This window comes from Engystomops pustulosus, chromosome 1 (assembly GCF_040894005.1).
Source record: "Engystomops pustulosus chromosome 1, aEngPut4.maternal, whole genome shotgun sequence".
NCBI classification, from domain to species: Eukaryota; Metazoa; Chordata; class Amphibia; order Anura; family Leptodactylidae; genus Engystomops; species Engystomops pustulosus.
Window position 1 is genome coordinate 20,578,280 of NC_092411.1, and position 144,179 is coordinate 20,722,458.

Sequence of the window (144,179 nt, forward strand, 5' to 3'; positions counted from 1 at the left end):
AACCACACCCCCAGTGCTTGACTGACAGCCTGTATAATGATGTGAGGCTGTATAATGATGTGCTTCCTGGTGCTGGTGGCCACGCCCCCAGTGCATGACTGACAGCCTGTATAATGATGTGAGGCTGTATAATGATGTGATGGCTCCATGTGCTTGCTGGTGGCCACGCCCCCTGCTGCCTGTGTGTGTGTGTGTGTGTGTATAGGAGACATACAACAGCTACAGGCAGCCATGTTACAGCAGAACATGTTATAACAGAACATGTCTCTGTGTATTAGGAGGATGCAGCATGTCAGCAGATGCAGCACACACACTAGCCATGCTTTACTATACATTACACACAGACATGAGCAGGGAGAGGGGAGGGGTAACAGGGTGACATCACTGCCTCTGACCATGTGACCAGCCTCATTTACATAATAAAGAATATATTTTGTAATGAATAATGTAGAAATAACTAGATAAAGGCTGGGATGGGATCCTTGTGAGCTGCTCCAACAGGTAGAGGTGACAGGACAAGTGACACAGACCTGATGACAGGTGTCCTTTAAAGGTGCAATACATCCTCTGCCCACAAAAGTCAACATGCAGGGGGCATCTTTAGGACAGGGGGCCCTGGGCAACTGCCCAATATGCTGTCCCCTAACGCTGGACCTGCCTTCGGGAGGTGGTTCAATGTGCTTATTTCTTACAACAAATAATACATAAATAATAATAAATAGATAATTATAAACAAAATAATAATAACAAATACATACCCAATAAGATGGAATAAGATGCAATATATATACATATATATATATATATTATAAAACCATTTAGATACGTACTCTGGAATTGAAGTTACAGGAACAAATTTTCATTGGTCAACATATAGCTATAGGGCCAACCAGATTGTTATGATTATTAGTCACAGATGATTGTACATATTTGTAGAAGGACTGAAGGTTAAAAAAAAATTGTAGTATATTTGTGTTAATAATAGTTTCTATTGTAAGCCTCTATAAGTATAATTATACTGTACATTTATGATTGCTTGTTAAGTATAATTACAGCTGGTATGTCAGCCGGCCTTTTTATTCCAAAAAGTACGGAAGCCGAAGAGGGACACAACTAATAGGGTGCGCGCGGCTTGAGTGTGTTATGGGAGAACATTAGGATTATATGCAGTGGAGATTGTTGCTTATTGTGCAATGAGCTTGATACAATTCAAAGGTAATAGACTCATAGCAAAAAAAAAAAATATATATATAGACCTTTTCTGACCTTTGCAGCAATTTTTGATTATTTTTTTAATATATACACACTGGCGGAGAGTTATCAAGCTGCCTAAGAGTAAGAATGTGCTTAGTTGCCCATAGCAGCCAATTACAGCACAGCTTTCATTTTACCGGTGCTCATGAATATTTTAAAGGGGAGCTGTGATTGGCAGCTTGATAACTCTCCCCCATTGTCTTGTAGTGGTATTGTCAATCACTGGGTGAGAGGGTCTTTCACATGTGTTATTCTATTAGGTAGATGTTATGTGCGGTGTAGCAAATAGTTGGTTTTCGACTGTATCAATCGCCTCATTAAACCCATCAGGTACAAGTGTACGTAACTTATATCCAATAGGATTGTTTTTTATTTACAGCTGACTATATTGAATTGGCGTGAATTGTCCTGCGTCACTTATTGATGGCAAACAGTCATGAAAACCGCAATGCAAGTGGTCTGGTGTAAAATTTGTTTATGGGTTGGCACGGTGGCTGAGTGAGTAGCACTTCTGTCTTGCAGCGCTGAGGTCCTGGGTTCGAATCCCACCAAGGTCAACATCTGCAAAGAGTTTGTATGTTCTCTCCGTGTTTGTGTGGGTTTCCTCTGGGTCCTCCGGTTTCCTCCCACACTGTTACTGATAGGTTGTTTAGATTGTGAGCCCCATTGGGGACAGGGACCAATTTGACAAGCTTTGTGCAGCGCTGCGTAATCTGTGTGCGCTATATAAATAAAGACAGAATGATTATGGGTTTGTTTTGTTGTCTGAATTTATATGACAGAGGACAGAGGATACAAATCCACAAACTCTACAGTCACCGGGAGATGTCACCGTGGTGAGATCCAGAAGATGATGAGAGAAAACATCTTCAATCAGAGAAGACATCACTGTGTAGTCATGTTCCTCTGTTATTTCTCCTGGAAATGTATGAATACGACCTGGATTACTTGGTGTCTTTTGTAATATTACTCTTCACTAACGACCGTATAATACAACTATGTCCCCAAAAAAGATAGAAAAAGATAAAAGCCCCCTAAACCCACTAAAGTGTCACAATCAACATCATCAATAGTGCCAGAGATCATACTTAAAGGAAATCTACCATCAAAATCTATCCTGATAAACCAGGGACACTTACTCATAGATCCAGGCACCGTAACTGTTCCCAGAGCCCCTCAGTGTTGCAGCTTCACAGGATGTTACACTGTCACGCCCTACCCAGTGCTCCACTAGCACTTTCCCCTCTCTCTGCCTGATGTAATCTCACACCATGGGAGGTGGAAGTGATCCTGCACAGTATAATAGCCTGTGAAGCTACAGCACAGATGGGTTCTGTAAACTCCCCCCACTGGATCATTAGTATAATTTTAAAAGTTGATTTTAGAAGGAAGGAGGCCATGGATAACACTTATAAGAAGATAACCACAATCACAGTGCCCGGATCTATGAGTAATGTCCCTGGTTTATCAGGATGGATTTTGATATTTAGATTTAAAGATGTGGTAAATTTACAAAGGACAACCTACATGATATGATGGAAAGATCTCTGGAAGTAAGGCAGGAAAGGAATAGGTCTGCAGGGGTACACAGTCTAAAATGCCATGGATGCTCTGTTTTCTGGGTAAGGAATATGTAGATCCAGTAGATCAACTTTCAAAAATATTGTGACATGACTTTGGATAATAACTAAACCAGTAATTCCAGAATAGACTCCCAGATATAGACAACTGGGTTTCAGAGTTAATTAATCTCCATAATTCTGTGGGACCTCTGTGGGCACTTTCGGGTTGATTTCTCTTTGGTTTCTTAAAATCTGGCCCCAATAAGTGTGAATAATCTCATACTAGGGAGGTAAAAAGGGAGGTAAGACTTTAATTTTTGCGGGGGTAAATAAAAGCACCAAATTGATCCACGGTACAGCGGTAATCACATGATTCATGATTTTCCGTATTTTGGACTTGGTGATGAGTCCCCTTTCATGTAATGTGATTCAGGTACAATGTGCAACACCCCTGCCAATGCATAGGCAGGCTGGTAGTGGTGAATAGCGCCCTCCTCAGGTCAGGAGCTGTTAGGGAGATCGATCACCTCTCTAGGAAGTTTATAGAATTTGGAATACTGTGTAATTGTAGCTACTGCCTGGCAAGGCAACAGTTATTTCTGAAATGTGTAATTGTCCAATGATGTTTCTGTAACACAAGCTGGAAGGTGATTGGAGAGATGCTACCACCTGACCAGGGGATATATAAACCATTGCTGGGCTGAAGCACGAGGTCAGAGTTAGAGACTCCATTTAGCAGCCAGTCTGTTCGGCCAGAGCCAGAGTCTGCAGACAGAACCGGGCCTCAAGGTCTGTCTGCCATAGCCAGCGTCCTAACCTCAGGAAACTCTAGTGCCTCAGGCCTACTGCCTGGCACCCAGGGCAAGTCCGGGGACTTAAATCCATAACTGCAGCTTCCACCACCTGGACTCAGTTCTACCTGCACCAGCCCAGCCTGCATCTACTATCAGGCTACTTGTAACCTTCCTGTGGACCGGCTCTCCATGACTCTTCCAGCTTAAGAATCTGCTGTTACCCGTTCTGGCTGTTGCCTTCTGTTCAATAAAGAACTGTAAGTTGATTTGCACAACGTTGACTCCGTCTGATCCCTGGATACGCCTGTTACCACCACGGGCTCCTCATCCATTACTCAGAGACTTACCTTACAAGCACCGGGACACCAGCGTGCCTAGGCTGCAATCTCCAGTCACTCTGGTATTTTGGGCCCCGGCTGCCTCCAGGCCCCAAGAAAATGCTAGGCCCCTGTGGGGGATGTTGCAAATGTTTGCAGTGATATCACTTCATAACAATAGGCTGTAATAATAAAAGAATCAATAACAGCTGGCGGCACCTATAGACTTATTGGGGCACATTTACTAAGGGCCGTGCGCCAGTTTCCTATCAGACTTTGCACATTCTTTTAAGTGCAAACTGCTTGCACAGGTATATGAGAAGAGTCCGCGCCACATTTGTGTTACACGTGACCCTTTGCAGAACAAATTAGGGGGCATTGCGATGCTCAGTCGGACCGTGCGTCAGATTTAACATGCAAAGTGCAACAGAAGTTTGTCCCACTCCCCATGTTAAAGGTGCACCACAAAAAAGTGGTGCCCTCTGTCAGAGCAGTGCAGGGGGCACCAGATTCATGAAGAACATGTGCCAAAAATCCTGAATGTGGCGCCCCCTGTACACTACACAGGACACTGCACTAAGTACACACTGTACTATTCTTAGTAAATGTGCCCCACAAGGTACTAACAGTGTCTCCCAATATTCGTTGCATTTTGTATTTCTGGAGCTCCAATCACAGTTTAGGGGCCCTGTAATGCACAGATCCATAATTATAGGTTTACAAAGTTCTTAAATTAAAACTACTATTAAAATTCATCATGATAAACCATGAGAAGACAGTGTAACAGCAGTGAAGCTGAGGCATGGCTCAATAGCATCGTTATAAAAGTTGCTATTAGAAGATGACCACAGTCCCGGTGCCTGGATCTATGAGTAGTGTCCCTGGTTTATCAGGATGGATTGTGAGGGAGATTTCTTTTAAAGGGTTTTCCCATAAAACAAGTTAAGCCCCGTCCTCAGTAATGAGACCAGCACAGATCACGAGAATGGAGGGTCTGATGGAGTTTGATATACCCCCGTCTGACCCATCGTCGGGTTGTGCATGGCCGGGCTGCCCTATTCATCTCTATGGAGCTAGTGGAGAACACTGATCTCAGGGAGAAACAAGGGGTCAGATGGGGGTACAGGAGACCCCTCATTCTCTTGATCTGAGACCCCCACAGATCAGCAAATCCTGTGGATAGGGCCTAACTTGTTTTATGGGAAAAGCCCTTTAAGTCAATTAGGGAAAAAATGCCCACAAAGAGACCACAATCTCCATCCTTCATATACTACAGCTCTCATCCTCCAGCAGGCTGCTGAGTAATACAGCAAGGCATCAAATACGCCTGTAACTGTTTAGTGAAGATAGTTCAATCTTAAGATACTTAAGTTTTAATAAAGTGTTTACTTGAATTTATTTTTGCCATTTTTTTTAAGAAAATGTACAAAAAAAGTTATTTTTTTCTTTTACTGTTGATGTCCTGGGGGAAACAATATATGCAGTACAATCACATATATGTAATAAAACAGAATGGGGCAGATTTACTTACCCGGCCCATTCGCGATCCAGCGGCGCGTTCTCTGCGGTGGATTCGGGTCCGGCCGGGATTCACTAAAGTAGTTCCTCCGCCGTCCACCAGATGTCGCTGCTGCGCTGAAGTCCGCCGAGGCCCGTCGGAAAGCCCTAAAATTCACCGGCCTATACCTAGTGAAGGTAAGTGCAATTTTCGCGACACATTTTTTTTTTTTAATGCAGCGGTTTTTCCGAATCCGTCAGGTTTTCGTTCGGCCACTCCCCCCGATTTCCGTCGCATGCATGCCAGCGCCGATGCGCCATAATCCGATCGCGTGCTCCAAAATCCCGGGGCAATTCAGGGAAAATTGGCGCAAATCGGAAATATTCGGGTAACATGTCGGGAAAACGCAAATCGGGCCCTTAGTAAATGACCCCCAAAGACTATCTCCTCATAGACATCAGTTCAGCCTGTGGCTCTCTGCTTGTAGTTCTATCACCAGTACAGATCAGTGCAAATATGGGGCACATTTACTTACCCTGTCCAGCGAGTTCCCCGAAAGCGCATGGTCCGTGTATAATGCCCTGTGCCACGATTCACTAAGATCGTGCGCTCGATATCCTGCATGTGTCGCTTCCTCGTTCAGGTCCGACGGAGTTCACCTTCTTCTTCCCGGTGCATGTAAGTGCACCATTGCGACACAATTTGAAAGTTAAATCCCGCGCTCAGTCCGAATCAATCGGATCATCCGACGGCCCGCCCCCCGATTTGTGCCGCATGAAAGCCGGCGCAGCTGTGCCAAAATCCAATCGCATGCCTGTCAAAGCTGCGCAAATCCCGAAAAATGGCGAACAGTCCCGTGAAAGTGGAGCGCGCGACCCTTAGTAAAGGAGCTCCTATTTCTGCATTCAGGACATAGATTTTCTCTGGAAACTCGGGCTTATCATGGAGGACACATCTCCTACAAGAGCAGAGGATTACTGCATATGTGATCCAGGAGCTTCTCCAAAAAGCGTCAGTAATCTACTACTTATTCCCAAATCAACCAGCAGGTGGCACTTTAGTATCACTTATAAACAGCCTGGTGGGAGTATTTTAGAGCAGAGGGGAGCGCAGCCAATGAGCAGACTCACTGGAGGGATAAGCTGGATTATAACCGAGCATGTAACCTATGGGGCTTCTCACCCAGCTTTCCCTGACTACTGAATAGCAATGAATTATCCTGTGTTTCTGCATCGAAGCACATAGCTATATTTCACATATACTGAAAAAACCCTGATAAATCAGGGGAGGGCTTATTTTTTACATATGTCTTATTTTTGGAGAAACAGACCACCCGGCTCTCCCCAAAATGGATGATTCTGAAGCCATGTGCACATCTGTGCTACAAGCCATAAACTCCTGTGGTCGCTACTATTTTTAGTTGTGTCCAGTATATTCTAGTCCCGTCTGCTGTTGAGTTCAATATTTTTTAGATCCCCCCCCTCACCTGTGACCTGCAGTTTTGAGTCTCTCCTCCTTTTGTGCTTATTATTTTTGAGCCCCACCTCCTCTTATGACCAGTATTTTTGGGTACCACCTACTATCATGACCAGTATTTTTGGGTAACACCTACTATCATGACCAGTATTTTTGGGTAACACCTACTATCATGACCAGTATTTTTGGGTACCACCTACTATCATGACCAGTATTTTTAAGCCCCCCCTCTACTTATGAGAAGAATTTTGGAGTCTCTCCTACTTCTGTGCGTATTATTTTTGATTCTTGCCTCCTGCTATGACCATTTCTTTGGTCCTGATGCATATATAGAAATCTCTCTTAGCATTTCAGCGGAGGTTATTGACTCCACATCTCTCTGTATAAACTAATAGTAACGATACAGAACTTTATTCTTTACCAAATATCTGTATTCAGCCCTTCATAGGTCATACAGAATATAGGGGGTCATTTACTAAGGGTCCGATTCGTGTTTTCCCGACGTGTTACCCGAATATTTCCGATTTGCGCCGATTTTTCCTGAATTGCCCCGGGATTTTGGTGCACGTGATCGGATTGTGCCGCATCGGCGCTGGCATGCACGCGACGGAAATCGGAGGGCGTGGTCGTACGAAAACCCGACGGATTCGGAAAAACCGGCGCATTTTTTAAAAAAAAGGGTCGCTGGACACGCGCTTACCTGCACCCACGATAGGACAGTGAACTTCAGTGCATTCCGATGGTCTTCAGCGCAGCAGCGACACCTGGTGGACGTCGGAGGATCCCGGCCGGACCCGATTCCACCGCAGAGAACGTGCCGCTGGATCGCGAATGGACCGGGTAAGTAAATCTGCCCCATAGTGTATGTATGCTTGAGAAAGGGGCGGATCCCTAAAACATTGGAGGCGTGCTCTATGCCCGATGTTAGTCTATTCCACGTTGGATATCTCTTTGGAGTCTCATGGACTAATGCTGAGGACTTTCCTACCATTTCTATTATTTTATACAGTATATTTTTTTTGTCCTGTCCTGTCGTACCCTGTATTTTTGGGTTCTTTCCCGTTACCACCAGTATTTTTGAGTCTCAATCTCTTTGAGGGGCAGTCATTTTTTTAGCCCTGATTCCTGTTGTGAATTATATTTTTCATTTGCAAATTCAAATGGCAATTCATGTGTGACAACCACTGGGACCCACATCTGAGCTCAGAGGTGATCACACATTTGCTGCTCCCATGAACAAATATCCAAATTCTCCTGGTTTATTAACATATCTAAGTTATAGAATAAACTTTTTTTTCTGCCTGCAGCTGCCACTAGAGGGAGCTCTCCACATGGGGAATTACTTCATATAACCAATATGCAGTGACCTCCCCCTTGTGGTAGTAGGATATAATCCAACCTGTCAGGTGGAGGCTTCCCCTCGGATACATGTGCCTTACTATATTTCTTTCTACTTGGATCTTATGATTGTTCCATTATTGTATTGCAGATATTACAGATATGAATGAGACAGATAGGTGCGATGAATAAAGAGCACAGGGTGGAGGGGTGCGGGCAGGTGGGGCGCTGCTCACTACAGCCTAATCCTTGTGATTTGCTATAGTAACTGTAACGCCAGGTGGTGTCATTGTGCATTGTCCTTCAGGTGACCTCCAGACATTCCATATCCATGTCCCTCTATGAATAGCAGCGGCCCCAAGAGGACGGACCCTCCCCGATCCAGAGCGGGCCGTGTACACAGGAGGAATAATGGGGGCCGGATCGCCTTACATACCCTCTCATTCTTGTATTTTCTGGCGCATTGTTCAAGAGCAGAGGAACTATATTACCTGTGTGATCCTGCAGTACCGCAACCAGCCACTAGTCTAACGGGGGGCAAGAAATATCTACAATTCTGGAAAGATTTGAAAATCTCTCGTATTATGAGAATGAAATTACTATTATTACTATCAGTAATAAAAACATATTATTATCATTATTTTCTGCTGTTTTAATATTTTATTATCACTATTATTGTTATTACTTTCTGCAATTATTATTAATCGCCATTTTCTATTATCTTATTATGTCCAATTTAACATGATTAATATTTCCTGCAGTGATTATTGATAATGATGTATTATCGCTATTTTTGTTATTACGATTGTTCTGTGATTATTACCAGGTGTTTGGTATTATTATTATTATGTGCAATAATTTAAACATTTTGAAAACATGGAGCTTCAGTCACCGATCCCTGAACCACCGTGGGCGTTTATCAGCAGGTGATTGGCTGTCCTATATGAATAGGTCTATGGGGGTGAAATGGAAATGTCCAAAACTTTCTATGAGACTATTATTCATTTTTTAACTTATTAGTAAATGGAATATTATATCATGAAGGACATGTAATGCTCAATATAAATCATGTTTTGTTCCAGGTAGTTTAGCTCACAGAGCATTGTCTAGACTGAATACAATTGACAATGCTCTGTGAGCTAAACACTTCAGCAGCAGCTGTACAGATCTCTCTGCTGGTTTGTTACAATGGGACAGATTTACTTACCCGGTCCATTCGTGATCCAGTGGTGCGTTCTCCGTCGAGGATTCGGGTCTTCCGGCAATTCACTAAGGTAGTGCATCTGATGTTCACCAGGTGTTGCTGCTGCGCTGAAGTCCGCTGGAGTTCGCCGGAGTTCACCGTCCTATCTTGGGTGCCGGTAAGCGCATGTCAAGTGACACTTTTTTTAAAAAAATTCCGCAGTTTTTCCGAATCTGTCGGGTCTTCCGACGGCTGCGCCCCCGATTTCCGTTGCGTGCATGCCGGCGTCGATGCGTCACAATCCGATCACGTGCGCCAAAAACCCGGGGCAATTTGGCGCAAATCGGTAATTTTCGGGAAACCCGACGAAAAATAGCGATTCGGGCCCTTAGTAAATGACCCCCAATGTATCAGTCTGGAGTGCAGGCTGTTTAGCTCACAGAGCATTGTCTGGACTGGATACAATTGTCACCATTCAGAGGTAGTGACCCTGTATACAGCTAGTCCTGCTGTCAGCTGAGAAGTGGAGACAATTGTATCCAGTCTAGACAACGCTCTGTGAGCTAAACAGCCTGCACTCCAGACTGATACATTGTAACAAACCAGTGATCTGGGCAGCTGCTTCGTATGTATTTAGCTCACAGAGCATTGTCTATACTAGATACAAGTGTCTCCACTTGTCAGCTGGGACTCTCTATGTACACGGTCACTGTCTCTGAATGGAGACGGAAGGGATTGCATTCACTGACAGCAAGTAAAGATCTGGAAAATGGTGAACACTAGCAACATGAAGTCTCATAGAAAGTTTTGGACATTTCCATTTCACCCCCATAGACATATTCATATAGGACAGCCAATCACCTGCTGATAAAATAACGCCTTCGGGGGTGCAGGAATCGGTGACTGAAGCTCCTTGTTTTCAAAATGTAAATACAGGAAGAGTCCGAAATGAGGACAAGACTAAGAAAACACACAGACAGGGTTATTTTAGTATTGGATATGTGTGGCCTCTTCTCTCCTGCCCGCGGGTTCCTCTGTTTCCTAGATCTGATGCTCCGGCTGATAGACAGCTGTTCAAATACAAGCGCAGGTCGGGAACGTGTTTTCTTTAGGTCTTGTTTATTCAAGACAACAAATTCTTCTGCATCTGCAGCTTGTGGGAGAATCCATGGAGAAGACCTGAAGACATTCACCCAGAGACATCTAGAATTGTGTGCAATGGCAAAGGTAACAGGGGCTGTCAGTCTAACTGCATACAGTGATATACATATGAGCTCCCCCTAGTGGTGACTATATACATTCTAATATTGTGAGTTATCCATTGTAGTGGTCTTTTATACAGTATGTAGTAATCTCCGGAAGTCCAAAAACATACTAGTAGGTTGATTAGATTGTGAGCCTTGTTGGGGACAGGGACTGATTTGGCAAGCTCTATGCAGTGCTGCGTAATCTGTGTGCTCTATATAAAGAATATTGTTATAGAGGTGGCAAAGTATACACTATGTAGTAATCTCCTGAGCTCCCCCTAGTGGTGGCTCTATATACAGTATGTATTAATCTCCTGAGCTCCCCCTAGTGGTGGTGTATATACAGTATGTAGTAATCTCCTGAGCTCCTCCTAGTGGTGGTGTATATACAGTATGTAGTAATCTCCTGAGCTCCCCCTTGTGGTGGCTGTAAATACAGTATGAAGTAATCTCCTGAGCTCCTCCTAGTGGTGGCTGTATATACAGTATATAGTAATCTCCTGAGCTCCTCCTAGTGGTGGTGTACATACAGTATATAGTAATCTCCTGAGCTCTCCCTAGTGGTGATGTATATACAGTATGTAGTAATCTCCTGAGCTCCTCCTAGTGGTGGTGTATATACAGTATGTAGTAATCTCCTGAGCTCCTCCTACTACAGTATGTAGTAATCTCCTGAGCTTCCCCTAGTGGTGGTGTATATACAGTATGTAGTAATCTCCTGAGCTCCTCCTAGTGGTGGCTGTATATACAGTATGTAGTAATCTCCTTAGCTCCTCCTAGTGGTGGTGTATATACAGTATATAGTAATCTCCTGAGCTCCTCCTAGTGGTGGCTGTATATACAGTATGTAGTCATCTCCTGAGCTCCTCCTAGTGGTGGTGTATATACAGTATCTAGTAATCTCCTTAGCTCCTCCTAGTGGTGGTGTATATACAGTATATAGTAATCTCCTTAGCTCCTCCTAGTGGTGGTGTATATACATTATATAGTAATCTCCTTAGCTCCTCCTAGTGGTGGTGTATATACAGTATATAGTAATCTCCTGAGCTCCTCCTAGTGGTGGCCGTATATACAGTATGTAGTAATCTCCGGAACGACTCCTAGTGGTGGTGTATATACAGTATGTAGTAATCTCCTGAGCTCCTCCTAGTGGTGGCTGTATATACAGTATGTAGTAATCTCCTGAGCTCCCCCTAGTGGTGGTGTATATACAGAATGTAGTAATCTCCTGAGTTCGCCCCAGTGGTGGTGTATATACAGTATGTAGTACTCTCCTGAGCTCCCCCTAGTGGTGGTGTATAAACAGTATGTAGTAATCTCTTGAGCACCCCCGAGTGGTGGTGTATATACAGTATGTAGTAATCTCCTGAGCTTCCCCTAGTGGTGGTGTAGATACAGTATGTAGTAATCTCCTGAGCTCCCCCTAGTGGTGGCTGTATATACAGTATGTAGTAATCACCTAAGCTCCCCTAGTGGTGGTGTATATACAGTATGTAGTAATCTCCTGAGCTTCCCCTAGTGGTGGTGTATATACAGTATGTAGTAATCTCCTGAGTTCCTCCTAGTGGTGGCTGTATATACAGTATGTAGTAATCTCCTGAGCTCCCCCTAGTGGTGGTGTATATACAGTATGTGGTAATCTCCTGAGTTCCTCCTAGTGGTGGCTGTATATACAGTATGTAGTAATCTCCTGAGCTCCCCCTAGTGGTGGTGTATATACAGTATGTAGTAATCTCCTGAGTTCCTCCTAGTGGTGGCTGTATATACAGTATGTAGTAATCTCCTGAGCTCTCCCTAGTGGTGGCTGTATATACAGTATGTAGTAATCACCTAAGCTCCCCTAGTGGTGGTGTATATACAGTATGTAGTAATCACCTAAGCTCCCCTAGTGGTGCCTGTATATACAGATTCAGTAATCTCCTGAGCTCCTCCTAGTGGTGACTGTATATACAGTATGTAGTAATCTCCTGAGCTCCCCCTAGTGGTGGTGTATATACAGTATGTAGTAATCTCCTGAGCTCTCCCTAGTGGTGGCTGTATATACAGTATGTAGTAATCTCCTGAGCTCCCCCTAGTGGTGCTGTATATACAGTATGTAGTAATCTCCTGAGCTCCCCCTAGTGGTGGCTGTATGTACAGTATGTAGTAATCTCCTGAGCTCCTCCTAGTGGTGGCTGTATATACAGTATGTAGTAGTCTCCTGAGCTCCCCCTAGTGGTGGTGTATATACAGTATGTAGTAGTCTCCTGAGCTCCCCCTAGTGGTGCCTGTATATACAGTATGTAGTAATCACCTAAGCTCCCCTAGTGGTGGCTGTATATACAGTATGTAGTAATCTCCTGAGCTCCCCTAGTGGTGGTGTATATACAGTGTGTAGTAATCACCTAAGCTCCCCTAGTGGTGGTGTATACTGGTGGAATGCTAACTTAACCCACCTCTAGATATGGCACAACGCGTCACTTTTCGTCGGCATATTCTCATAAACCTGTAACATCTATTTTCTTGAATACGTAAAACATTAAAGAGGCTCATGTTGGGTGGTGGAGAAACCGCTCACAGCATTTATTAACAAATATTATTTTGACAATTAACCAAACACATAAATTATCAAAACAGTAGGCAGTTGTAATTGAACTCTCTATCCGAAGGGAAAAACGGTTTGGGACTGTACTATTCCCATCTGTACTCCCAGATGGCAAGTCGGCCAGACGAGCAAGCTGCAATCTCAGATCACCAGCAGTGACTTCAGAACTATAAAAGCACAGAATATCCAAAACAATTAAACAAAACAATAAATTAGGGAGGGAACGACTGCTTCTTGTGTGCCACAGCCTAGAGAGAGGGAGGAGGAGACTCGCTCCCCCTTATATGCATGAAAAAAGGGGAGGAGGAAAGTGCTCCGCAGCTTGCCTTCTCCTCTTAAAGTGCAACATGTCCTTTTAACCCCTTCCGCCTCACATCATCCACCTGTCCAGGTGCACCCTGCATATCTCATCGGGGGTACACTGCAGTATCTAGTAATCTCCTGAGCTCCCCCTAGTGGAGGCTATGTATATAGTATGTACTTTTCTCTTAGTGGTCAGTGTACAAACTTGAACTTGAATAAAGGATTATTAGTTTTGCAGAAGGTGAGTTTTTCTCTTAGTTGTGCTGTGGAGTCTTATACAATCTTTATGCATCCTGTGATTTTGCAGTCTTAGCAGTAGATGTCTGAAATGGATTGCTACACTTTACTACGTCTCAGTGATATAGTTACAGGTGCAGAAGGAGCCCCCACACATGGTCCCTGGTACCTGGGAGCGCTGGTGAGCTGATAACTTCTCCTACGCCTTGTAGCAAGACCCCAGTATGAGAGCCTGACGAGTAACCAATGTACAGACCTCTCAGCCTTTGCGATAGGTGCAGGGATTACCCTGGAAATTCCACTGAAAAAAATAAGAATTTGAGCAAATCCACAGTTGATTCCTTGTAACAGTAAACCAATAAATACGACTTCCTCAGGTGGATGTATCTTTAGTGGTAATAGTACAGGGGGATTCATGTAGCCCCAGTTAACTTTATTGATTTGTTGATCTGGCTTAGGATAGAGGGTAAGCTTAAAGGGGTTGTCCACTTTTAGCAAATAATTGATATGGTTTGTGTAAGGAAAAGATATACAATTTTCCAATATACTTTCTGTATGAATTCCTCATGGTTTTCTAGATCTCTGCTTGCTGTCCTTCTATAGGAAGCTTCATTGTTTACTTCCAGTGGGTAGAAATATTCCCATAGTCACACATGTGCACGGCTCGTTATATCACACAGCTCTGATTCCTCTTTGTGATACTAACGAGCCGTGCACCTGTGTGACATCACATGACCATTGATTTCTATCCAGCGGAGGTAAAGATGGAAGCTTTCTATAGAATGACAGCAAGCAGAGATCTAGGAAACTGTGAGTAATTGATACAGAGAGTACATTGGAAAATTGTTTAACTTTTCCTTACACAAACCATATCAACTATTTGCTGAAAGTGGACAACCCCTTTAAGCTTAGAGGTTAACAGTAAATTACTCTTTATAGATATGACAGATTCACTACAGGGCTCCCGGTCACCAGGAAGGGACAGAAAGGAGAATAGAAACAAACAAAGTTTAGTTAAAATGTATCAACGTGAAGCGACGTGGGAACGAGGCGGCCGGCTGGAGGACCATAGGGAGTTGTCAGTCTGAACAGTCTGGGGTCCGGATCGCGCTGCAGCAGCCATCACTGCACAGATTAGGATGAAAAAAGCTATCAGACATGTGCAGTCCACCATCCGCATCTTAAAGGGATGTATGTGTGGATTACTATGGGGACAGAACTTTTATCAACAAAATGGGGCACATTTACTTAGAAAGTCGGGAACTTCACTAAAAGTGCATTGTCCGTGTATAATGTGCCAGAAATCATGAATCTGAAGATTCCCTGCACTGACCAGAGTTCACCAACTTTTTGTGGTGCACCTTTAACATAGAGGGTGCGACAGACTTTGCATGTTAAATACAGTGGTTTGTCCGAATCTGTCTGTCCGACCAATGGCACACCTCCTAATTTGTGTCACATAGAAGCCAGCATAGCTGCGCCACAAAAGGGTCACGTGCGACACAATAGCGGCACAGATTCTTCTTAAGTATGTGTGCAAGCCATTTTCCCCCACAAGAACGTGCAAAGTCTGACAGAGTACTGGCGCAAAGCCTTTAGTAAATGTGCCCCAATGTCTGGGAGCAGAACTGTTCTTGTTGTCCAAGGTAACCAATCAGTGATCAGCTTTAATTTAATTCACAGCTGTGGGAAAATGAAAGCTGAGCTCTGATTCATTGCCATGGGCAACTAGAACAGTTTGGGGCTCATTTACTAAGGGTCCGCGGTCCGCACTATCGTCGGAATACCCGCCGATTTCCGGTGTGCGCCGCATTTAGAAAGGGGTTTTTTCGCACACGATCAGATTTTGGCGCACCGGCTTTCACGCGACACAAATCAGGGGCAAGCCGTTGGGTGATCCGACGCATTCAGACTACGTGTGGGATTTAACAAAGCAATTTGTGTTGCAAGCCAAGCACTTCTTCATGATCTTCATGAATCGCGGCAGATGTGGATTTCGGCGAACAATGCACCTCGGGGATCTCGCAGGGATTCCATCATGTCATCAATTGAAGATAGGAAATATGGGAATAGACCATGCCATGCACCACCAAGGTGATTCCTGTAGTTTTAGGGGGGATTTATCACTGCTTCTAATCCAGTTTTCGGCGTAGTGCAAGAATTTGCTATTAAAATTGTGAATATGCCACCTATGTGGGCATGGAGGGGGCGTGGAGAGGCGCGGTGGTCGTTAGAGGGGGCGGCCACGTTCCCTCCCTTGTCTGCATTCTTTTGCAAAAGCAGCAAACTCTCTTTTGCAGTTTTTTACTCAAAACTACGCTAGGTCCAACCATCCCACCTACCCGCCAGATACAGCAAGAAGCCTAAGCCTCTTGATTAGAGATGGGTGAATCGATTGCATGTGCTGCCTATAGCGTCCAGCTGCTTCTACTGTACTGTGCTGTAGTGATTTTTGCTCCAAGGTTGTCCGTTTTGGGGGATCTGTATACCCCAAATAGCAGTTTGTTGCTGAAGTGAATAGGAAGAATTCTGTGTAAAATCCACATATTTTCTGTAGTAATTTCTGCTCATTTTCCTGGGTGTCAGTTCTTGTGCTTCTGTATACCCCAAATTTCCTTTTTTTTTTTAGATAAAGTAGATCCGTGTCAAATCAACATAGTTGATTAACCACTATGTCAGACAGAAAGGTGACAGGTGGAGCAGGCAGAGGTAGCAGCACAGTAAGGGAACGTCGCAGCAGGGGTGACTCTGTGAGGCCAGAACTGCCGGTGTCAGCTAGCGGCAGTGTGTTGATAAACCACCCGAAGGTTGTCGAGTGGTTGACTAGGTCAGCCAATTCCTCCCAAATGACATCTGACAACCCTAGCCAAGAGTCCGTGGGTTCCTCAGATACAACAATTAGTTGGCATGGCCCAGGAGCAGGTCAGCCGCCCTCACCTGTCCTCAACCTGCCTCTGTCCTGTTCCTTTCCTGTAGCCAGAGAGCTACTAGGTGGTTTGGGCTCAGCGCCACTATTCAGGCGAGGACGAAGTGTTTGAGGACAGTCAGCAGCTGCTTGGCAGTGAAGAGGTGGGGCAAACAGTAGAGAGTAGAGTTCTGGAGGGTGGCACGAGAAGTTATATCATACTGAGACCGCTGAGGAGGATAGCACTGACAAGGAAACACAAATCGATGATGATGTAGCTGATCATCATCATCATCGTCAGGAGAAGAGAGTGTCAGCTTGCGCGTTAGGCAGCGAAGTGGGCAGCAACTCGCTACTGTGGCCGTGAGTCAGCAGGGTGGCAGCAGTGTGAGGACGGGAGCCAAACGGCCGCAGGGTACAAACAGAGGCACACTTGCCATGAGGCGAGTTGAGATTCTCATCCTAGTCGGCGCGCCTCCTGCTAGACGAGGGGGCGGCGTCGGTCTCCCGCCCACTGACATGTCCTCCGGCCGCCACATCCTTCTGCCCCCCCTTGGGCTGGCACATGTATCTGCCCAGTGCTCATCACATCCACCCGCCCTGCGGCCGGCACATGTACCTGCCCGCCGGCACTCCCCCCGAGGCCTGCCCATGTACCTGACCCCGCCCCTGCCCAAAGTCTGCACAGTTTGACCCCCCCCCCCGGCTCTTATTAACCCCTTGCAGCATTCTGCTGTAATAGTACGTTGGTGGGTGGCAAGGGGGTAATGGAGAGTGCATACGGGCTGAATCCTCTTCATACACCACGGAGGCATATTACAGCAAACCCCTGTGGGTCCTGGCAACAATCGTGGGTGAAAACCCGTTAAATGCCCCTAGCAATACTGCCAGAGGCACTTAAAATTTGGCAGTACATGGGCTCAGATTGTGCCAGTGGTGCACGATATACCGCAATACATTATGAATGATCAGACCCACTAGGGTCAAAGTATCATTCTGGGGCTAAAAGCGTGAATATAAAAATGAATATAAAAATAAACCAAAAAAAATCAAAACGTATTGGGTATGGCAGTGTCCTAAAACTTCCAGTCTATAAAATTATGTAACCGTCATTCCTGACATTAAACCCCAAAACGGAAATCAGAGCCCAAATGAGATCAATAGGTCATGCAGTCTCCAAAATGGTAGCAATGAAAACAACTTCCTGCAAAAATGACACCTTTCATATCTACGTATGCCATAGGATGAAAATCTGTTATAACCTGTATAAATTTAATAACCCTGATGGCAACGACCCCAAGATTAAAGAAGTGTCATTTTGAGCGACCAGTGAAAGCAATAAAAGCAGAGCCCACAAGAAAATGGTGCAAATTAGTTTGCTTTTTTTTGTCAATTTCACCGCATTTGGATTTTTTTCCCCCGTTTCCTAGAATGTGGCATAGAATATAAAATACTGGCACTAGGAAGGGCAATTTGTTGTGCAGAAAACAAGCCCTAACACTGCTCTGTACATGGAAAAATAGAAAAAGGTAAGCAAAAAATTGAATTGCAGATAGAAAAAGTCCATTGGCGGAAAGGATCCTAAGGGGCTGGGGCTTCATTTTCATAAGAACGGGCAGCCAGGAGGACGCTGCCGGCTTACAGGCCTTCCAGGAGAGGTAAGTGACATTCAGCATTAGGAAAGGACGTCTTTTAAACACTTATTACATCATCTTCATTACATTGTATCCTACAGACAAATCAAACGTGAGCTAAGTATCCTTAGATGATCCTTAAAGGAAACCTACCACTTGAAGTGGCAGGTTTCAGATGCAAATACCGAGCACCAGCTCAGGGTGAGCTGGTGCCGGAGCTTATTTTTGTTAGTGTTTTAAACCGCGGTATCGCCGGTTTAAAACACTTTTTAAACTTTATAGCCGGCGCAGGGAGGTACGCGCTCGGCGCTTACCGTGCGCGCGGCTACATAGGAAGTGAAGGAGAGCCGCGCGCATGGTAAGCGCCGAGCGTGTACCTGCCTGCGCCGGCTATAACGTTTAAAAAGTGTTTTAAACCGCGATACCGCGGTTTAAAACACTAACAAAAATAAGCTCCGGCACCAGCTCACCATGAGCTGGTGCTCGGTATTTGCATCTGAAACCTGCCACTTCAAGTGGTAGGTTTCCTTTAAAGGGGTTGTCCACTTTAAGTGCATTCTGGCAAATAATTGATGTTGTTTGTGAAATAAAAAGTTATACAATTTTCCAATAAACTTTCTGTATCAATTATTCATGGTTTTCTAGATTTCTGGATATGATTCGATAAAAAAAATTGATCGAGATACTTTTTAGTTTGAGCAGATGCTGAAGCTGGCCCAGCGATCTTCTGATGAACTCTTCAACATTGCATTGTTCAACTGGCTGATCCAAGCGGATCTCACAGACAAGCTGCTGGAGGTGAGGGGGACGTGGTACCATATAGACCCGGACATGTACATAGGTCCTAAACATTACATCACAATATTGTATTATATTCCCAGCTCAATTCTCCCTTCCTGGAGCCTCATCTTGTACGGATGTCTAAGATCGACCAGAACAAAGTGCGGAGCATGGACTTATTGTGGAGATACTACGAGAAGAACAGGAATTTCAGCAGCGCTGCCCGGGTGGTGGCCGAGCTCGCCGACATGGACAGGTAGGAGGCATCTGCCTTCACATCTGTAGTCATTTTACATTCAGTCCTACAATATAAATCTCTTTCTGGAAGTGATCAGGTGAAGGATACGGGAATAATACGAGTAACATGATTAGAGCTGAGTGTAGGGAGGTATATTCCCCCTCCACTGCTCTGATCTATTACCCCAAATTACTCCCATTCATATAAATCCTCTTACATTGCTGATAATTTCCTCCTATTAGAACTATCCATGTATATATAGGGCTCTTTATCTCCCATAGACCCTCATTAGTTTTCCCTTTCCTTTCAGCACGGATATTTCCCTTAAGCAGAGGATTGAGTGTTTATCTGTCGCTATTGTTAAGGATATCACACTGGTCTTGGACGCCATCTTACATACTGTCAGATATTTTAGACTCCGCATTCATTTCACATAATTTGTTTAGTGAAAACTAAAGTTTGGGTGGGGTTTCTATTCAAGCAAGAGAAGTACAAAACACAAAGGGGCAGATTTACTTACCCGGTCTAGTCGCGATCCCGCGGCGCGTCTCCGACAAGGATTCGGGTTCTGCCGGGATTCACTAAGGTCGTGTGCCCGATGTCCACCTGGTGTCGCTGCTGCACCGAGGTCCGCCGGAGTTGACCTTCTTATCCTCGGTGTATGTAAGTGCTGATCTCACGACACAATTTTTTTTTAAATACCCAGTTTTTCCAAATCCGTCGGGTTTTCCGACGGCCACGCCCCCCAGATTTCTATCGCATGCAAGCCGGCACTGATGCGACACAATCTGATGGCGTGTGCCAAAAACCCAGTGCAATTCAGGGACAAATAGCACAAAATGGCAATATTCGGGAAACCTGGCGATTCGGCCCCTTAGTAAATGAGCCCCAAAGACTTAATGCTCGCTAGCACCACCTAGGGGAAGGTATTCAGGAGAGCACCTGAGTTTCAGTGGCAAAAATAATCTAATCTTCAGTAAGGACAGTGTGGGGCAGATTTACTTACCCGGTCCAGTCGCAATCCCGCGGCGCGTTCTCCGACATTAATTCGGAACTTGCCAGGATTCACTAAGGTCGTGCACCCGATATCCACCAGGTGTCGCTGCTGCGCTGAGGGCCACCAGGAATGCTCAGACTACATTGACTTTGTTTGTCGTCTGTTACCGTGGGGACACAGTCATTGGGACATATCTGTAGATTTATAATATTTTTTTTCAAGGGGCTCCTCCTATGATTACAACCAAGTGGATTATTTGCATAATTTGTTAAAACCCTTTGTTCTTAAAAATAAACACATAAGAAGTTTGAAGAAAAGTGGATGTTGCCAGCCGTGGCACACACCTACCTGTATGTCAGTGTGCTTGGTTTTAAAGGACGATCTACCACCAGGATCAAGGATTTTAAACCGAGTTCACTCCTACAAAAATCACATATGCCACTCACAACACAACGTATCGATATACAAACGTGAAAGTACCTCTTAAATAATTTATATTACTAAGAGCAGTGCGGTGTGTACTATGTGCAGTGTCCCGTGTAGTGTGCAGGGGGCGCCAGATTCAGGATTTATGATGCTGGTTCTTCATGAATCTGGCGCCCCCTGCCCTGCCCCGACAGACTGCATCACTTTTTTTGGTGCACCTTTAATATGTGGCGTGTGACACACTTATGTCAGACTTTGCATGTTACAACTGACGCGTGGTCAGACTTGGCACAGGAACGCGCCCTGATTTTTATCACATAATGCCTAATGCAGCTGACACTTCTTATATACCTGGGCAAGCAGTTTACACTAAAAATAATGTGCAAAGTCTGACAGAAAACTGGCGCTTGGCCCTTAGTAAATGAGTCCAATGAATTAAAGATGTGTTTTTTTGGTATGCTTGAAGTGTGAATAAAAAGGAGGATGTTTGGGTTCTGGTCCGGCGCTGACTGGACTAGAAGTATCGGAGTTGACAGGAAACGCCTCATCCAATCATTGGGTTTGGGGGATGACATCACTTGCTCTAAATCTTTGTGGTGCATTGACAATGCTGATTGGCCAAAAACCTTCTCTCCCAGTGTATATATACAGATCCCCTGCATTATAATATTTAATTATCTATTATTAGAGGAAATTATTTAGAGTGTAGTGTCATTCATTAGGAGGGATAATGTACCTGCACACTGTCCCCATTGTAAGTTATAATCTCCATATGGCCCCTGCTAGTGAGCTGTAATATATACATGGAGCCTTCATGATAATTAATATTAATCTCTGAATAAAATCATTATATAAATCTTTGGCTTCAAACTTTACTTGGACATGACCATCATTGTATGTGGCTATGGCTGCCTGTACACTGTTTGTCCCTCCTAGGACCCTGTAGCCATTGCTATGGTTACTATAGTACGGTAGTACTGATCTTCCATCCTCTTTCCGATGGCCTATCTTTGGTGATAGCGATGGCCGCTGCGGGGACCATGAGACAACTGTTTTGTGAGACACCTACTCTGGGCCTCTCCTGAGGACAGACCTATTTCTGGCCAACCCATTTAAAATGTAGTGATTTATTCTAGTGTGGGTCCACAGGGGGCAGTATTGGAGGAGTTATGGTTTCTAAAATGGTTTCAGTGGGTTCAATATAAAATAAAAACTGATGATGTTCACTAGGAGGGTCCTCCAGGGGTGACACTAAAAGCCCCCAAGACCCTGAGAATGATAACACCACAATGACACGGTATATAGATCAGATACATTAGATTGTGTACATTTCTTCTGTAAGGGATTTGATTGGCTGTGGGATTGTTAGCTCCTCCCCCACATATTATGACATAGGTCACACATATCAATCACCCAATCAGGACCCAGGAATCTGCTGGAGCTGCTTGTGATGTCACGGAATGTTCCGTTGGCTCCTCCTGCTACGTTATGACATCACACGGGTATATAAGGAGCGGCGGAACTTTCACACCTCTGAGGGTTTTTGTAGGCGTTTGAGGTAAGTCCGCTGTGTCCTCAGCTCTGGTTATACTCTTCATTGTCTGCTATCATGGCTCCTTCTCTTCAGTAATGGCCACTTCTTTACATTTCATCTTTTACAGAGTTGGTGCTGGTTGGTGATTGTTTTGTGATTTTTGCGGTAAGTCCCTCTTTTCAATAAATGTACATTAGGAGGGAGGGGGGATTGAGGGAATTTATTATTGCGCCGGCGTCAAAAGATTATGGGTTTGTTCACTTTCCTGACTAGTTTGGTGAAAGGGGTGTAACTTCTTGGAAAACGGGGTTTGGTCTAAATTTGTCCAAGTGCCCAAAAAATTAGGAGCTAAAAGCAGGTGTAACAGTGGATTTATCCTAACAGCAGTGTTGTCGAGGTCTGCACTGTTACACCCTGCAACACATTACTAAATCCCCCCAATGTGTGATATCACCTCCTATGGACGAGCCCTATAGATGTAGTCCAGGAGATAAATGAGGCAGGCGGGGGTGTACCTACTATAGAGGCGGCTGATGAGGAAGTCACTGCCAGGGGGCCCTTGGGGAGAGGGGGCCTAGCCCCGGTTTGTTTCCTGCTGTATACAGCCACCATTGAGTGATACCATAGATGTATGTAAATCCATATACAGTCAGTGCCCTCTAGTAGTGGCTGCCAGCCGTATATTGGGAGCTGCCGTATTATTAGCTTACTAGGTTGTAGCTTCTGGGCTTAGGTTGCGTTGATGATGGTTTTGGTCCACATATAATTGGTATCTCATTTCTTTGTCCGTAGAGATAATCGTTATTGTCCATGAAAAACTGACTGTCTTATTTATTTATAGGATGGAGGACGACGAGGTGGTGGAGGAGACGTTGGTGGAGGAGTTTAACATCAGGGAGTTGGAGGATGAGTTGTGGGGAGAGGCGGAGTGGAAGAACATCGGAGAGGTGGAGGAGACGGAGGTGGAGGAGTTTAACAACAGGGAGTTGGATGAGTTGGAGGAGGAGTTGTGGGAGATGGTGGAGAGGAGGAACATCGGAGAGGTGGAGGAGATGGCGGAGAGGAGGAACATCAGAGAGTTGGAGGAGATGGCGGAGAGGATGAACATCGGAGAGGTGGAGGAGATGGCGCAGGGAGATAACATCGGAGTGGCGCTTCACAACAGGGAGTTGGATGAGTTGGAGGAGGAGTTGTGGCAGATGGCGGAGAGGAGGAACATCGGAGAGGTGGAGGAGATGGAGATGGAGGCGTTTAACAACAGGGAGTTGGATGAGTTGGAGGAGGAGTTGTGGAGGATGGGGCAGGGAGATTACATCGGAGCGGTGGAGGAGACGGCGGTGGAGATGTTTAACAGCAGGGAGTTGGATGAGGAGGAGTTGTGGCAGATGGCGCAGGGAGATAACATCAGAGAGGTGGAGGAGTTGGCGGTGGAGGAGTTTAACATCAGGGAGATGGACGAGGAGCAGTTGTGGCAGATGGAGGAGAGGAGAAGGAACATCAGAGAGATGGAGGAGGAGGAAGAGGAGGAGGATGAAGATATGTGGGAGTAAGTATATGATCTATATCATAAGACAAGTTATTGGGGTGGATTTATTATGACTGGGCGCATCGTATATGTGTATATATCATGTATCTTATCGCATTCCCCAAACAGGTGGCGGTGCCGAGTGATGGGATCGGAACCCCCGACACGGTAATTACCTGATACTTCTATTCTGTTTAGGACTCCAAATAGAAGGGGCTCATTCTGTAGGTCCCTTTTTTGTTTAATAAAATAATATTGGAGGGCACAAGAGGTATATGAGGACACAGGGGGCTTATATGAGGTTGTTTTGGGGTTTTTGGCTTTGGTATCGCCAGTAACCAGTGATGTGTTTTAAATTTTAGGATGAGGAGACTGAAGATACCTCCGTTTTATATAATGGAAACCGTGTAAGTCTATAACCCGGGCCACACTGCTGAATAACAGGGGGGTCACAAACTTCATTTCACATGACCACTACCCCATTCAGATAGAGAGAAGACGATGGAACTAGATTTATACTTCATTTATGTTCTTTGTCTTACAGCGAGGAGGAGGATGAACCGGAGGAAGAGGATGAGGAGGCCGTCGCTGGGCCAAGCCGCCCGTCTACCCAGTAAGTGACCCAAAACCATCGTAATGTCTACAATTTTACAGATGATGGGGGAGATTTATCATACGCCGGAGCACGGATGATAAAGCACCCCCCCCCGCCACAGTGGAGGCATCATGAGGCTTAGATGTATGTGCTGGTGCGCTGGGTTTTCAGACACAACTATGGCAGGTAGACCTGGAGTAGCTTTGAGTAAAAACCTGACAATATTCATCGGTGAATGTTCACAGATTTTTATAAAGTGTGCAGGCACGGGGCAGGAATGTCGGCAACCGGGTCTCACGAGCCCCCACTGCGCCACAATGATCATGGCAATTATTCTTTATTTTTATTTTTTATACTTTATTTTTCCATCAGGCCAAGACGCCGGTGGTGGACACCAAAGTGCTTCAGCCGAGGCAGCAGGAAGCAGACGTGAGTAATCGGCTTATTTTCTCTCTACCTCTGGAGGACACTAGGGGGCGCTCACTGCATAGGGTTGTGTATCACTACTCTAATAGAGGCAATGAGCTCCCCCTAGTGGTGGCTTTGTGCTTTTATGCCATTTATGGTTAATGGGGGATGATGGTGGTTGTTGTTCTGGGCACTCATTTCCTCCCTTATCTGTATCGGTGCAGTGACATGACTGATGTTTCATCTTTCTTTTTCTGCAGCAGCAGAGGAGGTCAGAGAGTTGCAAGGTAAGTACATGACTCTATGCTAAATCCTCTTTACCCTTCCCCTAGACTGAGTAGAGAGGATGGTTGAGGGTCTCCATATCAGGACTCACCAGTCACTAATGTCACCACAATCCCCTGTGGTCTTGTCTCCTGCAGGTTCTTCAGGTTCTTCTTGTGCTGCTGCGGTGCTGACCCCAAGGAGTAGAGGGATCGTTCTCTCCTGTTTCTGGCACGGTGCAGTAAATCAGCAGCTCTGTTGTCCCCTGCTCAGCGCTCATGGAAACCTGCAGATATCTATTCTGTAACATGTGAAGGTAGCAGGCCACAGAGTGGACCACAAACCCGGCACCTGTAAACTGCTGCAGCGATAACTGCTCCTGCAGACCCAGTCTCTCCGCTTCCCGCTGCCGGGCTGCATGGGACCAAAACACCACCTTCCTCCGGGTCCTGCTCAGTGCCCTCCATGGAGTCACCGCCACCATCCTGCACCTCGTGCTCCAGCTGGGATAATGGAATACACGACAATGCCTTGTGCCATACAGCATCAGAGACAAAGTAAGTGCCCGGACGCCCTTCTCCTCAGCACATGTTCTGCCTCCAGCACTTGGACAGTTTTATTCTTTCTCCATCACATGACAAATCCTCTGTACTGCTCTCCTATAAGCCCGAGTAGAGAGGATGGCTGAGGGTCTCCATATCCGGACTCACCAGTCACTATTTTCACCATAATCTCCTGGTCTTGTCTCCTGCAGGTTCTTCAGATTCTTCTTGTCCTGTCCGCACAATAGAAACACCATTACCAGAGTCTCTTTATAAGAGATGGACACAAGCCCACCCTCTGCTCACCCTCTGGATCGTCTTTGGCCGCCCTATTTTTACACCTACCAGGGACCCTCTTCCAGGGAAAAGATGGCACATAAGCCCAGAAGGAACATCCAGACATGGACCCCCTTATCTTCTCCACTGTCATGGAGGACTAACTGCCCCCACCCCAAGTACTGATCAAGAATAAAATAATGAAACCACATGAAAGAGTTTTTCAGTTATTTACACAAATATTCCATAAGCATTTTACCGGGTGGAAGAGGGGAGAGGGCACAACCCCCCATATGTGACCACAAAATATAATATACACCCCAAGACCTTACTGTCCCCAGTGCTATATAACGCAGCCTTTGTCTTCCCATACAGTACACTGTCCTCCTCCTGGGTCACCCCCACTTATAATGCCCCTTTCCTGTACACCCCTCCTTATACTACCCTACTATTTCCTAGCTGCTTCCTTATAACACCCCCTTTCTGTAGTTTATGCTCCCTGTGATGTTCTGCACCCCCTTGAGGGAACTTGAGCTCAGCTTCACACCACTTTTGACAGACACCCCCTGTACACAGAGGGGCACAGGAAGCGAGAGAGAGAGGCCCACGTGGCTACCAACCTGGCATAATGCTCGCTCACAACCCTGACAGGCTGAGACCCTTTTCTAGATTCTTCACCAGTTCTAGAATGTAAGGAAAATAACATTGTGTGAATAATGTGGGGGAAGGGGAGTAACATAGAAGTAACATTACAATTAAAATCCCATGAAGGGAGAATCATCTGAGAGGTGGAAAGGGGTTTATTTTCATTACAATCATTCTAGAAAGATGGAGCCTGGAGCAAACTACAAGAATCTTCTCAATGGAGAACATTGGGGTCATTTACTAATAGCCCGAATCGCGTTTCTCTGTCGGGTTACCCGAATATTTCCGATTTTGCACCAATTTTCCATGAATTGGCCCGGGATTTTGGCACACGCGATCGGATTGTGGCGCATCGGTGGCGGCATGCACGCGACGGAAATGGGGGGGGATTGGCCGTACAAAAACCCGACGGATTCGGAAAAACCGCCGCATTTTTTTAAAAAAAAGTGTCGCTTGACAGGCGCTTACCTACACCCACGATCGGACTGGGAACTTCAGTGCACTCCTATGAACTTCAGCGCAGTAGCGACACCTGGTGGAAGTCGGAGGAACTACCTTAGTGAATCCCGGCAGAACTCGAATCCTCTGCAGAGACCGCGTCGCTGGATCGAGAATGGACCGGGTAAATAAATCTTCCCCATTGTCTTGTATAAGAGATGAGCCTAGAGAAGAGACTAACATCAGTGATAGTAGGACAGAGAGGACACAATGGGGGAATTTATCATAGCACAGCGCTCCTGCCCCAGCGTATTATTTAGGGCACGCGCCCATGTCAAGCCGGATACATTAAGTCGTGGGATGTGTGAGATCCTGACCGGGTTCTAGTTCTGTTCTCATGGTTAGATGGGCCAAAAGAGATTGTGGAAGAATTAAGGAGTCATATGTAATAGGATTAAGAGCTGACAGAAGAGGGACATCAATCAGATCACCAGAGACCTGAAAACAATCCTGGGTGTGTCCAGTGGTAGTGGTAATGGAGAAACAGCTTGTCCTTATATGTCCATTGTCTGCAATGTCACTTCAGTCCTGGATAACAGGACATTACATTGAATAATATAAGATTTTAAAAAAAACACAATTACGACATACATAATACACAATATAACCCAGGACACAATTCAAAAAAACATTTCCCTTGCCCCTTGTTCCCCCCACTACTTTTAGAGTTTTGAAAGCCCGTAGTCATATAGCCATTGGGCTAGGGACTGCAGGCAGGCTTGGGGTCAACTGGAGGTTACTTGGCACGTTTCCTTTGTAAGAGATATATTCCTCTACAGACGCCATTTTGGATCCAGCGGAAGCCATTTTGGATAAAGCGGACGACATTTTAGTCTTAGCCGGGGGTTATGATGACCACTGTCAGCCATGTCATGATTTGTGACCTGTTTGCTTAGTTTGCCAGCTTCTTCTTGACACTTGTTAGAGATGGTTGTCCCTCAGCCTGTTTTCTTCCCCTTATCCTGTTTTGGTTGGCAAGAAGCTTTTGGAGCCATTCTCTGTACATTGTGTAGCTGGGATAATATATACATTCTGTTTATATGAGAACAAGGTCTCTGGAAGAAATGGTTTATAGTTCATAAAACATTTTGGAAGAATGTCTTGGAGTATATTCTCTCTGCAGGAATCCAGGCGGCCAGTGACCAGAATTGACAATGAGCGCTCGGGGTAAGTCTACTTCATTGTCTGCCTTGACTGTCACTACTGTTTCACTGGCTGGATGGACTGGGTAAGGTCATCTCCTTGTGTGATATTATGTATTTTGCCTTTAAATGTCCATATATAACAGTATGCTCTCTATAATTGTGGCAAAGAACCACTTGTAAGGTGACTGACAGTGATTGGACACCGATGGACAATCAGACAGTCTGTGATGTTAGCTGAAGCTGTGAAATGGAAATAAGTAACCCTTAGATGTCCACAATGCTAGAGTGGGAGGTGTTCTGTTGGTCAGATTATCATTGGGGGTCATTTACTAAAGGCCCGATTCGCATTTTCCCACCGTGAGACCCGAATGTTTCCGATTTTCCTTGAATTGCCCCGGGATTTTGGCGCACACGATCGGATTTTGGCGCATCGGCGCTGGCATGCACGCGACGGAAATGGGGGGGCCTGGCCGAACGAAAACCCGATGGATTAGGAAAAACCGCCGCATTTAAAAAAAAAAAATGTGTCACGAAAATTGCACTTACCTTCACTAGGAATAGGCCGGTGAATTTCAGGGCATTCCAGCGGGTCGCGGCGGACTTCAGCGCAGCAGCGACATCTGGTGGACGGCGGAGGAACTACCTTAGTGAATCCCGGTCGGACCCGAATCCACAGCAGAGAACGCGCTGCTGGATCGCGAATGGGCCGGGTAAGTAAATCTGCCCCATTGTGTCTGGGATAATGTTTGTTTGGGACTGGTTTTGCCCATAGATTGTGACAGAGTTTAGATTGCAGAGACCTGCCCTGGCCAAGTGTGCTTTCCACTCTCTTTGGGGAGTCACACAAGACTGTGAGAACTAGTGAAGGATAGCAACATGTTTTAGTCAGAGTCTGAAAGACAGTGATTTGGTATAGAGTCAGTCTAGTCAGGTAGTGACTTGGTGTAGCCTCCTTTGTGAGAAACTGGAATCCTTCAGAGTGCCCGCTGAAGAGAGAGGCAGGCGATAAGGGACATTTCAAAGTTTTTGATGCGGAGAGAATTTAAGAAAAAGAGTTGTTATGTATTTTCCTCCCTAGAAAAAGATTTAGGATCCAAACCAGCACCCTCTTAGACTCCACCCCTCTACCTGGTAGGACGCCCTACCATCCTTCAGTGGCCATCTTAAAACGGTTTTCTCAGGTTGGTGAATTGCCAATGGCTTCACTCTGTTGGCAGCCATAAAGGATGGTTGAGGATGATAGTTGTAGAAAACAACTGTTTTTGTTGTAGTGTAGCAGCTGAGCACCCTTGTACAATCTTGATAGATGTCTGGAATAAAAGCCGGCAAAGGTGAATATTTTCACTGATTCCAGATTTCTGCTAAGAGGATTCTTGGAGTAGGAAGTTGTTTGTTTAATTATGGTCCAGTTAAAACTTATTTGATCCTGACGATTAGAGTAAAATTACTATAATAAAAATGTTCCAATATCTCTGGTACCTGCTTTTTGGAGTTTGTAGTGTAAACGAGGGGGCAGCTGCATTATTTGTGTTTTGTAATCTCATCTCAAAGCTCACAGGCTGGTAACCTTGTAAATGTTTACAAAAGGTGGGGGCGCAACGCTGCATCCAGTGTCTCACAGTCTTAAAGGCTCAAAGGATTCTGCTTGTGATGCAAGATGGTGCTGATGATGTCCCCCTGTGTTCTCCAAGAACCGACTAAGCAAGGACAAGCCCCCATTCTATGATAGAGCCTATGACTTTTGTTTCCTTTCTGACTAAACACCAACACTTCATTTAAGTCTACCTGACTTTTGTTGAGACTTGGGAGTCTGGCCAGAACTTTATAGAGAGCACGGAACGCTGGGCTAGAGATAGATAAGAAAAAATCCCATATGTATAGATGGGCTGAAGCAGAGACCTAAACAGTTAAGGTAAGAGTACCACAGGAACTGTTTACAGCTTTTGGACACATGGGGTATGACCTGACTGTGTAGTGTACATCTAGTGCACTTGCCAGCTATTTTGATAACAGACTAGAGACATTTCTTCCAGACTGGCATACAGAGGGACCAACGAGACTGTTACAGAAAGCCAGGGGGAACAGAGACCAGGGTCGGCAGTTTCACAGACCACTGCCAAAGTGAGACTGACAACATTTCCAGAAGTGCCAGCCAACAGACCCAAGTGGGCATATTTCAACTGTGGGTAGGAGAGACATCAACAAAGTGAATGAAGTGAAGGGGGGTGAAACTCCCCCAGCCAATACTCCATACTCCACGGCCCTACAGGGAGTAGACTTACAGACTATCTCCTACTGGATGATGTTCTCCTTTTACAGTATGTGGATGACCCTACTGTTTTGTGCCTCCATTTTACAGGTTTGCCAGGATGAATCTATAGCCCTAATGGGGGTCATTTACTAAGGGGCCGATTCGTGTTTTCCCGACGTGTTACCCGAATATTTCCGATTTGCGCCGATTTTCCCTGTATCGCCCTGGGATCGTGGAGCATCGGCGCCGGCATGCATGCAACGGAAATCGGGGGCGTGGCCGAACGAAAACCAGGCGGATTCGGAAAAACCGCCACATTAAAAAAAAAAAGTATTGCAGGACTCGCTCTTACCTTCACTAGGAATAGGCTGGTGAACTTCAGTGCATTCAGGCGGGCCGCAGCAGACTTCGACGCAGCAGCGCCACCTGGTGGACGGTGGAGGAACTACCTTAATGAATCCCGGCCGGACCCGAATCCACCGCAGAGAACGTGCCGCAGGATCGCGAATGGACCGGGTAAGTAAATCTGCCCCAATTTGTTTTCTGTTCCAAAAGGGTTGCAAAGTTTCTGGAGACAAACTCCAGTATTGCCAGGAGAAGGTGGTCTTCCTAGGCCACTGCTTCTCAGCCACAGGCAGATACCTGACAGAGGAAAGAAAGCTGGCAGTCCAGAATGTGCCCCTGTCCTGAGGCCCTAAGCCTCTTCACATGATTCTAGGACTGCCCAGCTACTGCAGGCCTGGGTTAAGGTCTGCTGCTTCCAACTTGATGTTGCCCCTTTATAACTGCATTGCCTCTTCCCCATTTGCCCTTAGTTAGGAGGCAAATCATTCATTTCACAGCCTTAAGCTGGCAAATCCTGTCTGCCCCGGCCCTAGGCACATCCCACTGCACCAAACCTTTTTATTTTGTTTTGTACTGAGTATCTAGGCCACGCCAAAGGTGTCCTAGCCCAGGAACGTGGTGGTCTCCCCAGTGACCCATTATTAGGCCCGGCTAGACTCAGTCATGAGGGGAGCCCCTCATGTGTCAGTAGCTGCAGCCAGCAATCTGCTCAGCAAGGCCAGTGAGTTGATCCTAGATCCTAGATCACCCAGTTACTGTGCAAACCCCATATGACATGCACAGTGTCCTCACCCAAGTGCAGCCCAAGCATCTGAGCAATGGCCCCAGAACGTCACACTGACAAGGTGCACAGTTCTGAATCCTGTCATTCTGCCACCAGTCTGGCAGATTCAGAAAAGAGGGGAGAGAAGGTGCTTAACCCAGATGTTGAGTTATTTTTCTCATAGATGGCTCCAGGTCTGCAGGAGAAGACAGATGGTTCTACACTGGATATACAGTGGTCAGTGGTGCACATGAGGTAGTACAAGCAGAACCACTCCCTCCACACAGGTCAGCGCAGGAGGTGAAGTGACGGCACTCAGGGAAGCGCTACAGCTGGCGGAAGGTAAAAGGGCGAACATCTATACTCAAGGTGTATTCCTGGGGTCTTTAAGAATGACATGCTGATTAAAGAGCTCATGTATGCTCTCTTACATGTGGGGATATCATTGTGCCACTTTCTGACCTCCTGCTGCTGCCACCTCCACACTCTGTCATTGTGCCACTCTGTGGCCTACCATGTTTCCGCTACCTGCATAATTTATCATTGTGCCACTCTGTGGCCTACTCATGCTGCTGCCAAAAGCAGAGTGGATACAGAACACACAGGACATGCAAATATTCTATTTACTGGTCATCTCTGTTTTTGATGCACTCCTGTTTGTTTTTGGCTTTAGCAATACTGATGATAGATTATTGACCGATTGAAAGAGGACGCTGACAGATGAAATGAAGGGCAAAATGATCAGTGACGTCAATGTAGAATTACTGCACTCTTTTGGGGGGCTTTCCACATGTATCCGCGTTTAACAGAACAGGTTCTGTAGTAATCTATGGAATCATCTGATGTCAGTGTAAAAAGAGTGCACTCTTTGATGTTATAGTGGGATCTTGGCCCTCAGCTCAGTCTTTTCGAGCTGGCACAGACATTACCTTGTCAGACTGCGTTCCCGCTCCGCTTATCTGGTGAAGTCTGTAGGTGTCCATGGAATTGAAGAGTGAAGTGATTCTAAGAGCCGCGGCTGTCATGTGCATGTCATACTAAAACACAGCATTGTTTGAAAACCAAACCACGCTCCCTATGCATATTTAAGCATGGCACAAAATTCTATAACGTCCTCTGGCAATGGATGGATCAAGTGGTTAATATATTTTATATCACTGGTGGCTTCAGAACATTTTTTGCGGCTCTTTATACAAATTCATATCCGCTGTGTACATCCCAGGTTTTAGTTCCGGTATTTTCCCATGGACCAAAAGAACATGACGGGGCGTCCCCCTCCCCCCATGGTATTTAATTCGGTACTTGAAATGCTGGCTTTCACAATGCGTCACTCAGGGATTTTTCACGGCATACAGGTGGGTTCCCAAGTCCAACTTATGGCCTTATTTGCTGATGACATATTGGGGGTCATTTACTAAGGGCCCGATTTGCATTTTGCCGACGGGTTATCCGAAAATTACCGATTTGCACTGATTTTCGCTGAATTGCTCCTGGGATTTTGGCGCACATGATCGCAACGGAAATCGGGGGGCGTGGCCGTACGAAAACCCGGCGGATTCGGAAAAACTACCACATTTTTTAAAAAAAGTGTCACTTGACACACGCGTACCTGCACCTGGCCTTGCTTGGTGTACTCCAGTGCATCCCGATGGCGGACGTCGGAGGAACTACCTTAGTGAATCATAGCAAAAAAGGAACGTTTATCCAGCAACCAGGCTTTTTGAATCTTGTAGTAAAACTTCTATTTATTTCATCATAAGGATAAAAAAGGTTAAAAGAGGTACCATGAAGCAGACATCTGACGCGTTTCGAACTCTCAAGAGTTCTTAGTCATAGACAAAATTCTGACAAATGAGTACAATCATTATAAAGACATTTGTAGCGGAAGTAGGAACCGAGCAGGTAATTAGTCACGTCATAGATCCAGGTGGTGAAGGGGAGAGGAAAGGAGAAGAATTAAATGTAGTAAAAAACCATAAAGACATGAACAAACCAATATACAGAAAGCATATATAACACGATATCATAAGGACTAAAGTTAATATATATACATGAGGTCGTTTTTCAGATTTAAGCCATACGGAGTTCTAGTTTGCATGGTAAGTATCCAATATGCTTCTCTGTTTCGCAGGGCTTTAACCCAATATCCACCTCTTTTTGGGCGTTTAACCCTTTCTATGGGAGTGACTGTTAATTGTGATGTTTCTTTGTGCTCCCCTTCAGAAAAATTCCTCATCCTACAATTATAGTGGATTTTTCATTTTGCCTAAACAAATATTGTGTACAAAGTGGTCATTGAAAACATTTTTTGTTTAAAATATACATTTTTTAAAGCAAAAAAACCTTCTATATTACGAGCATATGTCACAGCCAACTACGTCCAACATGTCAGATTCCAATATCCCTCTGTCTTTCTTTCTCGGTCCAACAAACCAGGACCGTCTGAACAAAGCCAAAGAGTTGTTTTCTATCAAAGTGAATATTAATCCTCCTGAACGCACTTTAAAAAATATTATGCATGACTTAGATAAAACTATGACCTCACATTTGAAAGTATGGTGGGATTCAATCACCCTGACAAAATACATAGAAAACAATATGATACCCAGGGGATTAAGAATTTTAAAACTCCCCACAAACCAATACAATGACGTTTTCTTGAATGAATGGCAAAGAATCTTATCAGACTGTTCGCTAAAATTGATTGCTTTAATCATCCAACAAGAAGAATCTAAACTCACAGAGTTAAACACTAGAATAGAGACGTTACAACAGGAGCTCACTAAATATCAAATTACACCTGAGTTTAATGATCTCCAAACCAAACTGAATCTCACATTACAAAAACTGGAAGATACTATTACTACAACCAAGAAAAATAAGTTTGAGAGAGATCTCAGGGATTACAATGAAAATAAAGTATACACTTGGAAATCCTTTAAACATCCGAGATCAATATTGAAAAACAGATCTAATAGAAATTACAAAACTTCAAATAGTTCATTGGATATTGATACATCGGATACCTATACAGATATCTCCGACTCAGAAAATACTAATACTCAAAAAAATGTCTCTTTTCAAGGTATGCAAACCAGAAGAGGTTCAAAAAACGATTTAACATACAACCCCGACAAAAACAAAAACACAATCGCAGGTCGGGAAGGAAACACAATCAAACCCGATTCAAAGAAGACCTACAACAAAAAGCAGAAGTAACAAATACAAATCTCCCTGGATCAAATGCAAATAAAAATCTTTCAGTAGTAAATTTATCTGCATGCATTTTATCGGATACCCAAATAAAACTTTTGTCTAAAGGTTTAAGCTTTATTCCGTCAACCAATATGAATTTATACCAAACGGTAAAGGATGTGAACAAATTCATAAGACTTTTAACCGTTAAAAAACATTTTTTTCACACGGATAAAACTGAGCCGGATACGATGCAACCAATACTAAACAATGAAAACTATTTTTTCAATCTTCAAGGAACTGCCTCGTTTACAGATATCAAGAATTTTAACGAACAAGTTGCTGTCATGCAATTACTTGATCTACAAGAGAATCTTAGTTCCCCAATTGAATTTATCTAACATTATAAAGGTACCTAATCCAAGTTTTTACCCCATTCAATCAAGAGTTCCTATTATGGATACTTTTCAAACATGTGTAGAAAAAGATCTTGCTGACTTATCAAGAAAAACTACACAAACATCAAGAAATAATTTAACCCATGCTGAAATAAAAGCAATCAAAGATTTAAAAAATAATCCCAACATAACAATTCGAAACTCTGATAAAGGGGGCTGCATCATCATATTGGATACCGATCTTTATGCACAAGAATGCAGAAAACTACTATTAGACAAAAATGTGTATTCACCTTTGAAAAATGATCCCACCAAACATATAGCAGAGAGACTCACCAAACTCTTACAAGATGGCATTGCTCTAGGAATTTTAGACAAAAAAATTCAAGAAACTTTTGTTCCTGATTCTCCCAACATGGCGATTTTTTATGCCCTTCCGAAATATCACAAAAATATATTTCCTCCTCCTATGCGCCCTATTATTTCAGGCACTGGATCTCTGCTAGAACTCACTTCTACATGGTTGGACAACATCTTACAACCTTTTGTTACAAGAACTCCAGCATTCATCAAGGACTCTTTTGAAGTACTAAAGATTATGGATTCACTTTCTTGGAATGAACATTCCTTCTGGGTCACGTGTGATGTAATTTCGTTGTATACATGTATACCACACAGATTAGCCATTATTTCAGTGCGATATCACTTAGAGAAATATTCCCTTTTTTCTAAATCTCAAATTCATTTCATACTAGATGTATTACAATTTTTACTCACTAACAACTTTTTCTCCTTTGACAAGGAATTTTTTCTCCAAAAGCAGGGTTGCCCAATGGGCTCTAGGTTCTCGCCATCTCTTGCAAACCTTTTCATGTCATGGTTCGAAGAGGAATTCATATATTCTACACACAATCCATATTTAGCAAATATTCTATGGTACGTTCGTTTCATTGACGACTGTCTCATGGTATGGACAGGTAAAGAAGAAGATATTGTCACCTTTATTAATTATCTCAATGCCAACAATTATAATATCCAATTTACTTTTTCTTATTCTCCTACCACCATAACATTTCTGGACCTTTGTTTAACTGGATCTTCCCAAAATCATAACATAATATGTAGTTACACCGTAAACCCACTGCAGGAAATACTTTGTTACATGCAGACAGTTGCCATCCACCCCATGTGGTTAGAAATCTTCCTAAGGGAGAATTTATACGGGCCAAGCGTATATGTACATTAGATAGTCAATACATACAGACATCGAAATATTTAACACAACGACTATATGAGAGAGGTTATAACAAAACACTCATACAACGTACCAGAGAAAATTTATCTGTTAAATCTCGATCAAACTTACTGTACAATACAAAACCTAAACAGACTAATAATGCTACCAATCCACTTACCTTTTCTACTGAATACACTAACCAATATCATCAAGTTATTAGTGTTATTAAAAAACATTTACCTATACTATTTCAAGATCCAATTCTGCATGACATACTCAAATCAGGCTGCCGTTTTTCTGCTAGAAATTCCGCTACGTTAGGTGATGTATTGTCCCCAAACTTATTCAACTCTACACAGAAATCCAATACTTGGCTAACTTTAAAAGGAAGTTTCAAATGTGCATCACCACGGTGTTCTATTTGTAAATACATACATAAAACACAACTGGTTTCGTCTTTACAAAACAATATGGAACACAGAATACAGTCTTTTATTAATTGCAACACCACTTACGTAGTGTATCTAATCACTTGTACATCATGCTCACTACAGTATATAGGCAGTACAAAACGCAGTCTCAAAACCAGAATTGCAGAACATATATCACAAGCTCGTATTCAACCTTCTCTTTCGAATGAACATTCTCGTCATATATCAACGGTTTCAAAACATTGCAGAGATATACATAGTGGCGAAACATCACAATTAACAGTCACTCCCATAGAAAGGGTTAAACGCCCAAAAAGAGGTGGATATTGGGTTAAAGCCCTGCGAAACAGAGAAGCATATTGGATACTTACCATGCAAACTAGAACTCCGTATGGCTTAAATCTGAAAAACGACCTCATGTATATATATTAACTTTAGTCCTTATGATATCGTGTTATATATGCTTTCTGTATATTGGTTTGTTCATGTCTTTATGGTTTTTTACTACATTTAATTCTTCTCCTTTCCCCTCCCCTTCACCACCTGGATCTATGACGTGACTAATTACCTGCTCGGTTCCTACTTCCGCTACAAATGTCTTTATAATGATTGTACTCATTTGTCAGAATTTTGTCTATGACTAAGAACTCTTGAGAGTTCGAAACGCGTCAGATGTCTGCTTCATGGTACCTCTTTTAACCTTTTTTATCCTTATGATGAAATAAATAGAAGTTTTACTACAAGATTCAAAAAGCCTGGTTGCTGGATAAACGTTCCTTTTTTGCTATGATACACTGATCCGGCTCAGCATATCCGTGCACCGGCGCCTGATGCATGACCACAGAAGGGTGAGCTGATTTACTATATTTTTTCTTTGTTTGTATACCTTAGTGAATCCCGGCCGGACCCGAATCCTCCGCAGACAAAGCGCCGCTGTATCGCGAATGGACCGGGTAAGTAAATCTGCCCCATTGTTGTTCATGAATGACCCCACGCACCACATGGCTATACTACTGCAGCACATACAGGAATTTGGAAAACTATCGGGCTACTGCATTAATACATCTAATGGTGAAATGCTTAGTATGGACACCTTGCCTCGCCAGGAAGTAGAATATGTCAATGATTTAGGTCTAGTAATAGCCTCCAACTACATTTGGCAATAAAATTGGCAAAATGAGAGGAACCTTAAAATCCTTAACTCTTCTCTGCTCGCCCGCTGACTTTAGGCGCCAGCTGGTCTTTAGATGTTGCTGCAGTTTTCTACTGCTCCCGCGCTAGCTGCAGGACCCGGTCTCTGGGTGTCAGAGTCACCCGGAGATGCTAGGGAGAAGGGAGGTGTGGTTCGTTACCGCTTCTCTTTTATGCAATGCATAGAGGAGTGGAGCCAGAGCTGCCGCCCGCTCCATAGACTCAGCTGTCATGTGACCGCCAGGTGTAAAGAGCTGCTGAGATGCCTCAGTTACAGGGGAAAACTAATAAAAAAAAAAAAGTAAAAAAAAAAAGCAAGGATGTGGAATCCCTGAACAGCAGGTTTTTTGTGGCAAGACAAGAGATCCTTGCAAAAACTGGTGCACCCAATTTTGGTAAGGGGTTCGAATTTCCATGGCAGGCACAAGTACAACCTGCCGTGCCTGAGCGGTCACATGCAGGACTGGAAACCCAGCGCTGATTACTTCTCCAGGCCTTACAGCCTGGTAATGACCCTACATGGAACACTTTCGAAACAGCCACCTGTTGCAAAGAGATCAATATTAATGAGGGATTCCACTATCAAATGCAAAGCCCTACGGAAGGAATATGGCTTATGTTCCCAAATTTCCCACCTATCTGGTGACATCAGGAATTGAAAGCAAGAAGCAACAGCAGACTTTTTACTCCATGGATGGACAACAATATACACAAAATACAACCCCCCACTGTGCCAAGACTTATGGCGCTAGAGGAACTTACCGCAAAAAAATCTCTGACCGCGAAACCAAGTGTTCCAATGGCTGCAACTGCAGTCTTTTGGTTGAAAATATGCTCGGACAACAGTGTTCATAATAATAATAATAATAATAATACATTTGACAAGTTAGTGGTCCCCCAATAGAAAGGTCCTCTATCTCCGGTATAAGATCCCATTCCAGTTGCCTGGAAGGGGCTGTCATACCCATGAATGAACACTAGGTGGCAATAATGTTTCACTGCTCATAGAGGGAATGCATGAGGTCATCCGATTGTGGAAATAAAGGGGCTTCTATGGAGAGGATGGAAGCAAAGACAAAGTCCATGAAAGGTCTCAGCAGGTGGTCATTATGTCACAATGTCCCCAAGTCATTCATGAGACCCTCCGCAATACGTCAGGATACACACGTGGACATAATTGTCGGTCCCCCATTGGTCAAACAACTGGAAACTAACAAAAGTAAATCAAATTTCTATGGAAAGAAATAAGTGAAAGGCAGACATTGCTTTACCTCCAGATTCAACAGAATTAAAAACAAAGGAAAAAAACTCATGAAACTGGTCTGGAGAGAAATGATGGTTCCCCCGAAAAAATGTGAGCAAAGGGACATGAAACATCGCGGAGCGTCCACTAATTATCATCACAGGTGTCTACAATCGTGTAATCAGTCAGTGGTCTGTATATAGGGTACAACTACTCATTGTCCTGTATATAGGGTACAGCTACTCACTGTGCTGTATATAGGACTCCAGCTACTCACTGTGCTGTATATAGGGTACAGCTCCTCACTGTGCTGTATATAGGGTACAGCTACTTACTGTGCTTTATATAGGGCCACAGCTACTCCCAATGCTGTATATAGGGTACAGCTACTCACTGTGCTGTATATGGGGTACAACTACTCCCTGTGCTGTATATAGGACTCCAGCTACTCACTATGCTGTATATAGGGTACAGCTACTTACTGTGCTGTATATAGGGTACAGCTCCTCACTGTGCTGTATATAGGGTACAGCTACTCACTGTGCTGTATATAGGGCTACAGCTACTCACTGTGCTGTATATAGGGCTACAGCTACTCACTGTGCTGTATATAGGGTACATCTACTCACTGTGCTGTATATAGGGCTACAGCTACTCACTGTGCTGTATATAGGGCTACAGCTACTCACTGTGCTGTATATATGGTACAGCTACTCACTGTGATGTATATAGGGTACAGCTACTCACTGTGCTGTATATAGGGTACAGCTACTCACTGTGCTGTATATAGGGTACAGCTCCTCACTGTGCTGTATATAGGGTACAGCTACTTACTGTGCTGTATATAGGGTACAGCTCCTCACTGTGCTGTATATAGGGTACAGCTACTCCTTGTGCTGTATATAGGGTACAACTCCTCACTATGCTGTATATAGGGCTACAGCTACTCACTGTGCTGTATATAGGGTACAGCTACTTACTGTGCTGTATATAGGGTACAGCTACTCACTATGCTGTATATTGGGTACAGCTCCTCACTGTGCTGTATATAGGGTACAGCTATTCACTGTGCTATATATAGGGTACAGCTACTCACTGTGCTGTATATAGGGTACAGCTCCTCACTATGCTGTATATAGGGTACAGCTCCTCACTGTGCTGTATATAGGGTACAACTACTCATTGTCCTGTATATAGGGTACAGCTACTCACTGTGCTGTATATAGGACTCCAGCTACTCACTGTGCTGTATATAGGGCTACAACTACTCCCTGTGCTGTATATAGGGTACAGCTCCTCACTATACTGTATATAGGGTACAGCTACTCACTGTGCTGTATATAGGGCTACAGCTACTCACTGTGCTGTATATAGGGTACAGCTCCTCACTATGCTGTTTATAGGGTACAGCTACTCACTGTGCTGTATATAGGGCTACAGCTACTCACTGTGCTGTATATAGGGTACAGTTACTCCATGTGCTGTATATAGGGTACTGCTCCTCACTGTGCTGTATATAGGGTTACAGCTACTCCATGAGCTGTATATAGGGTACTGCTCCTCTCTGTGCTGTATATAAGGCTCCAGCTACTCACTGTGCTGTATATAGGGCTACATTTACTCACTGGTAACATGGTGTGTACCACATCCAACATGGACCAGAGGAGGTACTTAAGGGACCATCATTTTAGTCCAGGCCGGTTCCATGTGTTTTATTTTTTGTGTTATGGTTAAAGCCGCATTCCATGTTGCATTTTGGTGGCGTTTCCATGCGTTTTGAAATGCAGCTGAGAAGAGGTGGTTTGCCTAATTACATTACTGTTTGTACTTAAAAACACTATGTTAACGCAATGTTAACACATAAGTTAGGAGTAGTGAAATAAGTAAAATCCCCCGTCTCAGGTGTGAACAAGGCCTAAAGGTTATAAGACCAAGCAGCTTGATGTTTCTGTGACTACAGTTGCCCATTTTATTCACAAATGTGTGATCCATGACCTCCCTGGACGTGGCATCTCTTGTAAAGAGATTAAAATTGAACTTCAAGCTCAAGGAACATCAGTGTCAGATTGCACCATCTGTCATTCTTTGAGCCAAAGTGGACTTAATGGGAGACGACCAAGGAGGACACCGTTGCTGAAAACAAATCATAAAAAAGCAATACTGGAATTTGTAAAACTACATGTTGATGAACCACAAAGCTTCTGGGACAATGCCTTAGGGACAGATGAGACTAAAATCAATCTTTTTGGCAAGACACATCAGCTCTATGTTCACAGACGGTAAATGAAGCATATCTTGAAAAGAACAGCATAGTGCATTCTCTGTTATGTTCTGGGGCTGCTTTGGTGCATCTGGCACAGGAGGTCTTGAATGTGCAGGGTAAAATGAAATCTCAAGACTATCAAGGGATTCTAGAGAGAATTGTGCTGCCCAGTGTGAGAAAACTTGGTCTCAGTAGCAGGTCATAGGTCTGGCAACAGGATAATGACCCAAAACACAGCTGAAAACAACCAAAAATGGCCAAGAGGAAAACATTGGACTATTCTGAAGTGGGTTCTATGAGCCCCGACCTAAATCCTATTGAACATCTTTGGAAGGAGCGGAAACCTTTCACACCCCAGACAGCTGGAGCAGTTTCCTCATGAGGAGAGGCCCAAAATACCTGCTTGGACTTGCAGAAGTCTCATCAATAGTTACAAAAAATTATGTGATTGCATCGATTGCCACAAAAGGTTGTGCAAAATATTACGTTAAGGGACCATCATTTCTGTCCAGGCCGGTTCCATGAGTTTTCATGCCTTTCATTTGTTCATTTTCAAAAAATTTTATTTATTTTTACTTTTGTCATATTCAAGTTATTTTTGTGGTCATTGTGGGTTTTTTTTGTCCCTGTGTGTATATCCCTCTGCACTTCATACAGCTCTCGCCCACATATAAAGTGTAACATTCTTGTTGCAGGTGAAGTGTCCTTCATCATAAATGTGGGCTGAATGTAGGGAAATCTTCACTGTTATTGATATGCAAATGATCATTTCTGTACACTGTAGGTGTGACCTCTAGATCCACAGACATTGAGGGCACATTTGCTGGAACCGTTAGTGGGTGTTTGGCTGCACTGGTATTTGGTTATGTGCTATAGTGGCTCTATTGAAGGCACATTTCTCTATACAGTCAGAGCAGGGACAGGATGCTTGTATTTTTAATTTGGAACAGGGGGCGCAGCATCCATGAGGCGAGTTGAGCTTCTAGCCTCAGGCAGCACCAGATGGGTGGGAAGCATCAGGGCCGCTACATTATCTGCTACAAAGCAGGACATCCCTCTTAAAAATATTCCTGGAGAACCCACTTACTATAAAAAATAATCTGAAAAAGATCTTAGAAGGATGGATGACATTAAGAACGACAGTACTTAACGATGTATGGCGTGACACACACTATCGAATAATCCATAGAGCTATCTATGGTTTTAATTTACCACCTTCTCTGCTGTACCCGGATAGAATAACAAAATCCCCAAAGGGTAATTAACCAGGTACAGACCTATGGCAAGGTCTATGGACATGCCCAAATGTAATAGCCCTATGGGAGCAGATAAAACCATTGTGTACCTCAGTGTGGGCATGGGAAATACCCCTGTACCCCCAGTGTATATATTTCATTTCAGGAATGAAACTATGGGAGGTAACCCTCGTTATTTACCTAAATTGTATACTGCAACATTGGTTACAGGCTACGATACCTGTTATTAACCAATTGACTAAACCTCTGCACATAGAAAGAATGGAGACAGAAAGAAACAAAAGCAAACTGGCAAAAAATGTTGCTGTATGTTTATTACACATTAAATGTCTTAGACGTAAAGGGTCCAGGTAATGCAACCCTTCATGTACTTGACTGAGAGTTTAAGGGGCACATTAGGTCTGTTGCGAGTATCGTAAAGGTAGGGATCTTGCAGTCACATTGGGTGGCCTCCTTCGTGTTGGGATTACGGGCTAGTCCCAAAGGGTCTTCTCATCATTTCCAAAGAACGGAATAGATCATAAAACTAGGAAGGAAAAAATTAGTATGGTACATCACCTTCAGAAACAAGGGGTTCTTTGTTTAGGGAACAGGGAGGGGAGGATTCTAAGGGTCTATGCACTCAAATGATATGTATATTGTCTTGTTATTGTTAGAAGATTCTAATAAAAATATTAAGAAAAAAAAAATATGATACATTACTATTGGATGGGCCGTTCTATAGCCTGCCTCAGGCAGCAGGGGGGTTAAGTTCCCCCATTGATCGTAGAAGGAGGCTGGTGCTATTATTGGGGCAGGAGGCGGATGTTATTACTGGGAAAAAAAGCCTGCTGCTATCACGGAGGCAAGAGGCTGCTGTTATTATTGGGCCAGGATTGTTTTTGAGGAATCACATTTAGAAAAGATATCTATCTCTAATTAATTTCTGGACCGCGAGTCATGTGGGTGTGATTTCAATGGTGATTCCATTACCTCGGATGTTGCTTGAGACGCTCACTGACTTGGGATCCTGAAGTTAAGGAGAGACAGATACTTTTTCTAAATGGGATTTCTCTGCAGATACCCTATTCAAATACAAGTTTGTGTTGTGTATAAGGAGACCTGCAGCATCCACCATTAACCCGATTTGTTAAATCCTACCCATAACTTCATTTTTGAAAAAAAAAATATTGTTTTATATGTTTCCAATATACTAATCTAATGTTAAAGTTTTAAAACAAACTTATTGTTATCAGTTTTTAACCATTTATAAATGCCCCTCCACAACTAAAGCCTACAATATCACTTCTAACGCTCTCATTTATACCTAAATGCCTATGTTGCACATAATCATTTTTATAAATGTTATACCATTTTGTAAATACAATTCCCATTTCCCATCAATTCTAAAAATTAGAAAAACAAAAGACTTTAATAAAAATTCTAATTTTTAGAATTGATAGGAAATAGGAATTGTATTTACAAAATGGTATAAAAACTATAAAAATGATTATGTGCAACATAGGCATTTAGGTATAAATGAGAGAGTTAGAAGTGAAATTGCGAAAGTGAAATTCAAAATAAATATGCCTGAGGTAGAAATTATAAATTGAAGAATTGATAGGGAAGACTGAAGTGACATAAATTAGAAGAACAACAATTAAGAAAAAAAAGAACGACTTTAATAAAAATTCTAATTTACGGTATGTCACTTCAGTCTTCCCTATCAATTCTGCAATTTTTAATTTCTACCTCGGGCATATTTTTTTCAATTTATGTTTTTTTAGCATTTATGGCAGAAATAATTCAATAAAGTTTTATTAATTTCACAAATATTTTAAGAATTTAAAGACAAAAACAGTGTGACAAAAAAAATTTCTTTTATAATCTATTTTTTATTGAAAATACACCTACAAAGTACAATTCTTCAATCCACACTGGGTACATGAAAACAGAACCAGTAAAGGACATGTGGAAAGAAACTTCTATCGTACCCGATTCATGAAAACAGTTAGTTACATGACAAGAAGACAAATGATTTTTTTAAAACAATTTCTTTAACAAATAAATGACATTTAACATTAGGACTTCATCAAAATGTTCACAAAAAACACAAAATTCATAAAAAAAAAAAACAACACGCACCGTTATTCTCTAAAGTTACAGGGTTTTTTTTACATAGAAATTTTTGTCTCTATTATAAAAAATATCTCTACTTACATTTCATAAGATCTGTGTTTCTCTATTCATATTAGCAAAATAGAACATTTATAGTGTACTGTATATCTCTGACTTGTGTAATGCCTGTAGATTAAAAAAAAAACTTTCTAGAATACGGAGATATTTCTGATATAGTACATACTCTGCATTTTTTTTAAAAAAACCATCTCTTCTTTCACACATATTTACAGAACAGGTATTACAGAATCTTTAAAGAACAGAGGTTGAGATACATTTGGGTTCATTGTCTGGTGAGTATTTATATCACATTAAAATAAAAAAACCTTTTAAAAAGGGGTTGTACGGACTTGGAAAAAAATGTCTTTCTTCTGTAAACAGTGCCACACTTGTCCAAAAGGCTGTGTGAGGTATTGCATATTCACTAACAATTGAGCTATGCTGTACTACCACACACAACCTGTGGACAGGGATGGACCTAGAGGAAAACATCCAAAAAAATGGCAGCATATTCCAATGTATAGCACATAACAGAGGGATTCGCCAAGTTTGCATCAAAGCCTAGGACTGGTGTACCCCCATATAAGGCTTCCTCACGCTCAAAGTTTAGCGTCACACATCGGACCGAATAACTGCCACCATTAAAAAAAACCTTTAAAACACCATGTAAGAACTAGATTTTTCAATTTTCCCAAAAAAGTGATTCAAGAAAGTTGGAGCCCAGTACTTGTATTGGAGGATCCTGTATCAAAACGGATCGGTGCAAAGTTTGAGTCCCGTAGGATCCATAATGATTATGGTATATTTCCCATAGGATAGTATATATTCCATATATACCCTCAGATGATTTTGACTTGAAAGCAGCATCAATGTATCACCAAAATAAAAAATACAACAAAAAGTAGCAGTAACGTTAGCTGCCACCAAGTGTCAAAGGGGAGGAGTCTGAAGCCTTCAAGTAAGTATAGTAAATAAAAATTCCAGCAAAACCATTCATATAATAAAAACATGTCTGGGGACCAATATGTGTGTATCTGATAGGGGGGAGTATAACAAATATACTATATCCCTTTTATATGAGTACAATTCACAGTAACTGCATCTTACGGGGGAGCTCACATTCAAGGGAACTGTCCACAATCAATATCTATTGGACGAATCTCTCAATAGTAAAAAATCTGGGGCACATTTACTAAGGGTCCGCGGACCGCGATTCTGTCGGGTTTCCCAAATTTTCTTTTTGCGCCAAATTGCCCCAGGTTTTTGGTGCACACGCTCAGTTTGTGGCGCATCGGCGCTGGCTTTCATGTGACACAAAGCGGGGGCGTGGCCGTCGGACAACCCAACTGATTTGGACAAACCGTGGAATTTCAAATACAATCGCAAAATCAGCACTCACATGCACCGGGAAGAAAAAGGTGAACTTCGGTAAAAGTAAAAATTTGGTTCTGGAAATTAGTTCTTTATGGGTAAATTCAGAAATATTACTAAAATATATTTTCAACATATTAGTGGGACTCCGAGTTTTCCTTCTTCCCTAATGTTGCAGGACCCGTTAATAAGAGAGACTTCTCAAACTTTCAACAACTGATTGGGGCAACTTGAATGAGATTACCTCTAAAACACATATGCCCTTCTTGGAGATTTAACCTACATTTATGACCAATCAATGTAAAGTCCCACCCCTGAGGTTCCCAGTTGAGAGAACACAATGTAACATTGATAATCTCTCTACTAAAATCTGGCCTCAGGGCCCTAGTAAATTTGCTACCACTGGACCCCCGTATAGCTACACCCCTGGTTCCCAGTTCATATAAAGAGAGGAAAAAAACAAACTATAAAACTCTTGTACAAACATGGCAATATCATCACCTGGTTAGCACAAACTGGTCAGCGCCACATTGGCAAAATATTATTTAAAAGGAACGGTTTCGTGGCACCGGCGATTGGTGGTTGTCTGGTGATGGCCAGTGTTACACTGGCACCAGACGATATGTTTGAAAGTTAAGACATAATGGAATGGATGCCTTTCCAGGCAGGAGACACTAGAGCTTGTCTACATCTTAGTTTCGCTGTCTAAGGGTTTCTCATTTTCATTTTCCTGGGAGACCAGCTGGTAAGGTTTCTTCATTTCATTTTCCTCAATCACCGAGTTGCCCATTTCAGGATCAGCTCTTTTAAGCTCATGTCTGGACAAATGCTCCACTATTCCAGCACCAAGAGAGTCTCCAAGCACGTTTGTTGTGGTACGAAGTCGGTCCCTGTAATTATAGAGGAAGATCATGAGAAAATGGTCATGTGAGACCTGATACTTCTACCCACTCAAAGAGAAAGCTTATGAGTCCTGCTACGCCACCCAATTAGAGAAAGGTTGTCCTGCCTTAACTCCCACTCAGAGTAAGCTTGTGAGTCCTGCTTCCTCCACCCTTTTATAGAGAAGGCCTGTGAATCCTGCTACCCCACCCAATTAGAGAAAGTCTGTCCTGCCTTCACTCTGATTCAGAGAAAGCCTGTGGGTCCTGCTTCCTCCACCCAAAAAACCTTTAAGTCCTACTTCCACCACCAATTCGTAGAGAAAGCTTGCGAGCTCTGCTTGCTCCACACAAAGCCTACGAGTCATGTTTCTTCCTCCAACTCATGAATAACGTCTACAAGTGCTTGTCCTTCTGCCATTTATGAAAAATTCTTAATAACCAATAAAAAAAAAAGCACATGAGTTTGTAAATACTTACAAAAACCAATCAACTGCAATGATCAATGTGATGTCTTCTGTTGGCAGTCCCACCGATGTCAGCACAATAACCATGGTGACAAGTCCGGCTTGTGGGATCCCAGCAGCTCCAATACTTGCAGCTGTAGCTGTGATACTACAAATTGAGAACAGAATATATTACATACTGATCCCAGCACAATTTTGTAAGACCCTGTAAAACCTGGCTTCTGATGCTGTATTGCAGTGGTGGCGAACCTATGGCACAGGTGCCAGAGGTGGCACTCAGAGCCCTTTCTGTGGGCACTCAGGCCATTGATCCCAAGACAGAGCTCACCAAACAGGACCAAATTCACCAAATCTTCCTGCAGACACAGGCAATTTAAGAGATTCTACAAATCAGCGCTATTTTAAAACAACACTTCATTGGCTGTTGGGAACTGCGGTAAAAGTGAGAAAATGTTGATAGAACTGCAGAATCTTTGTAGGTCTTCCTACTGGACCCTACATTCTTACTGTACAGAGAGACCCTGGTGAGAAGCTACAATGATAGCCTGAATGTGCCCTCCTTCTTTCAACTGTATTAGTGGCCTCAAGGGGCCGATACGATTGATAGATGTTGAAGAGCAGGTAGCAATACATTACTGCTTAAAACTCAACATTGGCACTTTGCCGTAAATAAGTGGATTTTGATTATAGTTTGGGCACTCGGTCTCCTAAAGGTTCGCCACCACTGCTGTATTGGGTCACGTGATGTCTATAGGTAGAGATGGACAGCATCTGTAAGTTGTGTGGTTAGAATTGGCCGGTGAGTTTTTAACTGTGCCCCAGTCTAGTGGGTGGTCTTATGACTACCAAGTCCAAATCTATTTCTGCAGAACTGTGAAAGCTGCTCAGGAGCATCTCTGGTTGGAGAGACACCTGCTTTAGTTACCTGATTGTTATAATCTGTCCAAAATTAAGGTCATAATTGTTGACTTGAGCAATGAAGATAGCAGCCAGGGCCTCGTAGAGGGCAGTGCCATCCATGTTGATTGTTGCTCCCACTGGTAGAACAAATCGGGTCACCCTCTTATCCACCTTATTGTTTTCTTCCAGACACTTAAATGTAATTGGTAAAGTTGCAGAGCTGTTAAAAAAAAACACACAGGATATGTGAGTGGCATGGCAGAAGAAGGTAAATCAGATGAAACCAATATGAAATATTCAAACTACCATAGTCTGTAGAGTGTAATAATGGATATGGTGGAATATAGACACATGTCCATCAAGTTCTACCAAGTCTCCTACAGTGTTGATCCAGAAGAAGACAAAAATGGTATTAGGCTGATGCCTATTTGCCCACAGTGTGGAAAAAAATATTCCTAACTCCAAATGCAAGAATCAGAATAAATCTTTGCGGTCATGTCCCAAGATATTATTACACTGTGAACATCAGGGTCCCTCCTGACCATGTACCATATATAATCCCAATTATGATGATGGGAGGACTATATTTTCTTTAGGTATATTGCTATGCAAATATACTCCAAAAAGAAGCAAAGCGGCACTCACCGATGTGAGGAACTTTTCTTTATTCAGGCAAGGTGCAGAACAAGGGAAGAGCGGGGCCTGAGCAACACCCTTCGAAACTGTGGCGAGTCAACGTTTATCGTGCCTTTATCCATTTATGGCTATGTGTGGGGTTTTGTCGAAAGATTAGTGGTTGGTGCCAAAACTATTTCTTGCTTTTGGACTTATATTGCTATGCAAAAGCTACTGATATTTTGGCAAAATTGTGTGAGGGCCATGTTTTTTTTTACTGCCATAAACACTTAGGCTTTATTGACACTATAGAGTCACATTTTCTAATTGTCTGACCATTGGGACTTCCCCAGCAGCACAATTATGGAGTCATGCCAGTCCATCCACCATATAGGGTATAGATGTCCGATTGCTAAAACTTTTCTCAAGCAAAAGAATGAGGGCCAAATACCCTATATATTCTAGGCCTCTACCCATTCATGGATGTTATAACTTGTAGGCCCCTGTAGAGACTGTATAGAAACAATGGAAACATTTCCTTTACCTACATAAATCTGAGCACACACTTACCTTGAGGACGTGCCCAGAGCGGTGATCAAAGCTTGCAGCAATCCTCCAATGAACACCCAAGGGTTTTTACGAGTGACCAAGAAGTAAAGCAAAGGTAGGACAAAGATGGCGTGGATGAGCAGGCCTATAATAACCGTTATGGTGTACATGCCAAGCTGCCCGCCAACCACCCCCATATCTTCCATCTCGGCAATTTTTCCAGCAATCAAGAAGAGGATTCCCACTGGGGCATACCTAGGAAAGAAGAGATAGGTCAATCATAAAATGTATATCCTGGAGGACAGATGTGTTAAAAACATATATATCGGTCTAAGCGGTTCCATAGGAGAACAGTATATGGGACCCCTAATATTCAATAAAATTGTCCACATTTGTCTATCTGTAGACCCACAAGTAGATGCAGTGGCCCCATTTCCTACAACTATTTTTGCCCCAGTGCCATGCAATATAACATAGGTATGCTTATTAAGAGGACCATGGAGGAACCATATCAGATAGACACGAGAGGCTATGAGGTGGTATTCATGTCCTATAGTTCCATGCCATATAACATAGATATCTTCTAGGAAAACATGGTGCCCATGGAGTAGCCATATGAGCTGGATATGATAAGGGTCCATGTGCATCTCTTCTATGTCCATCAGGATACTCACCACATAATTACTGCTACCAGTCTCATAATGGCCTCATTGAGGCAGTCAAAGAAGTCCTTTAAGGCTTTGCCTTGTTCTTTCATATTTCCGATCACAAGACCGAAGCACATTGAGAAGACCACAAGTCCTAGGGCATTAACTCCATTCACTGCCCCTGGGACGGGCACTACCTCCTCTCGGAATTTGGTCAGTGAGGCCATTGCATCTGACACATTGTTCATGACTGCGGCCAGTACACTTTCATTTTCTGGTATTGGTACCTTGAACAGTTTCTTCTCATAGTTTGTCTTGAACTAAACAAGAAAAGAAATAAAATGAAAAAAATTCAGTGATCAATTGACATTGTAAGTATTTAACCTTTAACTCCATGAACAGCGATAAGGGCTTTGGGGTCACCAGGTTGCTACCTCTTGGAGAAGACCTGTTGTAGGCGGGATCTGAACAAGTCTAGAGATGCCATTGCGAAGCACTAGGGGTTCATGTAGAGAAGGGTCAAGCAAAGTGTTTGATATGTACAGTCAAGGGTGGCCAACACAGATTAAAGGTCAGGACAATCCTCAATAGAGTAGGAATGTGAATCCGGATTGGAGTTCTAACACAATTTAGGGTCAGGCTTATATATGTCGAACACAGTTACAAAACACTAGCGAGCTAAGAACCTTACATTCCTGTGGGCGAGGTCTACGATTTATAAATTCTGTAGGGACTGGTAAGATTGGCCAACGACATATGAACACCTGGCCCCTTAAATTTACAGACTTTAGGACCCAGGAGGCAGCAAGGAGTGGTGAGGAAGAAGAAGGCCAGCAGCCATGTCCAACAGGAAAGTATAGTTGGATTGGGGTGGAACCCTACTTGTGCACCTACTACCCAAGTGAAGGGACGTGTACAAATATAGTTCTTATAGGTCTCCATGGTTACAGACTACAAACAATCTATATGTAGTCGGATGCAGAAATCTTGAACTACTACCACTTGTTCATACACATTTGGTAGCGAAGATGTGCAGAGAAGCATAGACCTGCATAGGAGCTGTATACAAGAGTTACATGATCTACACTCTGTTTTATGTGACAACCAATGTGGTAATTTATGTGGTGGTTAATGTAATAATACATAGTATACTTAGGTTTTATGAATATTATACCTGTTTGAAGCAGGCTTCTACCATATTCGGAGGGAACATGTTTCTGTCCAAAAAGAAGAATACATAGCCAAATGTTACAAAACAGATTTCTACCAAAATAATACATAACATCGATTTAACAATATATATGTGGTATATTCTAGTAAATCCTATAAAATAATTTAAAAAAAAAATACCAATAAAAATTACAGAAAAATATGAACTCACCTAATTAAATCAAGAAAAGCATCAGCGGCAGTGACCGTCTCGATTTTGCCCTCTCGATGCATATTTTCTTTGGTGCCCTTTCCGGGGTGGATGATGATGACGATGATAATTCCAATGATTACGGCAATGACTGTAGTTGTCATGTAGTAGATGACCGCTCTTATTCCCATTCTCCCAGAAGCCTTACTGTCCAGGGCGGCCATGCCTATCGGAAAAAAAAGAGCAAATGTAATTAATGCATGGAGATACTCTTTGGCCCCCCAGGAGCTCAAGAGACCTGGAAATCCTGGTATTTCCAGATTTCCGTGGCCCAAAAAGGTAATAACACAAACAGGACCGGTAGGGCTTATGGTGGGATTGTGATTTTACCAATGAAAATGTATTCTTCTTTATGCAGTACTTAGGTTAACCCTGTAAGGGTGGTATACAGTGAACCCAACTATGTACCTACAACATCAGCAACATGGTGGCAGAGGTGCTAGCTCTGAGGTCCGGGGTTATAATCTGACCAAGAGTAACATCTGCATAGCGTTTGTAGGCCTCCCAATTTTCTTGAATTTTTTTTTCTGGATTCTCTGGTTACTGTCTAGATTCCATAAATTAGAAACCCCGAATATGGTGCCAGGTGCCTTATGATTATTCCCCCTCAAGGACCCCTAGAGTAAATGGCTTCTCCAACCAAAATACCAAATGGGATTGGAATATCTAGCACCCCCTAGTACAGTGATGGCAAACCTTTTAAACACTGAGTGCCCAAACTATAACCAAAACCCACGTATTTTTTTGCAAAATGGCAATGCAGCAATTTAAGCAGTAACTTATTACTCCCTGCTCTTTCACGGGTTTAAATTGTGTAGGCACCTGAGGACACCAATACAGTAGAAAGAAGGAGAAGAAGTTTGGATTATCATTGTAGCTTCCTTCTGGGGTCCTGGGCTGTCTGGGACTGCAAGAGGCCTTGATTCCTGTTTGGCAAACTCTACCCTGGGGTGATGGCAAGGGTGCCCATTTAGAGGGCTCTGAGTGCCACCTCTGGCACCCGTGCCATAGGTTCGCCACCACTGCCCTAGTAGCTATACTAGCTGCTTTTGTAGCATCCAGCTTTTCATACAATTCCTACCATTCGTCTGCTGTGTCTAGTGTAATAACACCTCTCCCGAAACGTACAGGTGGCACCTTAAAAAAGTGAATATCTCATAAATTATCAGAACAGTGAACAAATCTCCCACTTAGATATTTCATGTATGATTTGAGGACTTTATGTTCCCTTCTTTTAAGAAAGTTATGGGTGTGTAAAATGCAGAGGAGCAAGGCATACCCATGTTTTGGTTCTTCTTGGGCCCTCTAGATAAAATTAAAGGGCCCACCACCTTTTATCAATAACATGGGTTGTCTTCTGCTGGACATCTAGATTTCATTATTGTGTTATAATATGGACTCAAAGAATCCCTATGGTTTCACTGGTAACGGATGGTAACAACTGATTGAGAAAACCTATGTGGAACCCCCATTTCCAGGGGTACTGCAATAAGAGGGGACTGGCCTAATGGTCATGGATGGGGCAACAATGACTGTTGCCGTAGGGGTTCCATTTTGATCCCCATTATGGTGGCCCCTTGTCATCTGAAGTAAGGGAGTACAAACTTTATTTACCAACTTTTTGGTTTGTTATTGTTGGCCCATCGGGACACTGGGTAATATGGGCACTTGTCTTCCACTTAGCATATGTAGGGGATGAACGTTGAAGTGCTGAGAACTCTTAAGCCAAGACGTCCGAATAGAAAACATTGTGTTCAGCTTCTATTCAACCGGCTTTTGTTCTGGGCTGATGTAGAGTGAAACTGGATTTTTTTTCCCTCGCCCGCGGCCCACAGAAGGGCTTGTTATGTCTTTATATCGGCACAGTGTGACCGTTTCACACTCGCTTAAGGAGAAAGGGGCCCAGAGCCCAATAGAAAGAGAAGGGATTGAGGGAGATTTTTCTTGTTTGCAAGTTCTGTTTGTCCCTCACGTCATCCCTTTCACCAATTCGAGTGTGTGCGAAGCAGCGCGGGGAGAGAAATCGCCCGGGCTACACTTGGAGTTGCTGTGGCAACTAGAGAGGCATCCTTGTTTGTGGTGTCCATTGGCGCTGAAAGTTTCCCACAGACAAGCGGGGGGACGGTGGGGGCTACCGTGCGTGGCCATGAATACAATATTAGGGATGTGGGAGAAGGATTTGCAGGGGATTAAAGGAGAACATACATCTAGTCCCAACAATGGAGGCTTTTGCTAGCTGCCTGTGAAAGAGAGGACGATGGACACAAAGGTCCATGACACATGACGGATACAGAACTAACTTTATTGCGCCTCCATCAAGTATCCGTGTCAGATTTCCATTCAACGCTGGCAGCGATTAGTACCTCGTATAACACTGAGCGTTTGTGGCAGTCGCGGTCACTACACAGCCCCACATTGTCCGCCTCAATATACAACAACACGTTTATACAGTACAGTTGTTCATGGACACCTTAAAGGGGTGGGGGGGGGGTGTTCCGGGTTTCATGACCATAAATATCAGCATTTCAAACTACAAAATATACAAATAAGTTCTGAAAGATCAATAAAGGAGTCCACAGTAGAAATAGACATTTGTTTATGGCTTATAGCGATCAACAGGGGGATTAGATTTGTCAAGATCCGGCTTCCAAATATTGAAAAGTGGAAACTTCTGGAAGAAAAAAATTCTGGGACTAAGCTGTCATACCAGACACAAGCTCTTTTTAACGTGTGGATGCATCTAAAGTGCTGCCAAACCGTGTTTTAGACAGGACGAATATTTCAATTTTGTAGACATCCGAATGCTATATGAACACTTACCTGTTCCGTGCAACTCTTTGATAATTCCATGTTTTCCAGGGTTTCGGTTTTTGATCATCAACATATATTTCTTTCTTAATTTTTTCCATTTTCTATGTATAATGGAGAAATATTGGGCAGGTACATCTGCTTTGGTCCGTATAACCAGGATGATATTGGCTTCTCAATGGGTATTGATTACTATATATGTTTGACTAAACCCCCCTACCTGTCTGGTTCCATGTCTTTTTAATTGGTTTTTATAAAATGTAACTAATTTTATGTATTCACTAGTTTGTTTTATAAACATACTTGCATTTCTTGCATTCCCGTATACCCGGGCTGGAGGGGGTGTGCTCATGTCATGTGGCCTAATTTAGATCATGTGACTCTCTGGATCCCGGAAGCTTGTTTCTCCTTGCGGTTTACCCGAGTTGTATGACTATTGATTTCCTCTTAGGGTTTCCGGTGAGTTTTGATCATCTCCCTCTTACCGGACAACCTCATTATTGGGTAAGTCAGTGTATATATGTTTAGTATGTATGTTTATCACAATAGGATCATGACTAAGACGCTGCCGCGTCGAAACGCGTAGATCACTGTATTGTCCACTCTCAACATGTGCGTTTATACTCATAAAGAAGAATTTTAATGGAGCTAACATGTGGATGCATCTAAAGTGCTGCCAAACCATGTTTTTAACAGACACAACCTCTGTCCCATAGAGATTGACCATGAGTGTGGTCCTCAGCCGTCTCCCTATGTCCCATAGAGAGTGTGGTGCTCAGCCGTCTCCCTTACGTCCCATAGAGAGTGTGGCCCTCAGCCGTCTCCCTACGTCCCATAGAGAGTGTGGCCCTCAGCCGTCTCCCTACGTCCCAGACAGAGTGTGGCGGTCAGCCATCTCCCTACGTCCCATAGAGAGTGTGGCGCTCAGCCATCTCCCAACGTCCCATAGAGAGTGTGGCGCTCAGCCATCTCCCAACGTCCCATAGAGAGTGCGGTGCTCATCTATCTCCCTACGTCCCATAGAGAGTGTGGTGCTCAGCCATCTCCCTACGTCCCATAGAGAGTGTGGTGCTCAGCCATCTCCCTACGTCCCATAGAGAGTGTGGTGCTCATCTATCTCCCTACGTCCCATAGAGAGTGTGGTGCTCAGCCATCGCCCTACGTCCCTTCTAAACTGAAAGGAGCAGCAGGGTGCAGCTACTACTCTGGACAAAGGGCTGAAGATCCCTTTTCCACTGATCAGTAGGGGCCGACGCCAGAACTAGACATACCTGGGCAAGTCCCGGGGCCCAGAGCTGCTGGGAGTCCGCCTAAGGCTTTACATAGGGAATCCATGGGGACAACGTGGGGCTGTATCTAATGAATCCATAGGGTGTGAGGGGTGCTTATATAAAATGCAGGATAACATGCAGGATATAGGGCGTACGATGTTAGCAAAACGCGGCACAGTGCATCATCGTCAGGCATTGCACTTTCGAGAACTCCTCCATACGGGTGAGTAAATGTGGCCCAATGTTTTGGTTTGTGTGCGCCAAAACTTGTGACTATCTTCACACCATGAATCTCAGGAAACTGCACACCTCTGTTGAAAGAGTTTTTCAAGCAATTTTGGAAAATACATCTGTGGCCGAAACAAGGGGACTGGAAATAACAAGGGATTAACTTCTATCCGGCTTCACAATCCCACTGCATGGATGACTGGTCCATTGTTGACATCTCCAACTGGGCCGGAGGGGATCGGACAAGGTGGAGTCCGATGGAGCCCAAGGTGTCAACAATGGATAGAGAAAAGTAAGAATTTTTTTTCCCCTTCCATTACGTAAAATGTTTCCATTTTAACTGGAAAACCCAGTTAGACATTTAAGGCTTTAATTCTCACAGTAGCCAAAATAGCCAGTGAGTGTTGACCCCCATTACCCAGGGGAGATGCAGCAGAGTAGGGCAGAAGGTCCTTAGGTGCATCTCGATGTTATCCCTAAGTACCGATATTTCCCCGTTTATTATCCATGGAACGATGGCCACTTGTTCCCAGTTCTGCTTAGTTTGGGCTAAAGGGCAGGTGGTAGGTAGGTGGGTGGAGGATGGCATGACCCATACTGACCACACTCAGTGAATATTTGTTCCATCTCTTTACCAATATTTTGGCTGCAGAGAAATCCATTAACCCCTCACCCTCCTTCAAGAAGCCAGCAGGAAAGTGAACTCAGATCACCTCCCAAGACAAAAACAAGATGTTCCCAGAGAAGAAATCCTCCACTCCCATCATCCTGTTTTATCAAGACCCAGAGGTCAACCTAAGCACATTAAGACTGTGATACTGTGAGTAAATTAGGGAATAATCCACAGAATGATCCAACCCCCTGCTCTACAAAGATTATAACCAATGTCAACAAAATAACATAAGTGACACATTTAGGTTAAAGTTGCCTGAAGGTGACAACACAAGAATTTACATACCTTGAGCCAGTAACATTAATAAAATATTTTAGGTCAAAGTTGCCTAAACGTGACGTCAAAGGAATTTACAGAATGAATCTAATATATTATACAATTCTATAAAGATTCCAAACAATGTCAACTAATAACAACACTGACACATTTAGGTCTAAGTTTCCTGAAGGTGAAGTCACAGGAATTAACATACTGCACATAATCCAATACTTATGGTACAGCATTACTAAACAACATCTCCACAAAATTGCCAAGCAATGTCAAAGGTAACATTAGTAACGGATTATAGGTCAAAGTTGCCAGAGGGCGACACATAAGAATATATACATTGTGTGTTTAATCTAATCTCATATGTATGATATTTTATTAAAGTCATTGATGTATGAACTCATTACAAGTCAACAGCTCTACAAAGATCACGAACCATGTCAACAAGTAACATTAAGGCCAAAGTTGCCTGAAGGTGACATCACATGGATCAACATATTTACACACTGTCACAGGAATTTACATACCATATATAATCCAATCATCTATATGGTATAGAAGTACTTTACAACATCTCTACAAAAACTCCAAGCCATTTCAATTTATAACACTATTGGAACATTTTAGTTCAAAGTTGCCTGAAGGTGAAGTTACAGGAATTTCCATACTGTAAATAAACTTGCCTAATATTTATTATCCAGCATCAGTATACCAATGGCCTTACAAACATTACACACCATGTCAACTAGTTACCTTTTTTAACACATTAAGGTTAAAGTTGCCTGAAGGTGATGTCACATGAATCTACATCTATAGCCGAAGTAATAGGTTACTTATTTCCCCTGCATCTGCAGTATAGTGAAAATGTAGTCACACATGTGAGTGGTGCTAGGGGCAGAATTACCCATAAGGTAACCCAAAGGGGTGTATGTAATGAATTTAAAGGGTAACTCCTATAGTTTCTGCTTTGGATGTGACCCGTGTCCTCCCACGCAGGTCCAGACTTCCATTCCCAAGTCTTGTAGCTGTGTCTCAGTTTTGTTATTTCTCTGTAAATGTGTTTTCCCTGCAAACAGCTCTGATTCTTTAGCAAATGTTATCTCTGAAAAGGCAAACAGATATTGGCAAATGCCATCCCCGTGACATTGTTCTATACACTGTGTATAACAAGTTTGTCTACGCTCAGCAGGAACGGTTTGGCACAGTTTAGAATCCGATTTTTCCCACAAACAGCGCCACTCTCCTCCACAGGCTGTATGTGGTACTGCATTTTGTTTCTATTCATTTCTATTTCTCCGCTGCAATAACCAATACAGAACACGACCAGTAAGTGATGACTTTAATAAAAAATGTATATCATTTTATGCAAATGACTTTACTAGAGCAGTGGGGGCGGAGCTGAGATAGTGAGTGTCCCAGCACACTGGGCCACTCCTTGCTCCCTGCAGTGACTACACTACAGCTCATTTCCACTGCTCTCTGTGTGGCTACTAAAAAGCCTGTTACATCACTTACACAGAGAGCCTTTGAGTGCAGTGAGTGAAAAGCACAGCAGTGTGAGGATACCCCCCCCCCCTCCTCAGTGCACTTAGAGAAACTACAATCCTGATATATAAAATTTTTAGTTCACAGTCCTGCTGCTACTAACATACACAAACAACATACAACATGTGGTTACACATGGCTCCAGGGAAAATACCTAATACAGTATGCAGAGAGCACAGAGTACAGCAGTGTGAGGACACACCCCCTTAGTACATTCCTTGGAAATAATTCCATATTTCGCAATCCTGCTGCTAACAACATACATAAAGGTATAATTATGCATCTCTACAGACAGGCCCGGGGCAGCACTCAGCTTAGCTGGGCAAGTGCTGGGGCCCAAGTGCGCTGGAGGGGCCCACTTGGGTAACGGAAAATAAAAATTCGGAACAATTTTACCAGTGTCGCTTTAAGACAGTGGTACAAATGATCACCTTCTGGCTCCTCTTGTTTTCTGCCCCTATGCTACGCCCGTCGGGAGCACAGCATAGGGGCACAATACAAAAATCACCTTTCCTCGCTCCTCCAATGTGGTGCTCCACGCTGTACGTGTCGGCTCTGAAGTCGGCGCACATGATGAGGTCATCATGTCACAAAAAAGGTGGTGGCTGCTGGCACTGCTTCAGGGGAGCAATGAAAGGTATGTACTTATCCCAGAGTGGCAGGGGGACAATGTGGCTTATGGAATGTGGCTTATGGGGGGGGGGCAGTGTGGCTACTTAGAGGAGGCACTATGGCAGCGGGACGTAAGTTTTCTTAAAAGGGGCCCACTAAGGCTCTGTCGCCCAGAGGCCTACTTAAACCTGGAGCCGGCCCTGTCTACAGGGACAATACCTAACACCACCTGCAGAGAGCACAGAGAACAGCAGTGTAAGGACACGCTGAGTGCTCTGGAAGAAGCTACAATCCTGGAATGTAAATCAATATATTTCACAATCCTGCTGCTACTAACAACATACAAAAAGGTCTGATTACACATCTCTCCAGGAACAATACATAACAACTGCCTGAAGTCTGTGGATATTCCCTTGTTTCCCCGACATTGGGAGACCTTGTTTACACAGCAGACAGGCAATTGACAGGCAAGACAGGAAAATTGTCCACAAACATGACCCATTTGTCACATCCTATAATGAAAATGACCAACTACTGGACATTGGCCAAGTCTCTTGGCCGGAAGTCAATAATAACCAACAGAAATGATGTCATGGCATCTGTTGTAGCCACATCTTTGGGCCACATTCAGACGGCGGTTTTGGGGATGTACTGTATATCTATAAAGCTGCAGGTTTGCGGCCAGATGTACGTCCCCATAGACGGCTATGGCGACCCGGCGGACCTACGGTCTACCGTAGGTGTTGTGTAAAAGCAGCCTTAGGTAGGACAACATTAGTGGTGTAACTGTAAAGAACCCTTTGCCATTTGTAGGTCTCCTCCACACATTTCGGCTTCCCCATATCTACAAAAACTCATCAGCAATATCATCGAAAGAACCAGCGACAGGAGGAACACAGATTATGCCCTGTGCCCCTCCGATGCCATAAACATCATAGATTTCAATAGCAAGAATCATAAATACCATCGACAAAAACATTTTTGACCAAGTTTTTTTCTTTATCCTAAGGCAACACAATGGACGAATTCCCACAAGCGTCTCCACAATAACAGCGCTTTATGCCCAGCGTGCAGCACCCGAAATAGCCGCGGCCAGAAATAACCAATTGTCCTTTGTCAAGTGTTTGCCTCCAGTCATCCAAAACTAACAGGAGGGCCGAGGCTCCTAATTGCACCGATTCTCTATGGGATAGTTCACATTATGTCACGGCTCCAGAGGGATGAAACATTGCCTGGAGGAGAAGCTTTTGTCGCTAAATGTACCTTATGTTACTAAGGGTTGGGGTTCATCCAGGGGCGTCACACCAGGTACCTTGTGGCCTAACACCCTTCTGCCACAGGGACCTACTCCAGGTGGGTTATTGTCACATATTTTTCATTGGATGTAGATTAATATAGGGTCCAACTTTATTTGGAATTGTGTCCTTCAAGTTTAGGCTTTACTAGATTTAGTATATGGAACCAAAAGGAAGACCTCAAACCCCATACCCAATTTTCCAGGGGGTAAATTCCTTCCTGTCCCAATATGGCGGATGGGTAATTTCTCCCAAAGGTTTCTGTCGTTTGGAGGAGAGAGGGAGGTTCCTTACTCTTCCTCCCAAACACTCACTGGGTGCCTATTGGTTTTCATTGGGCAAGGGAGCCAACAAAGTCTAGAGCAGGGGTGGCGAACCTATGGCACGGGTGCCAGAGGCGGCACTCTGAGCCCTTTCTGTGGGCACTCAGGCCATCACCCCAGAATGAAGTTCACCAGACAGAACTCAAAGAATCTTCCTACAATGATAGATGAATTTGCCCTTCTCCTTTCAACTGGGTTGGTGTCCTTGGGAGGCTGAAGGATGGAAAGTTGTCAATGAACAAGGAGAAATAAATTCTTGCTTAAATTGCTGTGCTGGCACTTTGCAATAAATAAGTGGCTTTTTGTTGAAGTTTGGGCACTGAGGCTCTAAAAGGTTCACCATCACTGGTCTAGAGGGTCTGACCCTCATAATCGATTACAAAGGTGTTGTCCACGTAAATGGATAAATAATAACTTTTATTGCAATAATTGTAAAGAATCATTTCCTATATCAATTTCTCTATCACATTTATATGTTACCCCATGGTGTACACAGGAAGAATAAATCATGCTCCATGTGGAGATATTTTCCAGCCACATGAAGAAGACCTTAATCTGTGATCATGGTCCCCATTATAAAAGGGAGCCAAATGTCTATTTTAGGGGGTGTTTTTTGTTCTCAGACATTCTTGGCCTAAAAATTCCTTTATTTATATAGCGCATACAGATTAAACAGCGCTGCACAGAGCTTGTCGCATCAGTCCCTGTCCCCAATGGGGCCCACAATATAATCACCTACCAGTATGTGGAGTGTGGGAGGAAACCGGAGGACCCGGAGGAAACCCACACAAACACAGAGCGAACGTACAAATTCTTTGCAAATGTTGACCCTGGGACTCGAACCCAGGACCCCAGCGCTGCAAGGCTGTAATGCTAACCACTGAGCCACCGTGATGCCCATATGACTCACAATACACCCGTTTATGAAAACCCATACAAATATGGGTTTCTATACTACTCCGAAGACGATACATCACCCTTTGCCATTGGTGGCACAGCAAGATCCTTTTATATTTTTAATCCATCCAAAATTTTTGGTATTATTGTAATTTTTGGATTATTTGCCTACGTAATAAAAAAAACAACAATTATAACCAATTTAATAAAAACTACTCAAAATATTTTTTTGTTTTTTTTTAAAAACACACACTCTCGTTTCCCCTGAAATGATCCCAAAGTATTTAATTAAACCCATGACTGCCACATTACATTACCAGAAAGAGATGCGACGGGGCATGCTGAATTTTTTTTTTTTTTTTACTTTTCACGTATAATTGTGACCCTTCCCTAATGAAACCTTATTGTCTGAGGATACAACTAGAATAAAAGCTCAGTAGGATAAAGTTAGAAAAACCAGACTCCATCAATGTTAAATTAATGAAGAGCGGTGTTGTCATCGTCTGCCAGCAATAAAGCTGTTGTTTTTTTGGTAAAAAAAAAAAAAAAACGAAAAAAACTTTTACTGAACACAACATGGGGTGTTGTGAAACTTTTGGAAATGTTCTTTTTATATGTCCTTTTTGGGCAGATATATGATGGGTAGAGGGGATGTACGGTAAGAATTTTTGGTTTTTTAATAAGACGCACAGGGGTGAGAAGCGAGCCGGGCATTCTCGGAAAGCCATAGAGCCGTGATTAGTAACAGCTGACAGTCTCAGGCCGAGACTCTCTTTTTTTCTTTGGTTACCTCATAGGAATCGTGGAATACAATGGGACGACTGTCCCCAAGCCAAGAATTAAAATCCCAAGAACACAAAAAAGTAGCAGCGCAGATTCCCGTAACGAGATATCACCGCTACCTGAACAATGGTGTCCCCAAGCGATAGCCCTCTCTGTATTCACACTACATAGGATCCAGTGCAGAGGCTTTTCCTGGGGCCATGGAAGCCATTTCTGAATAGACGTATTATCCCGCGGTATATTATACCCCGGCTTCTTCATTATTTACAAAGGAGATGAACGGAAGTGTATGTATCTATTGTGGCGGGGCGGTGGCTGCGCTGGAGAAGTGGGGCCGGTGACAGCCGATATTGTATTACAGTTTTGCTCCAATTTTAGGGACATTTATATCATGTGGGGGGAAAAAAGGTGATGTATAATCATGTAGTATAGGACTGAAATGGCTAGATACAATTGTATCCAGTCTAGACAATGCTCTGTGAGCTAAACCGCCTGAACTCCATTGTAATAAACTTTAATAATCCAGCAGAGAAATATGTAGCTGTTTATTTTGAGTTTAGCTCACAGAGCATTGTGTAGACTGGATACAGTTGTCTCCATTCAGAGGCAGTGACCCTGTACACAGCTAGTCCTGCTCTCAGCTGAGAAGTGGAGACAATTGTATCCAGTCTAGACAATGCTCTGTGAGCTAAACACATCAGCAGCAGCTGCACAAATCTCTGTGCCTGTGTCCAAGGAGACTGACTGATTGTGGCAAATTTACTTACCTGGTCCTGTCGCAATCCCGCGGTACGTTGTCTGACGAGGATTCGGGTCTTCCGGGATTCACTAAGGTTGTGCTCCCGATATCCAGCAGGTGTCGCTGCTGCACCGAGGTCCGCCGGAGTTCGCCTTCTTCTTCCTGGTGCATGTAAGTGCGTGATCTTGCGACACAAATGTTTTTTTTTTTAAATTCCACGGTTTTTCGGAATTAGTCGGGTTGTCCGATGGTCACACCCCCCGATTTCTGTCGCGCGAAACCCTACGAAAGTGTGGCATTCGGACCCTTCGGAAATGAGCCCCATTATGTATGCAGTAAACTCCCTCTAGTGGCGACTGAAGACATCTTCTATGGCAGTGCCAGGGTCAACCCCAATCCGTCCATAGGGGACGGGTCTCACTTCTATGGTGGGCACTCCATTGCTGCTATTATTATATAGATTTTGCTAAATGTCATCTACATGTTTGTGGATCACATGGGGAGTGGGTGTGACTCAGCACAAGGGCCGCCATGTGCTCCGGTTGGGCTGGTGGTAACGTAGTACTGGTGGCACAGCTGATCCATTAGTCGCGGTTCTCTCTGCCTCATCCATATGTTCTTGATGTATAGAACACAGCTTTAACCCTATTACAACCAGTCATGGATGTGATTAGTGAGCCCAGCGCCTCCTCAATGAAGCCATTGTTGTCACGTCTTTATAGGACATTATTTCCGTGACCCCCCGGAGTTCCTAAATACAAAACATTAAAGCTTCGGCACAACGGGTACATCTCATGCAATGTGTTCTGCCGACCCCAGCTCTATAAACACAGACAGTCTCTGGAGATCTGAGTGTAATGAATGGGATATGCATAGAAGAAATTGCCTTTAACACCTTAATTAAAGGGGCGTTCCAGAATGTATTTATTGATCACTGCTATCCATTTAAGTGAATGAGGCTGCATTGTAATACCAAACACAGTGACTATTTGCATTGTGCTTGGTAGAGCGGCCGGAATATTTCCCATTCCACCATCAGTTTATAATCATCATAGGGGCCACAACCGGAGCACATGCTGCTATACTGTAATGAATTGAAGCCATTTCAAATACCCCCAAATCCAGATACCCCCAAGGGGTTGACAAAGTTTCTTGAGAACTTCTTCCTATAATTTAAATGTTTTTTTATTGGTTGCACTCTGGACTCTGGACAATGCTCTGTGAGCTAAAGAGCCTGGACTCCAGACTGATACATTGTAACAAACCAGTAGAGAGATCTGTGCACCTGCTGATCTGTTTAGCTCACAGAGCGTTGTCTAGAATGAACATAATTATCTCTATTCAGAGGCAGTGACCCTGTACATAGTTAGTCCTGCTCAGTGTATCCAGTCTAGACAATGCTCTGCAAGCTAAACACATCAGCAGAAAGCTGCACAGATCTATCTGCTGGTCTGTTACAATGTGTCAGTCTGGAGTCCAGGTTGTTCAGCTCACAGAATATTGTCTAGACTGGATACAATTGTCTCCATTTTTCAGCCGAGAGCAAGTTTGTTACAATGAATCAGTCTGGAGTCCAAGCTGTGTAGCTCACAGTGTATTGTGTAGACAGGATACAAACCCTCTGCTGTGAAAACTCTGTAGTCATTTTTATTCTCCAGATGTAACCATTACAGGGCTTTTCCCACCAAGCAAGTTTGGCCCTATCCATAGGGTGGGGGACTCAGTGTTGCTCCAATGGGGTCGATGAAATCCACTGGCTGCAGGTATAGACCTTGGAAATGCTGGATAATTGCAGTATAAGTATCTGAGGAAGTTACAAGCTGTCATACATACATCTCACAAAGACTGAGCTCTAAACACATATAAAATATCAGACTTTCATGCTTCATCACCCCACCCCCCCTCAATCGGGGATCAGGGATCAGCACAGCTATAATCTCCATTCCAATCACTAACTCTGTTATGTAACTCTTCTCCAATCCCATCAGAGAACTCCCTACAGTGTGGGGCAGAGGACTCATCTTACATACATGGCTGTAAAATAAAACCGTATGGGAGAGATATTCAGCTCACCTAGGCAGTAGGTAATCCGCTGTTGTACAGCAGAGATGTGATACCCGGGCACCACAACAGCTGCTGAACGGCCTGACTGTAACATTGGCATTTGTATGACACAATGCTCCGCTCTCCAGGAATGATAGAAACTGCATTGTGAGCGGCTCCTGAGCTGCGCAGAGAAATCATCTGATTACAATTACATTTTTATGCTTCTAAATATGCCCAATGCTTAAGCTAAGCTGATACAGAGCTCCAAATCTCCTGCATAGATAAATAATACAATTCTGGATTTTGGAAGCCACCACTAGGGGGAGTTCAGGAGCTTAGTGTGTACTGTACATCTATAAAGCCTAACAATAACACTACACATTCAAAAAACACTGTATACTGCTAAAAGTATATCCTGAGGGATCCTAAGTGCCATATAATACTGACATACAATACTCAGATATTCTTTACTAAGGTACAATCACCAAATATACCTATACAGATGAATAAACAACAATGACATGCTTTGCTGCCATGAACTACACAGTTTTATATATAACCCTAAGTAACAATGACACCTAATACTTAACAAATACTAATATACAATATTGTACTCATATACTGTACTAAGGAATCATGAATGTTACTTACAGTGCAGTTATGTATTACACAATATAATGTATAGTGTACAATGTCATATAATTGGTGCAACATAATACATAAAGTAAATACCTCCATGCAATGTTCAATAATATATTAATATAATGTATGTATAATATAGTAATAACACTTTCAGATTCCAAAATTCGCTGCTGTGTAGGTTTGCCACAATCTTATATTATAAAATGTAGTGTATGATACTGAGGTTCTACGGCCACATAACACACAATACATAATACCGCCATAGGGTTCTCACGAAAACTAACATACAGGGACAAATAATTATATTATACAATTGTATAGGATTCTAATAATGGATTTAATAACAGGCCTAGTAATAGGGGGTGCAGAGGGAGCAGTCATACCGCAGGGGTGGTACCAGGGGTGGAGCCCAAACTCCTACTGCCACACATGGAGTATTATTAATACTGTATGGTAACTAGGAGCAGGGCCGGCACAAACACTGGGCATACCCGAGCTCTAGGGCCCACATAGGGCTGTATATAAGGAATCCATGGAGCGAGGGGGGCAGTATCTAATGATTCCATAGGGTGTAATGAGGGGCTTATATAAAATAACCATGAGGGTGCTGTTTGGGACCGTTTTTTTAATGCTGCCACATGAGTCCACTGGAAAGGGGCCCACTGAGGCTCTGTCGCCCAGGGGCCTACTGACACCTGAAGCCGACCCTGACCAGGAGCTCCTGTTGTGCCTTGGGGAATTTATAGTGACATCTCTTTGTGTATAGTATATGTCAGCAATATATACTGCATATACCGCAGACCACCAGAAAAGTGCTGCATTTTATTACCGCAACATCATATCCATCATATAGAATTGTGAATACTTGGCAGTGTGTACGGACAGCTGAGGCGGTAATGAATCCGGAGGTTTCCGTACAGACCTATGGCTACATATGGATCCCAGCTGGTGGAGCCGTCTGGCCTCTCCATATAATGTTACATACTTTGATACTGACAAATTCCTAAAATACGGTATATTATGTCTGAATGTCACCAAACAGGGATTTCAGCGTAGAAAATATTTTCTAAATATCCTTTTCGGAAGCCGTAATAAAATTAGCGATTTCCAAATCAGCGTTGTACATGATCCTTCTTGTCAGAGGAATTTCTGCCCCGAAATTTGACAGAAGATCATAAGAATATTAGATTTCAAAATGACTCTAATGAATTTTTTGGAGGACTTTAGTATGGGGTGAAGCGTGGACTTTCACTAGTTATGTGGACAAACCACAAAAGTGCCTGGACTTCCGTATGGAATATTGGCTGCAGATTACAAGAATATGAGATTTCAAAATGAATTTCCTAGTGCACTTTCACTCTGTAAGTGTCTGGAAGACTTAGGCCTCTTCCACACTAGCGTTGCATTTCACGTCAGGGTGCAATGCGTGAAAAACTGACGTTTTTGGCTGCGTTTTTGTTCCATTTTTCCTTGGAGTCATTAGCGTTTTTGCGTTTTTCATGCGCGTGTTGTTCGCGTTCCTTTGTGTTTTTGGTGCGTTTTTCACTCACGTGTTTTAAGTCAATGGGAGCATTTTTCAAAGGGACCATGGTTCGGGAATAAAATGTGTTATTTAATTGAAAAAGAATGTCTTCTGATAAGTTAGCAGATGTATACAAACATCTACAATCTATTCTTCACTGTTCCGTGCGTATATTATCTCCCGACAAGTTAGCAGATGTGAAGAACAGTGAAGAATAGAATAAAAACAGTGAACACAGAGAACACAGGATCATTTAAGTGAAAAACACATTAAAGAACACAGTGAAGAATAGATTACAGATGTTCGGCACATCTGCTTACTTGTCGGGAGATACGCAGGGAACGTGCGAACAAAATAGTATGTGAAGAACAATATATATGTGTGAAGAACACATTGCAGATGTATGGAAACATCTGCAATGTGTTCTTTACACATATATATATATATATATATATATATATATATATGCATCCCCTATTCGAAATGTTTGAGATGGGATCAAAATTCAAATGGACAAACCTTCTCTCCAAGACAACTCAGGGTTCAGACACATCCTAAAAACATCTTAAAACCAACAGTGACCAAAGCTCAAAAAAAAAAAAAAGTCTCAAAAGATTGGCACATAATGTGGATATACTCAAAAATATGTTGCAGTTCAGTGGACTCAAACCCCAAGAAGTTAGGTTTTCTAGGGTCACCACTGCTCAGGTACCTCTGCACCTCGGGCTTTCAACATTGCATCATACTGGTGTCTTCTAGTCATCCACGCGGGGCCAAGAAATACACCGATCACTCCACGCAGTGACTGCTGGTCAAGTCACTGATAACAACAGATCCCAGGCCTGATCTTAGTCAAAACATTTAGATTCTTTCAAAAGATCTGATGTAATACTTAATTTCTCCAGTGGTGGCACTGAACACCACTTGGGCACTTCCTACTGGATTCCACCACATATTTCAGATGATCGACGTGATCCTCGAAAAAAAGAAACATTGTGAGCAATTTTTTGTGCTCTTACCAAAAAGCAAATTTCTTTTGCTGCAATGCATGCTCAGAAAAAAAATTCTAAAAGGTTTATTGTCTTTAAGAACCTATATAAAATGGGGGAGACTTACAAAACATATGCCCTATTAAGGGTGTTCCTGGGAGGATTCCTGAATGGCAACTAGCAGAGATTGAATTGCTAAAACTTCCAACAAATTTTTCAAAGCATTTAGTTTGGTTCTGAATTGGTTCTGAAACAGATTTTTTTTTAAAATAAAAAAGTCCCATCTGTTTTTGTTCAAGGTTAACCCTAACAATATCCTTAAATCAAAACCCTTTTTCAACATTATGAAACAGTTGAGTATGGAGAAAGTCAGGGTAGTTTCCAAAAACAGAAAGGATCCGCAACACTAAACAGGAGGTAGAAAGAGCAAAAGTAATAAAACTTCATGCGCTCTTGTCATGTATAGCTAGAGATAGACCCTCCTGTCCAGTGCTCACTCTCTTTCCCAGGATGGCTACACCCTGTAGGAAGTCCCGCCAGCTATACGGGAGGGTTACACCTTTGCTGGGGACCTTCATGACTCCTCATTATCTGTGGCTCAAATATAATAACATAGGCAGTCCCAGGATTTTACACAGAAGCTTAATACAACACAACAATGTCTTGTATCCGCCCATAGCCAGGACCAGACAGTACAAACCCCATGACAGCTCGACCGATAACATCAAAACATGCTGGATCCAGCCAGCGTGGGCGCCCGCCTCAATCGCTCCCATTGTAGAGTCAATACATTTTCTATGCTAATGTAATCCTGCTAGAAATGCAAAAAAGAAATCCAAACATTTAGGAGCCCAACCTCTGCTCGGAAATGGGTGTAAGAATGCAACCAGGCAAGGATATGGTTAAACCTTTACTTCTCTGGTTTCTACTGGTACCAGGATTGGAGATCCAACCACAGAGATTCCCACTGACCACTTACTGGTTGGGGATATGTATGTGGAAGGAAGTGTGTGTCTCCACTATGTCCTCCCCTATACAGACAGTACAGGAAGGAAGGAAGTGTGTGTCTCCAATATGTCCTCCCCCTATACAGACAATACAGGAAGGGAGTGTGTGTCTCCAATATGTCCTCCCCTATACAGACAATACAGGAAGGAAGTGTGTGTCTCCAATATGTCCTCCCCTATACAGACAATACAGGAAGGAAGTGTGTGTCTCCAATATGTCCTCCACTATATAGACAGTACAGGAAGGAAGTGTGTGTCTCCAATATGTCCTCCACTATACAGACAATACGGGAAGGATGTGTGTGTCTCCAATATGTCCTCCACTATATAGACAGTACAGGAAGGAAGTGTGTGTCTCCAATATGTCCTCCCCTATACAGACATTACAGGAAGGAAGTGTGTGTCTCCAATATGTCCTCCCCTATACAGACAATACAGGAAGGAAGTGTGTGTCTCCAATATGTCCCTCCCCCTATACAGACAATACAGGAAGGATGTGTGTGTCTCCAATATGTCCTCCCCTATATAGACAGTACAGGAAGGAAGTGTGTGTCTCCAATATGTCCTCCCCCTATACAGACAATACAGGAAGGAAGTGTGTGTCTCCAATATGTCCTCCCCTATACAGACAATACAGGAAGGAAGTGTGTGTCTCCAATATGTCCCTCCCCCTATACAGACAATACAGGAAGGAAGTGTGTGTCTCCAATATGTCCTCTCCCTATACAGACAATACAGGAAGGAAGTGTGTGTCTCCAATATGTCCTCCCCCTATACAGACAGTACAGGAAGGAAGTGTGTGTCTCCAATATGTCCTCCCCTATACAGACAATACAGGAAGGAAGTGTGCATCTCCAATATGTCCTCCCCTATACAGACAGTACAGGAAGGAAGTGTGGGTCTTCAATATGTCCTCCCCTATACAGACAATACAGGTAGGAAGTGTGTGTCTCCAATATGTCCTCCCCTATACAGACAATGCAGGAAGGAAGTGTGTGTCTCCAATATGTCCTCCCCTATACAGACATTACAGGAAGGAAGGAAGTGTGTGTCTCCAATATGTCCTCCCCTATACAGACAGTACAGGAAGGAAGGAAGTGTGTGTCTCCAATATGTCCTCCCCTATACAGACAGTACAGGAAGGAAGTGTGTGTCTCCAATATGTCCTCCCCTATACAGACAATACAGGAAGGAAGTGTGTGTCTCCAATATGTCCTCCCCTATACAGACAGTACAGGAAGGAAGTGTGTGTCTCTAATATGTCCTCCCCTATACAGACATTACAGGAAGGAAGGAAGTGTGTGTCTCCAATATGTCCTCCCCTATACAGACAATACAGGAAGGAAGTGTGTGTCTCCAATATGCCCTCCCCTATACAGACAATACAGGAAGGAAGTGCGTGTCTCCAATATGGCCTCCTCTATATACAGAAGAAATCAGCCAAGTTTCTAGACTTCACAACAACCCCTTTAAGTGGGTCAGTCTTCGAGAGAAGCAGAAGTATAGAAGTTGACTCATTGTCTCGGAGTGTTTGAAGTCCTGTTGGCCCCTTTTGTACCCCCTTATTCTTAAGGAGCTTGGATTAAAATATGATCTATAGAGCTTGTTGTTGTTAGGGGGCAGTAAGCGTGGGGGGTGGTCCTAACTTCTCTTTTTATCCAGTATTAAGAAAAATTCACACGGCCTTAATCTTTGTGGTGCAATAAAGCTTGAGAATAGAGAATGGTACAATGGACATTCCTGAGTGAGTCACCGCCATCTCCGGTAATGGGTCACCCATTCAGCTCTGTCCTCTTGAGCACCCATTGCCCTAGTGTTTATTGGTGAGGACCATTCAGCTTTGAGGTCATGACTTTGCAGCTGGTTAATCCCACAATGATAAGGTTGGGTAAGTTCAGAGGTCAAGTAAAGTTTTTGTTATAAATCTCCATAATAAAGTTTAGAATCTGTTCATTAGAAGATTAATGGATCTAAAGGCTTTTGTCCTTTGCTCGACCATTCCAATATGGCCACCATTACATGTTCTGGGGTGTGTAGGTGGTATTCTCTGGGGTTTGTAACTGTTTACGTCTGGTCTGAGGTCCATTTATATTCCAGGGATTTGGTCTGGGCCCTGCATTTTCTTTAAGGGGGGGGGGGGGTCTGTATTTGTTCAAGGGTCTGGTCAATAGTCCGTCATCAGTATGAATCTGATCTGGGGTCGGTCTGTATTAGTGTGGGTATTCTAAGGCCTGTAATCAGAACAGGGATCTGGTCGGGTTCGTGCAGGCAATTTAGGAATCTGGTCGGGTTCGTGCAGGCAATTTAGGGATCTGGTCGGGTTCGCGCAGGCAATTTAGGGATCTGGTCGGGTTCGCGCAGGCAATTTAGGGATCTGGTCGGGTTCGCGCAGGCAATTTAGGGATCTGGTCGGGTTCGTGCAGGCAATTTAGGGATCTGGTCGGGTTCCTGCAGGCAATTTAGAGATCTGGTCGGGTTCCTGCAGGCAATTTAGAGATCTGGTCGGGTTCCTGCAGGCAATTTAGGAATCTGGTCGGGTTCCTGCAGGCAATTTAGGAATCTGGTCGGGTTCCTGCAGGCAATTTAGGAATCTGGTCGGGTTCCTGCAGGCAATTTAGGAATCTGGTCGGGTTCCTGCAGGCAATTTAGGAATCTGGTCGGGTTCCTGCAGGCAATTTAGGAATCTGGTCGGGTTCCTGCAGGCAATTTAGGAATCTGGTCGGGTTCCTGCAGGCAATTTAGGAATCTGGTCGGGTTCCTGCAGGCAATTTAGGAATCTGGTCGGGTTCCTGCAGGCAATTTAGGAATCTGGTCGGGTTCCTGCAGGCAATTTAGGAATCTGGTCGGGTTCCTGCAGGCAATTTAGGAATCTGGTCGGGTTCCTGCAGGCAATTTAGAGATCTGGTCGGGTTCCTGCAGGCAATTTAGAGATCTGGTCGGGTTCCTGCAGGCAATTTAGGAATCTGGTCGGGTTCCTGCAGGCAATTTAGGAATCTGGTCGGGTTCCTGCAGGCAATTTAGGAATCTGGTCGGGTTCCTGCAGGTAATTTAGAAATCTGGTCGGGTTCCTGCAGGCAATTTAGGAATCTGGTCGGGTTCCTGCAGGCAATTTAGGGATCTGGTCGGGTTCCTGCAGGCAATTTAGGAATCTGGTTCGGGTTCCTGCAGGTAATTTAGGAATCTGGTCGGGTTCCTGCAGGCAATTTAGGAATCTGGTCGGGTTCCTGCAGGCAATTTAGGGATCTGGTCGGCTTCCTGCAGGCAATTTAGTGATTAGGGATCTGGTTGGGTTTCTGCAGTCGGATTAGGAATTTGGTCAGGTTCCTGTGGTCAGATTAGGGACTGCATTAGCTCAGTGGGCTGGTGTGTAGTCTCTAGGTACCTAGCTGGTCTGAGGTCTGCTTTTAGGGGTCTGGCCCTATCTGTTCAGGTCTGTATCTGTTCAGAGGTACCGCTCGGCCTAGGGTTCGATCAGGGGACTAGTTTAGAGTTTCTAGGTATTTAGCTGTATGTGTGTGGTCTTTATTAGATTGGTCTGGTGTTCAGATACTGGGCTGGGGTCTGTATCACTATGGATGTAAACCTGCTGTGTTATGGCCTGGTCTTTCGACAATCCACAGGACAACAGTGACATTAGATTTTATTGGAATTTTTTCCATTTTTTTATATTATATCAGTCATGTTCTTTAGCAATTTCTCCTCCAGACCATTCATTATAATACCAGTCTGCAGTAATGAGATAAATGACGATGTACCTACCTGTGACCAGACTGGAGACGATAAGTGGCAGGACAAGCATCTGCAGCATTCTCATCAGCAGCTCTCCGGGAAAGGAGAAGTACTTGATCTCCCGGAAGGTCATTTTATACGAGCGGACAGAAAATCCCAGGATGATGCCTGGAAGACAAGGAAACAAGAAAAGTCACATTGTAGAACGGTCCCGTATTGAAGAACATTGGGTCATAATGGAAAACACAAATACAACCTGGGGACAGGAGTGACACTTATGGATAAGAAGCAGCCATGTTTATCCAATCCTAAACATCCCCTTTAAACTTACTTCCTTAGGCTTAAAGCCCAGCACCTTTCTATATTCTTGGGTGCAGAAGCCAGGTATTATGGAGGTGCCGCCCTTGCATGGGCTCAGGCAGATGAAATATGAAAAGAAACACAATATGATGCCAGGGGAAATATAGAAGACGGTAATATTATCTCCAGGGCAAGGGTGTGAGCCGATGACAAATCACAGATCATATCTATGGCAGACTTCCTTAATACTGGAGCACGTGCATGTCCTTAGGCAGCCGGGATTTACATACTTGGCAACAATCCTGGATTTGGTGAGATTTTCCTGAATTTTAAGTAAGAATTTGGGAGGGTGCCAGTCATAGGGGGGGTGGAGTCCAGGACTACATGCAGAGTATAATGCCGGTCACCCCTGCAGGTGACTGCAGCAGAATACAGTGTGGTCTATGGCAGCCTGTAATCTGTGAATGGAGCTAAATTTATAGAGCCCATCCCCATTTCCCCAAATAGAAAGCAGAATAGGGCAGCAGTATTGCGATGTGTACATATATACAGGATAGGAGTAGTAGTGCTGTGCCCATATATACAGGATAGGAGTAGTAGTGTTGTGCTGTACCCAGTAGTGGATTATAATATAGGTGGTGAAATCCTTGTATATCTGTACACAAGAGCCATGTGAAGGACCTCCAATGATCCTGAAATCACAGATAACAGGCAATAGGAACACATCCTCCATTCCCCAAGAAGCTGATTCTGGTATCAGATGTAGGAAGTGATTCCAGACTTATAGGTGCCATAATATTCATACATCCCAAGGCACATGGTGGTCTTAAACCACTCCTGGCTGTGCCCATATATGCAGGATAGAAGTAGTAGTACTGCTCTGTGCCCATATATACAGGATAGGAGTAGTACTACTGTGCTGTGCCCATATATACACGATAGGAGTAGTACTACTGTGCTGTGCCCATATATGCAGGATAGAAGTAGTAGTACTGTGCTGTACCCATATATACACGATAGGAGTAGTACTACTGTGCTGTGCCCATATATACAGGATAGGAGTAGTAGTACTGTGCTGTCCCATATATACAGGATAGGAGTAGTAGTACTGTGCTGTCCCATATATACAGGATAGGAGTAGTAGTACTGCTCTGTGCCCATATATACTGGATAGGAGTAGTAGTACTGTGCTGTGCCCATATATACAGGATAGGAGTAGTAGTACTGTGCTGTGCCCATATATACAGGATAGGAGTAGTAGTACTGTGCTTTGCCCATATATACAGGATAGGAGTAATAGTACTGAACTGTGCCCATATATACAGTATAGGAGTAGTAGTACTGTACTGTGCCCATATATACAGGATAGGAGTAGTAATACTGTGCTGTGCCCATATATACAGGATAGGAGTAGTAGTAGTACTGTGCTGTCCCCATATATACAGGATAGGAGGAGTAGTACTGTGCTGTCCCATATATACAGGATAGGAGTAGTAGTACTGCTCTGTGCCCATATATACTGGATAGGAGTAGTAGTACTGCTCTGTGCCCATATATACTGGATAGGAGTAGTAGTACTGCTCTGTGCCCATATATACTGGATAGGAGTAGTAGTACTGCTCTGTGCCCATATATACTGGATAGGAGTAGTAGTACTGCTCTGTGCCCATATATACTGAATAGGAGTAGTAGTACTGCTCTGTGCCCATATATACTGGATAGGAGTAGTAGTACTGTGCTGTACCCATATATACAGGATAGGAGTAGTAGTACTGCGCTGTGCCCATATATACTGGATAGGAGTAGTAGTACTGTGCTGTGCCCATATATACAGGATAGGAGTAGTAGTACTGTACTGTGCCCATATATACAGGATAGGAGTAGTAGTACTGTACTGTGCGCATATATACTGGATAGGAGTAGTAGTACTGTGCTGTGCCCATATATACAGGATAGGAGTAGTAGTACTGTACTGTGCCCATATATACAGGATAGGAGTAGTAGTACTGTACTGTGCGCATATATACTGGATAGGAGTAGTAGTACTGCTCTGTTCCCATATATACTGGATAGGAGTAGTAGTACTGCTCTGTGCCCATATATACTGAATAGGAGTAGTAGTACTGCTCTGTGCCCATATATACTGGATAGGAGTAGTAGTACTGCTCTGTGCCCATATATACAGGATAGGAGTAGTAGTACTGTGCTGTCCCATATATACAGGATAGGAGTAGTAGTACTGTGCTGTCCCATATATACAGGATAGGAGTAGTAGTACTGTGCTGTGCCCATATATACAGCATAGGAGTAGTAGTACTGTGCTGTGCCCATATATACAGGATAGGAGTAGTAGTACTGTACGTTGCCCATATATACAGGATAGGAGTAGTAGTACTGTACTGTGCCCATATATACAGGATAGGAGTAGTAATACTGTGCTGTGCCCATATATACAGGATATGAGTAGTAGTACTGTGCTGTGCCCATATATACTGGATAGGAGTAGTAGTACTGTGCTGTGCCCATATATACTGGATAGGAGTAGTAGTACTGTGCTGTCCCATATTTACAGGATAGGAGTAGTAGTACTGTGCTGTCCCATATATACAGGATAGGAGTAGTAGCACTGCTCTGTGCCCATATATACTGGATAGGAGTAGTAGTACTGCTCTGTGCCCATATATACTGAATAGGAGTAGTAGTACTGCTCTGTGCCCATATATACTGGATAGGAGTAGTAGTACTGCTCTGTGCCCATATATACTGGATAGGAGTAGTAGTACTGTGCTGTGCCCATATATACAGGATATGAGTAGTAGTACTGTGCTGTCCCATATATACAGGATAGGAGTAGTAGTACTGTGCTGTCCCATATATACAGGATAGGAGTAGTAGTACTGTGCTGTCCCATATATACAGGATAGGAGTAGTAGTACTGCTCTGTGCCCATATATACTGGATAGGAGTAGTAGTACTGCTCTGTGCCCATATATACTGGATAGGAGTAGTAGTACTGCTCTGTGCCCATATATACTGGATAGGAGTAGCAGTACTGTGCTGTACCCATATATACAGGATAGGAGTAGTAGTACTGTGCTGTGCCCATATATACAGGATAGGAGTAGTAGTACTGTACTGTTCCATATATACAGGATAGAAGTAGTAGTACTGCTCTGTGCCCATATATACAGGATAGGAGTAGTAGTACTGTGCTGTACCCATATATACAGGATAGGAGTAGTAGTACTGTGCTGTGCCCATATATACTGGATAGGAGTAGTAGTACTGTGCTGTACCCATATATACAGGATAGGAGTAGTAGTACTGTGCTGTACTCATATATACAGGATAGGAGTGGTAGAACTGTGCTGTGCTCATATATACAGGATAGGAGTAGTAGTACTGTGCTGTCCCCATATATACAGGATAGGAGTAGTAGTACTGTGTTATGCCCATAAATACAGAATAGGAGTAGTATTGCAGTGCCCATATATACATGATAGGAGTAGTAGTACTGTGCTGTGCCCATGTATACAGAATAGGAGTAGTAGTACTGTGCTGTGCCCATATATACAGGATAGGAGTAGTAGTACTGTGCTGTGCCCATATATGCAGGGTAAGAGTAGTAGTACAGTGATGTGCCCATATATTCAGGATAGGAGTCGTAGTACTGCGATGTGCCCATATATACAGGATAGGAGTAGTAGTACTGTGCTGTACCCATATATACAGGATAGGAGTAGTAGTACTGTGCTGTGCCCATATATACTGGATAGGAGTAGTAGTACTGTGCTGTACCCATATATACAGGATAGGAGTAGTAGTACTGTGCTGTACTCATATATACAGGATAGGAGTGGTAGAACTGTGCTGTGCTCATATATACAGGATAGGAGTAGTAGTACGGTGCTGTACCCATATATACAGGATAGGAGTAGTAGTACTGTGTTATGCCCATAAATACAGAATAGGAGTAGTATTGCAGTGCCCATATATACATGATAGGAGTAGTAGTACTGTGCTGTGCCCATGTATACAGAATAGGAGTAGTAGTACTGTGCTGTGCCCATATATACAGGACAGGAGCAGTAGTACTGTGCTGTCCCCATATATACAGGACAGGAGCAGTAGTACTGTGCTGTGCCCATATATGCAGGGTAAGAGTAGTAGTACAGTGATGTGCCCATATATTCAGGATAGGAGTCGTAGTACTGTGCTGTGCTCATGTATACAGGATAGGAGTAGTAGTACTGTGCTCTGTTGTTATAGAGCCAGTGGCAGCTGCAACTCTTTCCCTAATGGATAAAATAGCTCTGAATGTGCGGTTGTCATCTTTGCATTTTCTGTACAGTATTTGTATCTCTTCTCACATCTAATGATTTTTCTTTGCTTCCATACACAATAATCATATACCCTCCTGATCTTACCTTTTAAAAAACAAATGTAAACCAACATATAAAGAGGAAACATAATCAATGCTTTCCATGTGACTCCTGAAGCCACATGACCGACATAGTAAACAGCTCTGGAATGTCATGGTGTGATCTGTATATTATGTGATGTGTGTATGGTCTGACAAGTGGAGACAATTGTATCCGGTCTAGGCAATGCTCTGTGAGCTAAACACAGCAGCAACTGCACATCTCTCTCTGCTGGATTGTTACAATATGTCAGTCTGGAGTCCAGGCTGTTTAGCTCACAGAGCATTGTCTAAACTGGATACAGTTATCTCCACTTCTCAGCTGAGAGCAGGACTAGCTGTGTACAGGGTCACTTCCTCCGAATGGACACAACTGCATCCAGTCTACACAATACTCTGTGAGCTAAACAGCTGGAACTCCAGACTGATACATTGTAACAAACCAGCAGAGAGATCCGTGCAGCTGCTGCTGATGTGTTTAGCTCACAGAGCATTGTCTAGACTCGATACAATTGTCTCCACTTCTCATTTGAGAGCAGGACCAGCTATGTACAGGGTCATGGCCTCTGAATGGAGACAGGAGGGTTGTCATTCACTGACAGCAAGCAAAAATCTTTAAAATAGGGCATTAACTCTATTTTAAAGTTGTAGATCTTTTCAGTTGTACACATGATAAACTTTGTTTGCTCGATTTGATCTATAAACCTTTTTGTGATATAAAGGGGGACTCTTACCAACAATGACTGCGATAATCGTGAACAGGACGAAGCCGTTCCGCAGGAGGAAGCTTTTAACGTCGTCTTTAGTGATGTTCTGCATCTTCTTCTTGGCCATCATGGAGCGTTGGCGCACACCTTGCTGGAAGCGCTCCATCCTGTTCCCGGATCGGGGGTCTTCTCCGTTGCTTTTAGTCATCTGCGCTGGTTATAGACGCCGCTCCTCCCGGTTGAAATGACCGATGGAAATTCCAGCCGATGATCAAAGGCAGCGGGCCGAGCCGCAAGCAGAGCTGTAACACAAGAAGTGAATAACCTATTATAGAGATCCAGACAAATCCGAGCCCTGATCTCTAATGTATCCGCTGCCTAGGGCAGGAGAACATCTACGATGATAAAGATAGATAGATACATCATCTTTATTTATATAGCACATACACATTCCGCAGCGCTGCACAAAGCATGAGAAATCAGTCCCTGTCCCCAATGGGGCTCACAATCTAAACAATCAGTATGTTTTGAAGTGTGGGAGGAAACTGGAGGACCCGGAGGAAACCCACACAAACACAGAGAGAACATACAAACTCTTTGCAGATGTTGACCTGGGACTAGAACCCAGGTCCTCAGCGCTACAAGGCAGAAGTGCTACCCACTAAGCCACATAGATAGAAAAGGCCACATAGGTCTTTCTATAGCGCCGTCATATTCCGCAGTGCTGTACTAATCATGTGGTACATATACAAATAAAATCAGAGTAGTAGACGGCTACAAAGAGATTTGTACGACACACGGAAAAAGTTTAAACCGTGCTCGTTCATGAATGAGAAGGTTCAAAAACTTTCTAAAATAACTGGTTATATTCCTTCCATATAATCCTGCGTCATCTTGTGCTGCCGGCAAACCTGTAATCCTCCAGCTGTTTCAAAACTACAATTCCCAGCATGCACTGGCACATACAACTTCCCATTAAGGTGGCCATAGTTCTCGTGTCGAGTCATATTGCACAATTATGAATGACTTTACATGGGACTGCATCATTGGCCCCCATCATTATGTGACAGTCCAATGCCTGCACAGATGTAGCAGAGCTGAATTTGTCATTTGGGTTAATGTGCTTCTTTGGAGCGGTGTGGGTATAACGATAACGCAATGTGACACACTCGGCTCTGCTACATCCACATATTCAAATGACATATTTAGCTTCCAATGAAAAGTGATGTGCTAAGCGACATGACATAACCACAGCCTGCAGAACACACACTGTCGCTTTGATGTAGTAGAGCTGAGTTTGTCATTTTACGAAACTCCCAGTCTTATCTTATCATTGGTAACACAGGCGTAAGGAGAGAAACTCAGCTCTGCTACATCAGCACAGTTATCAGCAAGGCAGCGGCCCCATCTGTGTCCCTCATCAGCAACAGGGGGCAGATTTTGTAGTAGATTTCTGTGACGGAATACGTGCAGTTTTATGAATGACTATTGGAGGGGGGGCACTTACTTATTTTCATTTAGAAATGGCCGTAGCGGAGCTGACTTTGTCATTGACCACATTCTGCATTGAGATCGCAAAACAAGTTCTATATCAAACACTTTGTGACAAACTCAGCTCTGCTACATCTTAAATACTGCGGCTGTATCGTCCGCTGCTCTGTACATAGGGGAGCAAGAAAAAATAAAAATTACAAAGCGTAAAAAAGAATTGTGAAAATAAACAAAAGGATGAATACAATGAATACAATGTAAACCGGATCCAGGATCTGAGCGCAGGAGCTTACAATCTAATGGTAACTTATGCGACTCCAACTTCACCATACGGAACATTCCACTGCAGGATGTCACAGAAATCACTGAACTTCCACTTTTTGTCCCAAAATCTGTAACATTGTATTTAAGTTTAGGACTCACCTCTGTGCGCTGGGGGCTGGAGATGTAGTGAGGGACCTCCAGGAGAGGACGGAGTGCACTCAGGAGAGGAGCATGTGTACTCACACACAGCAGAGTGTAGCTCCAGGACTTAAGACAAGGGGAGGAGACCGCCCAACCAACAGAAAGGGGGGAAAAGCTGCGGCCTCTCCGCTGCCAGAATACTGATCAGTCCCCTGCCCCGCTGCTCTCACGCTTTGTCAGCCTGGAATGTGAAATCCTGGGAGTTTCATACAACTTTTTAGATGAAAGGGGCGGCCGGGACCCTACGGAAAAGTTACCCTAATAATGGGAAACCTGAAACACTGCAGCAGACCCGCCCCTGTGTATATACACCGCTGTAATGTCATACAGATTATTCCAGAAAAATATGCAGGGCTATATGTGACTGGATAGGCCGGTTATAGGGGGAGGAGGAGGGGACAGTATGTAAAGAATTCTGTCTATCTCATATCTATCTATCTCATATCTATCTCATATCTATCTCATATCTATCTCATATCTATCTATATATCTATCTATCTATCTCATATCTATCTATCTATTTATCTCATATCAATCTCATATCTATCTATCTCATATCTATCTCATATCTATCTATCTATCATCTATCTATCTCATATCTATATCATATCTATCTATCTATCTCATATCTATCTATCTCATATCTATATCATATCTATCTATCTATCTCATATCTATCTATCTATCTATCTATCTATCTATCTATCTCATATCTATCTATCTATCTATCTATCTATCTCATATCTATCTATCTATTTATCTCATATCAATCTCATATCTATCTATCTATCTATCATCTATCTATCTCATATCTATATCATATCTATCTATCTCATATCTATCTATCTATCTATCATCTATCTATCTCATATCTATATCATATCTATCTATCTCATATCTATCTATCTCATAGCTATATCATATCCATCTATCTATCTCATATCCATCTATCTATCATCTATCTATCTCATATCTATCTATCTCATATCTATATCATATCTATCTATCTATCTATCTATCTATCTATCTATCTATCTATCTCATATCTATCTATCTATCTAAAAGTAAAAAATAGGCTGCACACCACAATATGAAAAAGAGTGGGTACTTTATTCACCCAAGTGCTACGTTTCGGATCCTCTTCAGAATCCTTGATTAATGTCTATCTATCTATCTCATATCTATTACCAATCATCTATCTATAATCTATTTCATATCTATCTTGTAACCACCTACACCTACCTTCTCATATATATTACCTATCTATCTATCTTCTATATCATATCTCTTATCTATCTATAATCTATATGATATCAATTTCATATCTATCTTGTATCTACCTATCTATTCCAGATCTATGTATTTATCTCATATCTATTCCCAGTTATCCATCTATAAGCTATATCTATCTATCTATCTATCTATCTATCTATCTATCTATCTATCTATCTCTTATCTATCTATCTCCTATCTATCTCCTATTTATCTATCTATCTATCTCATATCTATCTATCTCATATCTATCTATCTATTATCTATCTATCTATCTATCTATCTATCTATCTATTTATCTCTTATCTATCTATCTCCTATCTATCTCCTATTTATCTATCTATCTATCTATCTCATATCTATCTATCTATCTATCATCTATCTCCTATCTATCTATCTATCTATCTCATATCTATCTATCTATCATCTATCTCCTATCTATCTATCTATCTCATATCTATCTATCTATCTATCTATCTCCTATCTATCGATCTATCTATCTATCTATCTCCTATCTATCTATCTATCTATCTATCTATCTATGGGCTCTTTCACATTATCGGAATTTTCACATCTGCCCATTTTGGCTCATGGACAAGTACAGAATGATTTTCTTTTCCTGGCTCCAGTGAATTTTGACGCCTTTCTGGTCCATTCTTTTCAATGGGCTTTTTCACACTTTGTTTTTTTTTTCCTCTGGTTCAATGTCGTCAGTGAACACAAAAAGGTCAGGTACTAAACTTATTTCCACAGACCACTGATCAGTGGAAGGCAGCACAGACTGAACCCAATTAAAGGAGGCTGCTAATTCATGAGGTTCCTGGTAGGAAGCATTAGTATCTGAGTCCACTGGAGAGGCAGCAGTCCAAAAAGGAAGTGAAAAAGTTTATTCTATGGCTGGATGCAACGTTTTGGTGTTAATCATCTTCAAGCCTAGTGAGTCTATGGGGCACATGTATCATAGTTTTTTTCCGGCTGCCACTTTTTCAAGTTTCCTAAAGTTGGCTACTTAATCATTACAATGTATCTTTTGCAACTTTTTGTGATGTGCGACTTTTTAGTCCCAAAAAGCAGCTCCCAAAAGTAAGTCTGGGTCTAGCACGCTCTGTTTTGAGACTGAGGCCTCTTTCACACTTGCGTTTTTCACGCACTTTTGATGTGCAGAATTTTCATTGTACTGTGACCCATTGTAATCATAGAAAAGATAGACCTCAGTCCTTTTTACGCACGTTATCCGCCCGTGAAAAAGGCAATGAAAATGCGCGTGAAAAACGGAGACACTGAACATACTCTGAGGGCGCCTTCCCATGTGCCGTTTTCGTCGCATTTTTAAACACATCCAAAACGAAAATGGGAGAGTGGGTCTTCCTGAAACGCATGCGATTCCAATGAAATGCATGCATTTATTGCATACCCATATGCTTTTTGCCCAAATCCCCTCCCACTTTCGTTTTGGATGCGTTTAAAAATGGCACGTGGAAAGGAGCCCTGACTGAAAACTGATTGAATTCTACTGAAAAATTTAAGTTTTTCACTGACCAAACCCTGATCGCATCCTGATCAGACTCTGACGTGCGTTTTCAGATTGAAAAAAACGCATGCGTTTTTGACAGGTTTGACCAATTATCTTAATTCAAACTGGTCAATAACGCATGCCTTTTTCCCCGATCTGAAAACGCTGTACTAAAAACGGCCCAAAAACGCCACGTGTGTCTTCACCGTTAGGGCGCGTTTCACTGCGTTTGAAATGCATATACAACAGCTGATGAGAGGTGATTTGCCTAATTACATTTCCGTTTACGTTTGTAAACGCAATGTTAATGCATGTGTTAACAAGATGCATGTATTAACATCGCATTTACGATGCGTTTTGTAAAGGGAAATGTTTACAGTGATGTAAATAGGCAAATCACCCCTCCTCAGCTGTTGTATATGCGTTTCAGACGCAATGAAAACGCAGGTCAAAACGCAACGCGTGAACGCGCCCTCAGGTGCAAGAATGGGACAATTTCAGAACCCAAAAGTCTCAGAAGTTGAACAAATATCTGGGTTACAAAGATAAATACGACACTAAGGCAGCTAAGGGTGATGCCACACATGGCATTTTGAACCCGTTTTTGGTCCGTTTTGTGTTAAAAAAATGAATGCGTTTTTTAAAAACGCATCCGTTTTTTGACCAGTTTTAATAATTGGTTAAACCTGTCAAAGGATGCGTTTTCGTAAAACGCATGTGTTTTTAACGGACTGCTTAAAAATGGACCAAATACAGGTTCAAAACGCCATGTGTGGCATCACCCTAAGGCCCCTTCTACACTGGCGTTTTTCACGCGCGAGTTCTGCGCGTGCATTTGACGCGCAGAACTTGCATTGCACTCTGTCCCATTGTATTCAATGGGTCTTTCTTCATTAGCGTTGTTTTGCACGCGCGTGCTTGCGTTCGTTTGCACGCGCGTCAAAATCGCAGCATGCTCTATTTTTGCGAGTCACGCGCGTTTTTCACGCCCCATTCAAGTCTATGGAGATGCATCAAGAACGCATTGCACTTGCAATCATTGCAAGTGCAATGCGAGTGCAATGCGTTTTAAACGTAAGGGTTGCTAGGTGACCAGAATAACAGTATTTCCCCTGCTCGCGAACGATCATTTAATTAAAAAAACACAGTGAAGAACAGTGAAGAATAGAATAAAACCAGTGAACACAGTGAACACAGGATCATTTAAGTTAAAAACACAGTGCAGAACACAGTGCAGAATAGATTACAGATGTTCGGCACATCTGCTTACTTGTCGGGAGATACGCGCGGAACGGTGCGGCCAAAATAGCATGTGAAGAACAACATATATGTGTGAAGAATACATTGCAGATGTATTTAAACATCTGCAATTTGTTCTTCACACACATATATATTGTTCTTCACATGCTATTTTGTTCGCACCGCTCCGCGCGTATCTCCCGACAAGTAAGCAGATGTGCCGAACATCTGTAATCTATTCTGCACTGTGTTCTGCACTGTGTTTTTCACTTAAATGATCCTGTGTTCACTGTTTTTATTCTATTCTTCACTGTTCTTCACATCTGCTAATTTGTCGGGAGATAATATACGCGCGCGGAACAGTGAAGAATAGATCGCAGATGTTTGCAACTTATCAGAAGACATTATTTTTTAATTAAATAACCCATTTTAATCCCAAACCATGGTCCCTTTGAAAAATGCTCGATTCTACCATTGACTCGCGCGTGAAAAATGCGCCGAAAACGCAAAAAAAACGCTAACAAAACGCGCGTGAAAAACGCAAAAACGCTAATTACTCCAAGGAAAAATGGAACAAAAACGCAGCCAAAAACGTCAGTTTTTCACGCATTGCACCCTGACGTGAAACGCAACGCTAGTGTGGAAGAGGCCTAACTGTGGTGCACTGCTTGATTCGGCACCAAATAAGTCTCACACTGCGAAAAGTTGCAAAGAAAAATAAAAATAAAGCAATAGGAGTGATACGTGTCCCCTATAAAGACAGATGTACAATGCGATTGATCAGTGAACATCCATATAAATGTGAACAGTGCATATAAGGTACATACAGAATGCGCAATAAAAACATGATTATTATCAATAAATACAAGATAAAATGGCGCCTGCTCTCCTGTTCCGTCAAGTATAAACGTATAAATAAAAGTTTACATGCGCCGTGTAATATGCGGACTGCACTTGTAGGAATGCACGTCCACCAAGTACAGGCGGTCCCCTACTTAAGGACACCCTACTTACAGACAGACCTCTCTGCCCACTATGATCTCTGGTGACCTCTCTGGATGTTACTATAGTCCCATAATGCAATGATCAGCTGTAAGCTGTCTGTAATGAAGCTTTATTGATAATCCTTGGTCCCATTACAGCAAAGTATTTTGAAACTCCAATTGTCACTGGGGGATAAAAAAAATTTGTCTAGAACTTCAATTATAAAATATACAGTTTCGACTTACATACAAAATGAACTTAAGAACAAACCTCCGGACCCTATCTTGTATGTAACCCTGGGACTGCCTGTATAAAGTTTTTTTTTTTGTTTTTTTTAAACCACAGCTCAAAAATACTACAGAGTAGGGGTCTGTGGGTGGTTGAGTGTCCCAAATCGACATGTCCAATTGCCCTTTAATGCAGAGAGCAGCCACCACTGAGCTGGAAATATCTATATATCTCCAAGGAGAACATTTAAAGAACCTCAGCCGCTTCCCCTCCACTCATGACCAGGAACACATCTACAGAGAGGAGAGAGGGTAAGTCTGAGGGAGCATTCACACAATGCGTTGCGTCGCGGTGTGCGTTGCGTTTTTGACACATCCCACTGGTTCAGCCTTGGTCACATGCTAAGGTTACATTGCGTTTTAGGAGATGCAGTGGAAACACAATGTAACCTTGGCATGTGATCAAGGCTGAAGCCTGTGGAATGCGTCAAAAACGCAACCCACAGCGCAACGCGATGCATCGTGTGAATGCGCCCTGAGGGGCTTGAGAGCTTCTGCTCCCCCACATGAGGAGGTCATGATGCTACAGTTAGGGCCAACATTTCAAAATGTATCCAGAACATTCCGTTAATTCCTTTGTTCATGACTCAACAATAAAAGAAAAATAGAATTTATCGGAAAGTTACAGCGAGGAGGAGGAACATGAATGGTGTAACCACTGACACCTGGATAATTCCCAAACTGCAGCAGATAGAGGTCCACGGAGAGAAGGAATTCCGGATAACACTGCCCCATTATCACATGGGTGATGGACAACGTAACACAACATATAACAACGTAAGAGGAGAAATCTATCCGTTATTCATCTATATATGTCATAACTACCTATTTTATGGGGATCAGTTATATATTTTTTCATTGAGATTGGTGTTTTTACGCCTTTTTGCTGGGTAATTGTTTTTGGGCCTATTTTGCACTTTTTTTGGAATGTTACGCCTCAATTCCCAATGTGTTGTTGCGCCCTATTTGTCATTACATTGCGCCTCTTTACAGATGTTTGTCAGTCCTGACCGTGTTTAAGAAAAAGCAATGGTAGGATTTGCGCAACAAATTGAGCCTTTTTTTTAAAAAAAAATTTGCGTTTAATAAGGCGCAAAAAAAACTGCTTTTGACAAAGAGCCAAAATGTTGAAGACAAATGAGGTATAAAAAAATAGACTCACAACAGGCGCAAAAAGAGCTCAGAGAAGGGAGAAATTAGATAAATGACCCCCTATATCTATCTCATATCTATCTATCTATCTCATATCTATCTATCTATCTATCTATCTATCTCATATCTATCTATCTCATATCTATCTATCTATCTATCTATCTATCTATCTATCTCATATCTATCTATCTATCTCATATCTATCTATCTATCTATCTCATATCTATCTATCTATCTATCTCATATCTATCTATCTATCTATCTCATATCTATCTATCTCCTATCTATCTATCTCATATCTATCTATCTCATATCTATCTATCTATCTCATATCTATCTATCTATCTCATATCTATCTATCTCATATCTATCTATCTCATATCTATCTATCTATCTCATATCTATCTATCTATCTCATATCTATCTATCTCATATCTATCTATCTATCTCATATCTATCTATCTATCTATCTATCTCATATCTATCTATCTCATATCTATTATGTTATATATATGATGTGTTAAAAATTTTTTTATATTTTTCATATTGTGACTCCAGATTTTATTAAAGCTGGGACCAATCACCTTTCCAACAACAAGTCTTCTGTGTTTTATTTAGTTAGGGGCTGGGCAGGAGGGTCATGGAAATTTTTCGCAAAGGGTATTTTCCCCAACCATTTCCTAGTCTTGGACCCTTCTAATAAGTATGGATTGTGCAAAGCGGAGAACATATCATTAATATTGCAAATGTTGGAGGACTTTGCAGGAAGAAGCCACCAACAACCCAGAAATATCCAGATATCTCACAGAAGAACATCAAAAGAACTACAGCCTCTCCACCCTCCATGAGGAGGCCATGATGCCATAAAGAGGTCTCAGATTATTAATACATAGCACAGAACCCCTCATTTATATGGTGCACAACCATATATGTAGCACAGCAACCCCTCATTGATTGAGGTAGCAAAGCAGCCCCTCTCCTTGATTAATATGTAACACAGCAGCCCCCATATTAACCGGTTAAGGACTGGGCCCTTTCCTGTTTTTTCATGGCCGTTTTTCACTCCCCACCTTCAAAAATCGAACTTTTTTTATTTTTACAAGTAAAGAGCTGTGTGACGGCTTGTTTTCTGCGTAACAAATTGCACTTCATAATGATGGTATTAAATATTCCATGCCATGTACTCGGAAGCAGGAAAAAAAATCCAAATGCAATGAAAATGGTGAAAAAACGCATTTGCGCCATTTTCTTGTGGGCTTGGATATTACGGCTTTCACTGAGCGCTCCAAATGACAGGTCTACTTTATTCTTTGGGTTGGTACGATTATGGGGATACCAAATTTGTATAGGTTTTATAATGTTTTCATACATTTCCAAAAATGAAAACCTCCTGTACAAAATGTCTTTGATTTTGCCATCTTCTGGCGCTAATAACTTTTTTATACTTTGGTGTACGGAGCTGTGGGTGGTGTCATTTTTTGCAACATTTGATAATATTTTCAATTATATCATTTTTAGGACTGTACGACCTTTTGATCACTTTTTATAGATTTTTTTTATATTTTTCAAAATGGCAAAAATGTGCCATTTTCGACTTTGGGCGCTATTTTCCGTTAAACGCATTGAAAAACCGTTAATATATTTTGATCGGGCATTTTCGGATGTGTCGATACCTAATGTGTTTATGATTTTTGCTGTTTATTAATATTTATATCAGTTCTAGGGAAAGGGGGTGATTTGAATTTTTTTAGGTTTTTTTATTATAATTTTTTTTTTTAAACTTTTTTTTATTTTTACTATTTTTCAGACTCCTTAGGGTACTTTAACCCTAAGTTGTCTGATCGATCCTATCATATACTGCCATACTAGCGGTAAGCCTTTGCTGCAATATGCTATGAAAAGTGCTCAGCCCGTGAGCCCTCTCCATGCAGCGGGACACGACGTGAACCAGTTAATTAATATTGGTTACTGTAGACTCCTTTATTAATTGACATACAGTGGATACAGAAAGTATTCAGATCCCTTTCAATTTTTCACTCTTTGTTTCATTGCAGCCAATTGGTAAGATCATAAAAAATCCTTTTTTTTGCTCATTAATGTGCCCTCTACATCCACATCCTTTCAGAAAATAATAGAAACATTTCTGATATTTTTGCTAATTTATTTTTGCAAATTAATAAATTTTTTGCAAATCTTTGTAAATTTATTAAATCTATCCCGACTGCCTACTGACTATAAAAAAAGTTTGCAAAATGTTTTTAGGAGAAAGTTATGGCCCTTAAACCATGTAACCAAGTGTGAAAATTTGTGAAAAATGGTCTGGTCATTAAAGTCTTTTAAGGCCTAGTCACTTAGGGGTTAAACAAAAAAATCTGAAATCTCCCCCGGTGATGAGTATTCGGCCCCCGGTGATGAGTATTCGGCCCCCGGTGATGAGTATTCGGCCCCCGGTGATGAGTATTCGGCCCCTTTGCTCAGTGTTGAGTAGAAGCTTTGGAGCTGGTGCAGCCAGGAGTCTTCCTGGGAAGATGCTTCAAGTTTCTCACCCCTGGATTTGGGGATCCTCTGCCTCTTCCTTGCAGATCCTCTCCAGTTCCCTCAGGTTGGGTGGTGAACTTGGTGGAGGCCATTTTCCAGTCTCTCCAGAGATGCTCCACTGGCTGGGCTGGGCCGGTCAGGAATGGTCACAGAGATGTTCTGAAGCCTCTGCTGTGGTATTTTAGCCGTGTGCTTAGGGTCATTGTCTTGTTGGAAGGTTCGGTCCAGAGCATCTGGAAGAGGTTCTCATCCAGGATCTCTCTGTACTTGGCCGCATTCATCTTTCCTTCCATTACACCCGGTGGTCCTGTCCCCCCCATAGCCACCACCATGTGTCACTGCTGGGATTGTATTTGGCAGGTGATGAGCGGCGCCTGTTTTTCTCCACTGCTTAGAATTAACACCAAAAAGTTAAACCTTGATCTCATCAGAGCAGAGAATCTTATTTCTCATAGTCTGGGAGTCCTTCATGTGTTTTGCACTGTATGTGTCTTATATGTCTTGCACTGGGGAGAAGCTTCTGTTGGCAGACTCTGCCATAAAACCTGAACTGCTGGAGGCTGCAGTGATAGGTGATTCCCATCTCCCTACTGCAACTCTGGAGCTCAGCCACAGTGATCTTGGGGTTCTTCTTTACCTCTCTCACCAAGGCTCTTCCACCATTGCTTGGTTTGGCTGGATAGCCAGGCAAAGGAAGAGTTTTGGACGTTCCAAACTTCTTCTATTTAAGGATAATGGAGGCCACTGTGCTCTTAGAAACCTTGAGTGCTGCAGAAATTCTTTCTTAACCTTGGTCAGATCATGATTCTCATATGTTCTGTCATGCATTGAAAGCTATGAGGTCTTATATACGAGTAGACAGGTGTGTGCCTTTCTTTTTTTTAACTGCTTTATTGAATAGAATCATGAAATAAATGTACAGCTGCATTATACACAATTATTGGTACACAAAAAGAAAAGGATTGTGACAGTAATTGGAACACTTTCTTCCAATAGTTGCTCAATCATTCTACCACCCGCCTACCCTACAGCATGTGTGTCTCCATAGCTGTGGTTTATTGTGTTACAGTAGTATCATATGTATACGCCATGTCATAATACAGGTGTGTGCCTTTCTTAATCAAGTCCAATCAGTTTAAACACAGCTGGAGTAGGACTATTTAAAGGGGGATCAGAAGGAAATGGACAGCATTTGGGTTAAATATGAGTGTCAGCAAAGGGTCTGAATACTTGTGACCATGTGATATTTCAGTTTTTCTTGTCTAATAAATTATCAAATATATATACATTTCTGGGTTTTTTTCTGTCAAGATGGGGGGAGAGTGCACATTAATGAGCAAAAAAACCCAAACTTTTTTGATCTTACCAATTGACCGCAATTAAACAAAGAGTGAATATGTTAAAGAGGTCTGAATACTTTCCATACCCATTGTATGTAAATTAAGAAGACTGAAGCGGCTCTGACTGGAAAAAGCAAGAGTACATGTCACTCCATAACCTTTATTCTACGGGGCACATTTACTTACCCGTCCCGTTGACTCCGCCGATCCGGAATGTCTGACGAGGATTCGGAGCTGCCGAAATTCATTAAGATCGTGCGTCCAATTTCCTGCATGTGTCGCTTCCCCCGCTGAGGTCCGCCGGAGTTCACCTTCTTCTTCCCGGTGCATGTGAGTGCTGATCTTGCAACACAATTTTGAAAGTTAAATTCTGCGGTTTGTCCGAATCAGTCGGGTTGTGCAGCGGCCACGTCCCCCGATTTGCCGGTGCTAATGCACCACAATCCGATCACGTGCACCAAAAACCCGGGGCAATTCAGGGCAAATCAGAAACATTTGCGAAACCTGCAAATGATACATCCCTCATTTGCCTTAGCAGCAGCTGCCTGGCTCAGGTCACTAAACTTGAGTTTACCATCCACCAAAACTCACAGGTCTGTAGTTTCCGGGATCACTTTTTGATCCTGTTTTGTATATTGGCATCAGATTAAGGAACAGAACCTGTGCTTAAGGAATCTTCAAAGATTAAAAATAATGGTTTATCTATTACAGAACATAGTTAATGCAGTACCCGGGTGTGTGTGCCAACTGGACCCGGTGATTTGTCTATTTTAGTTGTTTTGAGGCAGCGCAGCACCTCTTCCTGGGTTAAACTTCGGACATTCAATAGAGAATTTACAGGGTGAAGACAACTGATAAGGCCACACTATCTATCTATTTATCTATTTATCTATCTATCTATCTATCTATCTATCTATCTATCTATCTATCTCATATATATCCCATATCTATCTATCATCTATCTATCTCCTATAATTCTATCTATCTATCTGTAACATCCCCCACTGGGGCCTAGCCTTTTCTTGGGGCCTGGAGACAGCCAGAGCCCTGAATACCAGAGTGGCTGGCGGTTGCGGCCTAGGGCACGCTGTGGTCACGGTGCTTGGTATGGGGACCGGAGGGCTGTCCTACAGCCTGGCAGGTCTCCAGCAGGTGGTGTGTGCAAGAAATATGGAGGGAGAGGCTGATGCACTGGTTCTCCCTGGGGAAACCCCTGAGTGTCTGTAAGATAGGTCCCTAATGGATGGGGAAGCCCGTGGTGGTGACAGCCATAGCCAGGGATCAGACTGAGGCAACGTTGTGCAAATCAACTTGCAGTTCTTTATTAAACAACTGGTAGAAGGCAATGGGCCTAAACGGTCAAACAGCGTATTTTGGATTCTGGTACTAGCCTGGTAGTATATGCAGGCTAGGATAATGGAGATGGAGCTGTGCCCAAACTGTGGAAGCTGCAGTTCTGGATTATATTCTCCTGGGAATGGTTTCGGTGACAGCACTAGAGGTGTGCTCCACACTGTCTCTCTGTTCTCTCTGTCCATGTGCTCATAGACCAGCTAAGACTGGACTGGACCATGAGGTCTGGACCATGTGCTCCCACTGCACTGGGGTTTTATACTCCCCCCTGGTCAGGTGGTAGCAACTCTCCAATCACACTCCAGTTTACAATACGGCCATATCATTGGATAATAGTTAATAATTTAACTATTGCCTTCCCAGGCAGAGGCTACAGCTGCAGATTACCTGAGATCTCCCTGCATTATCTCTTGGGTGAGTTGATCACGCCAGATGGATCCTGACAGGTAGAGGGCCTTATTCTCAACTACCCCCTTGCCGATACGTTGGCAGTGGTGTTGCATAGCTATTTCATATCTATTATCAATCTCATATCTATCTATCCATCTAGGTATCTATTTACATATTACAGGCAGTCCCCTGATTGGTTCTTAAAAAACGTATTTTTTTAAAATAAAGTGTCGCTGGACACGCGCTTACCTGCACCCAGAATAGCTTGGTGAACTCCAGTGAACTCCGGACTTCAGTGCAGCAGCGACACCTAGTGGAAATCGGGGGAACTACCTTAGTGAATCGCCGGAAGAACCAAATCCTCCACTGAGAACGCGCCGCTGGATCGCGAATGGACCGGGTAAGTAAATGTGCCCCGTTGTCTAGATTCGATACGATTGTCTGCATTCAGCAGCAGTAACTCTGTACATAGCTAGTCCTGCTCTCAGCTAAGAAGTGGAAACAATTGAACCAGTCTAGACAATGCTCTGTGAGCTAAATACATCAGCAGCAGCTGCACAGATCTCTCAGCTGGTTTGTTACAATGTATCAGGCTGGAGTCCAGGCTGTTTAGCTCACAGAGCATTGTCCAGACTGGATACAATTGTGGCTACAACTCCTATGCATATTGATGTGTCTTCATGGCAACAGTGTAGTCTGGCCCCGAATTCCTGCTTCCTTCATTCTGTCCACTACATTGTTATTTCTCATTGTTTTGAGGCCGAATATGCAGATAGATTAATTCACTAAAAACATTTAGCAGTTACCCTGTACATAGCGAGTCCTGCGCTCAGCTAAGAAGTGGAAACAATTGTATCCAGTCTAGACAATGCTCTGTGAGCTAAATACATCAGCAGCAGCTGCACAGATATCTCTGCTGGTTTGTTACAATGTATCAGGCTGGAGTCCAGGCTGTTTAGCTCACAAAGCATTGCCAGTGACATTGGCAGTGACATAGCCAGTGCTGCTCTCAGCTGAGAAGTGGAGACAATTGTAACCAGTCTAGACAATGCTCTGTGAGCTACACACATCAGCAACAACCACACACGCTGCTACAATGTATCACTCTAGGAAGCATTTTATATGGGATACATTTTAGTAGGGATTCCCTCTATTGTGTACATCTGTCTAGTGAGTATATATAATGTAGTATAAGTGTAGTTCATTTATAGTGTAGAATTGTATAGTTTCTGTATAGTGTAGGTCACTGTGGCCATCTGAGTGACAGACCTGAAGAGGACACTTGTTTTAGGGGGAGCAGGTAGTGACTGAGCTGTAGAATGAAGCACTTGTAAGGCGCCAACAAAAATATTTGACTTTTGTTTCTTTAAGTTATACTTACCTGGCACGTGACCCTCCTATGGACTGTAAGTAGTGTGAGATTTCATCCGATTTCCCCCCATGGCCCCTGGAGCACTGAATAGAAAGTGAATTTGACTCCCAAATGTTGTCAGACTGGTATTCATTAGGCTTCCTCCTGTGATCCCATAGATACTATGCATGGATTTAGTGGTAACATATTCATTCGGGATATTCGGAATATTTAGCAGAAAGTTTTTCCCTAAATAAAACTATAATTTAGACGTAAATGACAGAAGATCCTGAACCCATATCCCAGTGCAAAATGTATCGCAGGACCCCCACCTATCAGGTGCTGTTTTCACGTCCTCTTATGTAGATGGGGGTCCTTGAATCACACATAGGGACATGTACAAAGAATACAATCTTTAGTATTAGAGAAGTTCAATTGCTATACCCTGGTCACAGGCTTGGAAATAACATTGTGATTAGGGGGGTCCTGGCATCCGGAGCCCCCCACTTCTACCCTGACTGAACATAGATATAGATCATATGAATAAGGGTTCTGCTTTCCCTAACTTATGGAGAAGCAGGTTGCGCCATTTCTGGCACTCCCCCAAAAATTGAGTAATGAGCTGATGTTCTGATGATCAGTGGAGGTCTAAGTGTGATCTGATCAACCCTGATCGGAAATCTGTAGTCAAGGGATAGCATTTAAACGTGGGACAACTCTTTAGAGCAATGGAAAACCCTGTATGACCCTTGGAAGGAGGATCTCCGTTCCGTTGGCCCCACCTCCTTTTCTTCTTGCCAATGAGAACCCTTTTAGAATTTCCCTCCCCCGAGGAACTACTCTATTAGTAATCCTTACTAGATATACTCTGATAACATTATCACACCCTCTGTAGCATTGCTTAGGGGTTTAAACACAAGAAGGCTGACCAGATCACATGAAAACCTAGACAGGTTTTTTTAAATTTAGGATACTAAAGTGGGATATATGTATTTAGTGGGAGCAGTGATTTCGATATTCAGGGGAACAGTGAGACCATTTTTATTTAGGTGTAAGGACAATTCTTTTTAAACTCAGGGGAACATCTTCTAAATCTTAAAGGGGTTTTCCAGTTTTCCAAATATATGTTTAAAAATTGGATTTTACTTTTTTTCTATCAATACTTCCCCTTTAAGAGTGTGAAATAATGAGTTCTACAACGGAGGTTGTTTCCATAGAGCAGTGTTGGTCACACAGTTCTGTCTGTGAAATATATTACTGATATGTGAAGTCTAGCATACATGGCAGAAGGATATACAAACACTGGAGAGGGTAGAAAAGGTAGAATAAAAAAAGATGTATATTCTGAATCAGATATTAGAGGTTAAAAGAATGGTGCAGGACCAAAAATAATTTGAATTCAGAAACAGCGCCCCACCTGGCCACAGGTTGTGTCTGGTATCTGACTTCAGCTCTGCAGTGAATGGAGCGGTAATACCATGCACCACCTGCGAGCAGATGTGGTGCTGTTTAAGGAAGAAAGTCATTGGGGGTCATTTACTAAGGGCCCGATTTCCCGACGTGTTACCCGAATATTTCCGATTTGCGTCGATTTCCCCTGAATTGCTCCGGGATTTTGGCGCACGCGATCGGATTGTTGCGCATCGGCGCCGGCATGCACGTGATGGAAATCGAGGTGGCGTGGCCGAACGAAAACCTGACAGATTCGGAAAAACCGCCGAATTAAAAAAAAAAAAAAAAAGTGTCGTGAAAATTGCACTTACCTTCACTAGGAATAGGCCAGTGAATTTGAGTGCATTCCGGGGAACTTCAGCGCAGCGGAGGAACTACCTTAGTGAATCCCCTTAGTAAATCTGCCCCATTGCTCGCCAATCCTACAAAATTTCACCGAGTCATTAACATAAATGTAGGTGTGTCCTCCACTAAAGGGGAAGTTTCCCAATACTAATCTTGATAATACAATAAAGTGGACATCACCTGAACTGGTAGCAAACTTCCGGCTTCTGCTATGGTACCAGCTATAGTCTAAATTGGCTAAAAGGCATTCGGGTCTCAGTTAAGGACAGAATTAGGTCTGGGGTCTGCATTAGTCTGATCTATTTCAGTTTTAGGTTCCTGTGTGGGTTCTGTATCAGTTTACAGGCTGATATAGTCGTCTATATTTACTTTGGGATTGATATGAGTTTTAATTCCTTTATTTATATAGCGCACACAGATTACGTAGCGCAGCACTGAGTTTGCCACATCAGTCCATGTCCCCAATGGGGCTCACAATCTAATCACCTACCAGTATGTTTTGGAGTGTGGGAGGAAACCGGAGGACCTGGAGGAAACCCACACAAACACAGAGAGAACATACCAACTCTTTGCATATGTTGACCATGGGACATGAACCCAGGTCCCCAGTGCTGCAAGGCTGTAATGCTAACCACTGAGCCACTGAGCCCTTATTAGTGCAAGTGATCTGTAGTTACGGTGCCTGGGGTTTATAGTAATTTAGTTATTGAGTTTTGTCTGGGGTCTGAACTCATTTAGATGTTCAAACGATTCTTCAAAGTGGTGGTGTCTTTAAAATCCTTAACTTTATTGCATTTCCATAAAATGCCATCTGCCGCTCCATTAATCCATCAAAGAAGGCCACACGTTTGCGAGGATATATCCGAAACGCATAGTAAACTTGTAACTTCTGTCATGAATTAGCGTTGCGGCACATGTAATTTTATGGAAATATTTTGGGAATATTTTTGGAATCGCATAAACCAGCAAGCTGGTCCAGGTTTAGACATGAAGGTGGTCTGGGGTATTTATTCCTTTAGCGTAGGGGTCGGGAACCTTGTTGGCTGAGAGATCCATGAACACCACATATTTTAAAATGTAATTCTATGAGAGCCTTACAATATGTACATGCCCAGGTAGTCTCTGCACAAGCCCACACGTAGATAGGTAGCCCCTGCACAAGCCCACAGGTAGATAGGTAGCCCCTGCACAAGCCCACAGGTAGATAGGCAGCCCCTGCACATGCCCACCATGTACATGCCCAGGTAGTCCCTGCACAAGCCCACCAGTTGATAGGTAGCCCCTGCACATGCCCACCAGTTGATAGGTAGCCCCTGCACATGCCCACCAGTTGATAGGTAGCCCCTGCACATGCCCACCAGTTGATAGGTAGCCCCTGCACATGCCTCCCAGTTAATAGGTAGCCCCTGCACATGCCCACCAGTAGATAGGTAGCCCCTGCACATGCCCACCAGTAGATAGGTAGCCCCTGCACATGCCCACCAGTTGATAGGTAGCCCCTGCACATGCCCACCAGTTGATAGGTAGCCCCTGCACATGCCTCCCAGTTGATAGGTAGCCCCTGCACATGCCTCCCAGTTGATAGGTAGCCCCTGCACATGCCCACCAGTAGATAGGTAGCCCCTGTACATGCCCACCAGTTGACTGGTAGCCTCTGCATATGCCCAGCAGTTGATAGGTAGCCCCTGCACATGCCCACCAGTTGATAGGTAGCCCCTGCACATGCCCACCAGTTGATAGGTAGGCCCTGCACAAGCCCACCAGTTGATAGGTAGGCCCTGCACATGCCCACCAGTAGATAGGTAGCCCCTGCACATGCCCACCAGTAGATAGGTAGCCCCTGCACATGCCTCCCAGTTGATAGGTAGCCTCTGCATATGCACACCAGTTGATAGGTAGCCCCTGCACATGCCCACCAGTAGATAGGTAGCCCCAGCACATGCCTCCCAGTTGATAGGTAGCCTCTGCACATGCCCACCAGTAGATAGGTAGCCACAACATAATAAAAAAATAACACTCACATACCAGTGCTTAGGAAGAGAAAGATGATACCTAATTTATATATATTTTTTTGTTTTACTAGTGTTATACAATGAGAACATTGTGATATATTCTGACCAACATATTTAGGGTTGGAAAATAAATCCCCCCCCCCCTCCCATTATGGTCCAATTTACCTCTGCTTTATGTTGTTTTTTTGTTTTTGCATTCAGTGGATCAACACTGTGGGATTATAGTTTGGACTTGATGGATTATTGTTGCCTTGTTTCCAGTTTGCATATCTGTCTACTGGGACATGCTAAATTCAGGACTTGGTGGTCCTAAGTCAACAAAGTCATCCCAACTTATCAGGCAGAGCAATTACTACAAGGCTCCTTTGTCCATTCCTGCATCTGCTTTACAATTACTGAAAAGTCTTGTATTGCAGAATCTTGTCATTCCAGAAGACAATGTTAGCAGACACTTTTTGAGGGTATCTCCAGCAACCTTTAGTGAAGGGTTGACTTTCTTATAGGAGAACAGAAGCTTCTTTCTTGCTGACCTCCCAGTCTGGTCAAGATGGGGATTTTTTTGTCTGACATTTGACCTAAGCACATGGAATACCATGGAGTGCAGCCATAGACATCTCTGTAGATCTATTGATGTTCCACCATGGACCATTTATAACCATCCTTTGATCAACACATGGGTGAGTGGCCTGTCTAGCAGAGATAGACCCAACACAAGTTTGTAGCCAACGGCGGTCATCTTCTCAAGATCCAGTTACCACATGCTGGCTGACCGTCAACCAAATCGAACAAGTAAACATGGCGTCAACTGAAGTCCCAAAATTGTTAATTAAAAACTAAAAATATCACATGACTGAAAAGATGTAATGTATCTCTAGGAAGACTATCCTATTATCACGGAAAGTAAGAAAATAAACATACAGAAGATTATGTATTGAGGTGGACACTTGCCATTTGTGCTCCACCTCTGGGATTAGTTCCATCCTAAATTGACTTGATATTTTATATCCACCTCCAGTAATAGAAAGAACCTAACACCATCAAAATAATCAGGATTATCCTTCCTATATGGTGCAACACACTTCTATCCATGTCCTCCCTATCTGGATTAATCATATCCAGGGTCATGGAAGGAGTAAAAGAAGCTACTTATCCTGTTCCAGTTTCCTATTATTTTGGTGCTACCTACAGTTATTCTGTTGACACTTCCGGTAAGGCCACAATGGCCATAGGACCAGGACCAGGGACACTCAAAATTGACTTGATATTTGGGACCACATATATGATCAAATAACCGCCACCGATGCCGGTCCCAGCCAAAACTATCAATAGACTGGACAGTTTTTATATTTCTGGACGCTCCGAGTTTTCAATGTAAGTGTAAAACTGTCTTGAGCCTAAAGGGTTTTCACACTAACTAAAGTTAGGCGCTATCCGCTGGTTAGGGCCTAACTTGCTGATCAGTGGGGGTCTCAGTGGTGAGACCCCCACAGATAGCAAAAAAAGCACTTTAAGACTAATGGAGCTGACGGAGATCGGTGAGCGGGGCGCTTCGCGATTTCCGTCAGCTCCGTCAGCAGCCATCTGCTCTATTAGTCTGAGGAGCGGCAAGGGGTCCAACGGTCCCATCGTTTTCGCGATCTGTGGGGGTCTCAGCACTGAGACCCCCACTGATCAGCAAGTTAGGGTAATATGGCCTCACTTTAGTTCGTGGGAAAACACCTTTAAGGAGTGGTGCTACCTTCTGTAATTTTGGAAACCCCTTGGGGCTCGGGTCGAGGGAATCATACTCACCCTGCTAACACTCCACTTTCCCACATTAGTCCGGTACTTCCCATAGGTGGCCCTGCACACAGCAAGAGGTTCCCCTTGAAGTGACCTCCCACGGATAATGGAAGTGACATCCCGTAGTCTTAGAAAGTGATGTCCTATGGTTTGAGGAGGCCATTCATTGGCCAAAGCACATTCCGTGGCCCCTTATGGCCAGTAACAAAAAGTACCAGAGAGACGTGGGAACCGGGAGCTGGAGAAGGGTGACTACACTTTATTTTTGAAGCGATTGGTTGCAGCATTCATGGAATCCTCAGCACTTCGGATCAGACTTTGGACTTTCTGGTAACCGCCTCTCACCTATATAGGTCCTGATATTGTAATGATTAAGCAATGACTGTAGATATGAATGAAGTATAGAGAGTAATAAGGGTCTTCTGGGCTACAACAATGTCTTGGAGATGCTGGAGGCCGCTCTGTAAGGACGTCTTCCTCCTCGCACACTTCCTTCACTCGCTGCCTGCGGATACAAAGACCCTGATTGTTTACACACACATGAAGTGGGGGGGGGGGATGAGAGCCTTTCCTGTACAATGGGGTCCACGTGAGACAAGCCCCCTCTTGTTTCCTATGTGTAGGTTAGTGTAAGGCGTCCAACATTAGAAGCTTTTCCGCCTGCCATGTAAACAGGGAGGACTTTGTGGTCCGATAACTGGATGGGTAATTTATTGCTGCGTTATCCATCGCTGGTGACAGTCCTCGCTGCGGATCTGGTACAACGTGTCAGGTTATATAGAAGACTACACACACAGTTACTTTGTTAAACTACAAACACAGTAATGTGATGATTAACGCAACAGTTGTACCTATACTATAAGATCCATCTCCCCCACACTACATGGTTCTCCTGTGTCTATTGTCCATGTCCTCTTAATATTAATGTGGGATTGAAAGAATTATGAATTATGAATAATTTGTCAAATAAAAATATAATATAAACCAAAAAAAAATTTCAATAAAATGGCCACAAGCACATAAGATGTTAATGAGCCCTTCAAATTTTCAGGAGAAGATTCCAAGAAGTTTTTCCATTAGAAAGTCACCTTCCCATATAGATTACTTATACAGATCCTAAACATCATAAAAAAGAAGCCCCAACACGACTGTTAATACCAATTGTGGCTGTTTAACCCCTTAAATGCTGTGGTCAACATTCTGAGAGCCAATCACGTCACATCGTGCCCGCCCCCAGACCTGCCTTTGTAAACCCTGTATTAGGTCCTGCTATAATACACCACAATACCAATGCATTACAGTGTATTGAAGATAATTACAAGGTATTGTTAAAAAAATAAAATAAATAAATATGAAATACTAAACCCCCCCCCCCCCCCCATATTTAGTACTGCTGCGTTTGTAACACACTGATCCATGAAGATAATCCATTATTAAATCTGCATCGTGGGAATCTTAAAAAAAAATTAATAGCTATTAAATGCTATTAAAAAGTTGCACATATTTTATCAAATATGAATTTTACCAATGGAAATTACAGCACCTCACACAAAAAAAATAAGCCCCCAACTAGCTCTTTCGGTGGAAAAAATTTAAAAAAAATTCAGAAGATGGTAATGCAAAAACTTATTCTTTAGAAATACTATGTGCAGTTTTCTTCATTAATATCCAGGATGCGGCAGATTATTGAATAAAGACACTCCCCGGGTTACATACAAGATAGGTTCCGGAGGCTTGTTCTTAAGTTGAATTTGTATGTAAGTCAAAACTGTATATTTTATAATTGTAGATCCAGACAAAAACATTTTTTCCCCCCTGTGACAATTGGAGTTTCAAAATTTTTTGCTGTAATTAGACCAAGGATTATTAATAAAGCTTCATTACAGACTCCTAAGAGCTGACAGTTAACAGTGGCTATCGCCATCACTGCTGTTAGTGGCATGTGTCTACTAAATAATACCGCAGACACCCACCATCTATGCCCAAGGTTTAGCTCCTGAGCCAACTCCATACTCGCTTTATCAATTGTAAGTCAAGAGTTAAAATGTTTATCCAAGGATAGAAAAATATGTTTGCTTTATCCAAGAAACAGCGCCACACCTTTAGCTGGTTGCCTCTGGTATTGCATGGAGTTCACTGAAAAAACTAAACTTATAAAACCTCCCAACCCACCCTAGTACCCACCCAGCACCCACCCAGCACCCACCCAGCACCTCCAGGCCAAAGTGCAACCAATCCCTCATTTACATATGAAATAAAAGAAGATTTTCCAGTTTCCATACTAGAAAATAAATCCACACTCAGTACAAAGCGATCGTCACCGGCAGCGACTTATTTACTTAATGTGTGTGTTTGTGTTCAGGGAAAGGGGGTCAATACGCTGAGACTTTCCCTTTAAGATAAAGGTTATAGGTGATTATTTATCCAAAGTGGTGTAAGGTCACATAACATCCATTTACTTTAAAGAAATCTTGAATATGTGTTTTTTTCAGTATAAAGCTCTGAATGTTCCTCCAAGATTAGGTGTGAGTTAGAGGTGTCCCCATTAGGATACTGTTTCCCATCCTGTAACATCCCGCTCTGTATAATACCTCCTGTCCTGTGGACACCACTGTATAATACCTCCTGTCCTGTGGACACCACTGTATAATACCTCCTGTCCTGTGGACACCACTGTATAATACTTCCTGTCCTGTGGACACTGCTGTATAATACCTCCTGTCCTGCGGACACTGCTGTATAATACCTCCTGTCCTGTGGACACCACTGTATAATACCTCCTGTCCTGTGGACACCGCTGTATAATACCTCCTGTCCTGTGGACACCGCTGTATAATAGCTCCTGTCCTGTGGACACCGCTGTATAATAGCTCCTGTCCTGTGGACACCACTGTATAATGCCTCCTGTCCTGTGGACACCACTGTATAATGCCTCCTGTCCTGTGGACACCACTGTATAATGCCTCCTGTCCTGTGGACACCACTGTATAATGCCTCCTGTCCTGTGGACACTGCTGTATAATGCCTCCTGTCCTGTGGACACCACTGTATAATACTTCCTGTCCTGTGGACACCACTGTATAATGCCTCCTGTCCTATGGACACTGCTGTATAATACCTCCTGTCCTGTGGACCCCACTGTATAATGCCTCCTGTCCTGTGGACACTGCTGTATAATGCCTCATGTCCTGTGGACACCACTGTATAATACCTCCTGTCCTGTGGACACCACTGTATAATGCCTCCTGTCCTGTGGACATCACTGTATAATACCTCCTGTCCTGTGGACCCCACTGTATAATGCCTCCTGTCCTGTGGACATCACTGTATAATACCTCCTGTCCTGTGGACACCACTGTATAATGCCTCCTATCCTGTGGACCCCACTTTATAATGCCTCGTGTCCTGTGGACATCACTGTATAATACCTCCTGTCCTGTGGACACCACTGTATAATACCTCCTGTCCTGTGGACACCACTGTATAATACCTCCTGTCCTGTGGACACCACTGTATAATACCTCCTGTCCTGTGGACACCACTGTATAATACTTCCTGTCCTGTGGACACTGCTGTATAATGCCTCCTGTCCTGCGGACACTGCTGTATAATACCTCCTGTCCTGTGGACACCACTGTATAATACCTCCTGTCCTGTGGACACCGCTGTATAATACCTCCTGTCCTGTGGACACCGCTGTATAATAGCTCCTGTCCTGTGGACACCGCTGTATAATACCTCCTGTCCTGTGGACACCACTGTATAATGCCTCCTGTCCTGTGGACACCACTGTATAATGCCTCCTGTCCTGTGGACACCACTGTATAATGCCTCCTGTCCTGTGGACACCACTGTATAATGCCTCCTGTCCTGTGGACATCACTGTATAATACCTCCTGTCCTGTGGACACCACTGTATAATGCCTCCTATCCTGTGGACCCCACTTTATAATGCCTCGTGTACTGTGGACATCACTGTATAATACCTCCTGTCCTGTGGACACCACTGTATAATGCCTCATGTCCTGTGGACACCACTGTATAATGCCTCCTGTCCTGTAGATACCACTGTATAATGCCTCCTGTCCTGTAGACACCACTGTATAATGCCTCCTGTCCTGTAGATACCATTGTATAATGCCTCCTGTCCTGTGGACACCACTGTATAATGCCTCCTGTCCTGTGGACCCCACTGTATAATGCCTCCTGTCCTGTGGACCCCACTGTATAATGCCTCCTGTCCTGTGGACACCACTGTATAATGCCTCCTGTCCTGTGGACTTCACTGTATAATACCTCCTGTCCTGTGGACACCACTGTATAATGCCTCCTATCCTGTGGACCCCACTTTATAATGCCTCGTGTCCTGTGGACATCACTGTATAATACCTCCTGTCCTGTGGACACCACTGTATAATGCCTCATGTCCTGTGGACACCACTGTATAATGCCTCCTGTCCTGTAGATACCACTGTATAATGCCTCCTGTCCTGTAGACACCACTGTATAATGCCTCCTGTCTTGTAGATACCACTGTATAATGCCTCCTGTCCTGTGGACACCACTGTATAATGCCTCCTGTCCTGTAGATACCACTGTATAATACCTCCTGTCCTGTGGACACCACTGTATAATGCCTCCTGTCCTGTGGATACCACTGTATAATGCCTCCTGTCCTGTAGACACCACTGTATAATGCCTCCTGTCCTGTGGATACCACTGTATAATGCCTCCTGTCCTGTGGACAACACTACATACCTTAGAGGGGTTATCTGGGTTTAAAAAATTTTTTATGGCCGGGCTGGGGAGGGCTATTTAAACACAATAAACATGTACTTACCTCGTCCGATGTCCCGCGCCGCGGCCGGTCTTCTCGGGGCGCCGGTTTCATTACAAGTGCGCTTACAACGCTGAGAGATAGGGACGGATGGGAGGAGCCGTCCACATCGCGGACCGGAAGCTCCCTGTGTGCGGCTTCCGTGCCCCTGTAAGCAAACAGGGGCACGGATCGAAGGGACCGTGGCGCGGGACATCAGCGACGCCGGAGGAGGTAAGTCCATGTTTATTATGTTTAACTAGCCCTCCCCAGCCCGGCCATAAGAAATTTTTTAAACCCGCATAACCCCTTTAATGGAGGTCAAGGTAGCAATTGTATCTGGTGCATAAGGGGGCCTGAAAGCCCCTCTGCAAAGTGGGGGGTCATGGTTCATATTTAGCAACAGGTTCGAAGAGCTTTACATTATGCCTCTGCCTGTAATACACATTTATATGTCATTATTAGACAAGGTGGAGATGATCTATCTAATGCAATCATGTTAATAGTAAGCTTCTATCTCACCCTAAGTGCTTTATTTCCATCAGTACAGTGCAGTATTTCTCTGTAATGTCCTATATGATCCGACTGATTCTTCAAGCAATCTGCAAAGGAATATTTGTTTTCCTTCCCCACAAACCACAAATTCTCTTCTCCAAAAAGAACCTGCCCAGAGATTGGAAGCTTGTGCTGATACACAGACTTTGTAAACCACTGCTGTGTGTATGAGGCCATAGAAATGCACAAAAATGTGTGCTAGCCATACAAACAATGTTTGTGTGAGATTACATCAGCCAATGGGAGGGGGAGGTACAGAGGAAGGAGGAGGATGGGAAGACAGTGTAACAGCTTGTGAAGCTGGAGCACGATTATAAAAAAAAGTTGATTTTAGAAGGAAGGAGGCCATGGATAACAAATATTAGCACAGTCACTGGACCTAGCTGTAAGTGACCCTGGTCTATCCATGCTTCATTTTTGATGGTAGATTTCCTTTAGTATATATTGTCATTATTTGAAGATTAGCTTTTAGGTGTGGATGTGTCACGGCCATACCCCTGCCGTGATTTAGTCACAATTCCTAGCGCAGCGTAGAAGTGTCCTGCCTGCGCATCGCAGCTGCGGCCAGAGCCTCCAGATAGACTCAGCGAGTGTCAGGGCCCGGGGGGGCACCATTATACTACGGCACACAGCACCAGCGTATGATAAATGGGTTTTACGAGCCATCACTTTATTTTGTGGCAAAAAAATTTGTGTTACATAAGGCTAGTTAAAAAGTAACAAATGTAAATTTGTTTTGCTGTATTTTTTGCTATATTCTACTATAGTGTTACAGTCATTGGGGCTTATTTACAAAGGGTCGCAGATCACACTTTCGTCTGACTTTCCGACGTTTTTGTACGGCTGTGACAGGTATTTAACAGGTGGTTGTGTCGCACGTGATGGGATTTGGGCGCAGCTGCGTTGCTTTCACAAATCGCGGCGGGCCGTGGGATCCGGCTGATTCGGACTGAGTGCGGGATTTAAGATTCAAATTGTGTCGCATCCAATGCACTTACATGCACCAGGAAGAAGAAGGGGAACTCTGTCGGACCTGAGCGGGGAAGCGACACATGCTGGATATCGGGGGCACGATCTTAGTGAATCGCGGCACAATGTATTATACACGGACAATGCACTTTCTGTGAACTCCTTTGGTCGGGTGAGTAAATGTGCCCCATTGTGTCACATGTAAAGTCTCTGGCAAACAGGGTGACTGCGGCAATGTTTTAATAGTGTAGAAGGGGATTTTTTACTATTTTATTGGGAATTATTATTAGTCCTCCTCTGTAGTATCCTAAATGATCTTGCTGATGCTTCTGAGTGAAAGCAGAGTAACACCGGCACAGACAGAAGCCCAAGTGGCGTAGAGGGCGCAATAATGTTTTCCGACCATGATAAATCCTCTCCCCAAAGTCTATCATAAAGTTGTATATCTTTTCATAAAACAGAGATTATACTTTTATTACTGTAACAACCCTAGACAATTCTCACATTGATACAAGATTTGTTTTTTGAAGTTTCCATTTGGACTTCGGAATTTTCTCCATGTAAAAAAGGGAAGAAAAAAAAATTCCTAGATGCTAGGGGTGGACGTGATGAATTGCTTTCCGCTGATAATTTGTATTGTGGTTTGCAGAAATCAATTGACCTTTGAAGAAAGTGAATCTGGGGACAATGACATCTTCATCATGGTGAGAAATAATGGTCCGGGACCCCTAGAAAAAAGGAAAGACCCCCGCTACCACTTGTTTTGTTGCTAAATTGTCTTCCATAGGAGGTCTAGGACGGGACAACAGAACGATTCAGAATCTATTCATCCCCCGAATCCCCAGATAAGAGTCGCCCAGCGCACATTCAGCTCCGCTGTGGGGTGTCCCTGCCTTGTAATAACCTCTCCCACAGTCTGAGATATCCAACATTCACTGCTCATTGGATATAGAATAATAGAAGACTAGTAACAATTACGCTGGAGCGCTGGAATCTGGACGCTGAGTCTAGAGATATATGGAGGAACATAAACTTCTAGCCCTGGATGTCACACAGAGAAACTGAGAAAACAGCAATGGAAGTAATATGATAATGATAGACATTCACACAACTTATAGAGGCTTAAAAATAGAGGAGATCAAAATACAAAAACAATGTAAGATCACTTGATTTTTTTACAGAAATAATATAATTTCCATTGATGAACATTTGATGGATTTTTGTCAAGAAAATCCATCAAATGTTCATCAATGGAGATGTGTTTTACACAAGTAACAAAGTATCAGCATAAAACGTGATGAGAGAACAGCAATAACTATAGCACAGAGAAAGATTATAATGGCTTTTTCCGGAAGGTTCCACCAGTCACAATCAGTTGCAAGAGCACTGGACCTCAGCCCCGGCCTCAGGACCTCAGCACCGGCCACAGGACATCACTTTTGTAGGGAACATCGTCCTGCATGAAAATTGCTGGCTGAATGAGTGAAAAACACAAGGAAGGAACTACATCTTGTTGAAGAAGGTTCTGACACACACTTGTATTCACTCTGCCATGTAGCTGTATTAGAGGTCCAACTCCAGCTGCAGAAAACATTCCCCAAACCATGACACTTCCTCCACCACATTTCACTGACTTCTTTACGCACTTTGGGTTCAGTCTTTCCACGGTTTGTTGACAAACTAATGTTTCCCATCAGATCCAAATAAATTAAACTTGCGTTCACTAAAATGAACCTCTCCTCTATCCAAGAAACATGCTTCTCAGTAAAGATGAGTCTAGCCTTTTGATTCTTTCTGCTAATGAGAGTTTTAGTTACTGCAGAGTTGGCTTTTAGTCCAAATTGGGACATTGAGACACTGTATGACGAGAAAGATCCTTACCCAGTTCAGTACTGGGGAACAATTACCCATGGAGATTCCCCGCATTATCCTGTCCTCTCTTGTCTGTCAGGGGTGAACAGCCATCTTGGGAAACTTGAATGAGTTTGTGATGTTGTAGAGATACAATATTCTGGAAATCACAGACTTGGAATGGCCAACTTCTCTTGCTACAGCTGCTATTGGCTTTCATCTGGAGAACCAGCTGCCGGAGGGTTTCAGTCATTATGGAACGGCCCAACATAGTGGAAACAAGTGAAAACTGGAAATTTAGGCACCAGTTAAATAGGGTTCGCTATATAATTAAGGAAATTAGTGCCAGGTGCCAGATTATCACCAATAACTTGTAGGTAACGGAACGTGTTCTCTAATTTTGATCAGTGTCTTTTTCAATGATCTCATTTAGAGTGCATTTTAATTATTACCATTTTCAATTATCACCAGTGTAGATAGATAGGAGATAGCGAAGATAGATAGATAATAGATATAAGATAAATATTAGATAGATATCTTCTATATCTTCTTCCCAGGTCATCTCTCCCAATGTACTGTGATTAACCCCACCATTTGACCCCTGTGGGATCCTCACCCTGTGTGAGAATGAAGCTCCGGGTCATATCATATGGTTTCTGTCGGCCATTGATGTAAATATACAACACAGACGATTATTACTATAAGTTATTACCCACAAATTCTGCATCAATCAGGAGTCAGAATATGGGATGTTCATCACAATGCGTGGTGTCCGGGATGGATGAGGGAAGCCATTGGATATTCATAGTCATTGTCTGGGAAGTGTCAGGGGTCACCTCCATCACGGTGTATGAACGCGCCTATGGGGACTGCCATGAATACAACGCCATTCTGTGTTCTCATGAGACGATTATTTTGGGTCATTTATTACATTATCAGGTTTTAGCCTTTGTGTGTCTTTGTTGATATTCATATCACAGAAGGAAAGTGCCACTTCATGGATAAAGGCGTCACACTCCATGCTCCTTTATATGACATAATGGGGCACATTTACTTACCTGGTCCAGTCGCAATACCGCGGCGCGTTGTCCAGGTCTGCCAGGATTCACTAAGGTCGTGCGCCCAATATCCACCAGGTGTCGCTGCTGCGCCGAGGTCCGCCGGAGTTCACCTTCTTCTTCCCGGTGTATGTGAGTGCATAATATTGCGTCACAAATAGTTTTTTAAATTCCGCAGTTTTTCTGAATCCGTCGGGTTGTCCCATGGCCACGTCCCCTGATTTCTGTTGTGTGAAAGCCGGCGCCAAACGGAAATATTCGGGAAACCCGACAAAAGTGCAGCGTTCGGACCCTTAGTAAATGAGCCCCAATGATGTGTCCAATGGTGATAAGTGCTAACGCCTCTGGAGGACCAGCACTATAAAATACGCCTCCATGTGGCCCCAAATAGTATAATACCTCTCCCCTGTATAAAACTTTGTATTGTGGTTGATAAGGGAACACAAATCCTGGAATATAAATTTATATTTCACAGTCCTGCTGCTAATAACAACCCATCCCATAGATCCCTAGTAACTAACTGACACCCTTCTTTTAGCTAAAAATTGTTTCCCTCAGATCCCTATATATTCGACTTTATAATTTTGTCTGGTATCCATGAATTTCTATAGCGAGTTGATGTGGACTTGTCCTCCTCAGGCTGAATCCAGCAGCTCCTCCCCCATGCTTTCTTAGCATGCAGCAGTAATGTCATGTGACCAGAGTGACATCATTGCAGGTCCTTTAGCCTCCTAACATTACCAAACTGTACAACTTGCACCTATATCTATATATAAACATAGGGGACATATACATATGATATAGGGTTTGGTTCTGTAACAGGGTTGTTTCTTGGTGATCTCTTTGTAAGTACAGATTAATAAATAACAAATTACTTATAAAAGATTGAGAAAAGCTAAAACCTACAACGTGTGTTGGAAAGATCCCTTAGACTCTGCGCCTCGGTCTAGCAGTGCCCTACTATTAGCAGCTTAGAGGATGGACTTCCCTGGTGAGACGCTGTAACATGATGGCGCTACCCCCTGGCACCCGTAGCACATGTCCTGCCAGCACCCCACTAGCTTTTCCCCCGCTTATGTCATTGAGAATACTATGTAGAAGAGGAATCCTCATGACTCCCACCCATGGTCAGTCACCTGCTCATCAGCTGTTACAACAAAAAAGGAAACTACTTGGTGAGAAGAAAAGGAGACGACGGAGCCCCCCATAGAGAAGAAGAGAACATCCAACATCTTGAAGTAATAACAATAAGAAAATAACACTGAACCAGAAACACTGTATAAACAGGAGGTAAATATAGCAACGCTACATGTAGGACCTGCAGCAGACGGGGGGTTAATTACTAGAATTAAAAATGACACCACTTTCTAGTAGACTTTTGTTCCAATTTCTCACCGCTTAAAGGGGTTGGCCACTTTACTTCATGTATTTTGCACTGTGTGTCAAAATTTAGATGAGGTAAAACACATGAGGTTTCACTTTACATATCAAGAAAGCGGAGCAGAACTATTAATAGATAGTATATAGGTAAATTACCTAATATCCTGCCCCCCCACACACACTTACACACACATTACAAAAAACATGGCCAACCCATTTAAGATCTCTGCCTGCTGTCAGATATTCCTAAGAAGTGGAGACAACTGTATCCAGTCTAGACAATGCTCTTTGAGCTAAACAGCCTGGACTCCAGACTGATACATTGTAACAAACCAGCAGAGAGATCTGTACCATTGATGTGTTTAGCTCACAGAGCATTGTCTAGACCAGATTCAAGTGTCTCCATCCAGAGGCAGTGGCCCTGTACATAGCTCGTCCTGCTCTCAGCTGAGAAGTGGAGACAATTGTATCCAGTCTAGACAATGCTCTGTGAGCTAAACACATCAGCAGCAGCTTCACAGATCTCTCTGCTGGTCTGTGGCCTACATTTAGGGCTCCGGTCATGGGTCTCCATATATTTTTGGGGGTTCTTCTTCTGGCGGTGGTCTAAGATTTTTATTTATCTAAAGCATATGGTCTGGGGTCTGCATTAAGAGGTCCATTTCTGGAGTCTGTAAATATTTGGGGGGTCTTCATTGTGCTTTTTATTTATTAAGGGTGATTATTTAGAGTGTATTGGCTAAGGTTTGCATTGATTTAGAGGGTCAGGTTTGGGTTCTGAATTTATTTAGTCCGCGGTTAATTAGCAGTTACCTTGGTCTGGGGTTTGAATTATTATAGTCTGGGGTCTGTACTTTAGGGACTAGTCTGGAGTCTCCGGTTATTTAGGAATTTGGTCTAATTTATTTAGAGGTCTGGTGTTTATTTTTGAGTGGTCTGCAGTTATTTAGGTTTGGTCTGGGGTCTGTATTTATTTATGGATCTGGTCTGTTGTCTGTATTTTTAAGGGATCTAGCCCGGGGTCTGCAGTTTTTAAAGGGAACCTGCCACCACATTTTTCACAAATGCAGGTAGTTACAGGTTCCCATAGAGCCCTAGTAACTAACTGACACCTTCTTTTAGCTAAAAATTGTTGCCCTCAGATCCCCATATATTCAACTTTATAATTTTACCTGGTGTTTGGGGATATCTATCATTTTGTCTGGTATCCAAGGATTTCTATAGCGAGTCCAGGTGGGCATGGCCTCCTCAGACTGAATCCAGTAGCTCCTCCCCCATGCTTTCTCTGCATGCAGCAGTAATGTCATGTGACCAGGGTGACATCATCTCAGGTCCTTTAGCCTCCTAACATTACCTAACATTTAGCCTCCTAAACTAAACACCAAGCACATATCTAAGCACATGAAATCCCAGCAGCCGGCATGTAGAGGATTAGAAGTACATCCAGGCATTCTGTGATTTTATGTGGTCAGATATTTGCATGTTGTAGAGTTTGGTAATGTTAGGAGGCTAAAGGACCTGCAACAATGGTCACATTACATTAGGCCACACCCTGACTCACTCTAGATACCCCTGGATACCAGGCAAGTTTTTAACTCTGATTTAATGGAGATGTGAAAGAAACATTTTTAGCCCAGTATGATAAAAGGGTATGTGTACACCCTGTGATTGAGACGGTGTAAGTCAGGGGCAAGCTGGTTATTAATGGAAAAAGAACACAACCTAGTTCCAGCATCGCTCCTCAAGCATTGGAAAGTATGTGTAGATAAAGTGAGTTTAGAGTCGGCAGTACCTGGACCAGTACCTTTTCTCGCTGTGTGATTTCCTTGCACCTTCTTTATCGAATCATTCTCCATGTGATGAACCTTAAAGATCATATTCCCTTTCATCTGTCATGTAGACACAGTAATGTGATCCCCCGCTGCAGGGCACCGCAGTCCCAGCCAACTACAGATGAGACATCAGCAGCACCGACAAAGCCAGAGGAGAAGACACTCAGAACATCTGCCCCCAAATGTGTGAGAACAGGACACGATGTATAGAATCTGCTACGAACGCCATGTACTATGCAGGGTATTAGATTACAATTAAAGATAATTAGATTGGGGCAGGGACGGAAAGGATTTCTGTTGAAACGTAACATATATTTCCCATAAAGAAACATGAAGCTTCCACAATCCAAAGCACAGAATGAAAGTCAAAGTCTAACCCCATCCATAGTTATCGCTCCGGGCAATGTACTAGTACTGCAGCCCTTTACTCTCCCCCTGCTTATGAAGAGGTGTGTGGTTAGATACTTAATAAATGCAAAAAATATTGCTAAAACAGGTTTCAAGCCTCATGAAATTGAGGATCTTTATCTTAATGCTGTCAATGGGAGCATAGCTGCAGTTCCCTGGGCTGGCCACTACACAGAGAGTGGAGCTCACAGCCTGGTTTAGGTCGCTTCAGCCAAGAGAGATTAGGATCTGCAGCTAGCAGTTTATCTTAGTGATGGGTCATTCACGAACGAGCCAGCACAAAGAGCCGGATCTTTTGTGTAATTGATGGATATCTCACTTAACCCCACCCCTAACTGCCTCACCACGCCCCCTTTAACCAAATATAATCGGGTTAAAAGTGGATTGGTGTGTGGTGATTGACTGGTCTGCGGCTCCCTATTATATATTTAATAGGGAGCCGTTCAGGAGTCAGAAGAGCCGGCTCTTCTTAGTGAGTGGAGCCTAACGATCCGGCTCACAAAGAAGAGCCGGACTTCCCATCACTAGTTTATCTGAAACTTTCCAGCCACAAGGGGTTTTATCAACTTCCTTTGGGAGGTGGCAAGTTCCCTTATCCAACCAGGGACCTTCTTATAATATGAAATTAACAATTAATAAACATGACATCCTATTGGTTAGAATGTAAACATTTCTATTCCAGGCAGATGTAATGCAGCTGCAATACCAATTATAGACAGTAGATGGCACACAAAGGTGATCAGGCTCTGTAGGACACATGCAATCTAATTGGAGCAGTATTTTGCATTGAGCCATTGTATATAAACTTTACATTACAAACACTAAAACTACATTTTGTATAGATTCACATTTTCATTTTCACCTAAATTTTCTGCATTGCACGCAGGCCATCACTGGGCTATTATTCCATCCTAGACAGCAGAGGGAGAGGTGAAGGGATTACTGGAGATGGGGGTAGAGGGTACAACACACAGTACACACCCATACCTTGGGTTAAGGGGCAGAGGGTCCTCTCTGTATCCTCCAGTTCTTGTCCTGCTTATTTACATGCCTCCCTCTTCCTGCTTTTTTCCCTGACTCCGACTACTGTAGTGTCTGACAAGCAATAAGGGAGGGGGAGGTTCTTTCACTGTAGACCAGCACCAGACCCTGTACAGGAAGCTGCTGTGTGGGCGGGGCATCAAGTTTCTAAACTTATACAAAAGTGTAACTTTTTGTATCATTGCATTCCATCACTGTACATAATTGACATACTGTAACCATTTGGGTAAATTCTGGCTAACATGTCATCTATATCCAGGATTTTATAAGATGTCAATGGTTTGTGCAAACCAAAGTCATATTTTCTGTATTCTTTTTACTTTTTGTTTTGTTATTTTGTCGACCTAAATACTTAAATCCTGTGATGACATTTCAAAAACTTCAAACATTTCCCTTCCCCCTAGTCAGCGTGATTCTTGTCTAGTGTCCCTGTGGGAAAGCCTTTCCCCACCTCCCCATGTCCTCAGCGCTGCACCCATTATGTGCCACTCAAGTATTATCTTTGGCTTTTTCTATGTTATCAAAGCTAGGACATGACGGGTGGAGTCCCCCTGTTTTCCCCATTGATGTTTTTTTTTTGGGGGGGGGCGGGTTGTCGGGGGTCTTGTGTTTATTGCAGCTTTAGCTGTTTGACATCATTGTCTCTTTTCATGATATGAGTTGATGGTGGTTGATTAATGCCGCCTATTTAGCACTGTGGTCATGGTGATTGTACACAAAGAATACATAAAAGGAATTGGGGGAGAAGTTTGGGAAGAGCCGCAGGACAGGAGAGGTGTCGTATCAATGTGACGGAGGGAGTTACATCTGGGTTTATACTCTTATGTTTATGTGTGCGATGTCAAGGCGTGAGAGTCACACCAAAAACATCCAAAAACTTTTACCAACGCCCCTCTGATAACCCTTCTGGGTCACTCATAATACTGATTCGCAGATGTTTCATAGATTATGTTAAGCAGTTAAGTAAGTGGAAATACAAGTTCTGCTTAAGAAATTAGAATATCAGCAAAAACTTTTTTTTTCCAGTAATTTAATTGAAAAAGTGAAACTCATTTATTATATACAGTCGAGTCATTACAGACATAGCACAGGGAATTTCAAGTTCTTTGGAAAATGGGAGCGGCGCTCACCAAACAACTCACCTTTATTGGATATCAGCCATAGAACAAGGAGGGGAAGCCGGCGATGGGCCGTTTTCATACACTCCTGACCTTTATCGGGGTCAATTAATTAATTGGGCAATCAATTTTCCCGTGGGACCACATGAGAAATTAAAATGGTTTTAAAAGGCTGGACTAATAATTTTAAAGGAAATCAACCACCAAAAAAATGGGGGCATTATGAATGGGAGAATATTGAGAATATTGAGAGATTAGGTATTGTGTAGAAGGGACTTAAAGGAAATCAACTACTAAATAAAACAAAAAAGGGCTATAAAATACGCACCCCTGCTCCTCTTCACCTTGATCCCGGCTCTGTCCGTCACTTAGCTTGGTCACCAGGATCACCTAGAAAAGAAAGTTACCGTATATACTTGACTATAAGAGGAGTTTTCCAGCACAACCTTTCCGATTCCTTCCGCAGGTTCTCTTCTGTCTTCAGCTCCGTCTTCGGCTCCCCACGCGGTCCCGTTGCCAAAACCATGACGTCAGCCGCTTGCCGACATCATGGTGTGAGCGGCGTCATCCCATCTGTATTATTTTTGCTCATGGAATTTATAGAATCTGCATTGATGGCATACAAAATTGCCTCTCGGTATGTCACGTTCTAACCATGTTGTTGAATCGCCTAAAAAAATCTTTTATGGTTGTGTTCCTCCTAAAGGTGACCATTGGTCTAGTTAATGTCACCTTTGCCAGTTCTGGATCTCTTTCTAATATGCACCAATTCTTATGAATCACTTTCCCATTTGAACCAAAATCAAACACAAACTAACATCTCTCATTTTTATTGGTATCCCCTCATCTCCGACTCCTAAATAACAGGGATTCTCTTTCCAATGCTTCTGCCCTTTCATACACCTATGTTAAAATGTCTTCAGGATAACCTCTGTAACGGGTCACACAGACAACTGGAAGGTACCTGGGAGTACCCGAGAGGAAAATCTCTATGGGAAGAGTCCGGAGGGAGGAGTCTGTGGAACTGTGGACCCTCTGGACCACCGTAGGAGATGGTATAAGGCCTGTGGTGGCAGCCAAGGTACAGGGATGTGTCCAAGGAAACAGTCCAGGAAATAGTTCAAGCCTGGGATGACAGCAGGAACACAAAGGAACACTGGTGACGCTGGCACGGACTGAAGACACCGCTGGACTGGAGCCCTGGAAGGCACAGGAGGAAGCGTATGGCAACGCTGGAGACCGGAGACACGGAGGCGTCTGGAAACGCTGGAGGAACACAGAGGCGTCTGGAAACGCTGGGGGAACACGGAGGCATCTGGAAACACTGGGGGAAAACGGAGGCGCCTGGAAACGCTGGAGGAACACTTCAACAGGAACCACTGTGCGAAGCGAGATGTGGAGACCTTTGAAGTTCTGTTCGAATGCTGAAGAACCGGCCAGGAAGGACTGGAGGTGCTGGATTATAAAGTATGAGCCGGATTAGCCAGCGTCAATCAGGAGGACGCTGGCCCTTTAAATCTTGGGAAGTCCACGCGCCCTAGCAGCGGCAGCATGCGGCCTACATGCCGGGACCCGTAGCACAGCCAGGAGAGGTAAATGGGGGCAGGGGGATGGGGACAGGCACGCAGCCTTCTCAGTCTTTCCTTTAATTTTAAGATCTGCCTCTGGAATTACTCTTCTGTCCCATTTATTGGTCTAAAAAGCACAAATCCATGCGGTACTGCCTTGCTCCGGATGCAAAACGGAGTAGAGAATTTGTTTGTTAGGTTATAATAACCACACGTCTAGGAACTCTAGTTGTCAACCCCCAAATTTACAAGTAAATATCTTATTAATTTACTCATCCTTATTCAAAAATGCCACAAATTCTGTAAAATCAATTTCAGAGCCGGCCCTAACCATGAACACATCATCTATGTACCTTGTATATTTGGATATACTTAGCAAAAGGATTATCAATACTGAATGTGGCTTCAAAAAAAAGCCAAAAAATATATTGGCCAATGTACATTGGACTGGTGTGCCCATGGCTGTGCCCTTAATCTGTGTAAACCAACAGTCATTAAACACAAAGGCATTATGGGTAAAAATGTATTAAAGAGCTCCACGGATACATTGTATAAAGGGTGAGCCTTTTCTTACCTTCTGCAAAATAAGACAAATCAACTGTATGCCCTTGTAAGTAGGGTGGCAAGGGGCACAGGAAGGACAGACAAGACAGTGCACCCTAAACTGAGACCCCCAAAGCAGTCACCGGCCTCTCGCATCCTAAGTCGATAGGAGACGGTCCATCCCTAAGCCACAGTGCAGACACAAAACAAGACAAACAAACAAACAACACACAAGAATCAAGAGAAGTTTGGGTCACAACGAGATAGCAAGTATAATACAGGATCAAAGTCCATAAGGGATCGTCGAAAGTATAATAGCCGAGATCGATAACCAGAATAAACGATAGAATAACAATAACAAGCACGGGCAAGATTCGGAGCTGACATATAAGACTATAACCAGCAATGTCTCATTGGACTGGGCAGGTATATAAAGCAGCTCCTGGACAGAACTCCCACAGCATGGTGGTGGAGCTGTCCATCACACCAGTAACCCTTTGCTGGACAGGACTAAAGCTAGAGGGAGCCGGGTGTGACTGGATAAACAAAAGCTAAACCACAGTTCACACATGGGAAACACAAAGAGACATTAACGCTTTCTAGGCTGCGTTCCACAGACAGAGGACGATGGCGGCACGGATATTACAGAATCCCCTATTTTATGAGCGGCCACTGGACCCTCACTATACTCACCTGGTTTTGGAGGTGGTACAATTTGAAGAGGATTTGGAGCATGGAGATCTTTGCCAGAGATCGAAAAAGACTGAGTATGTGTAATCCAAAATCTGTATATTTTTCATCATAACAAACACATGAAGGCAAAAGTACATCACCAAACTTCAGAGTGTGTTGCCAAAGTCCATGGAGCGGTTCACACGTTCTCAGTGGTGGCTCCTTACTGAGACAATGAACATCCGGTGTGCCGTGACGTTTCGGAGGGGAAACCTCCTTCCTCAGACATGTCAGAGCAAGGAGGTCTCCCCTCCGAAACGTCACGGCACACCGTATGTTCATTGTCTCAGTAAGGAGCCACCGCTGAGAACGTGTGAACCGCTCCATGGACTTTGGCAACACACTCTGAAGTTTGGTGATGTACTTTTGCCTTTATGTCTTTGTTATGATGAAAAATATAAAGATTTTTGATTACACATACTCGGTCTTTTTCGATCTATTTTAAAGAAATGATATTATGTTGCAAGAATTGAGAGACTTGCTGAGAATAGACCGGTGTTCACACGCTCAACTGATATTTAGAGCACTAACGCACTTTTTGACTGATCTTTGCCAGAGACCCATGTCCAATCCTTAGTCTCATAATCCGTCCAATGAACCAGGTATTGGGTGGAATTTTGAACCATGCAATCATTTTCTTCACTTTAAATTCCAATTAATAATCATTCCTTTTATTTATATAGCGCACACAGATTAAGCAGCGCTGCACAGAGGTTGTCACATCAGTCCCTGTCCCCAATGGAGCTCACAATCTAATCATGGCAGGTTAGTCGCTGGTAGAACAGGAGGGATGTACTTTTTCAGAAAGTAATTGTGAAAAACATTACGGATATGGAAACAGAATTAATGATTTCACTGATAGTACGGTATATGGCCCAACAAATCAAGGAACAAATTTCCAAGACATAGAGATGCAGATTTTTAGCAGATAACCACATTCTCCCAACACATACTCAGGACCGGAAAACCGTCTTTTATTGGCCTGACGTCGTTGACCGTCTTGAACTTGAACCAGGTTCCTGAGACCTTGGGCCCATGCTGAGCTCAGCCATTAGAAAGTCATTTTGGCCAGGGGTTCACCGGCCCCTATGTCCCTATAAGACGTGAACCTGGCGTTAAACCCATGATTACAGAAGAACAACGACAATTTGGTAGACATGTTAATCCTGTTGTTTAAGGCAAACTCAGTGAGCGGAAGAAAGAACTTCCACTTCCCGGAGCATCAGAAACAAAACACTTTTAGAACTGCTCTAGCATTTGATTAAGTCTCTCCGTCTGCCCATTGGTCTCAGAGTGGAATGCAGAAAAGAAAGACAGAGAAATATCCAATTGGCCAAAAATTTTTTCTCCAGAACTGAGATGAACTGAACCCCCCTTACCAATCAGAAACAATGGGGCATATTTACTAACTGTCAGGCTTTCACAAAGGCCCGCTGCAAAGCAGGTTGGACTTGTTGCGGTGTTCTACCACGAGGTCGTTCCACGGGTGCGACTTTGTCCACGGTGGCAGCCAAGGCGAGGTACACAGACATTGAGCAGAATCGTAGTCGGGGACAGGCAGGAGGTCAGGACGGGCAGCACGGGATCAGAGTCGGGGACGTAGCAACATGTCAAGGCAGGCAGCAAAGGGGCGTAGTCAGGAATGGAACCACAACGGTCACAACGGGAAAACACACTAACAGCAAAGGGCATGGGAACAAGCTTTTTCTACGTCACTAGGCACGGTCTGGCAGGATGTGTAGGGACGGGCTGGTTTATATGGAATTCTGGGAAATGGCCAGCGCCAATTAACGATGCGCTGGCCTTTTAAATCTTCTGAAGCTGGCGCGTGCCCTAGTAGACGGGAACGAGCGTGCACAGCTGGAGGAACAGGAGCGGGGAAAGCCGTGCTGGCGGGCAGAGAGGGGGAAAGCCCGAGACCTGCGATATGGGTCGCGGGAGCACCCATGGCACTAACAACATTGCCTGTGTAGTTTTGTGCACCTTTAACATGGGGCGTGCAACACAATTCTGTAGGACAATCCTGCATGTTAAATCTGGCGCATGGTCTGACTAAGCACCAAAACATCCACTAATTAGTGTCGCACGATGACAAGTGCATCCGCGCCACAACACAGGTGTTGCGTGCAACATTAATGTGGTGCAGACATTTCCTGAATACACGTAGAAACAGCTTGCACTAGAAAGAATGTGCAAAGTCAGACAGAAAATTATTTTCCAGGATGCCATGTGGGCGTAGAATATGATTGATAATCAAAGGTGCTAATAATTTAGCCCTGAGTAGTTTCCTACCACACAAACGACAGTCTTACCTTGGGAGTCTGTAATGAAATCCATAGAAATATGGCCAGGGTTTCTTAGGCAGAGGAAGTAATTGGAGGAGCCCCTCTGGTACCTTATGGGGCACCTTAGACCTGCCACATATTTTGTAATCTGTTATGAAATCCTGAACATGACGTGACCACAAGGGCTCCGGATTGACCGGTGAGCACAGAACAATGAATCTCTTCTAGAACCCGAAGCCAGAGATTACGATTACGAACATTTTACCCACAGGGGTATTGTTAGGCACTAGATCTTTAGCATTAACAATTGAAGCGGCAAAATCATGGTCAATGACAGGTATCACTATACCTGGAGACAGGATTTTATCTGGAACGACCAATGGAAAGCTGTCATTATCAAAACTTTGTGAAAGGCATCCGCCTTGATATTGTTAGTGCCCAGGTGGTAGGTGACAACAAACTTAAAAAGAGTAAAGAAAAGCACTCAACGAGCCTGTCTGGGAGAAAGGAGGTAGACACTGAACGCCTATTTGATGTCCGAAAGCTCTCGTTTACCCAAATCATAGTTGTGTTCAGCAGAAGAAAATTTCCTCGAGGAGAAAGCCACCAGCTTAAGATTGGGGAGATACTCTGATCCCTGAGATACTACAGCTCCCGCTCCCACTTCATATCCATCAACCTCTACTACAAACGGATGATTCAAATCAGGTTGAATCAAGGGTGCGTTCACACGTTGCAGTTAAAACTGCATCGCAATTAGTTTTGGGTTGGTTTTAGGTGGTATTACTTATTTTAACAAGTAAAAGACATCAAATCAACAGGTGAATGACATTTGTGGAACAGCTTTAGCCTTCAAAATCAAATTCTCCCGTTCAGTTCATGTCTTTCACCTGTGAAATTGACAAAACTGCACCTAAAACCACCTCAAAACTAATTGCGATGTAGTTTTAACTGCAACGTGTGACTGCACCCCAAGACTCGAGCAGTAACTATGAATTTCTTGAGCTGTGCAAATGCTCATTCAGCTTCTGGATTGGTCCAATTGGTCAGATTAGTACCCTTTTTAGAAGGATCCAACAGTGGTTTAGCCACAACAGAAAATGTTTTAATAAACTTGCAGTAGTAGTTGGAAATTGCTAAAGGGCTTTTAGACTGGTGGGGCGTTCCCAGTTCTCAATGGCCGTGACCTTAAGTGGATTGAAGCAAAAAGATTCAGGGGTGATGATGTAACTCAGTAAAGACATCTTTTGAACTCCAAACAGGCATTTAGACAGTTTAGCAAACAATTAACTTTACATAATTTCGAGAGGACGTTCTTGAAATGTTCAATATGAATTGCCCAGTTGGGGGAAAAAAATAAGGATATCATCCAGAAACATGACAACATATTGACCTAAGATATCATGAAAAATGTCATTAACAAAATGTTGGAAGACTGCAGGTGCATTACACAACCCTAAGGGCAGCAGAAGATATTCAAAGTGTCCTCTGGGGTATGTAATGCAGTCTTCTGCTTGACCCCTTCTCTGACATGAATCAGGTTGTAGGCCCCACGGAGGTCAATTTTGGAGTACCAAGCGCCCCTCATTTTATTAAACAAATCAGGAATCAGAGGAAGAGGATACTGATTATTGACTGTGATGTTATTGATCTCACGATAATCAATGCTTTCTTACCAACAGGCAGACAGGAGAGACAGTTTTTTAAAGGACAGAGAAGGTGACTTGTGTCTATCCCATAGGCGGCTGTCAATCCAAATTGCCAAAGCCATAGCTTGCTCCAAAGGGCTAGGATAGGTATGACCAACCATAGCATCCTTAATAGACTCGGAAAGCCCTCTTTTAAAGAGGGCATTCAGGGTGGGTTCACACCAGTTTACCGCCACACAATGCTTGCAGAATTCCATACATTATCCCTCAAGCGCTACATGGTCAGGCTCACCATAAATTTTCAAGGGTTGAAAAATAATCACTCCAAGGACGACCATTCCTCTGCCACTGGGGGTAATTTCAAAGCCCACGAGTGGGGGTCCCAGTGGAGAAAGAAGACCACTACTCCAACCATCTGGGCTTGGGAGGCTAGAGCAATTACCCAAAAATACAGCAACAACATTCGCAGCATAGTGGAGGAGATGTCCATCATACCAGTAACCCTTTGCTGGACAGGACTAAGCTAGAGGGAGCCGGGTGTGGCTGGATAAACAAAAGCTACACCACAGTTCACACACAGGAAACACAAATAGACATTAACGCTTTCTTGGCTGCATTCCACAGACAGAGGATGATGCAGGCACGGATATTGCAGCCGGCTTGGTGTGGAATCCTTGTGTAAAGGCTCTTGACATCTATCAAGTCAAGAATTAAACCCTCAAAGCGCAGAGTGTGCAAAACATCTCATCGCTGTCAATCTGTGTTCGGTTTTATCTCCCTGTCCTGTGGCTGATATCCAATAAAGAAGAGTTGTTCAGTGAGTGCCATTTCCATTGGAAAAAATACACGTCACTCAATGTTTCGGAGTATACAGGTCCACAGGTAGGTTACTACACCTTGTATATAGAGAAAAGATAACTTGGCACTCCTTATTGGTCAAAAATTTAGAATTTATTTAGTCCAGAATAAACAGTATAGCAATCCAACAAAAATATTATTTTGCAACGTTTCGGTCTTGTAAAATCAGACTTTCGCCAGGCGCGGATTGCAAGGTATAAGTAGAAATGGAGATGAGATGCGGTGCCATGACCGCTGGAGCGCAGGTGGAAAGGAGGAAAAGCGGGTGCTCCCGCTGGAGAAATGAGCGCTCATAAGGAGTGCCAAGTTATCTTTTCTCTAGTGCCATTTCCATTGTCTTCCTTGGTAGCACTTCTGCCTTGCAGCTCTGGGGCCCTGGGTTCGAATCCCACCCAGGTCAACATCTGCAAAGAGTTTGTATGTTCTCTCCGAGTTTGCGTGGGTTTCCTCCCACACTCCAAAACATACTGTTAGATTGTTTAGATTGTGAGCCCCCATGGGGACAGGGACTGATTTGTCTTCTTTTTTGCAGTGCTGCGTAATCTGTAGGTGCTATATAAATAAAGAATTATTATTATTATTGTACTTTCATCTTCTCTTCATACTGAGCACCACCGTCCTTCTTTCAAGATAACCCCAATTATCGACTGTCGACCTCCGTTCATGCTATTGGATGAATTAAAGCCTGTGCTAACCCAGCTATATCTAGCCCATATCTGGTCTTCTGCTATATTTGTTTTTTCAATTGTCTAGTTCTGTTAATGTTGATGTTTGTGGCTACATCCAAGGAAAACCCAAAAGTCATTGGGGCACATTTACTTACAGGGTCACCAGAGTTCACAGAAATGTCCGTGTATAATGCTGCATGCGGCGATTGACTAAGATCATGTACCCGATATCCTCCATGTGTTTTTCCCCGCTCAGGTCCGACAGCTCAGGTCCGACAGAGTTCACCTTCTTCTTGGTGCATGTAAGTGCTTGATCTTGTGAAACAATGTGAAAGTTAAATCCCTGCGCCACAAAAAGCTCACATGCGCCAAAATCCCAGAGCAGACACTTCTTAAATATCTGTTTAAACCGTGTAATCCCTAAGCTGTATCGGGGGTCATTGCTGCTGGGCATGCAGTAGTTTTTATTGATACCAATTATAGAATGTTTTGATTACATTTTTTTTTAAACTTTCTTTTTTATTGGAGTCAATATACATTAGTACATATTTACATTCATGTTGTTATAAACATTTCCGGTGTATACATACAATGCATTCCGACTCCCATTTACATATTAAACATGTGTAAAACTTTCCATCAATAACATACAATCAGGTTGCATTCCAATCTTAACGTTTTCCAAGGAACAAAATAAACATAACATGGTAACATAACCAACAAACCAACAAAATGGAGAGTAGGTACACCAATTTCTATTCTAGAAGCTTAAAGGAAACCTACCATTTCAGATCGTCGGTGTAAGCTGTAAACACCGAGCACCAGCTCAGGGTGAGCTGGTGCCGGGGCTTAGTTTCGTTAGTGTTATAAAACGCGGTATCGCGGTTTTAACACTTTTAAAACTTTATAGCAGAAGCCGCTTCGGCGCTGCGCGCGACCGTGGGCGCGCAACGCCTGCGGCATTTCCTATGTAGGCGCGCGCACGATCGTGCGCACGCAGCGCCGAAGCAGTTTCTGCTAAAAAGTTTAAAAAAGTGTTAAAACCGCGATACCGCGGTTTATAACGCTAACGAAACTAAGCACCGGCACCAGCTCACCCTGAGCTGGTGCTCGGTGTTTACAGCTTACACCGACGATCTGAAATGGTAGGTTTCCTTTAAAGAACTTACCGCATTTACTTGTGTATAAACCTCACCTCGGCTTATTACTCGTGGTCAATGAAAAAAACCTTACATACTCACCCTCCGGCGCGCAATGCTCCACGTGGCTCCCAATCCTCGGCGTGGCTTCCGGCGGCTCCTCTTCTATCTCCTCTGTGCTGAGCCGGCAGATGCGGCAATGTTGCAGCTGATGATGTCATAGTGTGTGCTGGTGTAGACGTGTCTCTGCCGGCTACTACAGAACAGTTAAGATAGAAGAGGAGCTGCCAGGAGCCGTGCCGAGGATCGGGAGCCGCATGGAGGCGTCGGCGGGTGAGTATGTGAGATTTTTTTTTTATGTGCGGGGCTGTATAGTACATGGGCGCAGGCTGTATACTACATGGGGCTGGTGCCTGTATACTACATGGGGCTGGCTGTATACTACATGGGGCTGGCTATATACTACATGGGGCTGGCTGTATACTACATGGGGCTGGCTATATACTACATGGGGCTGGGTGCATACTACAGGGGGCTGGTGCTGTATACTACATGGGGCTGGCTGTATACTACATGGGACTGGCTGTATACTACATGGGGCTGGCAGGCTGTATAGTACTGGGGGCTTGCTGGCTATATACTGGGGGGGGGGTTGACCAATGCATTTCCCACCCTCGGCTTATACTCGAGTCAATAGATTTTCCCAGTTTTTGGTGGTAAAATTAGGGGTCTCGGCTTATACTCGAGTATATATTCTTTTGTTTCTATCTTTCACATCAACCTAAAATTATACCCATATCTATTGTTTATAGCATGTAATATTGCATCACATCTACTCATTGATCACACAGCTCATTGACGCCTGATATGGACATTATCCACCTTTTCCACTTTTTGTTAAATTTACCATGAATTCCCTCAGCTATGGCTATGGATTTTTCCATTCAGCAGTTATTATTTATTCTATTAGTCATTTCTGCAAAGGCGGGTGTCGTCGTGGACCTCCAATGCTTAGCAATTAAAGGGAACTTACCACCATGGATCTACCTATAAAGGGTGGATTAAGTAGATTTTAAGGGCTAATCCTCACATCCCAGCAATTTTTTATAACTTTTATTCCCCTACTCTGTAAATTTTCTAAAGAGGCTACTGGGGCGTGGAGGATCTGCACCGTGTAGCCTCAGCTCCGGCTACTCCACACCCCAGTAGCCTCTTAACCTCTTACCAATATGTGACATAATAGTACTTCATTTGCCAGGTGCGGGTTCATGGATAGGGCTAATGGGCTGAGCCCTCTCCATAGCCGGTAAGTCTTCCGAAGGCCCGGGGGTTACTCGTGTTAAGCCTTTCATTACAATGTGCTATCAGCACATTGTAATGAATGAGGAGGGATATCCCCATATACTGCCATACGCAACTCAGTAAAATTCGGGTAAAACGACGTAAAAACGTAATTCGGGCCCTTAGTAAATGACCCCCAATGTGAAATCTTGTTTCTTTCCTAGCCTTGGAATGTGTAATTGCTATGCTAGTGAAATGCCCCTGCATACAGGCTTTATGAGAACACCATACCGCAGTCGTGGTAGCCTCATTACAGCTATTTAATGTAAAAAAATCCTTAAGTACCTCTGCATTTTGGGGTAAAAATTTTGGTGCAAATAGATGATACTGTATATACTCAAGTATAAGCCGACTCAAGTATAAACCGAGGCCCCTAATTTTACCACCAAAAACTGGGAAAACCTATTGACTCGAGTATAAGCCGAGAGTGGGGAATGCATTGGTCACAGCCACCCAATATATAGCCAACAAGTCCCCAGTAGTATTTAGCCTGCCAGCCCCCTGTAGTATATAACCATCCCCCTGTAGTATATAGCCAGCCCCAGTAGTATATAGCCGGCCAGCCCCCTGTAGCATATAGCCTGCCAGTCCCCTGTAGTATATAGCCGGCCAGCCCCCAGTAGTATATAGCCAGCCAGCCCCCAGTAGTATATAGCCAGCCAGCCCCAGTAGTATATAGCCAGCCTGCCCCCTGTAGTATATAGCCTGCCAGCCCCCTGTGGTATATAGCCGACCAGCCCCCAGTAGTATAAAGCCAGCCAGCCCCCTGTAGTATATAGCCGGCCAGCCCCCAGTAGTATAAAGCCAGCCAGCCCCCTGTAGTGTATAGCCTTTCAGCCCCCAGTAGCATATAGCCAGGCAGCCCCCAGTAGTATATAGCCAGCCAGCCCCCAGTAGTATATAGCCAGCCAGTCCCCTGTAGTGTATAGCCTGTCAGCCCCCAGTAGCATATAGCCAGCCAGCCCCCAGTAGTATATAGCCAGCCAGCCCCTGTAGTGTATAGCCTGTCAGCCCCCAGTAGCATATAGCCAGCCAGCCCCCAGTAGCATATAGCCAGCCAGCCCCCTGTAGTATACAGCCAGCCAGCCTCTAGTAGTATTCAGCCAGCCCCCAGTAGTATATAGCCAGCCAGCCCCCTGTAGTTTATAGCCTGCCCCCTGTAGTATATAGCCTGCCAGCCACTTTAGTGTATAGCCTGTCAGCCCCCAGTAGAATATTGCCAGCCAGTCCCCAGTAGTATATAGCCAGCCAGCCCCCTGTAGTATATAGCCAGCCAGCCCCAGTAGTATATAGCCGGCCAGCCCCCTGTAGTATATAGCCTGCTCCCTGTAGTGTATAGCCTGTCAGCCCCCAGTAGCATATGGCCAGCCCCCAGTAGTATATAGCCAGCCAGCCCCCATGTAGTATAAAGCCAGCCAGCCCCCAATAGTATACAGGCAGACAGCCCCCATGTAGTATAAAGCCAGCCAGCCCCCAGTAGTATAAAGCCAGCCAGCTCCCTTAAGTATACAGGCAGCCATCCCCCTTTGCTCTAAAGCCAGCCAGCCCCCATTAGTATATAGCCAGCCCACATAAAAAAATAAATGTACATACTCACCTTCCGGCATCCCCGATGCTCCTCTTCTTTCCGCTGTAACAGCCGGCAAAAACGCGCCCATGCGATCTACCGGCGGGCGCATACTATGACGTCACCAGCGGCTGCATCATAGTATGCGCCGGCCAACAGATCGCATGGCTTGTGTAGAAGCCGAGTTGAGATTTTTCAGCACATTTTTGTGCTGAAATACTCGGTTTATACAGTATATAAGTCAATTGCTTAAACGCCAGGTTGAGGACCTGGCTTTGTTATATTGCTCTGATATCTGGATAAATATTGTAGCGTGGTCCGACCAGCTGATAACACCAATTTCTGAAGATGTAACCCTATTATATAGTGTATGACCCGTCAGAAACATATCAATCCTCCAGTACATTTTGTGAGGATGGGAAAAGAATGAATAATCCCTCTCCGTGGGGTCTCCAAACATCTAATTTTGATTCTTTATGTGCCAAATTATACAATGCAGAGGCGATGTCCCCTGTTACTCTCCATAGCTGGCCACATAGTCATATTAAAGTCTCCAGCTAGTAAAACAAAACCCTGTTTTATCTTGTTTAATAATAGGAACACCTTTCTAAAGAACTGTGCTTGATTTCGGTTGGGGGCATAAAGAGACACTAAAGTGTATATTATATTATTTATAGAGCACACCAGAAGAACATAACGCCACTGGGGGTCCACTTTAGATTTAAGGAGCGAAAAGGCCACTGGGGCAGATTTACTTACCCGGTCCATTCGTGATCCAGCGGCACGTTCTCTGCGGTGGATTCGGGTCCGGCCGGGATTCATTAAGGCAGTTCCTCCGACGTCCACCAGGTGGCGCTGCTGCGCTGAAGAGCATCAGAACGCACTCAAGTTCACCGGCCTATTCCTAGTGAAGGTAAGTGCAAGCTCCGCGACACTTTTCTTTTTTTAAATGCGGCGGTTTTTCCGAATCCGTCGGGTTTTCGTTCGGCCACGCCCCCCAATTTCCGTCGTGTGCATGCCAGCGCCGATGCGCCACAATCCGATCGCGTGCGCCAAAATCCCAGGGCAATTCAGGGGAAATCGGCTCAAATCGGAAATATTCGGGTAACATGTCGGGAAAACGCAAATCGGGCCCTTAGTAAGTGACCCCCACTGTGTTTTTAAAAGCTATACACACCCCTCCTTTTTTGTTATTAGCTGGGGCAAAGACTGTATGTGGGTAATGCTTATGAGAGAGCCTATAAGTGTCTGCTCCATTCAAATGCGTGTCTTGAACACAAAGTGGGGGTCGTTTACTAAGGGCTCGAATCACGTTTTTCCGTCGGGTTTCCCAAATATTACCGTTTTGCAAAGAATTGCCCCGGGTTTTTGCCGCATGCGATGGGATTGTGGCGCATCGGTGCCGGCATGCACGCAATGGAAATCGGGGCTTGGCCGTCGGAAAACCCGATGGATTCGGAAAAACTGCGGAATTTTTTTTTTTAAAAATGTGTCGCTTGACACGCACTTACCTGCACCCAGCATAACTTGGTGAACTCCAGTGAACTCCGACAGACTTCAGTGCAGCAGCGACACCTGGTGGACATTGGGTGCACTACCTTAGTGAATCGCCGGAAGACACGAATCAGCGTCAGAGAACCCGCTGCTGGATTGCGAATGGGCCGGGTAAGTAAGCTTCCCATAATTGGGAAAGGCCTATTGGGCCTTTTGGCACTAATGGACATAATTTGAAGTACTATTATACTTATTAGGATTAATGCTCCGTATGAGCTTAAACTCCCATGTGATATTTCCCTTTGTGGCACAGTAAAAATAAAGTTGAATAAGGTTTAAATGTTTAAAGGTTGTTTAGGCTATTTACTGATGGTGCGGCAGGAGCGCAGCAGTGGGGAGGGGGGAGCACTGAAGAGGCCTGCACCACGGGTGAGCAGGAGTTCCAAAGTAGGTGAGTATAATAATTTTATTGTACTTTTAGACCCCTGAAGCCTGGACAAACCCTTTAATAAAAAAAAAATGAATACATGAAATAAATCCCCATTTTTTTCCCTTAGTTTATTTATTACATAAAATTCTAATTCTAAAAAAATAAATCTAATTCTGCAAAAAACAAGCCATAATGCCGCTCTTTTGATGAGAAAGATAAAAAAACGCCATGGCTATAATTTTTTTATGCAAACCCAGTAAAACATTCACAAACACTAAACATAATCGGTAGCTTTGTAATCATATTGATCCACAGAAAATTGTAAGCGCGTTGGAGGGCGAAACTGTTTCTTAATACCCGTATTGTGATTGTACTTTCATCTGTTCGAAACAAAAAAAAAAAACTCAAATGTAGATATATTTTGTTACCACATTAAAAAAGACGCAGAAGGGCACAAAGTTTAAAAACAAGTGGCAGCAATGACTTTTTGTTTCATTCTCCGCCCCAAAGAGTTAATAAATGTTGATAAAAAATACAACTACATTCTGAAAAAAACAAGCACTAATTTGCCTACAGAATCTATAACTTACTTATTTTGCTGTATGGGGTCTTGTTTTTATGTTGGACAAATTGTAGTTTTTAATAGCACAGTTTTGGGTTTCATATATCCTACTGGTAAATTATGAACCTTTTCAACACAGTGGGCACATTTACTAAGGGTCCGCAGACCACATTTCCGTCGGGTTTCCCGAATATTTGCGGCGCATTTAACAGGGGTGTTTTCCGCACACGATCGGATTTTGGCGCCGACCTTCATGCAACACAAATTGGAGGGGGGGGGGGCGGCCGACTGATTCGGACTGAGCGCGGGATTTAAAATTCAAATGACGTCGCAAGACAATGCACTTACATGCACCAGGAAGAAGAAGGTGAACTCCGGGGACCTGAGCGGGGAAGCGACACATGCAGGATATCGGTCGCACGATCTTAGAGAATCACGCCGGACTTCATCCTCGTCGGACAACGTACCACGGGGATCGCAACAGGACCGGGTAAGTAAATGTGCCCCATTGTATTTAAAAAATAAAGCAAATCTGATGTCGTTCTTTATAAAAAGAAAATTTGCATTTATTGGGACACATTTACTTACCCGGTCCAGTCGCGATCCAGCGGTGCGTTGTCTGACGCTGATTCGGGTCTGCTAGGATTCACTAAGGTTGTGCGCCCGATATCCAGCAGGTGTCGCTGCTGCACTGAGGTGCGCCGGAGTTCACCTTTACGTCCCAGTGCATGTAAATGCTGATCTTGCGACACAAATTCTTTTTTAATTTCCACAGTTTTTCTGAATCCGTCGGGTTGTCCGGCGGCCTACCCCCCCCCCCCCCCGATTTCTGTTGCGTGAAAGCCGGCGCCGATGCTCCAAAATCCAATTGCGTGCGCCAATGGCGCCCGGGACAATTCGGCGCAAATCAGAAATATTCGGGAAACCCAACGAAAGTGCATGATTCGGACCCTTAGTAAATGAGCCCCATTGTGTGTCACGGGTGCTCCCGCAACCCATGTCTCGGCTCACCGGTGCCCCTCTCCGTGCTCCAGCACCACCGTTGATTGGTGCTGGTCCTTCCCAGAATCCGTTACAACTCCCTGTACACCCCACCAGATGTTTGTGCCTAGTGCCCTGGAGAAAGCTTTGTTCCTATGCCCTGCGCTGTGATTTCCTGTTGTGACCCGTGTTCCGTTATTGACTTTATCTGCTCTGCCCCATTGATACGTCCCTCACTCTGATCCCGTGCTGCTAGTCCTGAACTCCCGACTAGGATTCTGCTCAACGTCTCTGTACCTCGCCTTGGCTGCCACCACTGACAAAGTCGCACCTGGTGGTACCACGCTGCAACAACCCTCTTTGCGGCGGGCTCTGGTGAAAACCGAGTGCCACTTAGATTACGGCTTACATCATCGTCTGGGGTGGTCCAGTGGGTCCACTACCCCTGGAGCCTGATATTGTGCAACTTAAATAACATTTCAACAATGATGTAGCTTTGGGGGGAGAAAAAGACTTTCCAAGAGCCAAAACATTTTAAACCGTTTCGCTATTGTAGCTGTGGGAGGGCTTATTTTTTGCATAAAGACCTTCACTTTTCATTGTACAGTATTGGAGTTCATCAAACCTTGTTCACTATTAATATAATTAATGACATTTTTGTGTGATGGATGAATTAATCTAAAAATGTCAGTTTGGGCATTGCATTCCCATTTTGTTGTAGAATATATAATATTATAATTTTGTAACCTGGGGCCTGGGTAAGTGATTTTATTTTTTATATTTTTTGCCTATTTGTGTACTTATTTTTCTACAGGCTTTATTGAAGGGATTGTTATTTTTTTTTTATATTTTTAATATTTTGTTCCACAAGATTATCAAAAGAATGGGGCAAATAAATAGAATTAGGGTGAACACATCTGAATAGATAAGTAAACAAAAGGAAGACAAAGGAAAGTAGATGTGTATAGATGAAAAAGTTCTTTATTAATTACAAAAAGAGCAGTGATAAAAACATTTAAAAGCCCTAAAACACAAGGGTATAGAATCACAATAACTCCCCAGGTACAAAAGGTATAGTGGTAATAGAGATTGTAAACCAATAATGAAGTGTTTAAACAGAAGAATAGATATTAATAATACAAATACAGATGGTAAATAGTGAAGCGATACAATCTCAAACAAGTGGTCACGATACATTACCATTGGTGGAGATCAGGGGAGAGTAGAGAACCCCACGCGTATCGCCCGTCTAGCGGGCTTCGTCAGGGGATAAAGGTGTAGTGAGTAAGATGCCCTTAAATAGCCCCAGGCAGCGACCTGATGCGACTCAGCTGTGAAGCCAGCACGCGAGAGGTGCGTAACGTCACTTCCGGTTTCGACCGGAAGTGCGTCATAGTATATGACGATTGATGCGGTTCATTGAGTAGGCGGGGTATGCGTGTCAAACGCAGCACACCCCATTCAAAATTAGCCAATACGAGGTAAGACAACCAATAGAAGAGCCATGGTAACATAGAGGACAAAGTAGTAAGATCGCGGCAATGTCAGGCAGGCGGCGCCACATTAAAAGGAGTACATAAGTAAGCAACAGCGTAGAAAACAAGATAAAAAGATTAAAGATCAAAAGATAGCAAGAACTTGATCATGGCTAAAATAAAATCCATGTAAAATACGGCGCACAAAAAATGTATATCTCACAGTTGTGAGAAAAATACGATGAAGTGAGGTAAGTAATCATGAAAAATAGGTGATAAACCTTATAAACTTATATAACACAGGTAAAGAATATATAAATAAATATTGAAGATATCAAAGTGATAAACAGCAATTTGCTGAGTGTAAAACATCAGCCAAAACCAACGTAGATGATCCTGGTAAGAAAGAATATAAAAATAAAAAATGATGGGGTGTCCAACCAGTGAAAACAGTGAAATAAAATCATGATCACAAAGCCGAAAAAATAGAGAAGCAAGTCACTATAGTGCGCAGAAACTGATGTATGAGAGGCGCCAGTACATACGTGCAACGGCGAAAACAGACTGAGTCGCATCAGGGCTCCAAGGGGAGGGTAATCACAAGGGTGAGAATTAAAAACTGTATACAATAGTAGTCAAAAAGGTAGAAGTCAAGATCACAAGAGTATATATATAACAGAGCAACCAGGATATAGAGCACGAGTAGGAAAGCAGACTCGCAACCAGACAATCGGGTAAATGTATGTGTCCATACGGGTGAAGGGAATTGTGTACAGAAATCAGCAGGTAGAACAATACAGAAAAATTGCGATCATGTACATAACCAACAGTGATAGAGTCCGGGCAGTAATGGACATGCCCAGAAGTGGTGGAGCAACTCAATGAACCGCAACTCAATGAACCCGCCTACTCAATGAACCGCATCAATCGTCATATACTATGACGCACTTCCGGTCGAAACCGGAAGTGACGTTACGCACCTCTCGCGTGCTGGCTTCACAGCTGAGTCGCATCAGGTCGCTGCCTGGGGCTATTTAAGGGCATCTTACTCACTACACCTTTATCCCCTGACGAAGCCCGCTAGACGGGCGATACGCGTGGGGTTCTCTACTCTCCCCTGATCTCCACCAATGGTAATGTATCGTGACCACTTGTTTGAGATTGTATCGCTTCACTATTTACCATCTGTATTTGTATTATTAATATCTATTCTTCTGTTTAAACACTTCATTATTGGTTTACAATCTCTATTACCACTATACCTTTTGTACCTGGGGAGTTATTGTGATTCTATACCCTTGTGTTTTAGGGCTTTTAAATGTTTTTATCACTGCTCTTTTTGTAATTAATAAAGAACTTTTTCATCTATACACATCTACTTTCCTTTGTCTTCCTTTTGTTTACTTGTTCCACAAGAGGACAATGACATGGGATCACTTACTTCTTTGGGGTGCTTATGGGTGACAGAGAGAGCACGATACCTCTGTAACATGACCATGTTTCACTGCATGGTTTAAGGGGTTAAACACCCAGGAGTTTTATTCGGTTGCCCGGTGTTATTGCCGGCGCTGGGATATCATAACGCAGCTGAACACTGGCAACAGCAGAAAGCCATCCCCTGCAAACTTCTTCTGATCAGCCGCAGAAGGAAGGAGCCACATCAGAAGAAGTTGACCAATGTAAAAAGAGAGGTCAATAAAGGGTTGACGACCGATCCTAGAGATATATTATCAATACTGAAATCCTAAAAACATACTACTCCCATCATACACCTCCCATAAGAGTAGTAGTACTGTGAAGTTACCGTGTATACAGGGTAGGAGTATTAGTACTGTGCTGTTCCCATATATACCGGATAGGAGTAGTAGTACTGTGCTGTGCCCGTGTTTACAGGATAGGAGTAGTAGTACTGTGCTGTGCTCATATATACAGGATAGGAGTAGTAGTACTGTGCTGTGCCAATATATACAGGATAGGAGTAGTAGTACTGTGCTGTGCCCATACATACAGGATAGGAGTAGTAGTACTGTGCTGTGCCCATGTATACAGGATAGGAGTAGTAGTACTGTGCTGTGCCCATATATACAGGATAGGAGTAGTAGTACTGTGCTGTGTCCATATATACAGGATAGGAGTAGTAGTACTGTGCTGTGCCCATATATACAGTATAGGAGTAGTAGTACTGTGCTGTATCCATATATACAGGATAGGAGTAGTAGTACTGTGCTGTGCCCATATATGCAGGATAGGAGTAGTAGTACTGTGTTGTAGCTATATATACAGGATATTAGTAGTACTGTGCCCATATATAAAGGATAGGAGTAGTAGTACTGTGCTGTGCCCATACATACAGGATAGGAGTAGTAGTACTGTGCTGTGCCCATATATACCGGATAGGAGTAGCAGTACTGTGCTGTGCCCATATATACCGGATAGGAGTAGTAGTACTGTGCTGTGCCCATATATACAGGATAGAAGTAGTAGTTCTGTGCTGTGCCCATATTTACAGGATAGTAGTAGTAGTACTGTGCTGTGTCCATATATACAGGATAGGAGTAGTAGTACTGTGCTGTGCCCATATATACAGGATAGGAGTAGTAGTACTGTGCTGTGTCCATATATACAGGATAAGAGTAGCAGTATTGTGCTGTCCCCATATATACAGGATAGGAGTAGTAGTACTGTGCTGTGCCCATATATACAGGATTGGGAGTATTATTACTGTGCTGTAGCCATGTATACAGGATAGGAGTAGTAGTACTGTGCTGTGCCTATATATACAGGATATGAGGAGTAGTACTGTGCTGTGTTCATATATGCAGAAAAGGAGTAGTAGTACTGTGCTGTGCCCATATATACAGGATAGGAGTAGTAGTGCTGTGATGTACCCATATATACAGGATATGAGGAGTAGTACTGTGCTGTGTTCATATATGCAGAAAAGGAGTAGTAGTACTGTTCTGTTTCCATATATTCAGCATAGGAGTAGTAGTGCTGTGATGCACACATATACTGTATACAGGATAGGAGTAGTAGTACTGTGCCCATATATACAGGATAGGAGTAGTAGTACTGTGCTGTATCCATATATACAAGATAGGAGTAGTAGTACTGTGCTGTGCTCATATATGCAGGATAGGAGTAGTAGTACAGTACTGTATCCATATATACAGGATAGGAGTAGTAGTACTGTGATGTACCCATATATACAGGATAGGAGTAGTAGTACTGTGATGTACCCATATATACAGGATAGGAGTAGTAGTAAAGTACTGTATCCATATATACAGGATAGGAGTAGTAGTACTGTGCTGTCTGTTTTGGTCTGGAGACAGCAGCACTCCTGTCTGCATCCAAGTAAAAACTGCAATACTGGACAAAACCTTTGGATAAGAGTGGCACTGTTTTATCCTTATCCTGTACACCCCCTTTAAGAAATTTTCCTGAGAAAAGAACCCAAATGATCTGGGTGTTCTTTGTGGAAGACAGTGGAGTCCAGATTCCCAAGCGATTCAGCATCTGTACAAACAATTTATAGGACAATCGGCAATAAATGAGACAGTTCCCAGGTTTTTTCGTTGGTGCAACCCTGGAGAAGAATAGGGTCCCAGTGTTAGTATGCAGATCAGAGCGGCTCGGAGCGCAGAAGGCGCCATTGATATTCCGGGCACACGGGACCCCTGGCTCTAGATAAAGTCATGGAGTTCATGGGCACAATGGCCGTCGTTAATCCTCTTTGTGCTGCTCAATTTACATGTTAGAAGATCTAAAAGACAGGAAGTGCCCGCTTTGGCTTTGAATTTCCTACTTTAATCCAACTTCTCCGTCACCCCAACGGGGAGAGAGACAGAGACTCCAAATTTACTGTTGGCCCACTATGAGAACTTCCACGGGGGCTTTCAGGAGAAGAAGATGAGATCTGGAGACAGGGGGGAAATATGCGAGACCCCCGGATGAATATTCATAGTCCTCAAACCTACACAAACATCCAGCGCCAACAAACTGGCGCGAGGCGGAGGACGCAACCTGCGCTCTCACTACACCCCCCCAAAATCCATCTTTAACTCATGCGTTTCGAGTATGACCTTACAAACACTCGACCGTGTGACCCAAACATGCGACAGGTCTATAACGGGCTTATGCAAATAAGCGTCAAAGAAGGCGGTCTGTAGGGTTTGTGGGAGGGGCTTAAAATGTCCAATGACAGAAGATTTTAAAGGTTAACAACTACAATGGTTGTTACTATATATAAACATAGAAAAAGATGACGGCACTCACCGGTTCCAAAAACATGAAGAGCGTCCTTTATTGGTGGTGAAGCATGCAGGGGGGTAAACAGACAGGTTCCGGCAACGGGGCCGTTTCGCGCACTGTAGCGCTTTCTCAAGCCAATGGTTGTTACTCCTCACATATAATCCTAATAGGAACCTCACATCAGGTGTGACCTAGAGAGGGGTGTTATCAGACCTTTGTGTATGTCGTTAGTAGCAGCAGGACTGTGATATATGGATTTATATTCAAGGGTTGTAGCTTCACTGTACACTAGGGGTTGTAACCTCACACTGTTCTGCTCTGTGCTCTCTGCAGTCATTGTAAATGTCCCCTGAGATCCATGTAATAATACCCTTTTGTATATTTTTGTAGCTGCAGGATTGTGAAATATAGATTGATAATGCAGGACTATAGCTTTTTTGTGTGGTAGTGTAGTAGAGCTATGTCCCTGCCCTGCTTTGTACTGTGCTAACTGCAATAAGATAATCCATTGCTTCTCCTGTCTGCTTTAATTGACTGGTATACAATCAAAAACCTGCTAAAGCTGTTACTCAGAGCAGAGGGGAGAGGCTGTGAAGCAGTTTGAGCACAGCAGTGTGAAGACACACATTTACTTAGGGTAGCGCATTTTCGTTGGGTTTCCTGACGATTTCCGAGTTGCTCTGCATTTAACAGGGAATTTTGGCGCAGGCGATCGGATTTTGGTGCATCGGTGCCGGCTTGCACGCCTCGGAGGGGGGATAGTGCGGCGTCGGACAACCCAACGAATTCAGACTATGCGTGGGATTTAACATTTCAAATTGTGTCGCAAGACAATGCACTTACAAGCACCGGGAAGAAAAAGGTGAACTCGGGTGGTACTCCTACATGAATCGCGACTTCATCTTCGTGTGACCGTCCGGAATGGGGATCGCGACAGGACCGGGTAAGTAAATTTGCCCCATTCACTGCAATTGGAGAAGCTGTTATCCTGGAATATAAATCCATATATCACAGTCCTGATGCTACTAACAACATACACAAAGGAATTATCGCACATCTCTCTGGGGACAATACCTTAACACTGTCTATAGAGAGCACAGAGCAAAGAAGTGTAAGGACACAACCCCATTGCACTAATATAAGCTACAATCATGGAATATATATCCATATTTCACAGTCCTGCTGCTACTGACAACATACACAAAGGTATGATTACACATCTCTCCAGGGACAATAGCTAACACTATCTACAGAGAGAACAGATCACAGCAGTGTGAGGATATGCCCCATTGCAATTGGAAAAGCAGCAATCCTGGAATATAAATCCATATTTCACAGTCCTGTTGCTACTAACAACATAGGTATGATTAAACATCTCTCCTGGGACAATACCTTATGCTCTGCAGACAACAAAGAGCACAGCAGTGTAAGGACAACCCCCCATTGCAATCTGAGAAGCTACAATCCTGGAATATAAATCTATATATCACAGTCCTGCTGCTACTAACAACATACACAAAGGTATGTACACACAACTCTCCAGAGACAATACATAACATTGTCTGAGGAGAACACAGAGCACAGCAGTGTGAGGACAAACCCTGAGTACACTTAAAGAATCCTCAGCCTGTAGCTTGGACTGCAAACTCTATGGCAGTGATGGCGAACATTTTGGAGACAGAGTGCCCAAAGTACAACCAAAAGCCACTTATATGTTGCAAAGTGCCAATATGACAATGTAAGCAGTAACTTATTGATCCCTGCTGTATCACAGGTTTCAATCGTATTGGCGTCCTGAGTTCACCAATACAATAGAAAGATGATGGAGAACTTGGATTCAGGATCCCCTGAAGAGGAACGATCAAGGTTCCCAGAGCAGGAGCTCCAACAATAATGTCTGTCCACACCTTCTTGTTGCTCCTGTAGCTCTGGCAGCCAAGGATGTCGCTTTAAACTGGCGCTGAGCATGGCACGTCCTGGGCTGTATTGGCCCGCAGGAGGAAGCCCTGAGTCCTGTCTGGCAAACTCTGTGCTGGGGTTAAGGCCTGGGTGCCCACAGAAAGGGCTCTGAGTGCCACCTCTGGCACCCGTGCCATAGGTTTTACCATATAGCAGTGGTGGCGAACCTAAGTATTATTATGGATGAGCTCTTAATAAGTGATAATCCGGGGCAGGGGCGTAACTACAGTGGTAGCAGCCATAGTAGCCACTATGGGGCCCGCAGTGTCAGGGGGGCCCTTGCCATTTGACCTTACACGCTAAACAAAGGAGGATGTGCACCATTATATACATATTGTACAGCATATAATGTAATGTAATGTGTGTGTAATGTGTGTGTATGAAGAACTGTTAAAAGTCTGCTATGGGGCCCTGCCTCTCCTAGTTACACCACTTCTACAGGGGGCACCCGAGCATTGCCCAAAATCGTACCATTTGGATGACCCTGTGACCACAATAAGGCTTCGCAGATGTATAAATGGCTGCAGCAGGTTACTTTCTTCCTGGTTTAAACAGCCGGGAGCAAAAGTGGCTGACACAAGAGAACAACAGCACACAACAGCGGCTCGATGAGAAGAGTTCTCACCACGGCTGAGCTTTGAAATTTGAGAAAGATGTCAGTCTGGTGCAGACAAAGCCGCAGGGGGGCTCAGATGTATGAATCGGGCAGTCATCTCCTGAAGGGCATTCTCCTACATACAGACATGTCACCATGGCGGCTGGGGGCATGGGCGGCCCCCCATAATCAGCCTCTCACACATACGTAGCTAATGGCCATTTTATGCCAGTTCCGGATGGAATAAAACCCGGGATGAATAGTGAATGGCATGAGTGGCGGGCGCTGAATGGGCACAGATGAACTCATTACACTGCTTCAGTAGATATGAAACCGTCCGAGACAGATAAAACAACAGGGGGGACCGCGGGGCCCCACAACACGGAAATGTGAGAAGATCCTGCTGAGGGCGGGGGTCTGCATGATCCTGACACCTCATAGATCCCCCCCCCATCTCCTACAGGAGACAAACCAAGGTGCTCACTCAGATCAACTAACTTCTACACTGTTTCCAATATCCAGACTGGATACAATTGTAACAAACCCTCAGCTGAGAGCAGCACTAGCTCACTGCCGGTGAATGGAGACAATTATATCCAGTCTAGACAATGCTCTGTGAGCTAAACAGCCAGGACTGCAGATTGATGCATTGTAACAAACCAGAAGAGAGATCTGTGCAGATGCTGCTGATGTGTTTAGCTCACAGAGCATTGTTTGGACTGGATACAATTGTCTCCACTTCTCAGCTGAGATCAGGACTAGCTATGTACAGGGTTTGTAGCCTTTGACTATAATTCTATCTTTGAATATATATCTAGAAAGAGAGAAAGTCAATGGGGTGTGAAGTCAGACAATGGGCAGTAACTATAAGGGGGGACAATCTACAGTTCTCATGGTTCCCCCTGTCTTCTGGTTGTCCTGGGGGAGAGCCTGGGAAACTGTGCAGTACCCCATAGGGAGCAGTGAAACCTGCAGGATGATAGCACAAGAAGCAATGGTGAGAGGGACACAAGAAGGAATGGAGAGAGTGACACCTGCAGGAGAGTGGAGGAAACACAAGAAGGAATGGAGAGAGTGACTCCTGCAGGAGAGTGGAGGAAACACAAGAAGGAGAGTGACTCCTGCAGGATAGTAGAGGAAAGACATGAAGGAATGGAGAGAGTGACACCTGCAGGAGAGTGGAGGAAGCACAAGAAGGAATGGAGAGAGTGACTCCTGCAGGATAGTAGAGAAAACACAAGAAGGAATGGAGAGAGTGACTCCTGCAGGATGGTAGAGAAATCACAAGAAGCAATAAAGAGTGTGACACCTGCAGGAGAGTGAAGGAAACACAAGAAGAAATGGAGAGAGTGACTCCTGCAGGATGGTAGAGAAAACACAAGAAGGATTGGAGAGAGTGGGGCAGATTTACTTACCCGGTCCATTCGCGATCCAGCGGCGCGTTCTCTGCACTGGATTCTGGTCCGGCCGGGATTTAATAAGGTAGTTCCTCCGCTGTCCACCAGGTGGCGCTGCTGTGCTGAAAAGCATCTGAACGCACTGGAGTTCACAGGCTCGGGCTGAGTGAAGGTAAGCGCGTCCCGAGCGACACATTTTCCATTCTTAAATGTGGTGGTTTTTCCGAATACGTCGGGTTTACGTTCAGCCACGCCCCCCGATTTCCGCCGCGCGCATGCCGGCGCCGATGCGCCACAATCCGATCGCGTGCGCCAAAATCCCGGGGCAATTCAGGTACAATCGGCGCAAATCGGAAATATTCGGGTAACATGTCGGGAAACGGCGAATCGGGCCCTTAGTAAATGACCCCCAGTGACTCCTGCAAGATAGTGCAGGAAACACAAGAAGGAATGGAGAGAGTGACTCCTGCAGGATAGTAGAGAAAACACAAGAAGGAATGGAGAGAGTGACTCCTGCAGGATAGTAGAGAAAACACAAGAAGGAATGGAGAGAGTGACTCCTGCAGGATAGTAGAGAAAACACAAGAAGGAATGGAGAGAGTGACTCCTGCAGGATAGTAGAGAAAACACAAGAAGCAATAAAGAGTGTGACACCTGCAGGAGAGTGGAGGAAACACAAGAAGGAATGGAGAGAGTGACTCCTGCAGGATGGTAGAGATAACACAAGAAGGAATGGAGAGAGTGACTCCTGCAGGATAGTAGAGAAAACACAAGAAGGAATGGAGAGAGTGACTCCTGCAGAATAGTAGAGAAAGCACAAGAAGCAATAAAGAGAGTGACTCCTGCAGGATAGTAGAGGAAACACAAGAAGCAATGGAGAGAGTGACACCTGCAGGGTTGTAGAGAAAACACAAGAAGGAACGGAGAGAGTGACTCCTGCAGGATAGTAGAGAAAATACAAGAAGCAATGTAGAGAGTGACACCTGCAGGAGAGTGGAGGAAACACAAGAAGCAATGGAGAGAGTGACACCTGCAGGATAGTGGAGAAAACACAAGAAGCAATGGAGAGAGTGACACCTGCAGGATAGTGGAGGAAACACAAGAAGGAATGGAGAGAGTGACTCCTGCAGGATAGTGGAGGAAACACAAGAAGGAATGGAGAGTGTCACACCTGCAGGATGGTAGAGAAATCACAAGAAGGAATGGAGAGAGTGACTCCTGCAGGATAGTAGAGAAATCACAAGAAGCAATGGAGAGAGTGACACCTGCAGGATAGTGGAGAAAACACAAGAAGCAATGGAGAGAGTGACACCTGCAGGATAGTGGAGGAAACACAAGAAGGAATGGAGAGAGTGACTCCTGCAGGATAGTGGAGGAAACACAAGAAGGAATGGAGAGAGTGACTCCTGCAGGATAGTGGAGGAAACACAAGAAGGAATGGAGAGAGTGACTCCTGCAGGATAGTAGAGAAAACACAAGAAGCAATGTAGAGAGTGACACCTGCAGGATAGTGGAGGAAACACAAGAAGCAATGTAGAGAGTGACACCTGCAGGATAGTGGAGGAAACACAAGAAGGAATGGAGAGAGTGACTCCTGCAGGATGGTAGAGAAATCACAAGAAGCAATAAAGAGTGTGACACCTGCAGGAGAGTGGAGGAAACACAATAAGGAATGGAGAGAGTGACTCCTGCAGGATGGTAGAGAAAACACAAGAAGGAATGGAGAGAGTGACACCTGCAGGAGAGTGGAGGAAACACAAGAAGGAATGGAGAGAGTGACTCCTGCAGGATGGTAGAGAAATCACAAGAAGCAATAAAGAGTGTGACACCTGCAGGAGAGTGCAGGAAACACAAGAAGGAATGGAGAGAGTGACTCCTGCAGGATGGTAGAGGAAACACAAGAAGCAATGGAGAGAGTGACACCTGCAGGGTTGTAGAGAAAACACAAGAAGGAATGGAGAGAGTGACTCCTGCTGGATAGTAGAGTGAACACAAGAAGCAATAAAGAGAGTGACTCCTGCAGGATAGTGCAGGAAACACAAGAAGGAATGGAGAGAGTGACTCCTGCAGGATAGAGGAGGAAACACAAGAAGGAATGGAGAGAGTGACACCTGCAGGTGAATAGAAGAAACACAAGAAGGAATGGAGAGAGTGACTCCTGCAGGATAGTAAAGAAAATACAAGAAGGAATGGAGAGAGTGAATCCTGCAGGATAGTAGAGAAAACACAAGAAGGAATGGAGAGAGTGACTCCTGCAGGATAGTAGAGAGAACACAAGAAGGAATAGAGAGAGTGACTCCTGCAGGATAGTGGAGGAAACACAAGAAGGAATGGAGAGAGTGACTCCTGCAGGATAGTAGAGAAAACACAAGAAGGAATGGAGAGAGTGACACCTGCAGGATGGTAGAGAAAACACAAGAAGCAATAGAGAAAGTGACACCTTCAGGGTCATAGAGGAAGTACAAGAAGGAATGGAGAGAGTGACTCCCACGGGATGATAGAAGAAGCATAAGAAGCAAAGGAGAGAGTGACTGCTGCAGGATAGTAGAGATAGTAACACAAGAACACAATGGAGAAGAACACAAAACACAAGAACACAATGGAGAGAGTGACACCTGCAGGGGCATAGAAGAAACACAAGAGATAATGGAAGGAGCCATGGGCATGGCTATAGAGGTAGCATTGGTGTCCTAGTTTTTCGATGCTCCCTCTCATACACCAGTATGTTCGCTAGTATCTGGAACATTGGTGGAATTCAATTCAGCAACCCTTAACCTAAATGTTAATAAGTTATACTGCTAATGTCTCCAACCTCTACATTTGTATCATTCACTGAGCTGGTGTAGGCAGACAGAATACCTGACGTGTCATAGTTATGCCATGCATCCAACCCCTAGGAGGCATTCTATACAACACCCAGTGAGCTCCCCCTAGTGGCAGCAGCTGATGAGCATAGTTTTATCATGTCATGTATTAGGGGAGGACAGTATTTGATGCTCCCTGCAGCATATATCTTTGTATATTTAGGGATTATCTATCTATATATCTCTTCTGCCTATCTATCTCATATCTATCTCTTCTACCTACCTATCACCTCTATCCATCATTAATCTCATATCTATCTATCATATATTTGTGGCATGAAATCACTCCATTGCATTGCAGGCATAGGGTATTAGGGTTGCAGGGGCTGTGCAAAAAAAAAATGTAGTTGCAAAAAGTTGCAAAAAAGAAAAACCCAACTTAAAAGAGCCAGAATAAAAACACCTGCTAATGTAAATTATACAAGCCCCCAAAAATAAATCTCCCCCGATATATCCGATATAAAGGTCCATTCCTCCTGCACTCTATAGTTTACCTATGAATAGTAATAGGGATCTCTGGATGTGGAGCAGTTGGGTTTTATAATGTACTTTTTTTTATCTTTTCTACAGCACTGCCATCTGGTGGTGAAACATTAGAATTGCATGTGAACTGTTAATAAGTGTTTCAAATAATTATCTATTTTAAAAAATCCCAATCCCTGAGAAATTTTCCACAGCTTTTAAATAGATTTTTTTTTTTAAGTTTTATACTTTAATTAATTGTCATTCCAAGATAAGTCAGTAAGTCAGAGGAAGTAACCCTTGATACATTGGGGCACATATACTTACCCATCTGGAGGAGTTCACCTAAAGTGCACTGTCCGACCATAATGCACTGTGCCGCGATTCACTAAGATCGAGCGCCCGATATCCTGCATGTGTCGCTTCCCCGCTCAGGTCCGCAGGAGTTCACCTTCTTCTTCCTGGTGCATGTAAGTGCATTGTCTTGCGACACAATTTGAAAATTAAATCCTGCGCTCAGTCCGAATCCGTCGGATCGTCCGATGGCCGCCCCCTGATTTCTGTCAAATGAAAGCAGCGCAGCTGCGCCACAGTCCGATCGCGTGCGACACAATCCCCTGTTAAACACCTGTCAATCCCCGAAAACGTTGGAAAATTCGAAGAAAGTGTGGCCACGGAGCCTTAGTAAATAATTGTAACAGACCAGCAGAGCAGTGGCATAACAAGACTCTATTGGGCCCTGGTGCGAACTTTGGATTGGGTCCTTATAACTAA

At 43.5% G+C, this 144,179-nt stretch overlaps 3 protein-coding genes and 2 long non-coding RNA genes across 6 annotated transcripts; 4 read left to right on the forward strand and 1 right to left on the reverse strand.

Moving 5' to 3' along the window:
- The first annotated feature begins 18,990 nt into the window (after positions 1–18,990).
- LOC140127025 (nuclear pore complex protein Nup155-like) lies at positions 18,991–19,787 on the forward strand. Its single transcript, XM_072150752.1, has 3 exons — positions 18,991–19,130; positions 19,214–19,368; positions 19,661–19,787. The coding sequence occupies exons 1-3, from the start codon at positions 19,035–19,037 to the stop codon at positions 19,785–19,787; spliced, it is 378 nt and encodes a 125-aa protein (XP_072006853.1). The 5' UTR covers positions 18,991–19,034.
- Positions 19,788–21,766: 1,979 nt separating this feature from the next.
- LOC140065089 (uncharacterized) lies at positions 21,767–25,712 on the forward strand. 2 transcript variants are annotated; one of them, XM_072112613.1, is made up of 8 exons: positions 21,767–22,331; positions 22,435–22,472; positions 23,149–23,853; positions 23,962–24,000; positions 24,195–24,445; positions 24,800–24,856; positions 25,096–25,122; positions 25,258–25,712. In XM_072112613.1, exons 3-5 carry the CDS (start codon positions 23,150–23,152, stop codon positions 24,241–24,243), a joined length of 792 nt encoding a protein of 263 aa, XP_071968714.1. In that variant the 5' UTR covers positions 21,767–22,331; positions 22,435–22,472; position 23,149; the 3' UTR covers positions 24,244–24,445; positions 24,800–24,856; positions 25,096–25,122; positions 25,258–25,712. The 2 variants fall into 2 exon arrangements, with proteins under 2 accessions (XP_071968714.1, XP_071968800.1); XM_072112699.1 differs by lacking the exon at positions 21,767–22,331 and having other exon boundaries at positions 22,338–22,472; positions 25,099–25,122.
- Positions 25,713–44,632: 18,920 nt separating this feature from the next.
- On the reverse strand, positions 44,633–80,697 carry SLC1A3 (solute carrier family 1 member 3). Its single transcript, XM_072135108.1, has 10 exons — positions 80,503–80,697; positions 78,616–78,890; positions 73,192–73,329; positions 51,747–51,951; positions 51,540–51,582; positions 50,393–50,685; positions 49,740–49,973; positions 48,580–48,774; positions 47,668–47,802; positions 44,633–47,196 (listed from the first exon to the last, which is right to left on the reverse strand). Exons 2-10 carry the CDS (start codon positions 78,794–78,796, stop codon positions 46,992–46,994), a joined length of 1,629 nt encoding a protein of 542 aa, XP_071991209.1. The 5' UTR covers positions 78,797–78,890; positions 80,503–80,697; the 3' UTR covers positions 44,633–46,991.
- On the forward strand, positions 54,974–60,438 carry LOC140117909 (uncharacterized). Its single transcript, XR_011853104.1, has 3 exons — positions 54,974–55,097; positions 56,745–56,912; positions 60,199–60,438. It is a non-coding gene; the product is annotated as an uncharacterized lncRNA (long non-coding RNA).
- A 1,951-nt stretch (positions 80,698–82,648) lies between the features above and the next one.
- LOC140065197 (uncharacterized) lies at positions 82,649–107,021 on the forward strand. Its single transcript, XR_011847870.1, has 3 exons — positions 82,649–82,752; positions 106,544–106,598; positions 106,682–107,021. It is a non-coding gene; the product is annotated as an uncharacterized lncRNA (long non-coding RNA).
- Positions 107,022–144,179: the final 37,158 nt, after the last annotated feature.

What these genes read in the sequence shown, in the direction of transcription:
- LOC140127025 (XM_072150752.1), top strand. Translation starts at nt 19,035, where the DNA reads ATGCTGAAGCTGGCCCAGCGATCTTCTGATGAACTCTTCAACATTGCA. An exon ending in TCACAGACAAGCTGCTGGAG is followed by an intron (nt 19,131 to 19,213) that starts GTGAGGGGGACG and finishes TTATATTCCCAG; the next exon opens with CTCAATTCTCCCTTCCTGGA. An exon ending in GAGCTCGCCGACATGGACAG is followed by an intron (nt 19,369 to 19,660) that starts GTAGGAGGCATC and finishes CTTTCCTTTCAG; the next exon opens with CACGGATATTTCCCTTAAGC.
- LOC140065089 (XM_072112613.1), top strand. Translation starts at nt 23,150, where the DNA reads ATGGAGGACGACGAGGTGGTGGAGGAGACGTTGGTGGAGGAGTTTAAC. An exon ending in GAGGATGAAGATATGTGGGA is followed by an intron (nt 23,854 to 23,961) that starts GTAAGTATATGA and finishes TTCCCCAAACAG; the next exon opens with GTGGCGGTGCCGAGTGATGG. An exon ending in GGATCGGAACCCCCGACACG is followed by an intron (nt 24,001 to 24,194) that starts GTAATTACCTGA and finishes TTTAAATTTTAG; the next exon opens with GATGAGGAGACTGAAGATAC.
- SLC1A3 (XM_072135108.1), bottom strand. Translation starts at nt 78,796, where the DNA reads ATGACTAAAAGCAACGGAGAAGACCCCCGATCCGGGAACAGGATGGAG. An exon ending in GCTTTTCTTGATTTAATTAG is followed by an intron (nt 51,583 to 51,746) that starts GTGAGTTCATAT and finishes CTTTTTGGACAG; the next exon opens with AAACATGTTCCCTCCGAATA. An exon ending in TAGAAGCCTGCTTCAAACAG is followed by an intron (nt 50,686 to 51,539) that starts GTATAATATTCA and finishes TTTCTTGTTTAG; the next exon opens with TTCAAGACAAACTATGAGAA.